Below are 144,179 nucleotides of genomic sequence, written 5' to 3'. Positions count from 1 at the left end.
ACTAATCCTCAGAAATATTGAGAAAAAAGTAATTCCCAAAATCATGGAAATCCTAATCCGTGTGTGTGTGTGTGTGTGTGGGGGGGGGGGGGGGGGGGGAGTATACCTATTCTTCCCAAAAAAAACCCAAATTACTTACCCAATTTTTTTTTTCCCCCAAAATCATGAAATTCCTAGGGGGGGGGGGGGGGGGGAGCTACTTTGCTTCTGAATCCAACTTTTCAATCTTTCAAGGTATATTTAGAAACAATAATCTTTCCTGTGAGAAAAAGTGGGGGGCTGAACCCTCTATCATGCTGTGCTTCTAATGCTAAGGCTACTTCGCTTCTGAATCCAACTTTTCAATCTTTCAAGGTATATTTAGAAACAATAATCTTTCCTGTGAGAAAAAGTGGGGGGCTGAACCCTCTATCATGCTGTGCTTCTAATGGTAAGGTACAAATTTGCAAAAAAAAGTGGGGGGGCTAAGCCCCCCTTGCCCCCCCGGTTCCGACGCCTATGTACTAAACTTTTGTACATGTATACACAGTAGATATATTTTTTGAATTTTGTCCTTTTACGGTACATGTATCTGTAGCCTTTAGGCTTAACTTTATCAGATGATTGCTTGCACATGAGACACCTCTCTATAGCCCTAATGAGAAATTGGTGTGAATATGTAATTAAAGAGAGTGGGCAGGTGATGGACACAGCCAAATGTTGACTTTTTCCGCGTCCCCCAAGCATGTGAAACATTCGGACAGACTGTGACCTTACTGAATTGGTATTTACCCATTTCTATCAAAACACCGACCCCTGTGAGTCAGCTAATGAACTTATCATGTTGCAATGTATTTCCCTGAGATTTACCTGTAAACATGTATATTAAAGCGTCAGTGTCACCTGATTAATTTCAGTAATATTTTTTTTTTATAATGAGGGTATTGTGCTCAGGCAGTAGATGACTTTTTCCACGTCTTTGTTTTAGTGTGTTTGTGAATAATATCCTTTCTTTCTTCCTTATATATTGCTGGTAATTTGATTGTTTTAAATCACATAAGAAAATATATTCATATATAATAGAACAATTTGTAGATTCTATATTTGAATGTATAAGCTAATTGTCACAACTGTTTACCAATGCTCTTGATTTTCTTCTAGATTTAATCATCTGTGTAAACTTCACTTTCAAACATAAAGGTGACATCACATTTGAAAACGATATGGTACAATTGATACCATTTAAAAATTTGAATTCTCCCCGCCACATTAGGCATTTCCACCTGGTGTAAACAACTTGAGGCCATCCTCTCAATTATCTCAGGTGAACATGAGAGAATGGAACTCATAAAAATTATACAGCCCCTAAAGCTTCCTTCTATGATAGAAGTTTGACTAAAAAGCAAATTTTGGTGAGGTTCACGTGACAATTGTTTCACGCTTTGATCTCTGCTGATGATGAGCAATTTGTGAGGGAGCGCTGATTTACGTTGACTTGGTAGAGACGTGAGGCCAGTTTGTAAGACATATAGATTAGAGTTACAACCATGCTGACAGCAGTTTATCGGATTAAGGATAGCTTTTCTGATACTGTCACAAAAATTCGCAGCTCTTGGGCTGTGGATAGTCCTAGTCATTTTGCACAGTAAGTACAGTGTATTTAACAGTATAATATACTTATAATTGAGTATTATTATCTACTTTTAAGTTCTGATTTATAGTGTTCTACAGTATTTCTAGTTCCACTATTCATACTTTCTTGTTTATTTGAGAATCTCTAATTATACTGCCTATATAACCCAGGATGTATATCGATGGACGCAGGAAAAACTTTTTTAAAATAACTTCCAGGTAGAATAGCGCAGACAATAGCAGGAAGAACAGAAGGAAGACTTCATTCCAGATATAGCATTGTGAGAAGATTTTGAAAGAAAATTTGGATATTTTTTCCTTAATTAATATCTTCACCCTAAATATTTAAGGATCCTTGACACCCTGTGATCGACTTCTGCCTTTAATGACAGTACTTCCCAACATGACAATTTTAACCCATTATAAAACAGTTTACATTGCCAATTATAGGTGTCTATCTCTGTATATAGAGCAATGGGTGTAGCGTCGATCTACCGACCCTCAGGTCCTGAGTTTGAACACTGCAGGTACTTTAAATTTATTTTCATGAATAGTGGTAAAATTCAAAAAGTTGATTTTTATCCAAAAAATTAAAAAAAATTCTGTCATTTTCAAGTTGAACACATGCTAGAAATCCATATTTTAAGTATTAAGAAGAACGGACATGTATGCATAATTTCTTCCAAGTGTGTGGAGGATCCTTAATAGTCATAAACAAAATAAGTACCGTAAACAAAATTTGTGTTTGTGTATAGTTACTTTATATGAGTTAACATTTCTGCTATTCAAAGTTATTGATTTTAAAATTCCTTTTCAGCATGCATATGAATTCAAATCATCTTACTTTAATTTCTTTTACAGTTTAAAGTTTGTGGTGAACTTTACTTCCTTTATTTTAAGTATTGAGTCAACTATGTTAAAAATATGACATTCAATTAAAAGTTACGTACATGTTTTGAATTTTGGTTAGCTAAATTTATAAACATAAAGTAGGGATGGCCGTAAATAACATTCCAGATCCCTAATGTGTTTTATCTCTAGTAGAAAAAAGTGTGTCAAGTGGGCGATTCAAGATGTTTTAAATTTATCTACCGATATTTTGTATTAAGTTGAACAGAATTTCATTGCTGTACAGTTAACCGTCAATCGCGTAGAGATTTTTAAATGATCTGAGTAAAACAACATCACATGACAACCTTGTGACCGAATGATTCAGTGAATTTAACGATATCTTTAAATAACCTTAAAATCTTGTCCTATTGTTGTGATAAACTGTCTCCCTTGTATCTGTTACAGCTGATAGGCAAGTTAACCTGACAAGAATAACAGATTTGTTCTACAGTACTTATCTCTGCAGGTCCTCTTTTTCTGAATTCGTTTATCGCAAGTGTTGTCTTTTTGTCACTCTTGAATGTGTCAGAGTAGTACATTAGTTGGATTAATTTTAGTTATAAATCCTGTTACTGGTATATTATAATATAAACATAATGTAGATATAAACACTATATCAAATCATTTTGCTTTACATGTTTTTGGCAAAAATTTTAATCATTATTAACAAAATCTGTACTTTAAATGTCTCATCAAATTAAGAACTCCCAACAAGAAACACCAAGATATGTAAGGCATCGATCATGCATTAAGTAAGCACTGCACAGAAAGAAATGCGTTGAATGGTATAGAAGCACTTTGGTACCTGCATTTCTTGCGTTGTGGTTAGGGGGTCTCCCTATTTTCCAGCTGTGGTTTGCACTGACAAGGCAATCGGAATATGTCCATATATGTAAAATCACCACAAACATGGGACTCAGAATTAAGCTGAATTTGATCCCTGTCCATCATAAAACTCTCATCATATCCCTTACCTAATATTAGGTGACTCAAACCTAGCTTGAGTGACCGTTCATATCCTGAAAATTTAGGCCACTTTTAATTCACTTGTGATGTTATGTGTCAATGTGTGAATGTGTTGGGAGGATCAATTTATTTACTTAGTGTTGTGGGTTTGATCAGAGACACTGTCTGTGTGTTGTAAACAATGAAGTCTGCAGATTCATCACAACTTTCGTTTGGAAGTATTTTTGCTCGGATTAAAAGTTCGTTTAGTAAAACTTCTGATTCGTAAGTTAATTTTTTATTTTCACTTGTATTGCAAGGTGATTTCACCAGGAAAAAAAGACATTTTCTATGAGATCAATATAGGTGTACTTTTCAATTTTGTTTAAACGGAAGACACCTTGACACCTCCCTGTATTTATCACAAAAAATGTTGAAATCTGAGGTTGAAGGACAAAATATTTGTCAGTAAAAATAATATTTGCAGAAAAAATTGAATAGTGATGTTAAATTTTCTATTGGATCATCTTAACATTTGACTATATGAATTGAGCTCTTAAATTTCTATAGCTATTCCTTTCCTGTATTTACGACTGTGTGCCATATCTAGGAATTACCCTAATGTTCATCCTGTTATGGCCGATTTCTTTGAATGATCACCTCAGGTCACACCGTGACAATTCTGACAATATTTCCTTTTTCTCCTGGAAATATATTTGTACATCATCAACAGTAATTTTAAAAGCAACATTTAAGGTAACTCCGTACCTATAAAATCATGGGTTCAAAGTTAAAAACATAACTTTTTTTTTAACTTAGTTGACTTTAATTTCATAAAAAAATCAATAAAATATATATGTATCCATACTATTTAAGATGTAAGGTAATAAAAGCCAAAGACTGAAATTATCATCTGAAAATCACACTTTTTTTGGTTTAAAATTTGAATATAAGTGGATGGATACTTGTTTGTATATTTAAATTTTATTGCTTACTTTGCCAGAAAACTAAAATTAATTAAAAGAAAAGAAAAAAATTGTTTACATTAGAAAAATTATAGCATTTAGATATATCACTCAGAGAAAAGTAGAAAAGAGTTATTTCCCTTTGTCATTATTGAATTATGTCGAATACAAGGATGAAAAACGCTTATTAAAAATCTCCAAGTAAACAATGATTTGAGTTTTTGATGTGCACCTATCATAACATAGAAATTACAAATCTACTTGCAAGAATTTTAATGAATTCATGGTTTATGTAAAATGTATGACGTCACAGAGGGTGGATTTACTTTAATCAGCGCATTGGTATACTCATGCATGCTTATTAATCAATATATATATATATATATATATATATATATATATATATATATATATATAAGTCATTCCTCAATTCTTTGCAATAAGAACTTCAAGATCATTTCCATGTATGGTGTACTGTATTAATTTTAACATTCCCCATCTGAGTGCCTTTAGATTATGTTTATAGTGTACTTCGACATCCATGTAAATATTTAATACAAGCAAACAAAGAATAAACATACAGAAATCTTCAGATTTTTTTTTTCAATATAAAGATGCAGTGGTTCTCTAAGGTTGCACTCCCTCTTCCCCCCAACCACCCACCGTCTTTCAAAAATTTGGGGTTGGGGAAGGGGTCCCAGAACAAATCAACACCCACCAAATTCACTTCCCTCATTCCCCTTCTGGTACATGTACCATTAAACTTCATTCTCTTCTTATTTTATCTCCTTGTTATTATTCAGATTCTTATATACCGTGTACTAAACTAAATACAATACATGTACTTGAGTTTAAATGTACAAAAAAAGGATTTTTTACAGGATTACACAATTTCCCTTACATCCTATTCATCTATTAATATCCCTGACCATGACTTGAAATGTGTATCTTATCTCATCAGTGACATTTTATATGATGTAAAATAATGTGCAATGTCCTAATAATAGTACTAATTATCTAAAACTAAAATTAGTAAGAAAAAACTTAAAGTGTGAAAGTAGTTATGAAATCATAGGTTTTTTTTTAGCAATACAGCTGCTACACTTTTAATGTACAATCAATGTCAAATGTTTTGAATCAGTAATGATCAATATGGTGAGCAGTCTGAGACTTTATTTGGGACTGTATTGCGTCTGCAATAAACTAGAAATAAAAGTCTCCCTGTATGTCTGCACAACGACTGGAAGCGATCGGTCAGTCACTTGTCAACACACTGCATACACTTGGGACATGTCAATTGAATCATTACAATGTGGCATGTTAATCACAAGGTTAAGTTTCTGTGTTCTATCATCAGGAGGATAAAAGAACTATGAGGGAATGGATAAAACATAATCATTATTTCTGTAATGACCAAAGGCATCATTGGGGGGGGGGGGGGGGGGGGGAGAGAGAGTATGGGGGGGGGGGAGAGAGAGTTTAAAAACTGCCTAAACTTGAGGTGTGTTTGTACAAAATAAAGAAATCCTGTAACACAGACATGCAATTTCTGTTGTTGTGATCGAGATTTTAACTAATTTTAGGAGGTTGTGTGTTTTTGTATCCTGTGTTTACTTAAATGTACATGTATTGTGTTATCAAATTCTGTCGTCATTCTCCAGTGTTAGTCACCCATCAAGGAAATTTAAAGACTTGTGAATGTAAAAGTTGTCATATCTATTTGATTGATTGAAAAAGCAGGAATTAATAAACTCATCATAAACAACTCGAAAAATTGACATTATTTATTTATATATCTTTAAAAGAGTTCTGAAATTGTGATATCTCATCTTAAAATTATTCTATTCTGAGATAATGAAAATTAGTGTTTGACATGATAATTTATCAAAACTAGAGTTGTTGCCCTTGTCACAACACTAAAATTTATTAACATACTTTGAGAGTCTGTAATGTTTTTAACTTTTAAAGTTTTATTTAGTGAAAGAATTTTCTCGAAACATACAATCGTTTAGAAAGGTACATTACTGTGAACATATTATACTACACAGGTAAAATTGCAAGTTGCACTTGGATCAATTTGTGATGCATGTTTGACCATTTTGTTCTTTTGATTCATGCAATCATCAAAGCTTAATTTGTGAACATTCAAGTTTCCTTAAGAAAAGAGCAAAAGACTCCATCACAATAAATAAACGTGATGGATACATGCAGCTTATATACATGTACATGCACATATGAATGTTATATTGTGGTCATCTTTCTGCCAAATTGGAGGGTCACAAGGGTACGTTTATTTACATGTACAGTATGCTCTAATCCAAAGAATGGACCCCAAAATTTTATTAGCGAGGGGTTAACAAGGGGGTGTGAAACCAAACAATGATAAAAGTCTGTAGGCTTAAACATAGGTATTTACACCTGATAGAAAGTGAATGTTTATCTTTACAACACATTCAACCTGTAATTTCCCTGTCTAGTTACGTGTGATTACATATGTACGTAAACATAAGACCTTCATGTGATGACATATGTTTAAATTTTCCTAAAAATTAGATTATCTGTTTGATTTTATTGTCTGGATCTTCGACAGAAGACATTGTAAATTGATTTAGGTTTTATTTAAATAGATGTGTTATTGCATGGACTTCAAGTCATTTAGCACAAGTTTAAGCACAAGCACAAGTTAATCATCATTTCAGAGGAAAACATTACATATATTAACTGTCATGTGCCAAGCTGTTTGGTTTTTTTTTTTATCTATTAATCAAATGAAAATTTATTGATTGATCGGACAATATACTCATGAGGGTATGAGGCCTTAAATGCATGTCATAACAAATATAATCTTGAAGCTTAATCAAAATGATAACCCTTTTACAAGATATATTTTCATTATCTCCTTTAACAAGAGAGAGAGAATTGTATTATCTAATATTCAAGATTTTGTTAAAGAAATGAAGGTTTCCAAATTACAGTACATACTGGTACTTTACATATATATTATATATGTTTATTACATATAAAGGATCAATGATCACCCCTTGTAAAACAACACTTAAGTTACCCAACCCTACACAACGGGCTGTTAATGTATTGGACGGTGGGGGCCCCCGGGGTAGATCCACCTGTCAGTCAGGAAGACAGATCATTCAGCACTGATCACGATAGACAGGGATGTGAGAGAGAGAGTTCTTCCTTAATTAAACGGCCAGTTGTCTGGGGACAAATACATTCACATTGTGCCTCATTTACATTTTCTAGCTTCAAAGAATAGAGATCTAGATTCGTTGTTACTGAGTTGAAATCTAAATAACACTTTGATTTTATTTGTTTTCATTACTTTGGACTTAATTTGACAATATGTGATCATGGACTTTAGATTGTTGGGTAGGTGGGTGTTTGGACAAAAGGACATTTCTTTTCTTTCGTGCATTCTTTTGAAGGGAAGTTTAACAATGATGCTTTCTGTGTGGTGAAAATTTTCTTTTGCCCTTTGCGTCGATTTGGAAAGAGCCATGGAGAATTTGGATAAGTTAGATACTCTGTCAGAAAACTCTGACTCGGATTATATTATCATGTCCAATGTGAGCCGTGAACCCCCTGTGTTGGATCCTGAAGATTCTCCATCTCTGTTTAATTTGCTCATGGAGTTAATCTGGACATTTTTGTGTGCTTTATGCAGGTAATGAATTTGAAAACTAGCGCATTTACCAGTTTTATTAAAGAAAACATCTGGTATTGTTATATCCCTCTAGATGATTGAAAGTTGATGGTTAATTAATTGTGACATGGACTTACAAGATATTAGAATTATTTTGTTAGTAGAGTACCGATACTAAAGTTTATTTTATTATGGCAGTATATTTCTTAATTCAGTTCATATTTAATATTCCTTTTATTTGATTTGTAAGATGCAAACATAAAAAAGACTAGTAATTGTTATTTCAATGCAATATGACAGGTACCTTAATCAATAGCTTGTTCGAACCCTACAAATCAGAACACTGGTTGCAAGATCAAGTTTTTTTTCTAATGTTTGTTAATTATCCTTTGCAATAACATTCGGTAGTGTGAAGCTCAATTAAACAATGATTGAACATGGCTGAACATTGATTTGACAGATCCTTGTTCGGTGAACAAATCCCTGTACCAACTGCCCCCATGTTAGTAGCGATGTTCAAAATATACCGGTATACTGTAATTAATTGATTAATGAAACCCCCTTAATATTGGTAAATGGGCTATGTAAGAAGCGTTGTTCTGATACGACGTGACATGAGCTAGGTACAGGACGACTGACGTGTGGTGTTTATGTGGGATAGGAATGCCAAATTAGGAAACATCGACGCAAGACACATATAGGATAGCTCTCTCCCTACTGCTTGTTAATGGGGGTGATTGGCTGTCGTCCGCCTCTATATTGTTCGTTGCTTTTTGAGAGGAACAGGAAATATTATTATCTGGTGTACTGAGATCATAGAAAGGATTTATTATAGCAAGGCTAGCTTACCAACCCTATTCCATTGTTAATTGTTACCAAGGATGTATTGTTACATTATTTGTCCACACCTTACTGTAAATATTTGTCAACATTCAGGTATATGCTTCTTATAATTGGTGCATATGTACATATGCATATATATAAAAGAAAAAAAATGGATAAACATGATAAAGTTATTTCTTGTTCCATGTCTTGTTAAGTCCTTACATAACAACTGTATCTTCTTCCTGATACTAAACATCACCTGGAGTGTCCACATACAGGTGATAGGTAACAGGACAACTTACCTGTGTAACAGTGTGCATGATCAGAACCTGTATGAAGGCACTTGAAGCTATGCTCTGTATATCCTCTTGTAAATTTAGTTAACCCATATTCAGTACAGAAAAACATGTAAATATTATTTTTCTCATGTAAAGATAACATATTAAAGCATTTATTTTATCTGACACATTTATATGATTATTATAAATGTGTTTATAGAGAATGATAGAAATAGAGTTGACTTTCACCATGTGCGCCTTATGATTGAAATGAAATGAAATATGATTATACGGTAGTTTTAAATTTGGAGATTTTCGCACAAAATTTCTAGGCGATGATGGAAATATTTTCTTTAATATCTGAAGTAAATCAAAATTATATACATGGACTTTCATTTTTCTCTTGTTACTTGGCTGTCATTCTATACATTGAATATTAACTTGATGATATTAATTCCAATATCGATATAGAGATTCTTTCATATGTGTTATTATATTTCAGGAGGAAAAAGAAGGCCACCTTTGACACAGCCAGTAAGATATCAGAGCCCAGACTTGGGGAGCAGTACAGAGCCATCGCTGACTACACGAAGGAGGACAAGTGGGACCTTAACCTTAAGGCTGGGACAGAGGTCGAGGTCATTGAGAAAACTGAGAGTGGTAGGTATCTGATTAAGGAGGTCATGCAGGTCATGAAGGTCACTGAATCTGATGTGTGTAGTGGAGTTATACACAATTAGAGGGAACGGTGTACTGAATACAGTACATGGTACATGTCACAGAGTACTTGCAACATAAGAAACATGTTAGTAGCTTAGAATAATTTCTAGAACAGTGAAGGCTTAAACCTGTGTGAACATGAGTGCTTGTGATCCTGTGGAAATTAGGGATGTTTGATCCTTTGTAAACATTGGATGCTTGATCCCATGTGAACACGGGATGCTTGATTCTGTGTGAACATTTGATCATGAAGTCTATTCGTTTGTAAGAAGTCTAACATCAGCATATTAACATAAAATGTTAGAAGTTTACTCAGGTTAGATCCCTCCTTCATATATCTGTAGCAAGTTAAAAACTAATGTGTCACATGTTTAAGAGGAACAAATGAAAATGCAAAAAAAGCAAGTTGTTTGCTTTATGTCTATGCATAAACTAATTTCAATACAATGTACAAGCTGAGATGAAATATCTAAATCAGATTGTATTTGTTTAAACGTTGGCCTTTTTTAAAACACATAAAAAGATTTTGTTTCTATATATATATTTTTTTTTGGTGTGGTGTTTTCTTCTAAATAACAACTGAAATAATTTTGAATAATCATCACTATATGTTTCTATGTGTATGTTTTGAAATTATCAAGTAAAGTTGCATGATTTTAAGGATTTTCTTTTCATTTTTTTCATTCTTCATGTATTTACCCAATTATTTTTTTCTTGAAAACTTCTAGTTACCAATGACCCTGTAGAAGAGAGTGGGTTATTTGCCCGACATGTTGACATTGTTTTCTATGAGAATGACACTGCATCCACGGAAGGAGATAGTGTCTTTCTGTATGAAAATGACTCGAGTGAACAATGTCCTACATGTGATGATTTTATTGATGGTAGTGTATTTATGAAATTTTTTATGAATCAAACCTCCCTGGTGGTGTTGTCATGTTGTACAAAAAACTTCAGAAGTTTGCTGACAAGATGAATCATGAGAGGACCTGTTGACATCTGACATCTCTAGACTTTTACTTTGTGTCACATTGTATAACATAGGCATTGTTTATATCAGATGAAACCAGCTTATAGCTTATTAAATCAGGATATGCTGTAATATATATTTAGCACTATTGATTTGATTAACAGAAACTTAATTTAGATATGATGGAAATGTGGGTTAATACATGTTTTTGAATAAATAAAGTTACCAGATATGCCAAACAAATTTACATCCTCAACGAAAACAAATTTATTAAGAGTTATCTTTCTTACTGAAACTGAAAACCGACGCATCCACAAAATTACATCCCCACGAATAAGCAAAAAACCCACAATCCACGAAAATTGACCCCCACGAAATCAAATTATTCTACATTATACAGTTTTGGGGTGGGGGTTGGTTTATATAACATTCAAGGTATGCGAGTTGATTTAGTACAACAGGGAGTGGCATTTGAGTTAAGACTTACAAAAGATGAGGATTAGATTACAGCGTAGCTAGGGTATAGGTCGAATAATTTAGAGATACAGACTTTGAACTTCTTTGATGAAGCTATTGTCAGCAGGCTCTGTAGAATGGTTGTGGTGACATTTTCAGGCTGGTGGTTTGTCCATGTTCAGGATCAGCAAGGATGGGTGCCCAGTACCTACCTCAAACGGGCCGACGGTGGCAAAGAGGAGCTCGGGGAGAGGGCAAGGCCGGGGGAAGGTGACTGGCTAATCAAGATTAATACCTTTATGAAGATGATGGTTTTTTTTTTATTTTTAGAGTAATCAACTAACTGCATGATGAAACAACCCTTGGTTAAGTTACAGTGTGGAACATGATTTGTTATTTAAGATATGATTATTGATTATAAAAGGATGATAAAAAATTGAATTTAAATACCCAGTAAACACTTATTAAATATAAAAGTTTTAAACATTAAATTCATGTTCATGTCATGAACTGGTATGTTTTATGCTGAAATTACCAGTATGTATAGGTTTAGTCAAAAGTTAACTAAAGAGGAGAGCTGCTGGAATTTAATTACATTTATATGAAGTCTTAATACTGGCAGTTTCAAATAAACGTATAGTAATTATTAATTGTAAATTCAGTCTTTAATGTTTGGAATTTTTTTCACATGAGAAATATGAAAGAGTAGCATATTTTTTTCCAAAACATTGTAAAGTAAAGTTCCTATGTGTTGTTCACTCCACAGAGGAGCAGTATATCTGCACTGAGGATTACTTTCCCTCCAACCCAGACGAGGTCACTCTAGACAGAGGAACAGTGGTGGAGGTCATTCAGAAAAACCTGGATGGCTGGTGGTGGGTCAGGTAAGGTCAAAGAAACTGATGCCAAAAGCCCATGGTGTGTTTTACTATTCAAGTGAATGCTTTTTATTCACCATAACAAAATTTTATGAAACATCATGTATTTAGCCCTGCAAAAGACGTTTTAATACCGCAACATTTTGACTCAAAATTCAAAAGACTTTTGCCCATATTTGGAGACAAGTTAGTCTAAATGATAAAAATTTGACCAATGGGGATGGGTCAAATAAACATACCATAATTGTAAACATACTTGAAAGCATAATGTTTTTAAAAACCCTGACAGTACATTTAGTATGTAACACTTTTGTAGACAAAACGGAAAAGAAGGATGGGCACCTGCCACGTACATGATGAAGGCAGAGAAAGCCCACATGGAGCGGGTTGCCCGGGCCTCTGGTGTACAGATAGTGGGCAAGCTGGAGGACATCAGCGACCTGATGCAGGACGAGGATGGAGATGATTCCTGGGACGATGAGCCAGACCCCCCACCCCGACCCATCAGAAACTACCTGTCCCAAAAATCACGGTCCCTGGAGAGGGGAGGGTCCCTTCGACCACCCCCTAGACAGAACTCTATTAAAAATGTAAGTCAAATAACAGATCTAGTAATTGATATTAAATGGTAGGAAAGAATAACAGATTTAAAACATTAATTGCATTGTTGAAGAATACATATTCGTTAAAGTTGACACAATATATGATTACTGATACTTCAAATTAAAATTTAATCCACATAACACCTGTAAAAAGGAGTAGAGGAGGTTACCAATATAAATGATTTGAATTATTGGACAATGCATACCAAGTACTTTTTGAAGGTGTCATACTTTAGCTAGAGGCAATTATGGTAAGGGAGGTAACCTATATAAACCATCTTGCTCTATTCAAAAATACATTTTAATTGTAGATAAAAGTGGACATTAAACCTCCCAAGGTGACCAAGTCTCAGTATGTAACTATCGCTGATTTCACAGACACTGTGGGGGATGGCATCAGCTTCTCTAGAGGCGAAAGTGTGGAGGTTGGATTTTTTTTCTGAAAAAAAAGTAATGTTCAGAATTATGATAACAGTATACAATGTGTGTCACAGATGTAGAGTAAAATAACAGAAGATCAATGAAGTATTTCCCAACTTTCTTTTATTTTTAACTGTTAAGTGGTATCATTTTGATTTGATATGCATGGTGTTTATAATTCAATAATATTCTAACATAGGTAATGCTTGTTCTCAGGTTAAAGAGAAGACGGCTGATGGATGGTGGTTTGTTAGTATTGGGGGTAAGGAAGGATGGGCCCCCTCCACCTTCATAGAGAGCAAGGAAATGGATGCTATACCAGAGGTAGATAGGAGAATGACATTAAGGGATCATTTACTTAAAGAAGTACTAAAAAATGTTTCAAACACAAAGTACAGTCATATTACCCAGGTTCTTTACATTGAAAGATAGTTTTACAGTACATTATGATAATTTAGGGTTGGATGACGTGATAGCTGTAAGACTCTAGAATGAGGAAAATCAAAGAGTTAGATAGAAACTTAAAAAATATTCTATGCATGCTATATATTACAGTGTCTCTAAAATTGGAAACTCTATTTTTACTATTCCTGGCATGTATTTTTACAATATGAAATATAATCTGAAATATATTACGTTTCTATATTTTGTTATAAAATTAACAAAGCATTTGAAACATATAAAATTAACAAAGCATTTGAAACATTAACTTAAATATTATATTATAACATCTTACTAGTAAATTGTTCTCAAAATTGAATAAATTTTCGTATGAAAATATGTTAAACTCTAATTTTTCAAATTCCTATAATGTATATATTATAGAGTGTTTTGCATGAACTATAATTCAGGGTTTTTATTCCTACTTGGTTATAAAAGGGGGAAAAAATCAGCTTTTTGTAGTAAACTTGAAGTTAAAAGAATTGGATATTTTCTTTACATGGATGAAAAACCCTGAATTGTGAAATCTTGTGTAATCACTGTTCTATTTTCTGTCTCTCTTCTTTCTCAGGATAATCATGTATGTAATGTAAGCAATGATGCCTATTCAGAAGTGGCAATAGAAAGTAGCGATGACGAAGATTATGAACATCCTGAAGCCACTCCCGCCCATACAAATGCATACGAGGAGGTCGATTATGAGGTCCCAGTGAAAAGTCCAGGGGAGGGAGAAAAACCCAGATTTTCTATCTCTGAACTGCAGAATAAACTCAAACCAGGATTTGTCAATGATAGACCATCCTCTGCTCCACCAAAACAAGTAGATAGGAGATTGATGAAGAACCAGAATGCTGCCATTAAGCGACCCACTTCTAAACCACCACCTCCACCGGTTGCCATGGCGACCAGTAATGATAGCAAAACAGGCCCACCACCCATTGATCGATCTTCACTTGCAGCTGCATTGAAAACTAGGAATGGTTCCAAACCATCAGAGGAGGTCTCAAAGCCTGGGCTTGAGGCTCAGTCGTCCAATTCCAGTTCTGACTCAGACAAGAAGCCCATTCTTCCTCCAAAGCTAGCAGTTGTACCCAGCAGTGCTGGAAGAAAATCCCCAAGTCCATTGACAAAACAAGTGCCAAGGGAGAGAATACACAGTGATGGAGGGAATAATTTAGCTGAACTTCTGAAGGCAAAGTTTGAATCTCGAAAGACAATGGTAGATGAAAGTGGTAATACAGAGGATGCAAATTTTAACACTTACCCTAAAAAGTCAGGTGTACAAATTTCCCAGCTGCCAATTTCACAAACAAAATCAAATCCAGAATTTACAGATAAATCTTTGACAGGAAAGCCAGCTGTACTGCCCAAAGGTGATAGACTAAGGAATCATCTTAAACCACCCAATAAGAATGAAGGGGCCCAGAAAAGATTCAGTATGCAGGAAGAAAGCTCAGAGTTGACTAATGCTTTACAAGCTAGGTTAAGGAGACAATCAAATGTAGAAGTGACTACATCACAACACTATAGTGCCGTGGAAAAACCAAAGAAATCATTTCCAACGAAGCCTTTGATTCCAGAAAAGACTGTTAGTGAGGATAAAAAGCCAATGGTTCCTCCTAAGATAATGGTGAAAAAGACTGAAGGAAAAGAGAATTCTGTGGCAGCAGTGCCAAAGTCAAGGTTTGAACCAGGATCAAAGGGAGGTTGGAAGAAAGAATCCACTAAACCGAAATCAAAACCACCAGTTCTGGCTAAACCTAAAAAACCAACCTTCCCTAAAGAAGAAACAAAAACTGTGGTTCCTGGGGAGAATAATAATGAGCCTCCAGTTAAATCTGGTTTTGCAAAAGAATTGGCTTCAAAACTTTCTTCCAACATTGGTGGGAAACAAGACACAAATGCTGAAGTTAAACCTCCAATTCCTAAAAAATCACCAATTGTTCAAAAAGTTTATAGTTCAAAGGTTGAAAACAATGTGAAAGAAGTGACATCTATGAAATCTTCTGTTCAAGCTTACAAATCCATGGCAAAATATGAAGCAGAAGGAAATGGAGAAATCTCATTTGAAGAAGGAGTTATACTGGAAGTGTTGGATAAAACAGATGGATGGTGGTTAGTGAGGGTGGGAACCAGTGAAGGCTGGGCACCAGTAACATACATTGCACCCTGTGGGGTGGGAGACAGACCACCCTCTCCTGTGTGTGACTCTGGATTTACCTCCCCTGAAGAGGGAAGCAACTCTGTGACGTCTGTGAAATATAGAACTTGTGCGGAGTTTGTACCCGAGAGCGAAACAGAGCTTGGCTTTAAAGAAGGCTTGGTGGTGGAAGTGCTGGACGCATCTGAAGATGACTGGTGGTATGCAAGGGTTGATGGGAAGGAAGGATGGGTACCTGCCGAGTATCTGGAGGAGGTGTGAAAGGAAGATGTATGCTCTTGAACATCTATAACCATTCCTTCAGTATCATTCATGTGCGATATAAATTGCTGCAGTATTTAAGTAATACTGTGTTCAAATTTTGAGACTGTTATAAATAATCTTCCATTGGATTGGATCTAATCAAGTTTATATCATATGTAACATTTACTGTGTGTGTGGGAGTAAAAAAGAGCTGATTTTATTCATTGTAGTATTTATGAGAGAGAGAGAGAGAGAGAGAGAGAGAGAGAGAGAGAGAGAGAGAGAGAGAGAGATGGTGCTAATATTAATGCCTTTTTTATGACCATTGACTTGACTTCATATATAAAAATCTATGCTAAATGTACAGTAATTACATTAATTACAATTTAATTGATGACTGTTTGACTGTGGTACAAACCTTAGTGCTGAATGCATGTATTTAAATGTTGTTTACCTCAAGTCAGAGACAGAATATCCACGTTTTTGATAAGTATTTTCTTTACTATATATATAATGTCACATGCATTTATATTGGAAGATAAGAAATGGCTTATACTCAAACTCGCCAGCTATGTCTATGCATATTGTATGAAATATTTTCTACAAATTTGACTGTAAATGATTGCATGACATATTTGTTAATCTATGCATGACTATACATATCATTGTTTGCTCATTGTGATATAGATTGTATATATTATTATTAAGTATCTGCTGGAATCTTTTGATAAATGGATGAGAATATGAAGAAATTTTGAATCAAATGTCTCTTTATGAGTTAAAGGTTGTGAGGTCACTTTTCATCGTGATCAAGTATCGTACTGTTACGTGTGAAAATGAACCTTGAAAAAGCTGCCACTATTTTGACTGATTTACATGTTTGTGTATAAGATGCGACTTTTTATGAATGATGTTTTATTTATAATGCTTACACAAATCATAGATAATAATTAATTTAACCGTTGTAACGCTAATGAGTACTGCATACAGGGTTATTTTTGCCCATGTCATTTTTCGCCCTGTTACAACTGCAAACGGTTTCACCTTGTCTTGAATTCTCCACATGCAGTAATGTTAAAGATATTTGTTTGCAATATAGAATTTGACCAGTCTTAAATTCGTCCTCTGACAATGAGGATGAAAGAGGCGAAAATAACACAGGGGCGAATATTTCCCTGTACACAGTATATCATTTATAAAATAAGGTTAAGTAAAGTACATTGTACATAATAATTTTTTATATTCATTATTGGTTAGATTAATACATGTAGATTATATTAAACTTTGGCGATTTTACATCTTGAACACTGTCAATCATAAGGGTTATATCTGAAAAATTATTCTTTCATTATATGTGTAAATTTGTTTTGCTGTAAAAAAAAATATTCTCTTTGCTTATGTTTTTACAGAAAGACCAAACCAGCGAACAAGAGGATGATTACGATGACATAGTAGAATCGGGCATTTCTCGGAGATACTGATTGGATTTAATAATTAACAATCATGTACCGATACACCATTTGATGATTTTAATTTAACTTTAATTGAATAAAATATAGAAAGTATACTTAATTTAAATACCAGGTAATTAATTAATTCGAAGAGACCCTGTAAAATAAAACAAAAAATCTTTATATTGATGTGTAATTTGATTGTATTGAATCCAAATTTAACACTTTTCATTTTATTTTGGTATATTTGCTTACATGTAATTTAGCCTAATGAGTCTTGGAATGAGATTTGCCCATTCATAAGCATTTACAACAGGGTTTTTTTTTCATTTTTTTTCATATTCATTTTTATTCTGCATTTTATTTCAAAGTATTTGAATTTTCCTTCAATTAATTTATGCCAGTTTTAAATCTGTGTATATGTTGTGAATGAACTATGACATCTTGCTTTCATGGCTTGCCGAAGCAGAAAAAAAGCTTCAGTTGTTAAGTCAGTGTTTAAAGGTATATTTTTCTACAAAAAAAATTGGTGTCTTCCACTGTTTCTTCCAGTTTTGGGGAAAATTTACCATTGTTGAATATATTTTTACCATCTGTAAGTATGTGTATCATGCAAAAATAAAATACACACAAAAACAAAGGATTTGCATTTGTCAATGAGAGTGTACATCAGTTAGGATGTTTCAGGACACAGAGATGTTTCACGTACGATTTTAGATAATTTTCCATATTTATAAGCTTCTAAGCTTATTTATGCAAAAAAAATTCAGGGTACATTACCAGGCTATTTTTGGATTTAGAATACTTAGGATTTTCCATATTATAGCATGCAAGAAGTAATTGATTGCTTATGAATGAAGTTGTTATAGAGGATATATTCCATTTAAGCTATATTTCCAAATATAAAAGTGTGTTATAAAATAAAACATAATTACGGAATCTGAAAAATAAATACCAACATCACCCTTCTCCCTACCTGTAAGAACAAGCAGACTTAAGAAAATATTTATACCCCCCCCCCCCGAAAAAAAAACTTCGTTGGGGGGGGGGGTATATTGGTTTCCACCCGGTCTGTCCGTCAATATGAAGACGCAATTTTGTCCCCTCACCCATGGAATTTTTTACTACTGCTTGGAACAGTCTGAAAATATACACATATGTTGAACACCATCTGTTCAGGATGTGCACCTGCAATTTTTAACCGGGTTTTTAAACGAAAAAATCCGGTTATTAAAATTGTGAAAATGGCGGGCGGCTGCCAAAAGGGTACCCTCATTGTACGGATAACTCCTCCTACAGTTTTCAAGATAGGAAATTGTTCTTTTGCAGATTGATTGTACATATATCAGAGGTGTGCAAATTGCTAGGATTTTGATTTTCGATTACTTATGAAAAAAATACCAGCTTTTGAAATCAGTAATTTTTTGGCAAAATATTGCATATAGGGTACACCATTTCACTGGATACGGGTTGACATGGATTATGGATACAATTCACATAAAAGGAAACCAAGTTTGCTGTCACATTGACAGCTTTTCACTTGTCATTAAGATCAACTAAGATTTAATGATTTTATGACAGTTTTTCATTTTCTTCATCCTTATATATAGTATACTGATTAAGCACTCTAAAATATATTTATATCAATACTCAAGATGTAGGTTTTTGTCATCTGTAATATCCCCCCCCCCCCCGGTCATCAACAAATCTTGATTGGGGGTTGGGAGATAATACGGTTTATGTGGAGCGGAGTGGATCAGAAACTTATGATGAATTGCATGGGAAGATGGTAGCCTTACAGAACTAGGTTTTTTAGAATGTGGGTTCGATACCACGAACACTTTAGGTCTTATCGTTTGCAATTGCAAAATTTTAGTTGGAATTTTTTTCTTCAAACTTTTAACATAAAATTATCAAATAGATTTAATATAAATGAGAAAAAAAATTGAATTTTACAATAAAGCAAATGGGTGTTTGCGCTATCTTGTTCCCTCATCTTAAAAAATAACAATTTTTAACTAAACACAAGAGCTATCAATTCTTACAAATGTTTCCGTTGGTTTTTTTAGTCCGAAATATTTGACGTTTTCCTGGCTTTTTTATCGGTTTTGATATTTTACATGCCAGGAAAACGTCAGAAGATGTGCCATTACGAAAACTGGAAATCCATTGCCTTCAACTGGAAGCCGCGTTCTAGGTTTTTTTGTGTTTTTTTTTTCTATTTTTTTTTTTTTAATAAAACTTGCATTGTTAAACGAAGCATTACACCCTCATAAAAAATGTACAATCATTCAATGTATACCATAGGCCTGCGTGCATTAATTTCAGGTAGTGCATGCACAACAAAGCATCGAGCTTGGTGCTTATATCTTTGCAAAATGTTAAATATATGCAATTCCTTTGCTGATCATTTCATCAACAATCAGTTGATTTAATAGAATTAAAAAAGATACACTCTATTTCAAATCAATTTGTATTCTTTCCGGATGTGTCTTTGTGCATAGCGCTTATATGTAGACACGACCACACTTTTATAGGCAAATTACACCTTTTTTCAAAACGTTCACACCTGGTTTGTTTGTACTTTTAAATACTTCAGTCAAGAAAATAACCCCCAAATTTCTGATGTTAAACTTTTCTTTAGAACTCGAACGTCATTTTCATCAATGCAAAGATCAGATGAATTAAAGGAAGTAAAGATTTCAAATGAACATATTATGCAACACATGTACATGTATATGCATGCTTAGCACATGCACCCAAAATTTAATACATTTTTCAATGATAACCAATACCATTACACCACGTCCTGCTTATGATGTCAACACTACATGTATATAATGCGATGTTGTCCCTTTTTTTATTTACATCTATATAATATTAATGTTCTTGAAAGGCAGGCGTACTGTACATATAAGTATGGCGAAGGACATAGATCTGATCATGAGTGAAGGGATGTTTTAGTGAAAATAGGTACAGGTAACTTTCTAGTTTGTCATTATGTTCAATAATGTGTTTGCAGAGAAAAACATGTTTTTAATTTTAAAAAGAGGCGAGGCTAATTTTAGGAGCTACATGTATTTTGCCGTAACATACATACGATATATTTTCTTTCATCATTTTAATCAATACAAAGAATTGAAATGATTTATGTTTCGTTTGTGAAAATTTATATAGCCATCATAAGTGTAGATGAATTGATTGAGGAGTATTTGGACTACCCGGAAGAACGGAGGGTTACTTCACTAGATACCTGGGGGCACCTGTTTGGATGTGTAACAGCGACAGCAAATGTGTAATTGTGTAATATCAACAGCAACGAGACGGATCTACCTGGTTTATATGTGTCTGACATAGAAAATGCTTCACGGGAATGGATTTAATCAATATAACGAAAGGGGTAATTTTATACTTTATGAGAGAGAGAGAGAGAGAGAGAGAGAGAGAGAGAGAGAGAATTCTTGTCAAAGATAATTCACATGTATTCAATCAATAATATGACCAGTGAACTCATTTATCATAGTAGGCGGGGGTCTATAGAAATTGTGTCTTACAATGCATGTTCCAATGATATCTCATTATATGGCAACAGACGTCAATACCGGTTAATTTGTAGAAAATAATTGTATGGCGACTTGTTGCGGGAACGAAGCATCTTTTCTGAAAGTTGGGGGGGGGGGGTGCAGATTTAGCCCTAAGCTTAACAAGCAATCTTCCAAAATTCTGATCCGAGGCGGGAGAGTTTGATCCCTATCCAAGCAAAGGGAACAGATAGTTCAAAAATCATTTTTCTATAAGTGATAAGTGAATATGAGAAACTTGTCTATTTTGAAAAAAAAAATGATGCTACTTTCCTGTGTTGATTATGTTTTCATCTGTTGTTCGTATCTCTCATTGACAGGCCTGGATAAGGAGGCGGAAAAGGAATGCCTTGACCGGACGTGACTGCGTGTTTTTCTCAGTGCTGGGGGCATATGTCACCTTTGTGTTCATCTATTTGGTCCAGAGCGATCGTCTTTCACAAATAAATGTAGATACAGACAATAAACTCCCCGTGAGTCGGGACGTCAAACGAACTGTCCAGAGGCATTCCGAGTTGACTGATCTGTCCATCCTTGCCAGGATTCTCCAAAGACCATCCACTGTACGGGACGAACGACGGACCCGATTTCGTGGTTTACAACTTTCACTCCCATTGTTTAGAACAACGACCAAAGCAAATGAAAGATTTTAACTTAAAGGAATATATATTACCTTTATGTTGTTCCTCCATTTGTCGTGGATCTTTTGGATACATTGCTATTGCGTATACATGTACCATTAAAACATTAAATATTTAACGTTTAATATGTTTAGTGACTGTTTTTAATATCTTGTAAGAAATGGTATTTTCTTAGAAATGTAACAGAGTTATGTATTCGTAAATAAATATGTCTGGCATTGGCATTAATTGTTCATAAGGACCTCTGTCCATACAGGAAAAACCGTCGGGTTTTTTTTCGGGGATCGATGATTTCAAATACAGTATAATCGATAAAATGATATGCACTGAATTCGGTTTTTATACATAATGCTTTTAAAATTGTTCGTCATCTTTGGTCGATATTGTTTATATTACGAAGGATTCGCGTATAAAGGGCAAGAGCATACAAGTCCTGTCAATTCCCCGCATTCTACAGTAAATGTAAAAAAAAAAAAAAATGCTTTATGAAGAAATCTGTACAGCACAGGGACCCTGCCCGTTTTAACATTAATTTCAATGTAACCATATTACATTGAAATTAATGTTAAAACGGACTTGGCCCCTATGCTGTAGAGTGTGCATCGGTATATTTGTTACATTAAAAGTTTGAAATCGAATATTTCTAAACTTATCTATAACAATATTATAGATAAAGTTTAGAAATATTCGATTTTAAACTTTCCTCTCTGACGTAGGAACAACGATACATATACGCTTAACTTCTCCTTATACATTTGTACTAAACATGTTATTTCATCGTTATATATTTATCAATTTTATTATTTTCAAACAAATATATTATAACTGTATTAACAAATTAAAAAAAATTCAATTTATTTATTCTCTCAAAACCATTATATATGGTACAAGAGATACATGATGTCATAAACATGTACATGAAGCCTACATGTATATATACAAGGAGCCTACATGCATGTGAGCAGAGAAGGATCATTATGTTCGTGGACAATCTTATAATAGTTATGAAAATACAAAATTAAAAAAAAAATACAGTTGGGTATTCGACAATAAATTACCGAACTTTAGAGTATTTGGATGTTTATACACTTGAGTGCCAAAAGTATGTCAAATTTTTTTTCTCTTTTTTCCTCTAAATATTTCATTGAAAACAAGAATTATTTTTTAAAAGGTTTTTTTTCTCTGTTAATTGTTTATTTTCGTCGGATTTTAAAGAAATGTAAATTATATTGATTAAAGTAGACTCAATTTGCACTTTTTGACATTCATTGAAATAGTTTTTTGACAACTCATTTGTAAAATTTGAACTCAACTCGAAGATATTTCTTATATGATCTACTATATAACTTTTGCAATATTCGAGACGAAAAATCTTACTTTTGATTGTAAATCAGTATATCATATCTCAGAAACTGGAGGTTGGAAAAATATTCAAATATGATGCCAACAAAAGCTAGAGAAATTCTGAATTTATCAATCCAATTCTTTCAAAATCGGTCGAGGGGCATGCGCGGAACTAGAGGGGGGGGGGGGGGGGCGATGAAAATTATTAAATTACCATATATATTGTATTTGTATATATATATCAACACCTTCTTGATGATTTTTTAAGGTATGAATTTTCTGAAGTTTTATGTAAACTACATACCCCCCCCCCCCCGGGGATAAAGAATTTCATGATTTTGGGAATGTTTTTATTTTCCAAGGTACGAATTTTTTTTTTGAGTTATGTGTATACTACGTTTCACCCCCCCCCCCCCCCCCCTACACCGGATTAGGAAATTCATGATTTTGAGATTTTAAAAGGTTTTTTTTGGCTTGTCTAGATTTCTTATTATAGTGAAGCCCCCCCCCCCCCCCCCGGGCACTTTCAGTTTGCTTCCGATGCCACTGCTTCGGACCCCCCCCCCCCCGGGTAAAAATATTCTGGATCCGCGCATAAGGGGTTACTTTTTAACGATTCTTTGAAAAACGTGGTTCAATTACATGAATACAATGTATATATATAGTGAACAGAACTTTTGGCACCTTTTATAAAATTCTTGCTAAAAAAATCTGTTCCAGTCGAAAATACTACTGCTACATTCGTACAGGTAGTGAAACTCTAATTTGATTATTGGACAAAGCAGTTAAAATTCGAGTGCATTTACTTGTAGCAGCATAAAGTGTAAAGTTTTATGGTCCGCTCCTATTTGCGGTCACGTGATCCCGGCGCCATTACGATTTGTCAACAGACGGATTTTACGAAGGAGGGCAATCTTTTATCATCGGCGTTGCTGGATAGCTAATCCGGATTATTATTGGTTATCTGGATAAAACTATCTAATTTCTAAAGATGTGGAAATTAAGGGAAATAACAGATAAAGTGTAAGTGGATTATTCTATCGTTTTATGATATATTACCTTGACCTTAGATATATGTTACACGTATCGGTCTTCCGGTTTATGTTGTTGATAGTAATGTCAGAAGACAAATTTTGGGTTAATATTGGCAACCATGACTTTTCCCAATTAAACTTATGTCCATTATAGTAGACGTGCTTCCAGAAATTTTGTTTTTGATTCTAAAACATTGTTTTCGTTTTTGGGGGGTGTTGGCTTGTTGTCTGTCAAAACACCTCATATTCTCAATTTTCATGTCAGTAAAACATGTATTGGGAAATGCAGTGATTCATTTACATACAGCCTCAATTTTTATACCAAGTATATTCTGTCAAAGCTGAAAAAGCACTGAGATGTTGAACAATATCTCTACAATGATGAAAACGTAGTAGCTCGAATTTTCTCTACACTTAGTTTTACCGAATACTTGATTCTGCGACAGATGGTTTCAAACTGAACCTCTTATACCTTTCATTATAACGTTCGCAATGAAAATTAACATTAAATGACAAAGTTTATATTGGAGATAATGTGATGACTTTTAGTACAGTAATAAGTATTGCTTTTCACAAATCTATACTGAGTGGTCTATATATGTTGCCATTGTTATGAACTGTTAGAATTTTAAACGCAAAACTATGAGTATGGTGCTAAGAATAGGTTCTTGGCAGGAATCGTTCTGAAGCTAGTATCAATTTGTTCTGCAAAACAAGTACTGGTATCTGCAGTAAATGTTTGAACATGTAATCTAGCCTGAGGCTGCTGTCCAAGTTTTAGTTCCATATGTTTTTTAAGTTCTGTATTGTGTAGCATTTGTGTGGAATGATTTGATGGTGTATATTCATTTTACTTTCATAAGAACAGCAGAGAGTCTGAGACATAAATAACCAATATATAATAATTTATGTCTCTGATGTCAGATCGATACATTTAGGAGCACTGCTGTAGTTGTATGTGTTAATAACTCAGTAAATCAAATAGTACATGTTATATTTAATATGCCATACTAGCATGCAACCAATTCTTGCCAAACACCATTTCTCACTAATGCACTGTGCTGGTATTTGTTGTATATAATTTTATGTGTTGATAAAATGATGTAACAATGCAGAGAAATGGTACTTGGCCAGAACTGGTTGCACGCCAGTATTTAAAAGAGAAATTTTAAAAAACCTAAAAATAGTCGGTAGATATATTGTAGGAATAACACAAAATTTAAATTAAATAAAGATAAATTTATTTCACTATAGTGTTCAGTGCATGTACATTGTGTAAAATTTATTACAAGTCTTTACATGTATCAAGAAGAATTTTGATCAAGCCTTCAGAATATGATCTACAACATTTTGAGTTGGTATTAAGATACCCCTAGTATGATATATTATAATTTTGGAATTACATTGAATCATAAATTATGTATTGAAAATATAAAATTAGCACTGTTTTAATTATGATGGCTGGTGATTTAAAAATGTTATAGATTAAGATAGAATTGATTGATATACTAAGAGAGACAAAAAAAGGAGCTGGTTCCATCTACTCCATTTGCCATTAAACTTTTTCTTTTCTATTAAGCTAAATGGATTTATAAAAGTAAATTTAAAAGAATGAAATTATTATATAATCTCTTTGTTTTGTTGGCAAAATTTAATACACTGTAGCTTACACACAGTGTTACAGACGTAGTCAAAAAATGATTATTGCATCAGGTTTTATTTTAAATTTTCATTTTGCAGCACAAATGTGGTAATGAACTATACAGAAGTGGAGACCAAAGTCAGAGAAGCCACAAATGATGATGCTTGGGGACCACATGGTCAGATTATGCAGGAGATTGCTCGCTACACATTTACCTACGAACATTTCCCAGAGGTTATGGGAATGCTGTGGAAACGAATGTTGCATGACAACAAGAAAAACTGGAGACGAACTTACAAGGTAAAGATGTCAGATTAAAAAATAAAACAGTTCTGGAATTTTAGACAAAACATCTTATATCATGCAATATTCTTCACAGAATTCACAGAATATTTTATAGCTAAATTATAAACTAAGACAGTAATTAATATTTAAAAAGAATATTGAGGTCAAGAATTTTTAGAGGTAAATTAATTATTTTCACCTCGTTCATTTCGGCCATAAAACTGTTAAAAGGCAGTAAAATGTATAACTGTTTATATTTTTAAAAAAGTTGACATATTCAGAGAATTTTATCTAAGATTTAAAGCTTTTAATTATGATTTTCAATTCCTTGCAGTCCTTGCTATTGTTGGCATACTTAGTGAGAAATGGATCAGAAAAGAGTGTCACAAGTTGTAGAGAACACCTTTATGACCTCCGTGGACTAGAGAGTTACACATTTACTGATGAATTGGGAAAGGACCAAGGATTAAATGGTAGAGTATTGTTTACTGAAGGCTGTGGTATGTGTTGTGATTCCTTGTAAAGATTTTTTATCTCAGTCTCGGTAACCACCCTATATTTATTTTCCATATCGATCCTATGATCTTAATTTCTTTGGCTCCAAAAACTTGTACATTCCGAAAAGGACTTGTTGAGATCTGATTGTATAAATACTTTTTCAGTTATCTGAATTTATTTTTCGTAAATGGTTATACATTTTCATGTATTTTAGTGAGAACCAAAGCAAAGGAACTGGTAGACTTTATTCAGGATGATGAGAGGTTACGAGAAGAACGTAAAAAAGCCAAAAAGAATCGTGATAAATACATTGGAATGTCCGGTGATAGTTACTCATCCTCAAGCAGATACAGTAAGACATCTACTGTACAGTAGTTCAGCTAGTATATGGCACTATTTTACAATAAGTGAAAAAAAACAACATCAAGACCAGATTTCACTGAAAATTATTGGTAAGAAATTCTGGGAGATTAAACCTTTTAAATAAGTTGGAGAACTTGTTAAAAAAATGATATGGAAAATTAAATAGTTAAGATAACGTTCTTCAATGGCAGTAGAACTGGGTTGATAATACGATTGCTGTATTTTGTAGGTGATAGATATGATGAAGAGCCTGCATCGACCGGTGGGGGTGGGGGAGGTGGTAATGTCAGCAGTAATAGTGGCCGGTCAAAGTACAGACTAGACGAAATTGACGACTGGGAGACTGGCAATAAATCTATAGCCACAGAGGCGGTAGACAAGGTCAAAGGTCTGTGGAACAAAGTTCAAGGTCGAAGAGGTCCTGATGATATAGTAGACTACAGGTGAGGATCAAAAATTGTGAAAAGTGATAAAACAATCTCAGGATGTATGATTTGGAAAGGAGTTTAGGGCTACGCAGATAATATATTGGCAGAAAAATATGAAAGCTTCAATGCTTATTCTGCATGATAGTGCTTTTTTTTAATAATGGAAATTGAGTTTATTCTAAAATGAATTAAAAATTTATTGACATCAGTGATGAATTTTGAAGCTTTGATGTTTTCAATCATTGTGGTATTAATCTGCTTATTGTTTGGTCCATTAGTCTAAACATTTCATAAGAAAACTGTCATCAACATTATATATAGATGCTTACCCAAGTTTCATATTACTACTATATGAATTTGCTTTCATTCAATACTAAAGTAAGAAGAAGTTGTGCTTCTCAGAAGTTTTTTCTCACTTTTAACATCAAGCAGGCTCAATGGCGAAAATGGATATATACAAAATACTAGGTACCCTTATAACATAGTGATAAATCTATTATGAGGTAATGTAACTTGAAAACTCATATGTATTCTTTTGTCCATATTAGTGGTCTGACTTGATCAGTTCCATAGTAGATATATTTTTGTGATTTGAAGTCCTTGTTGTTGGCTATAATCAGTCTGTGTGGGGGATATTGCGTCTGTTTTGTTTGATTGATGTGGTAAATCAGCCAGCATGTCACTTTTGTAGCTCAAACCGCGCCCCTGGTGGCAGAAAGAACAGTTTGACTGACTTTAGGTGAGAACTTATACTAACCAAAAGTTTATAAGAAGAAGGAGAGAATTCTTTGTATACTAACAGTCTGGAGAATGTTGTAAAGATGACAGCTAATGTTTCAAACCCTTGTTGTATGATGAATGAATTTAGCATCCTTGTATTGCTGGCTTGCCTGCATTTTGAGTTTTCATAGAGTTTGTTAGCTTCCGTTAAGTTTTCTATTGATTTTTTTAGGGGCTAGTGTCAGACTGCTACTGTTATGATATTATAAATAAAAAATATGATATTTGAAACAAAAAGAAACTTGCTTCTAATTTAACTTTTTGAGTTTGAAAATACATAACCAGAAGGATTTTTCTGCATATTTGCTTTTTAATTGATCCCGAAAAAAGATTATACCGTCATAAATATTAAGCCCATATGTTGAAGCAATACTTGCCTATGAAAACTTTGCACAAAATTCATCTGTGTTACACAGGAAAGGTTCTTTTAGGTTTGAAAAAGACATCCATGCTACATGACTATTATCTCACTAGGAAAACTTTTTTTTCTTACAAGTCCATATGTCCTAATGTCTTTAAGTCTAGTTTTTGTGTTTGATGTTGTTGTTGTGGGCATTGTTCATTTATGAATGCGTACATCAAAGGAGTCGATATAGAGTCATTGTGATGGATTAGATTCAAGCATATATAACTTTAACTCTTTCAAATCCAGCATGTTAAGTACAACTAAGTGTTTATTTCAGTTTGCACCTAGTCCTTTTTTACCCAAAATATAGGAATCTTGTTACAAATATCCAGAGAGACCTGAAAAATCCATATTGATGCATAATATACTTGTAAACATCTACTGGCTAATGACTGTTTACGATATTTCAAGTTTATTTCTTTTATAAACATGTATTCTGGTAAAGTTATCTTCACATATTTATAATTCAGGACACATATTCTATTATAAAAACATGATATATCATTTAAAATTCATGTTCATTTATTTTCCTTTTAACTGAGAATTTCTTTTTTAGAAATGGCATCCGTTAAAGTTAAATATAAATTTTAGACTTGTAATTTAGGTATTATAAACCCTCAAGGTATAGTACAGAGAATGATTAGTTTGTTATACTCATTTTAATACTTTTCTGTATTGCTGTATAAAATCAAACTTCTGGGGTTGTATGGATGGAAAGTCTTGTAAAATTGACTTTGCATGTATTGTGTTTGCTTTAATACTTTATATAAGCACTTGGTTTCATTTAGCCTACCGTTTTATAGCTTGTTGTTTAAAAGAATGAACACGCTCAGAATTTCATCACCATATTAAAATTTATCTTTCAAATAAATCTTATATTTACTGGTGTGTCAAAAGTATGATACAAATATGCATTTGATATTAATTCTTTTCCATTTTCCCATCATCCATACTGCAATTTCCAACTGTATTTTCCTCAATCTATTCTCTAGCTTAACAGAACATTGGTATGTTAAATTTCAATATTTTTGTTGTAAAATATAACCTCTGACATGCAGTTTACTATTTTCACTTTCATTTTAAAGCTGGAGTATGTCTTCTGTTTGGAGAACATGCTGCTGTTTTGAGATTTCTACAATCTTTCAAACCTGTACCTCTGAATGGAGTAGATATTTTGTGATGTTTGATAGCAGTGTTTTCTCGTAGCGGTGTACTTCACTGTACACAGTGGTGACACTAACCCTAGTTTTCTCCCTTGACCAAGGGAAATATTTTAGTATGTGATGCAGAAATGTTTTAAAACTTATACAAAACATACTAATACATATATTATGGTATCTCTATTGTATTCATGCATGACTTTACAGCTTCTTTATTGTAAAATCATTTTGGTTTTAGACCTGTTTACTCTAACTTTGAATTTATCATAAATGTCACGTACATGTAGGTGTTCATTTCATAAAAAAAAGATGTGAATGAAGAAATGTTCTAGTTCCCTGTGTCATTGCACATTAAAGTAAAATCTGATCAAAGAGATTTTGAATTAACATTGCATTTAATGATAAACTAAGAATAAATGTCGAAGAGATAAACAGGTTTATGGTTTATTTGTATTTTTCAAAGTGTTATGTTCTCGAATTTCTAAATGCAGTAAAGAAATATTTTTTAATGAAAAGATGTCAGTTTAAGGGAAGTGTTACATGATTATTGTGTATTTAGATTTACTTCATAATAAATCAATAAATAAAATAGATTGGAAGGATATTAGACTGGAAATTAGGTGTCTTTTCAAACACCTAAACTTGATTATTTAGATAAGTAGAAAGAAGTAACTGTTGATTCCTAGTTTGTTTCTTGTAGCAAATGAAGTTTTAGATTGTTGTAAAGATGAGGTCTTGTAAAAATTGATTGAAAGCATGTACTGGTTATACATGTATTTGAATTACAGGGACCTCATCCTCAGTGTAAAAACTAAACTGATTACTAATAATCACTAATATTTTGACTGATTCAGAAATAGATATCTATGAACTTGTAGCTTTGTTGTTATAATCTATAATCTATAGAAATTGCATGTCATTGAATATATGTAGTTTTTAGTAGGTACTAAACTAAGTACTATTTTACATTTAAATTCTGGAAAAGATTTTGTCCCATCCATATTCATCATTTATGAAAATAATATTGGACAGTGACTACACCCCTTTATCCAAATAAAAAGTAAAGATTGAACAGATTCAAACAAGGGCACAGCAAAGCCAGGCTTCTCCTAGCAAGAGAACACAAGATAAAATTGAAACTTGATTTTTCAGACTGAGTCAGCATGCAATACTGTAAATTCCTTATATTACGCGAGTACTTAATTCCGCGATCCCGCTGGTTTATATCAAATCGCGAAAATATAAAATCGTAAATGTTGAACTTTTCTCCTTATATCTTATTTCTTATAGTTTTCAACTCTCAGAAAATAATTGCGAGATTTTTGAAATCCGTGAAGGATGCTTCTTGCGATTTTACGCAGATTTTAATTCCTCGCGTTTTATAAGGATTTTACAGTATCTATTCTAATGTCAAATTATTCTGTTATGCACACATTCTTTTTCCCCACTGACCTTTGAAATTACAGAAATGCCTATACCTGTAATTTCAATGAGTGATTGATTGTAGACGAGTACTGCACCTGTTTATCATGTGGAGGAAAGGTGGAGAAAACTATGAAATATATTAATTGTAGTTTCTTTGTATTTTACAGTGATGAACCAGAAAACAAATGTGATGATTTTGATGATACTCCAAGTTCTAAGTATTCCTACAAAGACGATGATGAAGAGTTTACATCTGTAGAACGTACACACACCACTAGAACAGAGAAAATCACAACGAACCGCCGCACACGATCTGTAGGGAAAAAACTCGACCTAGGGGCATCTTCTAGTTTAGGAAAAGATAAATCTGACACAACGGTAATAAATTTCAGATAGTCTTAATCATGGTTGTTTTAAGAGCATTTAGGCGATCATAATTTGATTTTTAGTTTTACGGATCCGCCGACTCTAAAAATTAGCATTTAAAAAAAAAAAAAAATTCGAAAATTTTCATGCTCAGTTCAAGCTGCTCGAGTCAAACCCGTGTTTCATAATAATAAATCACTGAGATGTTTAAATTTGGATGTAAAAACGCTTGCAGAATGATGGAGGAAGGTCAAGGTGTTGCAGAACATCGTTGGATTGGTTTCGTTGTGTTGAAAGGATTGGGCGAAATAGTTAACTTCGCCGGAATTTCCTCCAAAAGAGAAGTTGGAAGTCGTCCTGTATTATGAGTTCACAATCGTCTAAATTAACCCAAAAGGCAATACAATGATACTTTACTTATTCTAAAGACATTTTCACAGCCTCAGTTAACCCCTGTTGTGATTAGGATAATTACTGAGACTGTCTTATCTTTAGGGGTAGGCCTAATATACGGATGATGCAACCACATACTGTGCAACCGATGTTTATATCTTTTAGTGTTGATGCTACAATTACGTGGAAACTTGTAATTAATTAATAACTCTGCCAAATTAATGCTTAAATAATCATAAAACCCTAGGGTTGTTTACAGTTATCTTAAAAAAAAAGACCCTCTACATAACGGTTGTAATTGGGTCAAAAGGTTGTACTAATACCCCCAAAATACACAGAAATACATAAACTGTCATTGTTATTTGTCATTTAGCTAACACAATTGCAACACATTTCATCTATTTAATGTATGAATGCCTCAAATAAATTAAATTAATAATTTTTTTTTCATAATTATTAAAAGTTTTTTATTTTTATTGACTTGCTTCTAATCTAATTTAAATTATTAAAGGTTGAATCTGTGTACATATCATCATTAGTGTTATGCCATTGTCAAGTAATGGATATCTCCCTGATTTCTCAAACTTCTCTCTATTTTTCTGTTAGAGAGAATTGAAATCTCCCAAAAATTTTGCTCTAGGTTGGTCCCTGCATTGAAATTACACTTACAAACCAATTCATCCAATGCAAAACAAGTGACCCTCAGACCTAGTGTCTGCATGCAATGCACACAGTTGGAGTCCTCACAATCGGAGGTGGTAGTGATATATGGCAGCAAGAGTTGCCTCAAAGTACCCGGGCCAGCAGCTGACATGTCTTTTTTTTTTTTTTTTTTTTTTCGTCCTCCGACTTGACTTTTCTTGGAAAAAAATCCGTAAAACTAAAAATCAAATTATGATCGCCTTATGCTTGAAATGTAGTTTTATTAGATTGTGTATCTTGAAGTAAATATTGCTTGTCATTGCAAGATTTTTTCTTGAAAATCTGTTGTTTTATTAAAAGAAAATTCCTAAATGTTTGTAGCTATGAATTTCAAATTACTTTGTATATGATTTTTTAGTCACAGACCAGTAGCACCGGTGTGAGAGATGACTTTGGACCAAGCTTACTCGACATGGGAAATACCAAGTCAGTGGATGACGGCTTTGCTGATTTCAAATCAGCAACAGCGAATGGTGATTTTAATCCAAGAGGAGATATGACAGCTGGTAAGTCTTTATCATTTTTATAATTATCACAAATAAATCTTTGTTGGATGATGTACACTCCCTTGTGAGGTGCTCTTAATTGTTCATTGTTTTATATTGCAGTTTCTCCAAACAAAGAGTTTGGGGATTTCGCGGCCTTTGACAATAATGGTTCCAGTGTTGCCAAACCAACAGGGTATGAACTGAAGAAACTGTGTAAATGTAGAATTGTTGATAGTATTTTACTGCATCAGTGAAGCTTAAAAATTTTTGTTTTAGATTATTGAACAATTTATTTGAATGGTCCTAGCTGTTACAGTAAATTGCTTAATCACTGTTCCTTTCTTACATGTACATGTATCTGTGGAACTTGAGCAACAATTCAGCAATATTTTTGCGGGTGCTTGTTATATTTCAAATCTCCAGTTTTAGATTGTTTGACTTTAAGTGTTTGTTTTTTGTGATTCCAGAAGTGATAGCTTTGCAGACTTCTCTCAATTCAACCCAGCTGCTGCTAGCTCTTCAAGTTCAGAGACAGCAAGCAATGATTTATTGGACGTGTTTGGAAACACCCCTGCCTCTGTTTCCAGCAGTGGTAATATGGGTATTCCAGCTATGGGCAACATGAATATGTCTGGGATGAACCAGCCCATGATGGGCGTAAATATGAATATGGGAATGAGTGGAGTGCCAAATCAGGTTAGTTTCATAATTTCTATACAAGTGATAAAATGCTTATCCATCTTTGCAAGTTTACACATGTATTTATTTTGTCTTCTAAAAATGCGATTTCATACTTTTTTTCTTTCAACACCCCCAGAAGACTCCTTATTTAATAGTAGATAAAATAAAATAAAGGTATTGAAAATATATGTTTGAACATTATGACACTGTCCAAGCTTTATGATGTTTTTTAAAAATTAATTACCAGAGATCTAAATTGTTTTCTACATTTTCTAAATCTCAGATATTTCTTCTATATACAGATGGGAATGAATCCTCAGATGATGGGTATGACGTCACAACCTCAGATGACTGGAATGAACATGGCACCGGGAATGTCCCAAGGCATGATGGCACCTATGGGAATGCAACAGGTTTGATTTGAAAATATGACATAATTCATAGTTTAATATGTAGAACATCGAGAAAAAGATTTCTTTTTAAAACTTGGATGGTTTGTTATATTTATGTGATACTGCATGTTTCTGTTTATCAGAGCAATAAATTCATCACTTGAGTTGTTACATGCGACAGATGGAAATCAGAATATTCAGCTTGTTGTCAGTAAATTGGAAACTTTGTCTTTACATATTTTGATTCTGTTTTCCAGCCAATGATGATGCAGCCAGGAATGCCTCAAAACATGGGATTTGCAGCCAGTTTTCCAATGCAAACCACAGGAATGGTAAGTTGATCCTGGCTAAAAAGAAAATGGTAGTCTAAATGACACATGTATCCCATTAAATGGTTTGAAAACATGAAATTAAGTTTTCGAGAAGATGACTGCCACTTTCTTTAATGAGTAGAAGGTAACACATTGCATGATACTAGATTTGTCAACCTAATGGGTATATGATCATGGGTTAATCATGTTCACCATGTAAATGCATGATAAGGTGTCCTGTGTAAAATGGTTGTATGAACACTGGTAATGGAATGGGTCTCAGTTTGATGAATGCCATCAAATACGTTGAAGTTCAGCTGAAAGCTGCATCTGATGAGAAAAAAAGCTTATTTTAATATTGTTATCTGCAAATTGGATAATCTCCCTTGCTTCAGTCACGCACACATGTACATGAGTATATATTTTAGCACAATCATGTGAAACCCTAAAACCAATCAATTTCCTGACACATTATATGCTAGGAGATTGATATATTTATCATTGAATCTGTGATATCTAAAGTTATACATATGTAATGTTATTAAACTTATGAATTAAACATTGTTTCCCTAACCAGCATGCTACAGCTGTGTGTATGTAAATTGGGTTTGGCTCAAATTAACACTTTGTACAATTTTCAATATTTGTTTAAATTTGAATTATACCATATTGTGTCAAGGTTAAGAAATGATATAATCTTTTCCCCGTTCTCAGTAATTTAATTCAAAAGAAGTACTTCTTTTTTATCAAAAGCATTCTTACACTATCATAGAGTTCCTTAATCATGATAACCATGTACCAAAACATTCTAATACCATGTAACTTTAGGTTGCAGAAAAAACGGAAATAACTAGCATTACTACTACATCCACATCTGAAACCAAGGTTGGTTCTTTTTTCACCCTCCTTTCAGCTTCATATATAGCTGGAGAGTAAAAAACAATGGTACCAACAATGTTACACATCACATACAAAGACCCAGGTGAGGTCAAAATCAAGATTGGAGCGTAATTATTATGCCAATTTCATTGGCAAAATGGTTACTGGTTTTTTTCATTAAGTGTCAAAAAAAAATTTGGCTCAGAATATTGCATATAAATTTGCTTCATGTATCGTAATTTAACAGAGAAACTCAATGATACTTTGTATGTGGTGTGTGTGTCTTCTCTTTTTCATTGTTATATTGCTTTCATGTATATGCTAGATTTACAAGTTGTTAAAGGTGTGTTTAATTGAACAAGCACAAGATGTGCGATATTACATTGTGTTAATGCAGACAACCTGTGTACTTAGATTTTGTATTCTAGGAAGGAGTTAAAATCTTGAAGAAAAAACAATTAATGGTTGAATGGTTTGAGATATTTTTGATAAATATTATCAATATTCAAAAACATGGACATATATGTATTAAAAAGAAATGTAGACCAAGAAAAACATTTTTTAAATTATATTTTTTTTGGCATAATACAGAAACATGTATTTGGGGGGAAAAAGGTGGTGGGAATACATGTATATATACTATAATATATAATATACTTTAATGTATAATGTCATTTTAATACATACTTGAAACCACATTTACTTTAGTATGTTTTTTATCTATCTGCCTATACTTATCCTATATACCTGATTATCAAATATCATCCTTGTAACCAGTTCTGGTAGTTCAAATGTACGTGTACACAGATGACATCCAGATGAATTTTTTGTACATGTATTACTGCTAAAATGCTGCATTTCTACCAAAAAGGATTATATTGGTAATTTAAAAAAGATTTAAAATACATTATAAAGAAAAGCTCCAATTTATCCTATTAGCTATTTTATTCCTTTGCCAAGGTTCTTTAATACAATAAAAAATCATGGAGGATTTTATTTACTAAATGTATAGAAGTATTTGCACACTATAAGGTATGTGCTATAAAACTGCTATACAAACCAGAGAAGAAAGAAATTGTTTGTGTTCAGGTAAGTACGGTAATAGATACAGTGTGTTGGATTTGGTAAGGTAATGTTCGTAACCTATGTCTTCTGTTGCAGCAAAAGAGTGCCAACACCTGGACAGACACCGGTAAAGTCAACATCGATCTGGATGGACTGGGCTCCACCAACAAGTTCCTGAAGCATTCACAGCCGTCCATGAATCAGCTACAGCAGCAGTCTAGTCCAGGTGAGCATCCTTCTCTACCCCCCACCCACCCCTCCTCTCACGTAGTAAAAGCTAAAAACTAATTTCTTAAATATCTTTTGACAGATCTCTTTTGTCTTGTTTCTCCTCCAATAATCTTTATCCTTATTGAATATAGTAGAACATTTCTTAAATTAATATCTTTACAATCTGTCCTTTTCCTATTAATTCTCTTTTTATCCAAAGCCCTTGACCATTCAAAGTGAAATATTAATACAAATATATAAAGTACAACTGTTTGAGATATACTTTCACAAACTTTCATGCTTTTCCCTTGTGAATTCTTTGCATGAATTTAATTATCACGAATGACCGTCACATGAGGGATACAAAGTCCTACATGTATCAGTTTTTACTAAATGCTTTACTGAAAGATTATAGTTACTAAACCACTAGATTTTGCATGTGTTTAAGGTGTACCAGTCAACTCTTGGAACCCAGAGTTGTATCAGATGGGCTACCCGCCTGAATATGGTATCTGTTTCAAGTTAACACTGTATTCTTGTTGTGCATGTTCTTAATAATGTTTTGCATTGTTAAAAGTTTCTTTTGATTTGGGGTTTGTATCACTAGCTTAAAGGAAGTGAACATGAAAAAATTATCAAGGGCTTAAATTTGTCTGTTTGATGTGTATAATGATACCTGAAAATCATATAGACACAGCTTTCCTCAGTAAGAAGATATACCACTTAGAATAACTAATTATTGCAATCCATGAGCGCTGCCATATTGTTAAAATCATTACCTCCCTGCTGGGTTATCTCTAAGCATCTAAGAGAGGGCAGTACCGATGCTGACGTCAGTGAGACACATTGCATTTTTACACGCGTTTAGTAACAGAGATAAAATGCAATCATCAAAATGTGAATTGAAACTTGAAATGGATGTAAAGAGTTGTCATTTTGAAACAGGGCTTATGGAGGAAGATTTCGGATCTCAGAATGATGCATTCCCACCAGCAGTTAATGTGACATGTCACTATAGAATGGAATATGCCTGGATCAGTGTTATTGTGACCTAGTTTTTCTTGCACTGATGTGTTGTTATGAGTTTGAACATTATGTGTGCTACATAAATGAGCACACAAGGTGCATTGCTCAGCATCCTTATTTTTAAAAAGTGTCTTAGTTCTGTTATTCTTCTGACAGCATAAACCGATTTGGCATACGTATCATCCAGATCTAATCTAATATTTATGTTTTTATAAAAACAAAGCAGAAAGATTTCTAGAGCATTAAATAAAAAGTAACAGTAAGAAACCGCACCAAGAAAATGAAATAACATTTTTATATATTTTTTTTTAAATCTACAAACAGCATTTTATTTATCTAAACACTGACTGCCACATCTATTGTACAAACATCTGGAATGCGATGGTCTCATATTTCACATATTATCTAATCATTTTTTGCACAAATCATATATAGTTACCTAAGGTTACCTAAGGTTCATTTATAGAAATGTTCTAAATCCTTGTCCCCTAATGCCAATGACAGTAAAAAATTTTGCTTCCCATCCAGGCATAATTTTTCTTTGTAACTTTTATGAACTCAACACTGGCCCAGTTCTAACATTGACCCAGTCACTAGCAGCAATGTGGCTTATCTACGTCAGGGAACAGATGCATGCTGGGGAAAAATGGATTACCTCCATAAACCTTTCACTGAGAGTGTTTAATTGATAACATCTCATGATAGAAATAAACAGAAAGGTTACAGACCTCATTTTTATGTTTCAAAGGGCTTTTAAAATTTATAAAGCAACAATTAATTTTTTCATGTTCACTTCCCTTAAATTTCATTCTTTTTTCTCCCCTTACGTATAAATTATTATAGTTTTGTTAAGTGATGCTGTAAGATTGGCAGAGGCATTGTATTGTTGATTGCTGTGCATTATGCCTGGTAGTTTTCTCTTGATTGGCTCTGTTTAATCCACATTTGTTCTCTTTCATCAATTTGTGATGCTGCCTGAATAACTCAGCAACTACAAATTTTGGAGTTTGGTATTTGGCATGTACAGTGTAATATAATTATCAAAGTACATGCACTTCATTTATATACCAATATGTGTAAACCAAAGGCGCCTGATATTAAAAATATATCTTTTATTATTATAGTACAGGGGATAACTATACATGTATTATTAATAGAAATATTTGTAATGTCAGGCCCATCAATGTGTTTATTTGATATGAATAAAGTTACAGTCAAGATTTTGTTTGGTTATGCTGAAATGGTGGATGTGAAGTCTTTGGTATTAATAAGGTTCTGTAGCTTTTCTCTAGAAAAACCCAAGACCACACCAAGCTGAACTTGGATGCATTGATTTATGTTTCTGTTTTGTGAATATGAAATAATTCTCGAGCAATACTCTGTTAAACTCTTTAGTTTTCTATTCATCAATAATGAAATATATTATTTTCATAAAGTGTGGAATAAAGGAAATAATGTAAGATAATATAGTTTCCATTCGAAATGAATTTTAAATGAAAAATGAAATGTTTTGAATAATCTTATAAGCTTTTAATCTTTTAAAGTAATAGAATAACAAAAAGAGGTGAATTAATTTATGAAAATATTTCATTACCGGTAAATAAAAGTTCCTAAACTTGATAAAATTATTGATGTATACATGATGAACAACTGGTTACAGTACTAACACCTATTTGAAGGTGCATTTTCGTTTAATTTTATTTTTATATGTAAGAGAGATGAATTCACACTTTTGTATGCATTGACAGGAATGATGCTGGGGAACCAGCCAGGAATGAGTGGTCTACAGCAGGGAATGCAGAACATGGCAATAAACCCTGGCAGTATGATGGGTCAGCCCGCACCTATGATGGGGCATCAGATGGGTAAGTAAGACAATAAACCCTGGCAGTATGATGGGTCAGCCTGCACCAATGATGGGGCATCAGATGGGTAAGTAAGACAATAAACCCTGGCAGTATGATGGGTCAGCCCACACCAATGATGGGGCATCAGATGGGTAAGTAAGACAATAAACCCTGGTGGTATGATGGGTCAGCCCACACCAATGATGGGGCATCAGATGGGTAAGTAAGACAATAAACCCTGGTGGTATGATGGGTCAGCCCACACCAATGATGGGGCATCAGATGGGTAAGAAAGACAATAAACCCTGGCAGTATGATGGGTCAGCCCACACCAATGATGGGGCATCAGATGGGTAAGAAAGACAATAAACCCTGGCGGTATGATGGGTCAGCCCGCACCAATGATGGAGCATCAGATGGGTAAGTAAGACAATAAACCCTGGTGGTATGATGGGTCAGCCCGCACCTATGATGGGGCATCAGATGGGTAAGTAAGACAATAAACCCTGGTGGTATGATGGGTCAGCCCGCACCAATGATGGGGCATCAGATGGGTAAGTAAGACAATAAACCCTGGTGGTATGATGGGTCAGCCTGCACCAATGATGGGGCATCAGATGGGTAGGTAAGACAATAAACCCTGGAGGTATGATGGGTCAGCCTGCCTCAGTGATAGGACAGCGTAAGTGAAACAGTAGATAGATTATTCATTCCAGATGTAGAATGAAATCCTAAACTCTGATAAATATTTGAATTATGATCAGTTGTTACTTGAATTGATATGTACATGTATTAAAGTCTGCAGGCTTGCAGAAGAAAGACAAATTGCTTAGATCATACATGTATTGAATTTCTATTAATCAAATTTCAGGAATGTCTGTTGGCATGCAGGGAAATATGGGAATGCAGGCAGGCATGATGGGTAATATGCCTGTCGGGTCAATGGGAATGCAGAGCAAAATGATGGGTCAAAGTCAGTTCCAGCAGAAAACCGATGCAGCATTCAGTGCTTTTGGCAATTTTGGAAAAAAGTGATCGAAAGTGCATATGTTTTAAGTGTTTGATTTTAATGAATACAGGATCTACAATGTATGGAAAAGGTCAGGAATCTCCATTCGTAGAACATCAGCATTACCATGCTGGAGAGAACGATAAAACTGATTCACCTTGGAATTTTCCCATCAATGAGGTGATATATCTCGATACATTGATGTAGAAAGTTTTTATGACATGGATGTTGTGTTTAATATTTCATGGAATGAAATACTGATGTGATAAAAAAGAAATATGTGAAAATGTACAATATTTACTATACTTACTATATTTTTTTTAATTGTGCAATACATAATTCTTTTTTTTTTTGTATTCTGTATGATTTTGGGTCAAATACTATTTACATACAATGAAGACTTACAGTAGCAAGAATTTAGCTAGCAGTAACTACTGTTACATTGAGGGCCAATGCTGCATGTAATCTTCTCCATGCCTCTGCAATAGATATTTATTAAAATCCAAGAGTAGAATAGCTGTTGAGAAATGTATGTTCAATTTATTTGTTTGGGTTGTGATCATGATGTTAAAACAAAAACCACATGTAGATTATAAATAATCTGATGTCAGAAATTAAAATCTGTTAAACTGGATTTAAATGATCGCTATTTATTATTTTTAATCTATAAATATACATGTATATACTGTATGCATTACTATAATTAACAGTTTGATTTTAAACCCTTCAGTGTTTATTTAAGAAATAGTCTAATCTTGGCTTTCCTTTAAAGAAGTTTGGTCGTAATACCGGTAATGTTGATACTTTTTTTTTCAAATAATTCAGGTTTACAAATTGGCTTTATAATTATTTTTGAGAAAAAATTCCTTTGATTGGCATTAGCATTTTTCTGGATGGTTATGAAAATAAATATGTTTAAGTTTCTTTTCTAGCATATATGTTCATTAATTCATTGTATTGAATTTTATAAAAGGGGTTAATATCAAAATCAACTTTGTAGTGTTTGAAGTGATTTAACCAATGGTAATTATTGCTATTCTTTATTTCAATTAGAGATTGTTAGTAAACACAGGAATCCAGTAATATTTACCTATTATTTAGAGTCTACCTTTTTCAGTTTGTTTTGTTTACTTAAGTGGCTACATTGGCCTATATACTTACTAGATTGAAGCATTAACCTATAACCCAGAAAAAAAAGAGTTAAAAATGTTTTATTTAAACAAAAATAACCTGATAAGTTATGTATATGAATGTTCCAAAATAGTTATGTAGAAATTGTGACTGTACTTTAAATTCAAATGAAATTAGTCAACTACAATATGAAGTAAAGTTAATCATGACTCCTGTACTCTTATTTGTGTAAGAGATGTTTATGATTATGCCAAATAAGATTTTTAAACAGAAAATTCATTTATAAATGAAAAATTTATTAATTTAGAGCTTGAAATTTTATTACGCTGCTATTTGAAGATTGTGTTATTTTTTCCCTTAAGAGAGTTATCTCACCATTGTCTATTAAAAACATCAAATATATCAAAGGAAGAACATATCTAGGTGTTGGCAAAGACTCATTTATCATGTGATATGCTTCTGCTACATTCCAGTGAAGGTTTATTTCTACAGTGAATTTTGGCAATTACAAACTTGCTCAATAACACTGCTACTGTTTTAGAAAAAGTTTCTCAAATCATCACAAATATCTTGCCTTTACTTTTTACCTTGTGCTATTCATCGGGATTTACAAACATCATTTAAGTGCTGTAAAGTATCATATGATGAAATGACTTTGAAATAATCATCTTGCAATATGGGTCCAAATGATCAAATTGTATTTTGTTCATTCTCTGGGGTTTGCATGTTTATGTTGGATGTAGGGTTAGTCAAGATATTGGTCAACTGGTACCAAATCACATAAACAATCGATCAATTTTTTATGTGTACTATTTCAGATCCCTCTACATGTACTTTTGTAGATAGAGCAGTAGTCTTTATGTAAGATTTGACCATTGAACTTATATATTTTTTAAAAAGTTCATGTAATATATAATTGCAATTGTGTAGAAAGATTTCATGCGTTTGCATGGGCATATATCAATAGTACAGAAGATCTGGCATAAAAAAATATTGGGAAAGTATACACTGAATACAGAAGTAATTGTATATTTACATATTTTTATTTTGCAAACTTGAAATGCTTTTATTTCTAATATAGAAGTATACATGCAAGTTTCACAAGTATATTGTTATTATTGAATTGTTATGTGATTTTGACTCTTGTGAACATAATACATGTGTAATGATATTTACTTGTGAGAGTGTTTGTATGTATTGTGTAATCTGATTATTGTATGAATGAATGTGGTTATGATACTGATGTACGAGACACAGTATTACAATAAAGCAACATGAAAATGCCTTACAACATTTTGTTTGTTTTCCCTTTAAAAAATAATTTCCATTTATTATATCCTTTCCTTTTACCTTTAAAAGAGAAGTGAGATGATGAATTTAAATTACTGGCTTTTAAAACCCCCAGAAATATCAAACTTGTGGAAGTCATATAGTAAAATTATCTAAATATGCTTAGAAAAATTATTTTTTTATGAAACAAAAAACGCATTCTTGGTTAGCCTACATCAGACCTTTTCTTCTTAAAGACGTACATTTAAGCAAAGAGATAAACCTAAAATAAGATGAAGGACAGGACAACAGAGTAAAGTTCAACCCTCCATCAAACTGTGTCTGACCTACGAAGTCAGATAGCTTACAGCAGATTAGATATTGAGGTTCAAATTACACGCATGTTGGTTAAAGCTAGTCGGTGTAAAGTTTTCCTTCAGGAGGGAGGTTTCTTCTTATAATAGACAGTGTTTGCAATGTGCTGAGCCCTAAATAAAATAATATCTGTTTTAAACTCGTCAGTACTTGGAGAAATTTTGTCAGTCACATCCATATAATTCTCTAGAACAAGCTCAGATAAAAGACCTATATGTTTTATGTGAAATGGTTATTCACCAATCAAGAGCCATTATAACAACAAAGTTAAGTTAATAAATATATTGGTCGATAGAAAATTTAAGTAGGTAGCTTGAATTATCTACATAGATTGCTCTAGGTTGTTTAAAAAAAACTATTGTCATATAATTGCGAAATTTTGTCTGTGTTGTAAAAAGGAAGCTTGCATTAAAATAGCCAAATAAACCTACTTGAGGTAGGCAAATAAACATATATATGTAGGTAATCCAAAATAGGCAGCTAAATTTACCTATACAATTGAAGTGTTAATTAGGCCAACTACGACCAGTGATTTTTTAAGCTATGAAATCATCTATGACATGGCGAAGCATAATCAGGAACTCTGATTCATATTCCGCCTTGGCCAGTTAGTTGACAGTTTTGCATTTGTCCTGAAGTCTTTTTGTTATGTGGAGAGAGAGAGAGAGAGAGAGAGAGAGAGAGAGAGAGAGAGAGAGAGAGAGAGAGAGATTCAAACTTAAACACATGAGGAATGTAACATGACGCTCAAAATAAACGCAAAAAGGCCGAGGAAATTCGAGTTCGGTGTTTTCAACAATGAAAAATAAATCTGCATATATGGTAGATTTTCATACAGATGAACAATAAACATGAATTTAAATCAGGTTATATATTTCCCTGGTGATATTCAACGACAATCAACCCCAACAAACCCGACAGTTTCATAAATCCCCAAAAACACGCTGAGGAGATAGTGCCCCTTATTTTGAATTAGAGACACAGCAAGATAAAAACTCCTAATATAATTCGAATAAATTACACATCTCATGAATCAAACCACCTAAAAATTAGCGATTACAAACGTTTTGTCGTTCCCGCCATGTGACGTTATGACGTTGATGTACTTCGGGTCTTTTCTACGTTTAAACCATGGGGCGGTAACTCTGAAAATTAGATTTTACAAGTCAACTGTTAACGGGAGTTAATTCTATACTGCAAATTTATGATAAACACATAAAATCTGCAAGAGATTCTTTTATTAATAAACATTCATAGATAAACATATAAAAATATTGTCATTCAATTGAACGGTATATCATTGCATTTGCGTATACTGTGTGCACTGAAGAGCTCAGATCCTGGTTTGCACCATGGTTGAAAACTACGGCTCTCGCACCATTTTAATGTCACCAATTTATTATCCTAAAAGTCATGAAGGCTTTTTATTCGCTTCAATCGCTCTATCGGCGACATCCTTTGGAATTACAGGAAGGTTGTCTTCTGTAGTAGAAAAATAATAAGACTTCAAGTTAAATTTCTTTTAAAACAAGCTCTTGATATATATGTAAAAGACATATATGTGTTACAATAAAAGTTTAAAATTTATCAATTTCAACTTAACTCTGACAGTTTTTAAAACTGTTATAGTTAAGTTGAAATTGATAAATTTTAAACTTTTAATGTAACATATGTATTTTGCATCCATTAAATAAGCGAAATACAAACCAACAGTTTACAAGATATAGTTCAGCAAAGTATTAAAGAGCAATCATTTAACGGAAATAAACATTCTTAAAAGTTGAAAAATAATCTTTTGAAATTTAAATATTTTATATACCACAAATGACAAAACACATAATGCCAAAAGTTAAACATAAATGTTTTATTTACATACCATCAATATCATCCTCCATATCTATATCTATTTCGCTATACGTGTCAGGGGCATTGGGGTCAAGGCGTTTGTTCCATTCCATTAATAGAATTTTCTTTGTTGGATCAGGACGAGTTCCTTTGATTGCTTTCTCTTTCCCCGCCATTTTTGTCTTGTCGTCATTTGGTTTTACTGGTTGGCTTTCCCCTTGTCCTGTGTTCTCGGCCATACTCTAAGCAAACAGAAAAAAATCAATAAGAACGGATTTTCAGTAGCATACACGCTATATTTATCAAACTTTCCGATGAATATCATGGTTAAAAATTTTAAAAAAACATCCAAATCTGGGAAAACCAAATGACACGTGTCAAAATACTAGAGGAAGTATGTAAACTACGCACAAACCCAAGTTTCAAAATCCTTAAAACAGAAACTTGGACAGCTTCCAAGAAATATTACACCATGCTTGTGAAACTACTACTTAAAGCACGTGGGTTATTTAACACACCGCGACCTCACAAAGATAAAACGACAATGTCAATATTGCAAATACATTTAAAATACGTCAAGGTTAACACAAATTCAAATGACACACCATTCAGCTATCCGATAAAAAAAAAAACATGCCCTACCTTTACCTCTTTTTACCAAAACTTGCTAGGATAAAAAATTAAATACTCAGTACTCGATTTTACAGCTTTTGCCGTAGTTATAAATGGTGGAATTTCGATAAAAATCAAGTATTTTAAAGACTAATTATGCTCCCTCTCACACTCCCTCCCATGCTATTACCTGATGATTTAATCAGTTCTCTCCTCGGAAGAAATATAATATTATTTTATAAATACAAAACCAGTGCAATCATTCGAAGTTTCTATCAAGTCAGGGTTGAGCAATCACTAATTCAACACTATCAGATTGCCGACACGCATTCTTGGGCTATTTGTTTCCTATAAAAGTAACAAATTACGGACATATTTCAGTATTTTACTAAATGCTATCACCAAAATGGCTTCCGGAGAATATAGCATGAATTCTGAAACCAAAAAAGCAACTAAGATAAATGAGGAACATTGCGACAGCGGTTGCGAGTATCGCATGAAAAGGTTGAATGAAGATGGTTGCGAAGTTTATGTATGGTTTAGAATCTGCTTTTGTGGTAAGACAGAATTAAAAGATAGATCAAAAGAGTACGATTCTCTCTCCGATGGCGATAGCTTACCACCGGGCTATTCAAAAAATGGAATCTATGTCCACTACACGGAAGCCTGTTCTTATCGGGCTTTACAAGAATTGCCCAACTGGGATATTTTCAAAATTAAAGAAGACTGTCATTGCGAAAAAAGATTGCCAAAGGGAAGATGAACATAGAATTGGTAAGTTTCATAGAAATACTCACACAGAGTGTAAGATAGACCCTAAACCAACTACAATTGATCTAATGATCCTAACGCGCACGTCAGTATACATACAGTTAAAGAAAAATGGCGTCGTTTAAACTTAAAAAGAAATAATCAATATGTTTGTTTTGTGTAAATGCAAAGAAAAATATCAACAATCTATATAATCTATAGATTGAAATAATCTATTTCAATGAACACTTTTCTACTGACTGTTTATTTTTTTTTCAGACTGAGAAAGCAAAAAGATATATGACATGAAGTGCTCTGATATTATGAAATAAAATGAATTTGAACTTGATAATGATTTATTCCTGTGTATGATTAATACTGTAAAAGTAACACAATGATGCCGAAAACTAAATTGGATTCATTATGGTAATTACATGCATCTACAGAGAACGAATGTTAAAAGAGAGACTCTGACCCTTCTATTTGTATAACTTTTTAAACAATGTGATAAAGTTCTGAATAAAGTGTCAAACACAATGGTCATTACTTATAAGTTAATCATTTTAAATAATATGTCTTTTGCTGGCATCGGAGATCAATATCGAATGTAATTGAAATATACAGTTTCAGTGAAAAAATAATACAATTTAAAGCTTTCTATTAAAATAATAAAATAAATCACGATACGCTAGTAACAAACAAAGAAAACTTGGACAGAGTTTTTTAAAGCTAGAAAAATAACCTTAACGATACAAGGTTTCATTACTTGGTAACTAAGAGTTTATAGAATGAGGGGGAAACAGACTGAATAGAAGAAGTTACACGTATGCTTAAAAGCATTGCGCATGAACCAATCATCTTAGACTTGATATATAAAGCTTTATGCCATAGCTGCCAGCTTTGTACACACAACGAAGGATGCGAGATTTTAATTTATTTCCAAGGGATATTGTTCGCTCCTCAGCAGTTTTGGATAACGAAGTCCATTACTCTAGAGACTGCATGTGCAAACGTCGTCGTTTGAAACATGTATCGGATTTTGTTTACGTCTACTACAGAGTTTGTGTTTGCGGGAAATATCGCAACAGGCGTGGCCCATTTGAACATACAGCCGAGAATCGCCTATTGCCAACTGGTCACATCATTATTGATGGAGTTGACATTCACGCAAAAGCACATTGCCACTATGTTTACCTGACAGAGGAACATTTTGGAGAAGAAATACTAGTATTTCAACTTAAATGTCACTGTAACAAGAACAGGAAGTAGAGGGAAAGAATTTCAATGTATGTAAATATCGATTGCAATTTTAGTTACTCACATTTCAACGAAAGCTTCAGAGCAATTAACTCAACAAATAGAAAGCCATTTTCAAATCGGGAGGATATGCAAGCATAATACTAGAATATATAATTTTTTCCAGAGAGGAGGGGTTAAAGACAAACTATTGACAGTGAGTGTATACAATCCCGGAATTCTTTATTTTTTTTACTTTTGATGTGTATTTTAATTCTAGGCAGTCGAACAAGAAAATGAATATAGTTAACTTTGCATTACACTGAAAAGGAAAAACCGACATATCATGGGAAGAATTGGAAAAAAAATTGTAACCTATAATGCTCAAGAGAGCTTGAAATTTCTTTTATAAATGTCATTGTTGTAACAGCCTTAGACTATTTTTTTTGCTATGGTTTTACTTGTGTAATTTACCCGGCCGTCCTGTGTTCTCGGCCGTAATCTAAGCACACAGAAACAGAAGAACCAATAAGAAAGGATTTTCAGTGGTATATATGCTATAAATATATCAAACTTTCCGATGAGTAACATGGTAAAAATAAAACACCATCATTCAAGTCAGGAAAAACCATATTACACGTTTCATTTAATTACGCATAAATTTCTTACAAAAGAAGTTGGACAGCTTCCAAGTAAGCCGATAGCAACGATGAGTTACGTGGGTAATTTTACACACCGCAGTGTATTATACGGAAAGCGTATAGGTTTATACTTGATTCAGATCAATTATCTTAAGAATGTCAAACAAGGTACAGCTTTTAGATAAAAAAAAAAAGGTCTGGAGTTTAAAGATTTATTTCAAAGTGCCTTGAATAAATTCAAATCGCAGCGTGCGGTTTTCAGAAAATGAAAACTAGGCATTGATATTGTTTACTGGATAACCTTAACACAGTGTATGAGAATATTCTACCAGCCGTTTAATAATCAATACTTTCAATGGTTAGCTGAAGTGGGAATGGGACGTAGAAAATATTTAAAGCCAAAATAAAAATATATGAAATGAATAAAGCACACAAATAACACTGATACTTTTTAACCATAACGACTGTAACAGTCAAAGTGTCATTATTTCTGTCGATAACTGGTGTCTTTAAAATGTAAAGTACTGTACAATCTAGAAATCGAGGCCTTATAGCAAGTACATAAGTACATCGATGAAGGGTTTTTTTTTTCACTAATATTTTTAAAACAAAACCACCAATGTCCTTTTTAGAATCTACATAACTGTTATCTTATCCAAATGTGTGGTTCGAAACGATGATCGAAAAGCAAACTTAATTTCATACAATGTCATTGAGTTCGAAATTGGTCGTTTGACTGAAAATATTGGAAAAAAGCAATGTTAATGCGCATGCTTATGCCACGTATGCATACACTACAAAAATAGGGTATGGTATTGTTTTGTGCATTTAGTAGAAATCAAATTTATCCAAAATGGCCAGCGGAGATATTGCTGTGAACTTTGATGACATTAAATCAAAACCTTGTAACACGACAGAGGTACATGCCAAAAGTGAATGCAAGTACAAAAGAAGAAAACTGACTAAAGATGGCAACACTATTTATATGTGGTACAGAATCTGCGTTTGCAAAAAATATGCAAACAGGCGTCAGGAATACAAGGAATACAAGGATCGAACTCCTGATACTGAAGATGGAGTATATGTCCACGAGAAAAGCTGCATTTATAAAATCCACACCGTTCGCGAAAAGCCCGGGGTGAAATATTACAAAATCGAGGTACAATGCTGTTGTCTAGGAAAACCAGAACACGGAAGATAGACACAGATTTGGTAAGTTTCAAAATAATACTCACTATAGAAGTGTGTGATATACATGCAAATCCTTGGACAACTAATAATCCCACACTTATGTTAATAGCTCAGTGTAAACTGGTGAACTGGTCTAGACGCGGATGAATCGACATGTTTACTCAACTCTTGAAGTCGCTCACAATGTCGTTTTATACTGCTGAATTGCAGAAGCTTTACAAGAGAACAAATTTGTCCTATTAACTAGCAAATTAAAACACGAGCTAACTGTAATACATATTAATACAACAACTCTTCTTTTTCAGACGGAAAAATGGAATGGAAATTTGGCATTTACGTGGTGTACCAATGAAATGAGAATATTTTAACTGATAATGCAAACCCATCAGAAACGCAACGATACATGGCAAACGTCACCGATTAAGGCAGCTGTTTTATAAATAAAGTTTTAGACTTTTGCGTGTGACTATTAATAATAATGAGGGAAGGAACACGAATATCAATAAAGCATGTAATTGAGTACTAGTTAATAAAATGAGATACGTTATTGGGCCTATGTGCTTCTTATACACAACGAGTTTTGTACGTTTTTTTCATGTACATGTAACAGATCAGCACAATATTATGTGCGTCTTTGACGAAAAAGACAAACAGTTAATTCTTAACATTTTTATATGTAATGGTATAACAAACAAAATAATATCGCATTTAAAGCTAAACCTCTTACAGAAAAAGGAGCCTGAGTTAATTATGTTATTTTACTTCGTTTTAGTACCTGGTTCAGAAAACACTTGTACTAAAAAAAGAACTGGAATTCCATCAAAATTAGAGAGGGTTTTTCCGTCTTTATTAACACAATGAATGGGTATATTTTAACGAAATGCGCATGAGCGAATAAATTAAACAATAATTTAAAAGTGGGTACAAATGTTATAGCTGCCAGTCTGGCATATTGTTGACTATGGCCTCACATTTTAGTTTTTTTCCGGAGGATATTATTACTTCTTCGAAAGTTTTGGATAACGAAATCCACGAAGACAATGGTTGTAAGTGTAAACGTCGTCGTTTGTATCACCATGATAATCTTTATTATATTTTCTACAGAAAATGTGTTTGCGGGAACTATTACAACAGGTTAGCTCCAACCGATTTGTCAGAATTGCCTGCCGGTCACATTAGCACGGAAGGAATAGACATTCACGGAAACGCCAGCTGCACTTATGAATACGTAAATGTTTGGGGAGGACGAACGAATTTTGTTCTGCATTGCTACTGTGGCAAGTTCAGTGGAAGAAATACAATACGCTGATTGTATGAACAGTTAAATTACTCACATTTGATGGTAAACTCCAAATGCATTAAATGATCAGTAGATCAACAAAACGAACTCTGTAAATATAAGCCTAAGGAAATCTTAAATAAACATGCGGGAGCTTACTTGCTTTGACGGAAAAATACGGTTACAGGACGCACAGACATTCTATGCATCGATTTTCTTTTATATGATCAGGAATCTGTGAAAAGCATTAACAACGCACATTATTCGTGCTGTGCAATTTTCAGATTCTATTCCTATTTCTTATAACTTCACCTGTATAGTTACAGTGTATGTAAGGTCAGACGACACGTTCCTCGATCATCTCTTTGGTATGTCCTCATAATAAAATAATCAGGTTTTACACCGAAATTGGTTTCAAAAATTATATTTGCAAGTTAGCTTGTTAAAGTAGTAATAAATCAACAACGAAATCCTGGAAAAGGTTATATCAAATTGTGGAACGTGTCATCTGACCTTAATTTCGATGAACGTCGTGGAATTTTAAATGCTACTCAAAATCATTTAGTGTTATCAATAAAATATGAAGACTGATTTTATATTTTTTGTTTTAAATGTTTAATCTATGAGATGTTAAATCCGCTACAGAATCTCTTAAACATGAGAATTCTTGTCAGTTTAATCCAGCCTTTTTTTATTTACATGTGCTTTTGATATTTTATCAAATATCTGATTGTTTTCAAATCAGCTTTAGAACTTTACAAATACCAACTCGTATCTACTATGGGTAAGGACTTGAGTAGACATAATGTCTGTTGCCCAAAGCATAGTAAATTTGTATTATTTGCATCTTCTTTACAACTGAAAGGCGTAAAATAGTACTTGCATTATTTTATTCGTAGAGCAATGTTTTTGTGACCATAACATCTTTATACATCTACAAGAAAATATCCGCTTCGTTTTATTTTTCCCCTCTTGCCCTCGTTGTCAGCAAGCAAAATTTAGCCTGGACGAATTCAAACCAATTTTTGAATACTGTAGTTATTAATTAGATAATATTTCTCTCACAAAACTATGTTTGTGCGAAATCAAGATGGGGCGAAACCGTTTGCAAGTGCATTTCGTAGTCGTATAAACATCTTATATGTCTGGAAGTAAAAACAGAGTTTTGATAATGAAATTTGTTAATGTGTCCAAATTGCCCAATGTAATAAATTACAGAAAGTCCTAATACCCAAGGGTCGTGTTCAAAGAATGATTGTATTTTAAAAAAAATCTGATTTTTCCAATTTACTCCGATCAAACGTAAACCCTCTCTAATTCATTACTTTTTGCTTTGTTTCAAACCCCCCTACCGATTATATAATTCAGCCAAGTAAATAACTATGAATAAAAATGTTTTGAAAGTATATCATGCTTGTAAAATACAGAAGAACAATTCATTTAAAATTCGTTCCGTGTTTTGGGTTTGTTCATTGACCGTTAAGAAAATATAATCTGAATATCTGTACAGAGTTGACTGGAAGCATAAATATCCATTTTATGCAATGTATCGAACTTTACCCCCTCTCATCAAACTAACACATACAATCAAGATATTGCCACAGTTCATTTAAATTTTGAATTTACAAACGTTATGTAGATGTATCTTTAAACGACACCGAAATAAACGGACATAAAAGGGGAATGCTTTCGAAGCAACTAACCTATAGAACTTATTTTAGATACACATCATTTCCTTCCTTTGTTGACTGATTTTTCGAATCGATACTTTCCGATTTCATAAGCCTCCCTAGCAACGTCCAAAATCCCACCTACTTTTAACTGCGCATGCAGTGGGATGTGATCTATCTTTACCAATGAAACAATGAAAATATCAATACCCGATGGTGTAAGTCCTAAGAAAGGAAGCTACCGGGAATCCCAAACCTAAGGCTCATATAAATGAGGATCATTTTTAATTTTCCTTTATAAACAATTAAAATGGGCCAACGCGAAATCACAGATATTGAATTGAACGAAGGAAGCATGGGTGTTGACGAAGACGTCCATTATGACATCAATTGTATTCCAGTTAAAAAAATTGGCACTTATAGAACAGGTTCTTTAGTCATCGATCCTAATGTTGTTTACTACTTCAGACAGTGTAAATGTGGACGCCATCAGGGATGTGATCAAGCTTTGGAACAGTTTCGGACAAATGGAGTACCACTGCCGACCGATGGAGTAAGCGTACATCGACCAGGATGTTCCTTTGAGCGGACGATTACAGCACATTTTGAAAAAGATAGCGTAGAAGGAATACAAAGAAAATATTACATATATCATCATGCATGTACATGTAGATATACAGTCAAGCCAAAAACAGCTCACCACAAACGGAGCGATTGGGGTAAGATCCTTCTATTCATGTATATGTTTGTTATAAACAATAACTTATTATCTGAATATCTTATTTTATTAAATGCAATTTATCATAGCAGTCTCGTTTTACAACTGACCTGAACGTACATCTCCCTTATATTTTTCTATTGTAGATAGGTTCCCTTATAATCCATGACATCATATGTTGCGACAGAAACTACACCAGCAAAAAACCCAAACGAGAGCAACCATATGTGGCATGGATGTGTTTACACTCATAAGTGGACTACATTTACTTCACATTCGATGTTGAATCATGTATTAAAATATGTAAATTGATGACTTTTGCAGAATAAATGATTTAACTTTTTATCGTTTCCGTCTTTTATTGTTTCACACAACGTGTTAGTGTGACAATAGATTTAGGTAAAATTTGTGACAAACTATTATCTAGTTTTCAACCAGAGGCATTAAGATAAACAGAGAGTTACTGTTCAAATGACAAAAACACTTGATGAAATACAAAACATAAAACAAAGCGGTAACATTGTTAGTGAGTTGAGTATCGTATTGAGTGTACATAGAAAAGACACACCCATAAAACTCCCTTTTTTTACAAACACTTGCCAACGGGTTAAAACTGGGAGATTATTACAATAAATTTTGCCTGCATCTCAAATAAAATCATGTTGTAAAGCAAACATATTTTTCGAAAAAACTTAAATGCTAAAGGAAAAGTTATCAAAATAGAATCATTTCAATAATAAAGAAAAATTGACCAAGAACAACATAGTTTCACCTATTCTCATCTTTGCAATAAATGGAAAGAGGCAAATGAATATTGGTAAAATGGAAATTTGAACCGACAATAGAAATTGGAAATAACTTATTACTTTACTTTCAGCCCCTTTCAAACTCCAAATTACATATTGATTAAAAGGCGAAACAGATCAAGTTTGGAGATTATGGAGCATTCCGAGTACGAGTACACTTTTATACTAAAATATTATTTTTGTACTTAATTCAAACAAGTACTTTTCTAGAAACCAAATATTAGCTCAATGACTGGAAGCTTGAAATACTTAATCTATGTTCGAGGTACATACTTAGATATCTTATCAGACCAGATAATGAACTTCCAATTATCACTGCCCAACTCAATTCTAGCAACATAAAAATGAAATAACATCTTCAGTAGACCGCATATACCGTTGTTGAACTAAGTTTTAAGTACGAGGCAGTTAAAAAGTCGTAGTTTCCTCTGACAAAAAAAAGATAGAAATATATTCCCGCTGCGTACCTATCATTCAAATAATTTTTAAAACGTTCAATGCAAAATATCAGCCTGTGAATTATTTCACAGAATATAATGTTAGAACCAGTTTTTTTCTCTTACATATTCTTGTTACAATATTTATTGTAAATACATGTAATTTAGCTTAACATGGGGATAATTATTCATATATTTTTGTCATGTTAGATTGTTCTAAGCCTACCAAATTAGCTACTGCAAACTAAAAGCTTAAGAAGTACATGTATACTGAAAAGGGTCCTTACATTTATTTTGATAGATAATCTGTAACTATAATAATGTAGTTAACGAGTGGTGAAAATACATTGAAGTGTAAAAAAAAAACAATCTATCATTATTCTCATCCTTAAATTAGAATAGGAATTCTAAAGTTTATTTTGGACCTTAAACTTAAAAATAAGTCAGGGAATTTACAAGTGTATTTTTGTTCAAGGCCACCAGAGGTCCTGGCCAATGAAAACATAGAAAATCAATCGAGACTGGCTGCAGGCGATACTACAGCTACTGCATATATTTAAAGACTAGTTTTACATGAATATAACAATAAGAAGTAAATACTTGTATCTAAGAAATAATGATTCGAAAGCAAACACTGTATTGAGATTTAAAGGAAAGCATGTATTTATAATGGTGGAAAACTGTCAACCAACGTTCATTGGCGTGAGCCTCGTCGTCACGAATATATCTCGCCGCGAACAAGTCTTTGTCGTATTGTTGTTTAAAGCATCATGCGTCTGGATAAGGCTTGCTGGCGAACATAAGTCGTCGCAAACCACTTTTTAGGAAGAAAATCGCCAAAAAAAGTCGTCGCATAAACAAGTTTGTTAACAGTATTTGATTGTTGATTTTAAACTAATAAATAATTTAAAAAAAAATTATGCTCTAAAGTTTGTTTTTACAATTTTTTATTTGCAATTATTTATATATTTTTTTCTGGATGACAAATGATATATTTTTGTCATCATATGCAAAAACTTAACATCAAACATAAAACCAAGCAAATATTGAAAATTATATGATATTTTTTGTTTAAACCTAATATACCTTACAGCATGAAATATAACTACTCAATAGGTTAGTAATAATGTTTGTAATACCAGCAATGTGAACTGATCAATAAATCAATTGATCAATAAAATCGTTATTTTTTAATTTTACATTTTGTGAATTAATAAAAACAAATATTCATTACAAAATCTTTACTGTATTTCGAAATTATAATCTAGTAGCAAACAAAGCGAAACCGCATCACAAAATTACTTAAATTCTTCAAGCCAGGAAAATAATTCTGAGTTCTAAAGGCTTCAATATACGTACTTAGTCACAACATTTGCAAATAATGAAATTCCCCAACAGTCTTTAAAAACCAAACTTACACGTTTACTTTAACGTATTGTGCATGGGCAAAACATATATACATGTAAATATAAAAGAATCTATTAGTAAAGTTATATACTATATTGGTCAGAGTGGTGTACACAACGAAATATGCCATTTCTTGATAACGAAGTCTATTATTCTTACGGATGCCGGGGCATACCAGATCGTTTGCAACATGGTGAAAATTCTTATTATGTTTATTTCAGAAATTGTGTTTGTGGGGGGCAACCCAACATGCCTGGTCTATTGCCCAACGGTAACATCAACTTAAATGGAATTGATATTCATGAAAATGCAAGCTGTCATTATGAACGGACATTGCAAGTTTCAGGAGAAAAACAATTTAACCTAAAATGTTACTGCAAGAAAAGGGAAAGAAGCATACGACATTGAATGTATGTTTACTCAAAATTGTTACATTTTAAGCATTTTTCAAATACTAATTGGTTCAACTAAAATAATGTTATTTTACAATAGGAAGGACATATGTAATATAATCTTTTTTTTAAACCAAATTGATAATATGAAGTTTGTAAATACCCAGACACTATGAATTATGATTTGCATTTTGATTCCAAGCTTTCAAAAAATACAACAATTTAAACCAATTTCTCTACTGAATCCAGAAAAACCAATATATACAATTCATTAATGGAATCAAATATAATTTTTTGTGATCTAGAAATACTTTTCTCTGTCTGTCATTGTGTTATCCGTTGTAACGTTTTATGTTTAAAACGAAAAAATAATTAAATGAAATAAATACTGTGACATCTCTAAAGAGTTACTTCTGTTTATTAAATTGCTTTAATACTACAAGTAGATATCACTTATTTACTAATCACTGTTTTGTTTCATGCGTAAGACTGTATTTTGTTTTGTGATCTTTAACAGTCTTTGGCAAACAAAACATCTGTATTGGAGATCGCTTGCTGGGTCTCAAAACTCACATGTTATACATTATTGCAATATCGATTGGTGATAGTACATCAAAGTGTAAGACTTTATCGAACAAACCTAAACTGTGTAAACAAAATAAAGGAACATGTATTTGAAAGGCATAAAAATAAAAATATAACACAATAGAATGTTGCAATTTGTCTAGATAAAGTATGCGACTCAGTCATGCAAAGAACTATGACATCCATTTTGTCAAGCTTTTACAATGGAATTTTATCGATTATCGATTTATCGATTAAAGGGTAGATACTCTAGGCAACCAATCGTTTTCTTTCACGAAAAAAACCATTACAGATATTCTATTTATACTTTTAATTTTTTATTCATAGCTTAAGTCACATAAGAGTGTCGTGCTTCAATGTTAAATCAAAATATTCTCATAAGCCCAATACATGATAAGCAAGAATGTAAAAATCTTTTAGACGTAAATTTAAAAAAAAAAACGACTTTCAAAAAAAATGAATTGTAGTTTAAAAATAAAACGGTGGTCATGCATTTAAAAATAAATTTACATAAGAGTCTTCCCATTCATCTGTTTGAAAAATTTAATTTAATAAGGTAACCAAGCTGTACGAAATAGAAAATTTCTTTTTTGATTGAAAGGTTCGTGGACGTCATTATTGTGCGTTTATGAAATAAAAAAAAGTATCACTGTATTTTCAAGCAAAGAAAATATGCACACCCGAAATCTCTTGTTTTAGTCTTAAACCTTCATCATCTTTTGTTGAACTTGATTGAAATCTGGATTTTTAAATATTAGAATAATAATGAATAGTAGAATGTGCCTTCCTTGTACATAGTATACAATCACAGTTCCTAATCAAATATTGCAGTTTTGATAAAAAAATTCTTCTTTCAAAGTTTTTTTTAAGATTTTGCCAAAAATCTTTAATCTAGGTATATGTAGTGATATGTCGAGTCAACCATTTAAAAATACCTAGACCTCAATTTCTCAACTATTCAGGTAAACAGAAGCCAGTTAGGTTACACATTGTAACAAAAATAAAGTTTTTATATTGCAAATTTATTAACCAAAAAAAATTGTCGTACTTCCGAAATATCGTAGGTGAAGTGTATGTATAACTTAAATGCAACGTTGGATCAATGTTGAATCATCGAAGATAGGAATACTAAACGGCAATACAAATGAGAACATATATATTGAGGTTCATTTCGTTACTTTTTACTAAACATGCTACACAGTTTCTTTAAATGAACTTTAGAATAACTTGTTTTAGTTACCACAGGTTACGACAGAAAGCTTCTAAAGCAATATGGCAAAATGTATTAATTAAGCAACACTCACAAGAAACTGTGAGTGTGTAAAGTGTGTAATCCATAATTATCAGATAAAAATAACCGCTTAAAAACCCCCAGGAGACAAAATCATGAAAATCGTTATACTAACGCATTACGTAAAAAAGCTAACCAGACTATATAAAAGAATTAAATCGCTACCTGTATCACATGACAGGAATATCCACACTTGGACTTTATAAGCAATAACAAGGTTTGTTAAATTAATCAAAATGACCTCGCATGAAATCACAGACACTGAGTTGGAAGAAATAAGCGCAGGTGTAGAAGAGGAAGAACACGACGGCACTGATTGTGCTCCTGTGAAGAGAACTGGCAGATACAGAAGTGTGAGCGATGTTGTTGCCTTTTTTCGATACTGCCAATGTGGAAAATATAGTAGACAAACATGTGACAACAATCTGGCGCAACTGAACAACGGCGGGATAAATGTACCCACCGATGGAGTAGATATTCATCGAGATAGCCGTTGTTATTACGCAGACCCCAAACCCATTCGTTCTAAAGGAAAGACGGTCTATGTATATTCCCTTCACTGTGTGTGTAAACATGCTTCAAAGACATCCTTCCATAAGCGTTAGCAAAAGAATCTAACGGTATGTATGGTAATAGGAACAGTCCGGTAATGATATAAAATTCATATACCAACATATCATACCCTCATTTCACTTTTTGTGTTGCAGATTGGCACCATAGTTAAAGTTTCCGAGCAACAACAGACGCAAAGCAAAAAAGAAATTCGGGCGACAACAGCACCAAATATATGACGAAAACTATTTATGAAATTTGTTGACTTTCTATTCAATGTTTTATCGTGTAATTATCAGATTTATATCGTTATGAATTCTGCCTTTATGTGGACGAAATAAAATCACTTTCGAACCATATCTGATTTTTATTTCATTACTTTATTTGGATTTTATCAGTTTCATGTTTTATAGGGTTCTAAAAAAGGTTATTATGGGGAAAAAATATGGGGTATGTGTGTGAAAACGTATATTGATAGCAAAGTTTCCACTTGTTCAAGCTAAGGGTTTGAACAACACATCCTTCCTGTGTTAAGTCCAAATTTACAATTAATCATAATTACATGTAAATAAAACCTACTACCCTTTAAAAATCATGGTGTTAGACGAAAGATTATTTTGCTCCAAGATGGGAACAAATTACAGTGAGAAATCATTCAGAATAATGCTTGATAAAAAACTGAGAGTGAAAAATGAACTATTGAATATAGAGAAATGGTCTGAAAGGATTATAAAAATAATAATCTTTCGCCCGATTAATGTATAATATGTAAATTATTCAATTTTAAACATTTGAATTTTAAAAATTAATTTCACAAAAGCAGTTAAATCAGATAACGGTATAATTTGATTTACACCAGTTCACGATTCCAAATATCTGCAGTTACAAGGCTCCACTTTTCACAATAACATATTTTCAAAGACAACATTTTTTCACAGTAAACGTGCCAATACAAGCCGTGTGAATAATCATGTCCTAAAGTCCATTTAAAATACATTTTCCAAAAACAAACTGATAAGTTTACGGTTTTGTGTTCAAAATCTTTAAAAAAAATTTTAAAGCTTCAAAGACTTTCCTAAAGAAATAAACAATTCTTTTTGCGTATATCCAAAAATGTTTCGTAACCTAAAAGCTTCCATTAAAGACATACCGGCATGTTTTGGAAGGCTGACGCCAAATTCTTTACATCTCAAAATTATGATCTAAGAAACTGATTTTTTCTGTACATAGAACGTCAACAATACAATTAATTCTGTTTTGTAGCATTTGAAAATTGTACCCGATCCATTTTGACTTGATATATCAGAACCTAACGCTTAACCAATTCAACCACTGCAAACTGAACGACATAAGTAGATGTTTGAAAAGGATCCACATGAGAATTAGGCACTACATATAAATCGTGTGTAACATCAAATAGTTAATCATCAAGGCAATAAAAAAGTAATGTATAAAACAAACATTTTCAGGAAATTCTCAAAGTATCCAGTAGCTAACAGATTAAAATAGACCAGGTTTTTTTAGTTTATTTTAGACGGCTGTGTTGCTATAAATACGATAGGGAATTTGTGAGTATATTTTTGTTCATAACCATGCCTTTTCCTAGCCAATGAATGCACAGAAGAACAAGTGAGGCCTTTTTGTTGAATGACTGCGCAAGACAGAATTACGTCATAATTAGGAAAACTGGTTATTTTTAGTATGTAAAACTACTATAAAAGGGCATACTCTTTCTAATAGTATAGTATTTCTAAGAGGTGTTTTGAAAATAATCCTAGAAATAAAGTTCAGAATCTAAGGAAACTCAAAATGAGTGACATAAGTGGTATTTCTGATGAAGTCTTCTATAGCTCAATCAGCAAGCGCATGGACGGAGAGGTCCATGAGAGCGACGACTGTGCAGTTGTTGCGAGATATGGAGAGCTAAACGAACACGGCAGAATTGTAGTCGTGCTCATTAGAATATGCCATTGTGGCAAACATGAAAACAAGAAGCATGTTTTCAAGACCGGAAAACGATTAGTTCTACCCCTAGATGGAGTTGATGTACACAAAGATGAAAACTGTGAATACGTCCCGGTGAAACACTTTGATCCCATGCTTCGGAAACCCCTTTATCGATTTAAACTGTATTGCCATTGTGCCTCTAAAAAGGGCACCAGGAGATATTTAGATTACAACTAGATAACGGTATGTTAAAAAAACTTACCAGAATAATTTAGAATAGAACCCAAGTCTTTCCTCAAATTACCATTGCCGCTTAATATTATGAATTTTTTTTATAATAAATCTAACAACAGTGTAAACGTATGACTGTTTCATTTGTTTTCTTTTACAGCCCGAAGAGCCATCACATGACAGCGAACGATTAAATTACACAAAATGGCTGCCCAACCGAGGAAGGATGATAGATCGACCGGGAAATGAACATTAAAATGCAGGTTAAACAACGTACTATGTTTGGCAAGATAAGTACTAGTACCAAAAGGAAGAATGAAACGTGAACAAACGAAAAGTGTTGTGTATTTGAAATGAAAGCATGTGTACATAATGTGTGAACAATTATTTATTTAAAAAAAATATTTATTTCAAACAATTAAATAAAAACAAATGAAGATTTGTCAATGTCTTTAGAGGTTGTATTAGTGCTCTATGGTGTTAAGATTTTCCGTTTCATCCAGAGTGTATTACGTTGACATATGACTTTGTTTAGTAATCATATTAAAAAACTGTAAATTTACACATTTTAATATATGTATACATGTATATGCAAGCTAATAGAGCAAATTTTATCATTTTGCTAATACCAACTGGAATATCGTATGACATGAAATGTGATTATCTAAAATAAAAATGACAGAAAGTATAGGAGTTATTTATTTATTAACATTGACACATTGTGTGCTTGAAACTAATATAACAGATTATTAAAATTGTGCAAGGCCACATAACATCGGGTCTTGAACAATGATTTTACGAACTTTTCTTTAAAGGGAAATATGAGAAGATTAACAGGAAAAACAAGGTTTATAATAAAAATCAAAATAATCAAACCAAAATTGTAGCAAGATCTTTATAAACTACATTTAGTAGTTTAAGATGCGCTATGTAAACTCGTTTGTCATAATTGTTCAGTCTATTAAAGTCAAAGTTGTTCAACATGATATGAGGTATCATAAATTAATAACTGTAGCATCAGTTTTTATGACATTACAAAATAATCTATAAAAATGATGATACATGTACGTTGAATTATGTTTAAAATTTGCTAAAAACATATAAATTAAATAACTGCACATTGTTCAATGTTTGAATGAAGTGAGATATAAATGATACAAAAAATTAAATTTAAAAATTATTGTTTATCCGAATTTTTTTTTTTAAAGACCAGTGCTACTATTTTTTTTAAAATTCTAGACTGAATTTCTCATAGTCTGTGAAAGTTGAAATATAATATAGAAATTAATTTGTTATTGGGAATACTAATTTTACTTAAGTGTTCTGTCTATACAGGTCATCAAAATCATATATGGCCAGTTAGGTAGAATGTTTTCTAACGACTGGTCTATAATAAATTATTAATTCAAATTTTTGAAAACTGCACTTTAGAAACATTGGCATTGACAGCACCATTCAACACATTTTCAAACACATTAACTTATGTAAATATTCCCTTTTTTTAATTTTCATTGTACAGAAAATTAACAGGAAAGAAACGTAAAAACGACACAGTCATATGTGAAAAAAAGACAGACTGAACTACATAAAGTAAAATATCTGCAAAATCTTACATATGAATTTTTGATGAGTGCCCAAATAACCCAATTTTTTTCATCATTTTAATTTTGTTCACACCGAAAGTCAAATTAAAAAGATAAGAACATTGTCTGTACCTTTAACATTTTTTTACGAACTTAATGTTCACGTTTGAAATGTATACTTCCCAAAACCACAGCATCGGCACTCAATATTAATACACAAAAACGTAAATACTGTAAAAATAAACTTTTGAAATCTAACATTATTAATGTTTGTTACATCTGGAAAAATTATAATGCAAATGCTTTAAAAATTGTAAAAATAGAGTGATAATTTTAAATTGCATATATTATTAACTACACATGCTTATTCTTTATCAAACTTATAGCGGAGCACAGGTATGAGTAAGGTGCTCATAAAATGATATACAAATGTACATGGTTTCAAATCTCAGTGTTACCTAGATTAGTTACCACATTAACCAACACTTACATTATTCAAATTCTAACCATGGAATATTGGGGGCTTAAAATGAGTACAATAGAAAGCAATTACTCATTATATCCTCTAAGCATCTTGCCTAGCTCATCAGATTTTCCGCTTTGTAATTGGTACATATATATTTAAAAAGTTGAGCAAAGTGGTGTTACACTTCCTTTTAGAAAAGCAAAGCCGCAACTTGTAAAATACCGGTGACTTATGTCTATAAATAGAGGACATATCTGAGAAACTAATGAAACAATGAAAAAATGTTGCATGTAACAGATAGAAAAAGGAAGTGTTAAACAAGCAAATATTAAACATTTAATGTTTAATGCATCTTTCGATTTAGTATTAATCTTCGAAAAGACATCGAAAAATGACTCAAATCAACCTTCGTTTTCTTGAGTGAATTTTATAGCAAAAGGATTAAACCATAACTTACATTAAAATATTGTATTAACAAAAGCAATTTGTCAAAGAAAACACAGACGAATAAAAACAAAACATTTAAAGAGAAGGTCACATCAAATTAAGAATCATTATATCAAGTATACTAGGTTGGCTTGTTAGAGTTAAATTTTCAAATGTGCTGAAAAGAATCATGTTACATGTTTTTTTCATTTGAAATATTGCAACGAAAAGGGGTTTGAAATATAGAACAAAGTGCCGTTTGCAGCGGAAACGGAAAGTCAAAAGAAGTGTCGTAATATTGAAAAGTTATTGTCGTTGTCATAAAAGAAATACCGATAAAAGGGTGAACCCCGGTAATAATAAAACAATAGATAGAAAAAAGAGGTGGGGTGGTGGAAGTTATTGGTACGAAATATCATGGAGGGACTATCATGGACCAAATCAAACAAATAGGGTTTGGTATGTGAATGCAAATAAAGATTAAACCAAGAAAACATTGTAAAAATACGCGTAGAAGCATTCAGTTATCTATATTTTCTGATTTATTATAACAGGAGGTGATACAGCAAAAAGGATACAGTGCCTTTTACCAATTATTATTCTTGTGGAAATTGACTACATAGTTCATGTACGAAAAAATGTCTCTTATTGCCTTGCTAATACAGCTATTCAAATTAAATAAAAATGAAAATGACTAAAAAATGTCTTATATCTCTTTATTGTTATTTTTATGACGCTGAATTTTTATGTAATTTATGGTTTCATCCTAAAAAAAAAATTAAACAAAATTCGAATCTAAAAATCTAAAACTATACTGAAATTAGGACTATTTCAATAAGCTTGATATGCAAAGACTTAATGATTTATGAAAATAAAGATATTTATTTACTAGTTTATTTATGCTTAAATAACATTAGCATTATATTATAAATCCTTTGAGATAATTTGGAGGTCCATTCAAATATATAAAACTTTAAATAAATAACAGTAAGATGTATATAAATTATCTTGTTTATACAAAGAATGAGAATGTATAAACGTAAATATAAAACAAACTTAATATATAAGCTGTGTTCGTGGCAAGCGTTGTTTAGAATAACATGCGTTATGAATACTACATTTGTAAAAATACTAAAACAATTGAAACAACAAAATACACTAAAAATGTCAATAAGTTTTATATGTCATGCACGCCCAAGACCTTTGTTTATAGTCGAAAAATTGAAAATAAAAGCGTGACTTTGCGTGTTAATAAATCCTTGTAAAGCAAAAACAATTTAATATTATGGGGATAACTTCAGAAGGAAATATTATTGGCATTGTTGTTATGATATTTAAAAATTCTTATAGAAATATTATTTTTGAAAGTTAATAAACATAACAAAAATGTCCAATTGCATTAAAGCTTATCTTTGAGTTAAGTAATATGTACCAAAACTGGTTTTGTATTTCATTAATTCATGTTCATGAGAGATGGGAGTGGAAGGGTAAGATATATTTACCCGTACTGTACGTACTTTAACGGTACACTTCATAGATAAAAGTATTTAATAGTATCGCCAAGATTCCATTTCTTATCCTTGTTTCTAACAAATCACGGCCAGTTATGACATGTCATATGATCTTATATTACAGGAAGGATAAAATCTGAGCTGTTCATGCTATAGCTGCATTTAGTAACTCCTTTTTATCCGTCTTAATTCTGATTGGAGCGTGCTTTATCAATCAGTCCCAGAGTGTGGTATAAAGCTTAACACTTTCTAACTTTCTGAGCAAGTTTCTGAAATTCGGTAGAAACGATATATAGGAGAACTTATCATAAGATTTTATCTATATCTATCAATTAAACAGGAGTCATGTTTAACAGCGCACCATTGTCTGTTAATCAAAGAGATGAAGAAATTCATCTTAATAAAAAATGTAAATGGAAGAGGCGCAGGAAACGTGGGGGTTATAGATGGAAACGAAAGTGTAAATGTAGTAAAAGATATCCAGAAGACAAACATATACATTCACTACGCGAATGTTCATACAAAATGGTTTATAAATGGATTCCACATTACGGATATGTTTATGTTTTGGAAATTAATTGCTATTGCTCACACAGTCCAGGAATCAGGAGGTATGATTTATAAAAACGTCAATATTAATTATATATGTTGTTAATGAACGTATGTACACTTTCCTTGAATTTTAAATCAAATTTGAAATTAAACAGTTAACTCATTTGCTATGCCCAGTCTTCTTTCTTTTAAATTAAACTTAGCAATACCAGCAATATGTGTTTGCGAATGAAAACTATAATTAGGAAACGTGTTCTCATGAAAAACTGATATGTTATTATTTGATCTAATATTGTAAAATATAAAAATCCTAAACCGTTGAAATTATTTTGATCATAATGTATGTTTATCCGAATTAATTTTCGACAGGTTTCCCAACCACCTTAAAATGATTTGCATTAACATTTCATGATTTTTGTACTTAAAAAATCCAAACGTCTTATTGATATTAGTGGACATAATTTTTAAGATATCAATATCAGGCATTTATTCACAACCAAATTTTTACTTTACAGTGTCGTTCTTGCATCTAAAACTGATTTGATGAAATGACAGTTTTCATGTTAAATACAAATCAACTTATTCATTAACTGTGCTTTATCATTAACTAGCATAAATAAAAAATATATATGTAGTAACAAATTGCATAAAAAAACAAAGAAAAAGTGAGCATGTACAACTTTGCGCCCCGCATTACTTGAAATTACTAAACATTACGGGTACCAGAGATCGGATGACAAAATGTTTCATATGAATATTTATTAATGACACAAACTTTATGTTCAAATTGGCAAAATGCCCAGAAAATCTACACATTATGCACATTCGTTGTGCGGTATATAAAATGGTTTTCTTTCTGGTTTGCAGATACATGTATAATCATATTTATGAAGATAGACATTATATTACAATGAATACATTATCAATAAACGATATTAAATAAAGTATTACCTTGTCACTTCGTGAACTAAAAATTGCTGTGCAATACGTTTGAAGGCAGATTCTGATGTGTAATAAAATTGTTTTGTTCATTCAAACAGACTTAAATGTTTACTTTGACTTTGCATTGGCTCTATGAACAAATCATATAAATAGGGGTGAGAGTTATACCCGTATAAATAGGATACCGTTATAATGTGTAATGAAATACCATACCCTGTAATGGAATACAAACAACTACACTCAAATATGCAGAGATGCGGAATTGATAAACCAAGAATTCCAGATATTCAATTAAAAACACTTGCAAAGTGTTTTAAGAGAAGAAGGCGACAATGTGAAACGTTTAACAGATGGTCAGACGAACTAATGGTGGCTAAAGGGAATTCGAAAGCTTACTGATTACTATATCTAATATTATTATGCCTCCTGTCAGTTTGTCGCTATATTTTCAATAAAATATAATTTTCGCATAGTTATACTAATGGTTTTTAAGCGTAAGCATACTATGCCAAAAAGACGGCTGCTTAACAAGTGCCGACAGCGGGGTTCGAACTCATGACCCTTAAATCATTACGTCTTGAAACCCAACGCATTACCGTTACGCTACATTAGGTTAAACGTCTCTCGTTTCTTGAAAAAAACATTAACCTTTGTTGATTTTTTTTATTATACAACAACCTGTTGATTAAAAAACAATCAAATTAATTGATCAATTTGAAAGAAAAAACGCTAGATTTTCCGGTGATTATTTTTGGGATTAAGACATCACTTAAACGTCACAGCTACTTATATCAAAGCACGTCAGTATATACAACACTCGGCATAATAATAACAATAGAGTTGTGTTGTGCATGTACTATGCCGAAATAATAGTCAGGGTTTGATACATAGAGCACTCGCCTCCGGCTCGTGCACCATGTATCAAACCCTGACTACTATTTCGGCATAATACATGCACAACACAACAGTATTATATAAATAGAAAAGAACTATATATGATATGAGTTAAATTTGGCCCTCATAATTCGCCATTTTTTGTGTTTCGGGTAAAATGAAATGTTATGTTATATTTTAGAAGAGTTGGTGTAAAATATATTTCTCACCTATTTATTTGATTTTTTTGCACTCAGTGTCAGTATATGACGTCAGAAGTGACGCCGCTATTTCTATAATTCAATCAAAATCGGTCAAAAATTGACATTTTTCTTATCTTGTAATGAATGGGAAATAAAGAGCACATGCTTGAACAAGGAAAATTTTTTGGTCACTTATTAGCCTTGGCTAGATACATCTCTGATTAAATATTTTGTTTGTTCAAGCATGCGCTCTATGGTTTCTGAAAGGAAAACTGCTTAAAAACAAGCTGTTTTATGCTAAAAATCCAAAAATGGCGGGAAAATGTTGTCTTTACGATGTCATATTTCTAAATTGTGGGCAGTTGAATAGAAATGAACATTATGTTAAAACATCACATATATATCAGTACAAAGAAAACAAAGAATTACAGTAAAATGATGATGTTCATTTTAGGGGCCCACAATATATATAGTCCTTTATACACATTTATTCGAGTAAAAACCTCGTTGATAACAAGTATTTGTTAACAATGCAAATATAACATAATGTTATTAAATATCAAATACCAATCAATTTCATAAAAAAATTAATGACGACAATTCAAATGTTATAGGATAATCTGCATCATTTTGATAAACACATGCATAAGTTTTTTACTATTTTTTTGTCTTTTATGTTATTCAAAATGATTTATTTTTCATTGGTTTTAGATAGAAAGGACCAACAATGCTGGAAAAAAACCCAATCATAGCATTATAAAAACTTTTTGGGAGTTGATTTTAAATCAACTCTCCTATGCAGTCACTCGGACAAACCAAAAGTGAAACAGTGTTTGGACCTCAGCACAAATCATTGCTCCTGTCAAGACTTAGTTCTTGAAAATAATTGATGCATTCGATGTAATGTATGCTAAAGCATTGTTTTTCAAGGAAACTTATTTACAAATACCTTAAAATAGTCAGATTTTAAATGGCACGAACAATTTAAATATTTTTTGTAGCCTTTACAGACCTTTACAGCAAACCCACTAACAAACATATATACCGAAATAAAAATCCATCATCCTGAATCTACAAGAAAATTTATACCCTTTGGATTGGGTATCCGTGCGCGCCGAATCTGCTTAACAGATGAGGTATATTTCAAACAACGGGAGAAAATAAATACAATTTTACGCAAATGTGGATATTCGAACAAGAAGGTCAAAAATCAACTTGTGAAGGTACATAAACTTAACCGCTCCGATTTATTAAACTACAGAAAAAATACCAAACGTTGTAACCATGTTCCACTTGTCTTAAATTATACCAGAGGACTATCAAATATTCATCAAATTTGATAGAAATGACAAAAATTTCTTGAAATTTCCGACCGACTGAAACTTGCGTTTCAAAACACACCTATAGTGGCATTCAGCAGAGACAAAAGCTTGAAAAACATACTCGTCAATAAGAAACAACCTCTCCTTTATGAAAGAACATGTATGTGAGCAGTGTGGTTAAAAATATGTGTTATGTGTAAATATATTATTTTCTAGCCAATTTCAAGACTCTTAAAGCAAAACATATCAAGTTAAAACTCGTATCGATTGTAAGTAAAGAAATGTTGTGTATGGGATGTTTTGTAAAAAGTGTACGAAAATGGTATATGTTGGGGAAACGGGGTTGTCTTTTTATCAAAGACATATTTTTCATCACTGATTAAGAGAGAAAATACCGACCCTGTAGCAATGCATTTTTATACAAATGAACATTCTGTTGATGATTGTTCTGTAATAGGTATTGAAAAACTGTACAAAGATGAAATTTACAGAAAATACAGAAAAATTTGTGGAAGAAAAAATTAAATACTTAATACAATATGTATATGCCTTTTGGTATCAACAAAAAGAAACATTATTGTCTTTAGACTAAATAATTACAAGTTGGTAAAGACACTTTTTTATACTAAGTCCCATTATTTATACATTTTTCATATATTATTTATTTATGTAAACTACAGAAAATTGAATAATAAGAAGTGAACTCAATATCTATCGAAGCTATACCCGTATAACCTGTAATTTTAACAATATGGATACTCAGTTGTACATGTATATTTAATTTGTTCAAAATTTGAATGTTTTCACAGTGGATTTGTACAATTTTATATTGATTATATTGTGCTTATTTTTTCATCATAAAGTCTCATTTTAAAACAAAGACAGCAACTTATCTTAGAACAACAAATAAATGACATAGCACTTTTAGATGTTGGACTTTTTTATACTTGCAGTGGATCAATGTAACGGTTATAGAGGGTCTTTAAAAAATATGTTTTATTTTTGTACAGCTAAGCAAAATAAAGATCCCGATTTACTTTTACAGGAAAACTTACACAATAATTTATATCTTCTCTCCAGCTAACAATAAAAATAAAATTATTTCAATACATATATGGCGGAAACACACAAAAATTTAGTAACATTCTTATGTATTTCTTGTAATTTATTCATCGTATTTTAAATCATCTAATTTAGTTACATTCTTATGTATTTCTTGTAATGTATCTACTGTATTTCTAATCATCTATAAGTGATATTGACATGTGATCTGATCCGTCATCAGTCCAAAAGCATAAAAAAACTTTAATAATTATCACTAAAACCGATCATACAAAATTGTTTTATAATAACTTATGTGATTTTAACCACAAATACCTATTCATGATAACCTTATGTTATTTTTACCACATTAAAGGGGCATAGTCACGATTTGGGTCAAATTCTATTTTTCTGTTTTTATTAATATCTGCAATGCTTTAGGTATGCATTTCTAATGATCAAATGAAATTTAGGTGTAAAAATCTGTTTCAAGCTGATTTTTCTACCTTTTTATTCATTTGAAGCAAAAATAAGCAGTTCCTAACGATCAACACATTCATTTTTGGTCTAAAACTGGGATGGGATTTTCACTTCAACATTCAAAATGTAAACAAACGCTTTGTTTACATAGCAAAGAATTGTAAGCTCTGTAACTCGCTTATGACTCATCAAATGGCACTCAAATTTTGGTTGCCTATTAAAAATGCCTTACTGAAACATTGTAAACGTTAAAATCGAAAAAAAAAAATTTTTGACCAAAATCGTGACCAGGCCCCTTTAACCTTTTCCCCGAAATAGATTTGTTTACTTCATTTTCAAATAGTAATGATATTACAGCTTTAAGGTATCCCACAGAACGATTTATATTTAATATTTACACAACATTAATTAAAACATGTGAAAAGCTGTCAATGTGACAGCAAACCGGGTTTTTTTTATGCGAACTGTATCCATAATCCATGTCAACCCGTATCCAGTGAAATGGAGTACCATATATGCAACATTTTGCCAAAAAATGACTAAGTTCAAAAGCTAGTATTTTTTTCATAAATTATCGGAAATCAAAATCCTAGCAATATGCACACCTCTGATATATGTACAATTGATCTGCAAAAGAACAACTTCCTATCTTGAGAACTGTAGGAGGAGTTGTCCGTACAATGAGGGTACCCTATATGCAACATTTTGCCAAAAAATGACTAAGTTCAAAAGCTAGTATTTTTTTCATGAATTATTGGAAATCAAAATCCTAGCAATATGCACACCTCTAATATGTGTACAATTGATCTGCAAAAGAACAACTTCCTATCTTGAAAACTGTAGGAGGAGTTATCCGTACAATGAGGGTACCCTATATGCAACATTTTGCCAAAAAATGACTAAGTTCAAAAGCTAGTATTTTTTTCATGAATTATTTGAAATCAAAATCCTAGCAATATGCACACCTCTGATATATGTACAATTGATCTGCAAAAGAACAACTTCCTATCTTGAAAACTGTAGGAGGAGCTGTCCGTACAATGAGGGTACCATATATGCAACATTTTGCCAAAAAATGACTAAGTTCAAAAGCTAGTATTTTTTCGATGAATTATTGGAAATCAAAATCCTAGCAATATGCACACCTCTGATATGTGTACAATTGATCTGCAAAAGAACAACTTCCTATCTTGAAAACTGTAGGTGGAGTTATCCGTACAATGAGGGTACCCTTTTGGCAGCCGCCCGCCCGCCATTTTCAGGGAAACTATTTTTTCGTGGGGAAAGTCTTTCAGACAAAAATGACAGAAACACGCAATTTTATGAATTTTCAAAATACTTTTCTTTTCATTATGCTTTGTAAATTATTCACATTTTTATCATTTAATAGGTCTGTAATGTATTATTTAGGTTTTGTGTGACATGTACAAAATTATATCTTGAGAGAGAATGATAGACATTTAGCATAAACTCATGCAAATATATATAAAATGTCTAAAGAATTTTAAGCCAATTTTTTTAATATTTTTCATTTGAAACCCCATTTCTAAAACTTAATATCACTAACCGCCATGTTTTATTATGTCAAAATAATACTGAATACATATCTAGGCAAACTGGATAAATCCTTAAAAAGTCTTGGTATTCAAATTGTAGCTGTTATAGAAATCGTCTATTTTAAGTGCAAAAAGGTCACAAAAAATGTTATGCGGCTTTGTACATAATTATTTCGTAATCCCTCTATTGATTGTGACCATTGTGCATGATTAAAAACAATATATGAAGAAATAGGTTTTGTTAATCAAAAATACTGACAACAAATCCCTTACTATGCTGAATTTGCATTTTAGGTGAAAAAAGAAAAAAATTAAATGGGACATAACTCAGAGGGATGAATTTACTGACACCCCCCCCCCACCATTATTTTGTATTTTTCAAATATAATTTGTTTATATATTTCAATGATATACTTCTCAAGAAATTCTTGATACAACAACATTGAGGAGAAGAATACCTTAATTACTTTGTCAAATAAATTGATATTAAACCCCATTGTGACAGTCAATGTTACTGTTAAACAACATTTTACTTTGAGCTATGTTTTCATAACACATGTCAAAAATTGTTTAGTCTGATTTAGAAAAGTTGTTTACTTTTCAAATTTTGTTTTAAAGGGACTTAGACACGATTTGAGATCAAACATTTTATTTTTATTTTTTATGCATAAAATGGTTTACTGTTGCAGTTTAAATGACTGACCAAAATATTGAATGTTAAAGTTAATTTACAAGCGAGATACAGAGGTTAAGAATTGGTTGTTATGTAAACAAAGCTCGAGTCTTATGGTTGTTTACAAAAAATGTAATGTAGAGAATTACCATTTCTTAGACAAAATGACTTGTAAAAAACAATTTAAACTAATTCAATATCTTCATACATACTATTATTAACAAAAGAAAGTTATGTTTTATTGAAACTAACACCAATTCAACACATATATAAATAATGAAAAATTCGAGCTTTGTATACAAAACATAGAATAACGAACTTTATATCTTGCTGATAACTTGATATTTGACTTTCAAATTTTGACATAGCATTATAAACTTCTATATTTATCATTATAAACATTGAAAATGGAAAAAAGAAAATTTTAAAACTTTAAGTCAAATCGTGTCCAAGTCCCTTTAAGCTTTACAAAATCTAACGAAATTACATCCCAACGTGTAAGCTAAAAACCACAATCCACAAAAATTAGGCCTCACAAATTTTTATGATTCCACAGTATACTTTTATGTTGAACTTTTGGCCATATGGGCCAAATATATGCATGGGGTTAAAATTTGAATGATTTAGATTATTTTCACAATTTAAAAAACAACAACAGTATTTCTAGTAATGAACAACAACCCTTAAATCATAATGTTTTAAGGAACTTGAGGGTGTGATTATTCTTAAAAAAGAAAAAGAAATGTAATACTATAAAGCTGCTCATATTGACTGCATTTGACACAACCTTATACTCACGCACATGATAACATACGTGAAATACAATACGTATGAAGTGAATCCTTGATTTTGACTCAGATCTCAGACTGTACATTGGACGTTGACCTTAGATCACATTAGCTGATTTACTGTATATTTACTTTACTCGACCGCATGTGTGAAGAAAAATGTGATATGATAATAATTATCTTCAATAATAATCCCGAGTTTATCTAGAATTATTTTTAAGGGTGTTAGAACCATTTTAACAAGAGCTTGGGCTTTGGGTAGTTGTGTCAAACAGTAATGTAACGTAGGCCTGTCTATTTTATTGATGGCCACTTAGCCATGGCTTTTGGAATCAACAAAATTTGTCTGACTACGCAATTTATGCATATTTCGCTTGAAACCACGTCACTTTTAATTAACATGTTTTGACGCAAGGAATAGATAGCTACGCCTTACTGAAAGTCCAAGGTCTTGTTAAAATGGTTCTGATTGTTTGTTTGTTTGCTTTTAATTTGATATATTCTAAATACCACGGTTTCAAACCTTGAAAAAAATTGGTGCATGCTCTCTACCAATAATGTTAATTCTGTTTCGTTATTGTCGCTGTGAAGCTTATTGTAGGTCACCATAAATTAGTAAGGTCGCATCGACTTCTTTAAAATGCGGACTCAATTTTTATAAAAAAAAATCAGCGATCTGCTAAATCCTAGAGAAGGTTTTAGCAAATTGTTTAACTAAATTTAGTAAGGGACAAAATACTTCAACATTAATTAAACTTGTTAGATATTTAACCTTTGGTATCTAACGAAAATTGAGAATGCTTAAAAGTTTGTTGGTTGTAAAAGCAAAATATCTTCAAAATTTGTAGGTGAATTTAATTGTTTTCAAACAGAGTATAATTTTCGAAACATTCAAACCACGAAAGCAACATCTGATCAATGATAATTGTACCTCAATTACTCTAATTCAATTGATGCTATTGTCGTTAATCTATATGTTACAACTTTTATTTGACCTATTGTTGTACTTTTCAACCATTATTAGTGTCCAATGTCTTTACTACGATATATTTTATACTTTTTAGTGTATTTGTCTGTGATTACACTACGAATCGATTTCATAATGTATAGTCTAATACATTTTATCACTGGCAATTTTTTTTGGCCGAAAAACATATAAATATATGTAATAAGGAATCATTCTTTGAATATAATGAGCTGATCAACTACGGTTGGAAGTGATCAAATTACTCATAAAGCCTTCCGGTTTTTATTCGATATGATCATCCTCGACCATATTTGATCACCTCATTAAACTCAAAGAATGATTCTTAATTCCTAAAATGTAACCATAGTGTTTGTATTATTTTGACTTTGTATCCTGAACAAGAAATGTGTGTTGTCCAAATCAAATTAAAAAAGACATTGCAAATTTCAAACAGTTCCAAATAAGTTTGATGACGAGGAACATTATGTCCTAATAATTTACAACTACTTCAAGTGTTTGAAGTTTTTAATAGGAACTCCTTTAAAAAAATTGTTTTTCAAGGCAATGACCTGTATAAGATGGAATGATAATTAGGCTAATGCCGATCAGACGTGTATTTCAAGACAATCATAAAATCGAAGTATTGTGGCAATGTTTCAAAGGCAAACAGCCCCTCTGCAAGAGCGGGTCAATCTACAAAGCTTTATTATGTTAATTTTTGTATTACAATTAGCAATATATAATGTGTGCATTAATTGACACACTACTAGATATTATCTAACAGGCGGGGTTCATGAGAAAATTAAATGAACAGAGTGTCATTGTCATCCGCAGTAATAAAAAATAGTCAAACATAGCAAGAATGCTGAGAACCTGGTTCGGGTTTTTTTCCTATCCTTAATTAGTTGAATATACACGATATAGCATGCTGACATGTATATATATATATTTATTACCTAATCAAAGGGATTTTGTTGTTTTATTACAAATTAAATAGTTGCATCTATTTTGAACTGCCGGTCAATAGACTGCGATCTATTAGACCGCCGGTCAATAGACTGTGATCTATTGGACCGCCGGTCAATAGACTGCGATCTATTTGATCGGCAACACAGTATTTCAGAACGTATGTATGTTAATGTTTCATCCTATCGATAGTTCTCAGGAAATGTATATTCCTTTACATAGACGCTGTTTTTAGTACTTGGTGAAACCAAATTCAATGTTATCAAAATGGAGTATCACATAATCAACAGTTTTAAAGCCTCATATAAGGTAAATCTAATGGGTTGAAGACTCTCCCTTCTTTGTGTAAACTAATATTAATTTGAGATGTTGTTAAGCATGCGGCAGGATTTGTGCATGTAAACGATGAAAAAACGTATATTGCATAATGGCAAGAAAACCATCTGTAATATGCAAATCGTAAACATTGAAAACTAAAAAAGGAATTAGGTAATAAAACATTTATTTAATGCTTGAGCAGTCAATAGACCAGAATTTTTTCCCTTGGTGCAGGGAACAGCTCAGTATGATCTATTGCCCTCGGCCGTTGGCCTCGGGCAATAGATCATACTGAGCTGTTCCCTGCACCTCGGGAAAAATATTCTGGTCTATTGACTGCTCAAGCATTAAATAACTGTATATTATATATATATATATATATATATATATATATATATATATATATATATATATATATATATATATATATATATATATATATATATATATATATATATATAGTATCAACAATTGCAAGTACAGTACTTTATTCAATCATTTAAGTCCAAATGTGACATTCAACTTGCATGATGCAACGTCCTTTAATTTCAAAATTTAAAAATATTCCAAAAGACCAGGTAGCATATCATTATAGATAACGTATGTAATAGCATAGCTACTTTGCAATTTAATATGCTTAAATATACAGCACACAAAACATTAAATATCACTTGTATACAAATTGTATTCAATTACGTTTATTTTTCAAGCATGTCGAGATATTTATTTATTGTATTCTGACCTTGTCTGTAGGAAAACAAGTAGTACACTAGAAAATGGAGAGGAAATATTACTAAACGTAGGAAATTAAAACTTATTTTCATCGTCTGATATATAAAAGACCACTTTGGCATCAACTTTTAGACACAATTCATGAAAAACAAAATTCTTTAATGCGCCATTTGAATAGAAATTTCATTCTATATATAATGAAAAAGGTGTTTTTTTAAAAATTAAATTACAGCAATATGTAAGAACAGATCGGAAATACATGTAGGACTCTGTTTGAATGGAGTTTATTACGGAAATACTAGTTTTACACAAAAATGAATAAACGCAACCGAAATATTTTCAATATTTCTCTATACAAGAAAACTTAGGTTTACATCTAGCAAGCGATCTAAAATGGTCGGAGCACAAAAATTAGGTCTCTTGAAAAAATAAAATTTTGTCTTGGAAAAAACAGCCTTTCCAAAATGTGCATTACCTTTGTATAGCCAATTCTCGAATATGCCTCATTTGATTGGGATGGTTGTAGCCAATATTGACAAATTGGAGAAAGTTCAGTTATACGCTGCCCGCATTGTTACAGAGTTACCAATTATTGCTTCAAAAACAAATTTCTTCAAACGGGCTTGGAAACTCTTTCTGTTTGAAGAATGTCGTCTAAACTTACCACTATGTACAAGATCCACAATAAGTGTGCACCTGAATATTTATCTCGGATTATTCCTTATACTAGGAATACGATTCTGCATATATAACTAGAAACATTGAAAATTATAGTTTACCTAGGTGTAGAACAGAATTATTTAAGAAATAAATGAAGAATGTCGTCTAAACTTACCACTATGTACAAGATCCACAATAAGTGTGCACCTGAATATTTATCTCGGATTATTCCTTATACTAGGAATACGATTCTGCATATATAACTAGAAACATTGAAAATTATAGTTTACCTAGGTGTAGAACAGAATTATTTAAGAAATCATTTGTACCGGACACTATTCAGTTGTGGAATAGGGGTAAGAAATGAAAATTCTATACAAATATTTAAGAATTCATTATATAAATCTAAAAACACAGCTAAAGCTCCCTCCTTTTTTACACATGGTAAGCGCAAGCTAAACATAATACACATCAATCTAAGACACCATTGCATACTCAATTATGATTTACTCAAAATAAATATCACAGAAAGCGGTAATTGTCGGTGTTGGTCACCCGAAGATGCGTACCATTTTTACTGCAAAAATTATACTATCACTAGAAATAATATTTGTCTTAATCCTGCTACAACAAGACCATTTTCATATATTAATACTCATCTTTATTATGAGTCAAGTGCTATCCCTTGATATTAACAAACAATTATTCTCATTAGGTCAATTGTATATCAACGAAACTGGTGGATTGGTTTCTTATAGTTTATGTGCATGTTTTTTCTTCTCGTAGATTTCACTCATTTTGCTTTTTTGTAATTACAAATTTATATCATGTTATAATAAATAAATCTAATTTTTTTAAATTGATAAATATTCCCTAACACAAACCCTGACATTGTGTTAATTTAATGTATAAAATTTTACAGGAAACCCCGTTTTAAGTCAAGAAACTGGTGCAGTAGATAGAAAATGTGAACACCAACTGAACCTGATTCATGAATCATGATCTCTAATTGCGATACCCCAACCGGATTTGACGTGTCATGTGTCACTGATATTGCGTTTATTTGCCATATTTTTTATATGACATTTTAAAAATTATAACACTTTGGCATCATTAAGAGCATCAGTATAATTCAATCAACACGTCTGCTTTTTTTTTTTGGTCTGCTTCGTACTACATGTAGGTATAATTATAGTATCGCTTACCCATCAATTTGTTCAAATAGCTCTGAGCAATTGAACAGCATGTACTAGTACTTCTATTACTCGAAATTACAATTGCCGTTTTCGCTGGTAATTTTAAGAGATAAGAGATTGAATATACTAGCCTGTATCACGTTTTACATAGACACACTCTTAAATCTAATTACATATACGTGACAAAAACAGGAACCAGATTTTTTTTTTTACTTTATTTTATCCACTTAGTGTCGACAACAATTGGATAAACACCAACAAAAAGCTCTAAAAAAATTATGAACTTATTTACATGTACTCGCTAATTGTATTTTTTAGGAATAAATGATAATTTACGAAGAATCTAATATTAAAACAAATCATAGGATAAACATATGGTTGATTTGATAACATCTCTTTGGTCTTATTTCAGTTTAACAATTTTTACGTAGTTAGCCAAATCTATAACAAAGCAATTAATTTTTTTTTTTGACGACAGAACATACATGTATTTGCCTCCGTTACAGGAACGTTGTCTTCAACGTAAACTTGAACAAATACTTTTCCTACTTGATTAACGTCTACATAACAAGGAATTGCTTTAAAAATGATTCAAAGTACTTCGATGTTTCCAATGTTATTTTATTATGCTAAGTGTCTTAATTTTCAGAATTACGAAAAATAAACATCATATCAAACAAAGAACAACGCATTTGAGAGCAATATAATGTACTACTTTTTGGTTTCGGTTTCACATTTTTCGCAAGCAACCTCATTTCATGACAAAAATCTATAAAACAACAGTCGTGACAACTTGGTTTTTCCTGACGGAAACTTCATATCGATTAACTATTTTGCGAGTGTTTTGTCGTTTGCTTAGCAACTTAACGTGGTTTGAAAGACACAGGATTGCCCCTTTGTATGTGTACGTCAATGTATGAAAGGTTGGGCGTCTCGCACAGAAATCAAGATCAAAAAGATAGTTTTTAATACAGCGCGATCAATAATTGCTTGGGTGCGATATTTGAGAAGCATAGAATTTAATCACAGTTCGCTACAGATAAAAATATAATTATGGGCTATTGAATTATCAATCGTAGTAAGAACTACCCGCTTATTTAAAACGGGGTATGCTTTATTTTGCGCTTAAAAGAAAAAAATCTATACAAAAATCGATTGTAATGAATGTGACAATATGCAATCGTATTTTTTTCATATCGTGCCTTTGGACTGCTCAATATGCTACTCGCAATTTAATTGCGCGAATAGCGTATTGATACCACATAACGCCACCGCGCTTTTTTGTCTTACATATGTTTGTGGACATGTAGATTCTGCTAATGACAAACGATATTAAAATAAAAAATTTAATTGAATTGCTAATGACAGTAACAGTACCATAAGATGCGATACAAGAACGCATTAACGCGATCTACACACAGGCTACCTTTGTTAAGTTACCATTAATGTGCATTGCGTCCACGCAACTTTATGCATGTGATCTTGCATTGCGGCGATCGCAACTCTCGGGTCTTTCCGTAGAACTCGGAAAAACGTTTTTCCGAGCTCCAAGAGGTTGCGATTGTCAGTTAAATTTGACGTTGTCATCTTGTAAAATATTCAAAGTTTTATAACAAACTCATCATTACATTTACTTTTGGCTCAATCAGACAGAAGATGAAAAAAATCCATATTCAAATGGTTCAGATTAGGGGGAGGCGGTTGTCATGGACACCCAATCGCAAGCGGAACAAAAAACGAGCATTGTCGGAAAAGCCCGAGGTTTTGCGATTAGTGGACACCTACATGGCCGATCAGTAACGATTGTACTTAGTTGTACTTTGCTGATAGTGTGTATTTTAAAGACGAGTTAGATCCCTTTGAACAGAGAGAGAGAGAGAGAGAGAGAGAGAGAGAGAGAGAGAGAGAGAGAGAGAGACGTCGACAAGGTCCAAATTGATTTGATTAATGCATTGTGTCAACTGATAAGTTGGATGACATGATAAAGTTTTGAACAGTTATGTAAACTTTACAGAAGAATGGTTATCATGGTATGTACATGTAGCAGAGTAGGGGTATATATAGGACGTCAGGTGGAATATGTAGAGGTTTAGAGATTTCCACGCGATATAAATCTAAGTCAAGTGCGCAGAGCCTAATGATTTGTTTTCTCGCCACCAGCATTTATAAATTAACCAAATGTTTTCCAACCGCTGACTATTAAATTGAAATATTCTTATATTTAACAATTAATGTATTTATGAACTTCAATTTTTGCCGATTTTATTTTCTGAAGCAGTTATTTTTTACACAGCAGCAAATGAACGTATAAATCTGGATTAAATGATTAATGTTTGCGATAAGGCCATATATAGCGTCACAAAATGGATAACAGATATGTGTAAGAGCCTTATATATATAGACTATATAATAATAGCTGATCTTCAATGTTGAGGAATTTATTTCTACTTTATAATTGTAAAAAGGGCATTCCGGTCCTCTTAACTTGTAATATTAAATGGACGAAATTGACTGACAGATAGTTTGGAATTTCATCGTATTGATTTTGGCACTTGGCAATGTGTTCACCGATAAATCGAGAAATGTAAATTTGAAAACGGACATATTATGAACAGCGCAAATATGATCGATAAAAGTTCAACGTTGAACGTATAAATAAAAGTATCCATTTTCGAAAAATGAAAAAAGTTTTATACAATCTAATGTGATATGAAGTTATTCCCTGAAAATTTCTTTTTCTAGAAAATTAGAGCGATTCGCTTTCCTTTTAAAACTATAAGCTTTCTAAGTCCCTCGCAATAATGCAATGACTCAAGTTGTATACGTCTTTCCTCACGCAACGAAAGGAATTGCTATCACCGTTGATTAAACTTACAGAATTAACCGAATCGTAAAGTTTTTTGTTAAACAAGCCGTATGCAATTGTGTGCTATTAGTCTATTACCCATTAGATGAAATAATTATACTAATTATTTGAAACATAAATAAAAGTTCACTGATTTCTAAATTAAATGATTTACAAATATTCATTCATAAATACAAACTGGTCTTTTTGCTTGTTGGCGTAGACCAAATGACTCCTGAGACGATCGTTAAAGGTGCCAAAAAATGTAGATGGATTTTAATAAGTAACCGCCAGTAATGAGGTCACGAACTTTTCATGCCCCGAGTCTAGAGACTTTAAAAATTATTTTGCCAAATGTTGTGTATTAGTGTGTGTCTGTGTCTGTGTGGGGGTGGTGGGGGGTACCAATGTTTGATGTACGGGGCCTGCATGTTGCCTGTTTTTGACGTTTCAGTTACTGTATACGATTCAGATCGAGCTGTTTTTAAATTCATGTAGGATTCTTTGTGTAACCCTTACGACAAAACGGTGTGTTCTTAAGGCGTTGCTTAATAGTTTTACGTGTACATAAATACAATGTATAAAAACACTGTAAATAATATCCTGAATGCATGTTGACCGTGAAATTGTAACTACACATCATTATAAGGAAAAATTAAAAAAAACAACAAAAAAACTCTGTAGTTAAAGTTGTCAAGCTGAATTGTAAGGCTGAACACAAAAGGCAAAATAAAAATGACTTGTCTGCCTAATTTTCCAGCAATGAATTTGGAAAACCAAAAATTTGAGGGGTATAAAACATGTTTAAAATACCAAAGATGCATATGCCCTCTAAAGCTATTACCTGACATATTTAAAATTCCGAAGATGCGTATACATATATATATTGTTTCATACAACCATAATAAAATTATTGTTCTATTCGAGTATGCAATATGTTATCAGACAGGTAGATACACGCATTTTGCGTAATTTAAATTAGGTCAATGGAAAGACTTCATGCGCCATTGGCATTGCTATTGGGGTAATGTTAGAAATCTTGGGATTTGAGGTTTAACGAAAATAGTGCAAAATTTTCTACAGTAGGAAATTTCATTTCTTTTTTCGTAGTCAATTGCGAATCTTAAGATCCATTCCTTAATGCTCTAACAGGTCGGGTACAATTACACTATAGGAGAATGATCTCGTTAAACGAATCTTAAGTACAACATGATTATCTGCATCCCCGATTCCCCCTCCCCGCTTTCCACAAGTCAATGCTATTTTCATCGCTCAATTTAAAATTTGCATGTAGATACACTAGCATAGCTAGTCGTAAATGTCATGTTTAGTATACAAATTATTATGGCACGATTAATTTGTCACATAACTAGCACAAAACACATGTACAAGTATAAATATAGACAATGACATGTCTAATGATAAGTTCCGAGGATGGTGTGCATATATATGTTATATTCAGTGTGATATACGCTGCATGTGCAAAAAGGAAATACATACAACCATACATAATATTATTAACATTAACATGCTTATGAAGACGGAAAAGTGCTACAACACCAACATACACAAAATGTCGAAAACACACCAATCAAAACTGTAATGATTTCCTTGTTAGTCGCTATATTTGATAAAATGCTTTAAAACTCTATGTAGTTGGTTAGCATAATATAACAGTAAAAGAAGTACAGTATTGTTGTTTGTAAAAAGATGTACTATTCATTTTGTAACAATACAACAAAGTGAAAATCTAATGTAATTTTCTTTGAAGTCAACATAACAGACAAAAAAAACCACTCAAACCCTATCTAATTCATATACACGAGGGGACAAATAGTTTGATATCGATCACGGGAAAATCGAAACTTTTGAATCAATGAACCGCATACAGTCCATCTTTTTTAGGAAGTACATGTATATACTATATCATTTATACATTTATTTCATTAACTATTACATTTATATTGAACTCATACTACGATGATAATTAATGATGAGTGTAACCTTGTTTTTCATATAAGAATGAATATGTACTTTTTTAAATTACATTCAAGATGGCGATGTATGGCTCGCTTCCAAGCAATAGAATACAGGCGATATCTAGAAATCGTGTCATAAGGGTGGAGGTACCCGTTTTCAGAAAATAGACCTTTATATACAGTGGTTTCTGGTATGAGCTGTAGTCAAAAATAAAATTAGGAGAAAAAAACCCAGAGGTAGCAAAGGGGGCTGGGTCTAGATCTCGTCTGACGAATCATGAACTTTGCACCTGCTTATTACAATATTATAATATAACCATACGTCTTTTGTCCATTTTTTTTATCGATATAAAAGCGATTTTACAGGTCAAAAACAACCAGACTTACCGTCGGGTGGAGGCTGTCCACATCTTTATTGTTGAGTCCATCAACTTTCATGGTTACAAATATATTTTTCAAAATAAGTCCAGATTGCTAACACGCCACGTCTACACAATGACGTCGTCAGATGAAAATTCGATTTTTTCCTCCTTTCTTGTATTTTCCTCGTCTTTGAGAATTCAATTTCATCCACAATGGCAATTCCCCGTTGAAATCCGTGTTTTTAAGGGTTGAATTATTATCTTTGCTCAGTTAATGTCTACCCACAACACTTAAGTTTTGTGTCCTGTCTGAACTTGTATGTTATACTGTTACATTGCGAACACATGCGCAAGTAAAGCACAGCAATTGTTCATGAAATGGCATGTGTGGAATTCGTTTTCCTTGTAAGTTTTGATTTTAAATAAAATACAAATGAGTATGTTATATTTTTGTACGACGATTTTCATAGATCCTATGTAACATTCATATACTTACTTGGTTTTATTTTCGTATTCTTTAAGAAATCGATGCGTAAAGAAAAAAAAACTCTGCTGAGTGTAACTCGATACATAAGATATACGGGAGTATATTAAGGATATATTTACGTTTTGAATTCAAAGCCCAGGAGCACAAGTGGTTTAATCACCTGTTTTTAATTTCTCTTTTGATTTAAGTCATTGGTTGTAAGAGCTTAATCATTGGTCCCATTCAAATTTAAGCCACATATTTAAAATTTTAATTCTGAAGTTTTTTTTATTATTTCTATGTAAGTGTTTTAAAACCTTGTCAAGTATCAGTCTTATGTATATTTCCATCTCATTTTTTCTTTCCTGGAGTTTTTAATACTAATTAGAAGAGCTATTAGAAGAGTTTTATGTTATCAAAAACTCCAAACTCCTCTGGTGTCATTATAGAAAAAAACTATACAAAATATTTTGCACATCCCCCCCCCCCCCCTCCCCATCTTTTTTACTTTTAGAAATACATATATATATTTATACAAGAAACAATGATCTAATCTTGAAAGTTTAGAATCAATTTCCTTTTTTTGGTAATATTTTTAGATTCAGCCCAACTCGACATCCTTGTTCCGTTTTGAGTGGAAGTGCCTGCTTTTTACTTAATTGCATGGATGAGGAAGAGTTCGAAATCAAATTCTATGGACATATTATAGAGTAGTGCATCTTAATTTGAAATTAGAGTTATCTATCTTAGAAAAGAGTGACTTGATGAATTAATAGTCATGAAACTTGGGCTGATTTTAGATATAAGTAACTTCAATTTAAAGTGATATTTAGCTTTAATTTAATATTTTTACGTATTCTGTACATCTTTGAATTCTATTAATGCAATTAAGTCATGCAAATTTAATAATAGATCGGGAAATTCCATCCATTCTATTTATAATTGTCTGACGTTGTATTAAAATTAAATTTGTGTGATCTATATAATGTCTACCAACTAGAGTAGTTGCGTGATACCTGTACCTACCGATTTCACTGATACCGGTATGACAACGAGGATATAGGTTCTGATTTTTGTCATATGAAACCCATGTTTATGCTTCATGGATCGTGCTATACCCTTCGACAAAAAGAATTATATATTCAATTGAGAAATAGGAAGTACATATATATACATGTAGTTATGGAAGTGTTTTAAAATCTGCATTATTCAATCAAATGACAACAATTATGTGAATAAATTGCCGTTTACTTCAAAATCACGACGAATATATTTATATACAAACTAACATCAAATACCTTTTCATTCATCTTTGTATAAAACTAACTATTGTAGAATGAAGTTTCATTTATATCTATTACATCTACGTCCAAGAAAGTTTATGTTAAAATCTACTTTAAAAACATAAGGTTTGGTACCCCCCCCCCCCCCCCCCCCGACAAAATGCTTGCAATACGTGATAGACGGGTATCTGTTTTGCTTTCGCAAATGAGAAAAGTATTGATTTACCCTTTCTGTGTCTAATATGTTAAATATATTTTTGAAACTGATAATATGATAAAATTTGGAGCTTATTTCTTTTAACATCAAAGGATTGATATCATACTCTAAGTTTTGCTACCATGTAATTAAAACACTTTAGTGTGTTGCTTTAGCGCTTCGTCTAAACAATCAAGGTTAATTTAATATCGTTTAAAAACTTTTAAGATAAAGTGAGCCTTGTAGCAGATAGCCAGATGACTGAAACCTTGCTTCTGAAATTGCGTATAAATGTATTTGGTGAGGGCACTGAAACTTAGAGTTGTAAATAGGCCTCCTCACTTCAATCCTTATTCCTTGACTTGATTTATAATATAGGCCTAATAGGGATGTTTTTATACGCTCCGTTAAACTTTTCTTTACAGATAGAGACACAGGCGCCTGAGGATAAAAAATATTTCTTTTAATAAATAGATTACCCCCTGAACTATTAATGTTGTTATAGTATAGGGGGTGATCTTACTATTTAAAGAAATAGTTTAAACGCCAGGCGCATGTGATCCCTCTACTAAACTGATATACTATCAAAACCGATTTGGTTTGACTTTTCCTATAGCGTCACGATCATTTCTGTCAGCTACGTCATGCATAAATTATACACGCCGCCGTTGTGAAAACTTTATGATTGGTTGAGTTAGGCGGAGTTATCAGTACATGCTTATGCAATGCCAGAGCTGAAGGATTTCTCAGAACAGTTCATTTCCCCCCAATATTATTCATTCAAAATCGACTATCCCCTATGTTTAAATTCTGTGCAAAACGTTCTCTCTCTCTCTCTCTCTCTCTCTCTCTCTCTCTCTCTCTCTGTAAACGGGCGTTAAACCATAGCCTCAACTCAAGCTACGGTCCAGAGTACGGCGTTATAAAAAATATAATATTTAAAAGTTGCATGTGCTAAGCGTTCAATTCATGTAAATACCGTAAATGTGCAATATGCACATGTATTACCTACTAACTTGCCAGTCGAAGTGATAGATATGAATTCCTCGATTTCTACACCTTTCGATCGGCAATCGACAGTCAATAAAAGAATTGAACGATGGTGTGAAAGAACAAGACGGAAGTGGAGAGTGCAAGGGGGTTTGTACATGTGCGTCTTCATTAGACAAGTGTCCGATTCGTTTCTCTTCTGTTGCCCTATCACTTTCGGTGTAATATATATATACTAAAATATCCACCAACCATTTACTGCAGATTTCTTTATTTTACCTGTCTCTGAACCGCCGATCACCAGCTCCATACATGAACAATGGTTTGTTTACATACATAAAAAATACAGTTCTTGATCCGCCTTCCGAGTACGGAAGAAGGTTGTTTAATAGGAGAAAGTTTGGGGCAAGTAAAATACAATTATTAACAGTAGTAAACTAAATGAAGAATTATTATTTTTTTCAAAAATAGCGTTATTTTTATATGCGGCAAATTGCCGTAAAGTTTTTTTGTACATGTAAGTATTGTATGCACTGTATATAGCTTTATATTTTCTAACCCAAAATTTATACATAGAGCTACAGCTATATATGTTATGTACCGTATGTGTTGTTTTATCACAAGTGTACACTTTCGAAAGACCTTTCGAAAAATAGCCCAATTTCGACAGTCACGAGTACCCTTGTGAATTTTTCATTCTCAGATATGTTGTTGTTCTGTCCGTGCATAATTTAGTCTTAGTTAACCAGCAGCCAATCAGCGGTAAGGTGAATCCACCAATAAAAAAAATTGTGGTTAAGGTGCGGGTATTGTTTATGTATGACGTAGCTGAAAGAGTTGAACGCGACGCGATCGGTAAAGTCAAACCAAATCGGTTTTAGTAATAATATTATAGTACAAGAGATAATCTTATTATACCAAAAGAAATATTTTTAACGTCAGGCGCGCCTGTGGATAGGGAGTACCTACACATATACATGTATAAAGAATTTTCATCAGTAGGTTAGATAGTCGCTATATACCGTGAACACTGGCGTCGGAAGCAAATTGAAAGTGGGGGGGGGGGGGGGGGGGGGCTAGACTAATCCTCAGAAATATTGAGAAAAAAGTAATTCCCAAAATCATGAAATTCCTAATCCGTATGGGGGGGGGGGGGGTTCAAGGTAAATTTAGGAACAATAATCTTTCCTGCGAGAAAAAGTGGGGGCTGAACCCTCTATCATGCTATGTTTCTAATAGTTAGGTATAACTTTGCAAAAAAAAGTGGGGGGCTAAGCCCCCCCCCCCCCCCCCCTAGCCCCCCACCCCCTAGTTCCGACGCCTATGGTAAATATAAAGCATTTATATACACGGAAAATTAACAAATGACAATGTGGTCCTAGGCAGAGCTTGAATGGGTTTGATAAGAACTAGGTGGAAGCTAGAAGGGTCATAATTAGTGGAAATTGAAAGGGCCTTGTTGTATACATCAAATCTATCATCCATTTGCTAGCAGTTTGGAATATTACTAAAACCGATTTGGTTTGACTTTTCCGATCGCGTCGCGTTCAACTTTTTCAGCTACGTCATACATAAACAATACCCGCACCTTAACCACAGTTTTTTTATTGGTGGATTCAGCTTACCGCTGATTGGCTGCTGGTTAACTAAGACTAAATTATGCACGGACAGAACAACAACATATCAGAGAATGAAAAATTCACATGGGTACTCGTGACTGTCGAAATTGGGCTATTTTTCGAAAGTGTACACTTGTGATAAAACAATACATACGGTACATAACATATATAGCTGTAGCTCTGTGTATAAATTTTGGGTTAGAAAATATAAAGCTACAGTGCATACAATACTTACATGTACAAAAAAACTTTACGGCAATTTGCCGCGTATAAAAGTAACACTATTTTTTAAAAATATTTACATCATACCATACCACATTTTGTGCAAATAATCCATTTAAATAATTCTTCATTTAGTTTACTACTGTTAATAATTGTAGCTTTACCCGCCCCAAACTTTCTCCTATTAAACAACCTTTAACCGTACTCGGAAAGCGGATCAAGAACTGTATTTTTTATGTATGTAAACAAACCAGTGTTCATGTATGGAGCGGGTGATCGGAGGTTCAGAGACAGGTAAAATAAAGAAATCTGCAGTAAATGGTTTGTGGATATTTTAGTATATATATTTACACCGAAAGTGATAGGACAACAGAAGAGAAACGAATCGGACACTTGTCTAATGAAGACGCACATGTACAAACCTCCTTGTACTCTCCACTTCCGTCTCGTTCTTTCAAACAATCGTTCAATACTTTTATTGACTGTCGATTGCCGATCGAAAGGTGTAGAAATCGAGGAATTCATACCTATCACTTTGACTGGCAAGTTAGTAGGTAATACATGTGCATTATACATTTACGGTATTTACATGAAATGAACGCTTAGCACATGCAACTTTCAAATATTATATTTTTTATAACGACGTACTCTGGACCGTAGCTTGAGGCTATGGTTTAACGCCCGTTTACACACAGAGAGAGAGAGAGAGAGAGAGAGAGAGAGAGAGAGAGAGAGAGAGAGAGAGGGGGGGGGGTTAGCACAGAATTTAAACATACGGGATAGTCGATTTTGAATGAATAATATTGGGGGGGGGATAAACTGTTCTGAGAAATCCTTCAGCTCTGGCATTGCATAAGCGTACACTGATAACTCGGCCTAAAAATAGGAGTTAACCAATCATATAGTTTTCACACCGGCGGCGTGTATAATTTATGCATGACGTAGCTGACAGAAATGATCGTGACGCTATAGGAAAAGTCAAACCAAATCGGTTTTGATAATATACGAAGGTTGCGTGTGCTTTTATCTTTGATAATTTGTCGACAATACGAAACATCGTGTTCACAATCGCCTAAATATATACCAATTTAAATATCAAATGATTAATGGTCTATTTACTATCCCTTTATTCAATATAATTAAGGAGGGAGGTTGTCAGGGACGCGCTCCCTGACAAGAACAAGAGAAAGCGCCGCTTGTAGAAAAGGCCCGAGAAGTTGCGATTGCAATCGGAATAAACACAAATCACGTGTCAATAGAATGATTGTTGTATAACGCCCCGTCGACATTGCGGCTCCATAGCTCAGTTGGTTAGAGCGCCTGTCTAGTAAACAGGAGGTCGAGGGTTCGACTCCCCCTGGAGCCTTTTTTAAAAAAAACCATTAAAAAAAACCCCTTTACTTTCCATATGATTTTAGTTTATCAAATGTACATTACCTTATATTTTTCTCATATCAAAGATATGTACCGGAACCCTCTACCTAACTATTACGAAAAAAATATATCGTCAGGTGCTGCATAGTTTATATAATATTAGTCAGGCACGTAGCATCGTTTTTGAAAGTGGGGGGGGGGGGCAGGCTCATCCAATAATTCTTGACAAGCAAATAAAAGAAAAAGGAATGAGGTATTTAATTGTCCAAAATCTTCGAAATCCTAATCCGGGGGGGGGGGGGGGGGGGGGGGGGCTGGCGTAGTGTAACTAAACTTCAATTTCACTCCTAATTTCCTTATTTTTATTCCAATTTTTTACATCCTCACAAAAAACTTGGGGGGGGGGGGGCAACTCCATCATAATCAATTTTTTTTTCCAGTTTGTATAGATTAAAAATCCAAATTTGAATGTGATTGATTAAAATCTTCATTTTGAGTGATTCTCAAAGCCCCATATTCTCACCTACATCAACATATTACTGATTCGAGTAAGATTAAACTGAAGTAGATTAAGAACAGTTAGCTTTCTAAAAAAAACAATATACAATGTATATAAATTTGTAAACTAATGTTTAATAACTATTGCTTGGTTACTAGAGGTCCATAAGAGCGTAATCAATATGTAAGCGCGATAAAAATTAGGTTTCACATTGCCATCTTCATTGAAATACATGTACTAAGACAATCAATTACAAAATATCAAGATTATTTTCCGTCTCTGGAAACAATTATTTACACACAAAAAACTCATTAAATTGAATATACATGTAGGTATCCGTAATCTGATCTCGAAAGCGGTAGCGTAACATGCAACAGTCGATTTCATTCAGAAGGATCCGAAAATAAAAACACGATTTGTATTAAAATGTCAAGAAAAAAACATAAAATGTTTCATTTTCTACACCCATTCATAAACTACGGGAAAAGAAAAAAAAAATCAAACACATTATGACGTCACAATGGATGCCTTCAGTTTTGTCATGCTACTTACGTTACAACACATTGACGTCACAATTGTCATTACCATTTTAACATAATTATTAAAGAAAGCCATGTAACAATAATAATTTGAAATTTTGATTATCTCGACCAATTTGTGGTGGGATTTTTTTATTTAGATTTTTTTATTTGAATTAAGTAACATTAGTAGTGAATTAATTCTGTAATACCGGTAATTAGTTCTGGAAACAATGTATAAAAAACCTGTAAGTACGGGAAAGCGGCCATACGGCGGTGTGAGCATGAGGTCTGGGTCGACCTCTGCCGGTGTGAGGGACCGGTCCGCCCAGGAGACGTTTGACACCAGCCTGTTAGTGGGTCCTGTGTATGAGAACAGCGCCGCCAGGAAGAAAACGGCCATCAAGCAAGAGCTCTCCGACATTACTAAGCGTCTTCATCAGGTATCGGGCAAAGAGTGTTTCAAGTTTAAATACCAAAAGCTGTTAATGTATGTACATGTATATTGAATTATATCATCTTTCTTTATATTATATACAGATACTTATTGTGTATCAATTAGATTTTTAATCTAATATATAGCAGTGTCGATTTATTCCATAATTTGCTAGGTGACGAACCCAATTGACAGCCCCCCCCCCCTTCCCTCCAATTAAAAAAACTCAAAAATTTAAATAGATCAGTTAAGATTTTACAACTTCTTTGCTTTACAAGAGATGAACATACATGTATTCAATTATTTCTTCAACATGGAGGTCTATCCGGCATGATTTTAAACTGGGAAACAAATGTATGATTTTCTATTACAGACCCTGTATACTTACGATGCTATAGATGAATACTCGCAGGAAACCGCCACAGTGAGTTCTTAAAATTGATTTATTTAATGCATAAACTATAAACTATATCGAATATTTATAATAAACATATCACAATATATAATTAATAATGTAACGGCTACTGAGACAGATTTCTTTCTTTAACAGTTATACTAAATCTACTTTTGTGATAATTTAGTGTCTGGTTTTGACGCAGTAATATACTAATATTTTTGTCGTATGGAACCAAATTATAATTTTTTCCCTGATAGAGCGCATCCTATGTTACAAAAGTAAAACAGGAGGTGAACAATATCGAATCCAAAGAAGTGAGTATTTACGCTACCCACAAACAAACAAAAAATTAAAAGTTATTTGTTGAAATGAAATCTAATGCATACAAATGTACACTTATAGCATCAGTTTGAGAGTTTGAGCGAGAAAATGGTAAACGAAGTAACGTAGTGGAATCAAATTCTTTAATTTTAAGCTTTTGACGCACTAATTAATTTATTCCAGATCAGAGATCACCTTAATGTTTTCATTGGTCGATATGAAGAAATGACGTCATCTGTAGCTGCAGCTAATAGAGAAAGAGATGATGTATTCAAATTTCTAAACATTCAAAAATAATAATAATTTAATATTACGTTCTTTCGTATCCCATATAATATGGTGTTATTTTCGAATACAAAATTTCTGCATTGTATAAAAAATGATACATGTACTTTCATTTTTTTTCAGCTTCTTCTGCAGTTGGCAGATGTATGTATTATATATGCATTTTTAAAAATAAATAATAAGTAAGATATTATATGATTGAATATATTGTAAATTTGCTTTATGATAGCAGTAATATGTTTACATACTTCATTGTTCTATTTTTTTGATTTTACCTAAATAGTGGTTCACTGTGGATCACACGGACCTGGTGAGTGAAAATATTTTAAATAAAATAAAATTAAAGTTCTCGAATTTTTCAAAAATCAAATTGTCCAGTTCAAGACTGGTTATAATTAATGTTTCTGTTATCTCAACAGGGAGTCGATTCCTCAATCACCGAGAAAGAAGAACATGAACTTACGTATGAGAGAGAGAGAGAGAGAGAGAGAGAGAGAGAGAGAGAGAGAGAGAGAGAGAGAGAGAGAGAGAGAGAGAGAGAGAGAGAGAGAGATTATCACAAACATTTACAAAGAATATACTATGTTTATGCATGTATTTTATAAATATATTGAAGTATAAATTCTTTTATGTTTATATTTGTTTAAAAGTTGTAAGAAATATTAAAGAATTAATTAAAAGACGCCAGGGCTCCTCAACCTTGCCATTATGAACTTAAAATCATATTAAGAGACACATAAAAGAAATGTAGCCGTGAAAAAAGATTAATATTATCACAAACCCTTGATGTTGTGTTGTGAAGTTATCTTTCATCACATAGCAGTTGATATCTTGAAAATCATTTTGATTATGATGAATTTAAAGATAACTATATATTTAAAATACGATCTATAAATTTCTTGTCAACTAGTACCTGTATCACCTACAGCCACGCTTTTGACTTCTTCTTTTTTAATGTTAAACTTATAAATATCCTCTAACTCCAAATTTTAGGAAAAGCTATGCTGAAACTGTGGCAACCTTTGAAAAGCTGAAAAGAATTCAAAATCAGCTGAATGCAGATCCTGGGAGGAAAGCTCAAATATTAGCTGAGTAAGTAAATCCGGAAATATTCACGTTTACAATTTGAATATTACATATCAGTTCGACAGTATGGCGGGAAAAGCTTATTAAAAGTAAATTATGCGATTGTGAAGTACAATCTCAACAGATAGGACATGTTCATCATATTCTAATGTGTATGTATTTTATTAAATACTACCGTTTTTTAAAGACTGTCAATTTGCTTTTTATTATTTATTATGAATTTATTTATTATGAATTTTATCTTTACAATGTATTCGTAGTTGCTGCACATGCACTTTTTGTTTTCTTACTATGTGACCACCCCTTTATTATGAAATTATTAATACTCGTATTTTATCAGGTACGTATATACTAACTAGTATATACGTCCCTAATTTTATAGTACATGGGTGGTCACAGGAAAAAGACAAACAGTTTATGGCGATCGATCGAGCCCCTGTGGTTATGTTGATGTTTATACATGTAATATTTCTAAATGACTCGAACTGAAAATAGTGAACCAAAAATACTCGATTGACCATGAGCTATACGTTAGCATAGATTTTATCAATCTATTTTATAGATTTAATTTATAACATATATTTTTAACATATAGGCCCAATGGGCCGGTGTCTCATTATCTACTTTGTACAACATTTTGTAATTTGTTATAACACATGTTACTATAATAAATTATTTACTTACTTACTTATTTACTTACTTACTTACATAGAGGATATGTTTGCTATTCTAATTTATAGCTCTCATGGTTTTGTCAATTAATTTGAATCTATGCTGATCAAAATTATTTTTGCAGAGAGAAAAAACATGTGGGAAAGAAAGTTCTTGACAATCTCCAGCTTATGAAAACAAGTAAGGATTGATTTCCTGTGTAACATGGATATATTCTGTCTTGGGTTTTAGATATATCTTAAACTCTTCAGTGATTGAATATAGTTACTGACAAATATTGAAATTTTAAAAAAAAGTGATGGAAATGAACCTTGTACAGAATACGCAGGTATTGAAATGTATTGATATTGAGTCAAGAGACTCAAAATATCACCTTTTTCTAGGTATTACATCTTTATGATAAGCAAACTTGCAATGTTTATTTTACATTAAGTTGATATATTACAGTCAGCATTCAAACAATGAAGGTGCGGGCTGGATCAACAGAGTTTATTCCATGGAAAGATGCAGCAGATGAAATAGTGGGGATGATGAAGAAAGTTCGTCAGGAAAGCTCTGAAGGTGGGAATATTGAGATTACCGGTACTATTACCGTAGAACAGTATAATTTGTACATCTGGATTTTTCTGCGTTGTGCATTTTTTGGCAAAAAATTTTGCTTTCATCTCATTTGCAAAATGTTTAATATCTACAAAATGTGTTATATGGGTATCAATTCAAATATCACAAAAAATAAAATATCACATAATACTTACAGTTTTATCATGAATCAAAATGCAAATTTTTGCAATGGCAGAAAAAAATTGCATAAAAATAGGTTATACTGTACTTTTTGGATTGATTTTTATATTCATATTATCGTAGTCTGTTATATTTTCATCATTTTTTGTCACAACAATTTGTAGACAAACAGAACCTTGTACATTGTACCTGCATCCATACAGGGATTTATTATCAGAGAAGTTCAGATATTCAAAATAATTAGTAAATCTGAATTTTTTTATAAACAGAAGTGACAATGCTCACAGACAAGATATACCAGCTACTTGGAGAACTGGAAAAGCAACAGTTGTTATTCAATAGGTTAGCACAGATTGGTTAGGGTCTTATTATAATGTTCATAAAATCTGATTATCAAGTCAAAGGGAGATTGTTTTATCTCTAGGCTTTTTATAAAAAAAAATCATAATGTGGTTCAAACAAATTTTCTTTTACAATCATTACATTGCATTTGTATTAAAATTTCTCATGCTTCAAAATGCTTTCATGAAAAAACTGAAGTTAACAGATGAAACTAGTGGAAATTGTCTGATTATGTTTATAGGTTAAACAAAGATATAAAGAGAGAAAAAATGGTAAGTATTAATCTTCAGTTTCAGCATTTGTTTATTAACTATGAAAGATAAAATTGGCCAAGTCTGTGTGTGTCTGTATATATATACAGTTGAACTTCGATATCTCGAACACCAATATCTTGAATACAATGAGTTTGTCGAAGTGATTTTTAAGTCCCAACCACTTATTTTTCAAGTATTTTACCCCCGAGATATCGAATAATAGGATAAATCAAAGTTTGTAAACTGTCCCATCTAGTTTGAAATAACAAAGTTTGACTGTATATATATGTAGTTATAGTAGGGTTTTTACCGGTAGCAAACTTATTTTGCATGTTGATAATTTTAGCAAATGTAGTCTATGTATGTTTGGCAATAGTTTCCACCATACAAACATTTTCAGGTTGAGTGGCATATGATCACCGAAAACACAACACAATGTTGTGTAGAATCTGTAGGAGATTCAGGTAACAGTTCTATATTCGAGACTTTGGTCTGATTTGAGTTTTATCGTTCTTCCTAATCCATTAACAGCTTACACTAGTACCGGTATATTCTATACACAATGTAAACTCAATGAATACATAATGTACCGTGTATTGTATTGTACAGAGTTTGAATTTAACATATACATGATGTACCTTGTACGTGTATTAAATTTCATGCACCACTAATCAATCACTTCTTTTCATTCGGCATTTGAAATTACTTGTTCGACATATCTGTGATGAAGCCTTATGTAAACATTGATTTTAATGCAAGAAGCATGTTTCATTATTATTATTGAGGGTGAGAAAGCAGGTGAATCATAGAGTATATTCGCCTTGCTTAGAGCTTGGTGATCTCTTTAACCTTTACATTCTATCCTTTGTAGCAATTTTAGCTTTAAAAATATTAATATAAAAGAGTAAAGCATTGCAGTTAATAATCATGATTTGGTTTCTGTAACAAATGAATATGATTTGGTCATGACTTCATCTGATTCAAAAGTACATTGTAGGTCAAGAGTCAGCTTGCAGATGACTGCACCGATCTGAAAGTGCAGCTGGTCCAGGCTAAGGAATCCATCATCAGATATGAAACGGACTTGGAGAAAGCCAAAAAGGTACACAGATTTCATCCTTTTTCTGTGCATTTTCTGTTCTGTAGCTCTGAAACGTTCATGCAATAGGATAAGGAATTTGATTGTATTCATATAAAGAAGTTTACGCATCAATTATCTGGGTTTTTGGAGCCAGTTGGCAATTGATTTGGTGATGAGAAAACAAATTAAATTTGACGTCTTGGTAATGTAAAAATTTATTAAAAATGGAAGCGTAAATTATAAGGGCTTTCTTTTATCTCTCAGCATAATGCTTTGTTTATCGCATGCAGATGATCAAGAAATTACGGAAAGAAAAGGAGAGCAGAAAGACCACTAAGGCTTCCGCTGCAGATGATGATGGTGAAAAACAAAGAGACGAGGAGGCAAAGATACCCCTATCCACCATTAGAGCTCAGGTAGTCACGACGCGAGATAAATCTATCTTCTATCATAGCTTAGGATGTCACGTGTTAAGATAATTCTACCCTGTATTATAGCTAAGGTAGTCACGACAGAGACAAATCTACCCTGTATTATAGCTAAGGTAGTCACGACATGAGATAAATCTACCCTGTATTATAGCTCAGGTAGTCACTACATGAGATAAATCTACCCTGTATTTTAACTCTAGTAATTACAGGTTAAGATATATCTACTACTATTCTGTATTTTAGTTTGGTAAGTTAATTGCTAAGGCTCAAATAATTGTGTAACCCCTTGTGTCGGAGAGGGTCATATTATCTGGAGGAAGAAAGAATTTAGAATTTATTCTCTTTTTTTTGGAGGGGGGGGGGGGGGGGGTGTTGCAGTTAATTTGATATTGTTGTTCAGGTCTGCAATATTGGCCATAGACCTCTTGTAAAATTCATTTCCGTACTAACATAGTGTCATTGTTTCAATTTTTATTTTACTCTTTGTTTGAACTTTAATCCCAGCTTAATGGAGAAAACAACCGTCCCCATGAGATGTCGAGTGACCCCTCTGTACTGAGAACCCAAATACGGGAGCAGGAGGACAGGATTACCGCCCTCACAAAAGTAACAGCTAGTGCTTGTACATCATTCCCTTAAGTTACTGCAAACAAACTTTGATTCACAACGACTTAATGTTGCAAATTGCATGAGATAAACTTATTCACAGCGACTAATTTTCATGATCAAGGTTTAGATTATCCTTATAAAAATAAGATATTAGAGACATTCGAGAACTCATTTTAGAAATATACGCTAAAAGAAGACTCTCGCAAACCCCGCAAAAATTTTTGCACAAGAATAAAACTTGGTTTATTGTATACCATGTATTGTTTCAAGAGATATGTATTAAAGCACACGTGGGAAATTTTTGTAAAGTGGTACATGTATTATACACTAAATAAAGAGATTAAATTTTTGTGAATATTTACCTGTGAACTGACAATAGAAGCTTTTTTCATAAATATTTTTGTGTATTATATAATGCCTGTACATATTGATGTCGCCTTGGATAAACAAAGTAATGGAATTGCTGGGATGCTTAAGGAACTCATGTGTTCTGTGTATTGTAGGAACTGAAAGAAACAGATCTCAAAGTGAGAGAATTTGAGCCCGTACTTGCAGCAAAGGTATGTATTAAACTTCATGCAAGCATATACATGTATCAATTTACACACGTAAACATGAAGATGAGTTTGATTGTCCATGTTGTAACTATGAAATATTTAAGGCATTTTCAAAACACAAGTACTGTAACTAGTTTATTCCAGTAATTAGCCAGAATGTTTATGACATATGACACACTGTACCTGGGTGGCAGATATTAAAGAGACGTAAACTTTAGAAAACTTGAATTAGCACAATAACAACCCCCACACACGCAAAAAAAAAGGGGGGGGGGGAAATTGAACAAGCCCCTGTGGTTAATTTTTTAAAAATAGGCTTCCTGTTGAGTGCACAATTCTCTAAAAAAAAAAATCAGATACCAGTAAATGCAATAATGGTCTCTTTTATCCCTTCATGCACCAGCAGACAATGTGCAAAATAATTGTTCCTGTTATGTACATTTTTTGAATGAGTTTACTAAAGGGAAGAAAACAAAACACCCTATTTTTTTTTAGCTTTAAATTTTCTTGATTAAATGTCGCCTGATTTTTATCACCTTGTTTATAACAGAAGAAAACCCTTTAAAAATTGGATATGTTAGAAAATTGACTTAACTTCACAGACTCGATCAGTACAAGTGCTTTTTAAAAATGTATGCTGGCACTGAAGGTTTTTTTAAATTGTCTAATGATAGAGTTTTATAAGAAAACAACTACATGATTGTATATGTATTATTAGTTATATTATACAGGATACAGGGCTAGTGTGAGAGTAGTATGCATATATGTAAATAATCAATGGTCATGAATATCTAACTTAATAAACCTTGTACTTCTTCAATCTTGATCTTTTGAAAATCTCAATGATCCTAAAGTGATGGTGATATTTCACAGCACTATTATGATGGAGATGTTTTACAAGATGTAAGTATAATGGTGATTTTTAACAGGATGTAGCACTTGTGGAGCTGGGCAATGAGATCAACAGTTTGGACCAGAAGGTGGAGAATCTAACCTCTTCAGTGGAGGAGAAAGATAAGGAGATCAAAAAGCTGTCTTTTGCTGCCAAACGAGCTTCAAGGTCAGCTTAATGAAAAATCAGTTTGTTTCAGATGTCTGAATGCTTCATTGATTTGGATGATTTAGTTACTTTTCAGACAATATTTTAGAGATGCCGTTTTGAATTAAAAGTCATTTTTTATGATTTGATTTTTTTGTTTACAAATAAAGATAATTAATACATGTAGTACCAATATGTTGCATTTTGGTGTTTCTTTGAAAAGATTTTTACAAAAATTATTTTGATTAACACTAGTATTCTGTTTTTGAAGACAGTCAAATTAAAAGTGCATGTCCAGGGGGAGTGGTTTTTAATGCTTTTCCTATATCAGTAGACTTTTAAAAAAATTAAAATAGCAATCAGTTATGAAATTATAATGTTATGTATTTTGTTTGGATGTAATGAATTCGCACTGATATCTTGTTTCTTTATTTATAACTTTCATCCTAATATAATTTATATTAATCTACAAGTTTTACATTTTGCAGCAGACCACCTCCATCTTGTAAGAAATGCAGCAGAACTATACCAGCAGAAACTCCAACTCCAGCTGAGAAGGTGAGTCTGGTACATGTACCTCAGTACATCAATCTTCTTGTAAGACCTTGATCTTGGAAAGTTTAGATATTATCAACTGAAATTCTGACTGGGGCTGCTGTATTAGACTTTTATTTGACATGTGATATTTGTAAGCCAAGCGTGTAACGGAACAACACTTGGAGATTCCAGAAATTTATGGCTGAGAAAGGTTAAGACACAGGTCAGTGATCCAAACTGAATAAACCCAGATGTTATATTCAACAAAATAAAATAAGGTATTCAATATCACTTCATATTTTTGTCCATTGACATTACACCAATATTAGATTTTAGCCCAACAATACAATAAAGGAAATGTAAATGAGTACTGTGCTCTGCTGGTGCTTTATGGTTACTTGTGTATTCACCAACTGTCTGTCTGTCTGTTTGTAATTTGATGCAACTAGGTTGTCCATTATTCATTCCCCCCACCCCCATCCCAGCCTTGTCTGAATCAAACTTCACCCATAGAGTGCCTGTGGGTAAAGGGCATGTAGTGACCTTGAACCAAGTTTTAGGCCAGAGGTCAAGGTCGTAGCATTTTCTCTCCACTTGGCCCAAGCTAGGAGGTATTTTATAGTCAAAATCTTGAAGTGAAAGTCTATGAAATATAATCACTCAATGTTTTTTTCTCAGTGTTTTTTATTTTACAGCAGGATGGACCTGATGTCCACATAAACAAAGAACTGCAAGAAAAAGATACTGAAATAGAAAAGTTGACTGATGTGATTCAGCATTTAAAAAAGCTATTAGCAGAGACAGAAATGAAATTAAGTGATGCATATCGAGAAATCTCGGATCTTAGAATACTTCAGACAGAGAACATCATCCATCAAAAGGTACAAGAGAAAAGTCGGGGATAATGAAATTCAAGCTACTTAGAATTTTATTATTATTTAAAAAAAAAAGATTCCTACATGTACCAAATAATATAATTTTGCCTGTATGATTTAGTTAAAATTAAGAGGCAAATAAGTACTCTGTATTGCACATTTTTGTTTTTGATAAATCTTCACAGTATAAAATTTTATGCATAAAAATTTTTATGATTGAACTAAGCTCAAATAAATAATTTTGCCCACCATTTAGAAGTCATCTAAGATAGCCAGATCCGAAGTCCCCATTCCATCTGTCAGGGTTGAACACAAGGTTCAAGGTCAAGATGTTCACAGCATTGAGGACACTAAGTCTTCTGTTATCATCCGTGATCCAGTGGATCTTCGAGAAAGCGAACCTCTGGTAATTCCTATGAGGGAAGATCTTCCAGTGGAGGATGCACCCCTTGACATGGTGGAAGATGGTGAATATGTGGAAGAGCTGGATCTAGAAGAGGAGTCGGTTTTGGAGGTTTATCTATTTGAAATGCCTTTAAAACTGTTACAGTTTTTGGAATAAAAACTTTTTAATTGAATTTTGATATTGTTATAATAAAAATAAATATAGTGACTGAGATTTATGCTTACAAGGATGTTTATTTTGGTCATTGAGATTCATGATAGTTATAAATTAGGGATTTAAAGATACTCTTAATATGCTGTATTTTTAAAATAATATTGAATATTTATGAAATAAAAATGACACAGGTGAAAGAAGAGGAGGCTGTTTCACCTGCAAAACCAATCAAACCCAAAACAGCTGTACTATCTGTAGAGAAACAGAAATCTCAACCAAAGAGGGTATCTATACAAATTTATTTAACCAATGAAAAAAAAAACAACAAAATTTACAAAAGTCTGAAGGATAAACATTACTGGGTTACTTTTCTTGTTTTTATATTAGACAGCCATTGCAGAGTTGTCTATCTTTATGAAGATGTTATTGCTTTCCTATTATTACAGACCAGCCGAAAAGAGAGAACAAAACTGCCTGCTTTAAACCGCAACTCTGTCAAGTCTTCCCCACGGGAACCTGTGCATGTGGAACCTCCCATTGATCCAGAGGCCAAGTCCCGAAGGAATCATGTCCTATACCAAGTTGGAGATCTACAAAGCAGGGTACATGTCTACATTATACAACTCAATAGCTTTTTGATTCTATTTCTTTTTCATTTCAAGGTGTATAGCTGTTTATTCATATCAAGCTTTACAGATACTTTTTCTAGATGAATGTGATATTAAACATGGTGGCTAATTTTGTGTCCACTGTTAGCAGCTTGATCTACAAAGATCCTCAGGTATGGCTCAAGTCAGGGACCTATTTTTGTAGTAAATTAATATATAACACTGTGAATGCAGACTGGGACAATTCTTTTGAAATGTGAGCATTTTTCTGGCAAACAAGTATTACATTGGACTTTGTAGATCCAATCTTTTATAGGAACCAAGTAGTAATGGAGTGAAAGCATTTGAGTTTGGATGCAATGCCAACACCTTGAAGAGAAAGGAGGTGGATCCAAAAGAGCTGGAGTCCCAACAGAAGAGAGCCCAGGTGTTGTACTGTGGTCAGAGTATCAGCAAATTGGTGAAGGAGGTGTACAATCTTCTGTCTACCACACTGAATCTACAGGTAAAAACATGAACACCCCCACATCCCATTCCCACACCTAGTATCCCATCAAGTATTAAATGGACAAATAACAAAAGTGCTGAAGAATGTAAACATTTAACTTTCCTAACTTGATATAGCATGATATTGATTTGTTTTGTTTTTTATTCATTAAGGTGATAAAACAATTATAAGTGTCATGCCATTGTTATTAAATATTGAGCTTCTTCATGCATACGTATATATTGTCCTGTTTTATCCATATGCATGCAAAGCAATAGCTTTTATAGAGTACATGCATTTTTTTTTAATTTTGAAAAAAAAAATTCAAATAATTTCCCCCTGAATTCCTTGAAGAATAATTTAGGATATAAATTTAAGGGAAAAAACATTACATTTGAATTAAGAAGAAATATAAAAACAAACTGAAGCATTTAATTAATTAGCCTGATATTTAACTACGATAGTAGTACATGTATTAGGAGCAGTCTCTTTTTCACTGATGATGATTAACTTTCAGCACAGTGAATTCGAGATGATTTATAGATCCTTCAAGAAACACCAACAGAAGAGAGCCATTGAACTGGCCATTATGTCAGGAAGTCTGCAGAAGTACTATGAGTAAGTCCTAGGAGTATACATGTATAGCTTTCATTGTATACATACTTCATAAATGTTAAAATTACTCTAGCTCACATTCAATAATTTCTTCTTGAGATTTATGTGTAATTTGGACTAAAATAGGGGTAATGATGTCAGACAAGCAATTCTCTTTTAGTAAGCAAGGAGCATGTCAGAGTTATCCTTCTTGATTAAGATTTGTTTTTATGCAATGTATATGCTGGTAAGGTATTCAATTTTACCTATTAATTATGCATTAAATCCATTTCCTTATGAAATTATTTAAAAAAATTATTTTTCATGCTATGTTTTCTGCATCTTTATTCCAAAACAGTGGTGCTCTATGGTAGGATGCAGAATATAGAAAAAGTTAAGATTTGAAAAAGATTTAATTACCATTTACGACTGTAAAATAGTATTCTCTTTTGAGAAGTGGACAGGCATAGCCTACATCCACATGGATGTAGGCTATGCCTGTCCACTTCTCAAAAGAGAATAGTAAAATAGCAGCGCTTATCTTTATTGATACTAATCTAAAAAAATAATAAGTTTACTGACATTAAAAAGAATAAAACCCAGAAACCTGATTAGACATGAAAAACTGGTGGTAAAATAAACAATAAACCTTACAGTCTTGCAAGTGATAGGACAAATTATTGAATAATAGAACATCGGATTAACTTCAAGATGGGATAAGATTGTAAAAAATAATGTTGTGGGTACTGTACATTTGTAATTTGGAGTACAGCATATTGCACAAAGCATAAAGCATAAAACTTTCCAACAAATAAGTAACAATGTACTCTAACATGAAGTCAACAAGACATTTAGTTATGTATTTGTTAAACATCACAGAAGAGACCAATATTTTTAAACAGCCTGCAAAAATAGTGGTGGTGGTATGTACAATTTTAGCTGTTGTGTGCTAAAGTTTAGTTAGTATCAGTCAATTGTCTCTATAACCTCTACATGTAAGAATATGAACTATCGTTAGTGGTGATTGTATTTGTAGTGTATGAACAACTTTTTTTTTCAGCAATGGCAGTAGAAGCACTTCCTACGATTACCACAAGCCTCAGGCAGGCTCCTCGATCAGTGCTGAGGATCTGGTGAGTTACGAGTTCATAACCAATTTATTGTCCCTCTCTCATTCATGCTTTTTAGGTCACTTGAGTAAACTCAGGTGACCTATTGCTATCCATTTTCGTCCGTCGTGCGTTAACAATTTTACATTTTTAACTTCTTGAAAACTACAAGGCTAATTGTTACCATTTTTGGTGTGAGGCATCTCTATGGTAAGAGGAATCTAAATTGTGAAATTCATGGCTCTACCATCCCCAGGGCACAACAAGTGGGGCCTAATATGCAAAAAAAAAGAAGCCAAATTTTCAAAAATCTTCTTCTCTACTCCCACATGTGAGGAGAAAACTGGTTGCATGGTTATGATGTCCATGAAGCCCTCTACCACAATTGTGAAATTCATGGCCCCTGGGTAAGGGGTTCTGGCTCTAGGGTGGGGCCAATATGACCATATAGTAAAAATGTATTAAATCTTAGAAAATTTTCTTCTTTACTCCCGTATATATTTGTTAAAAACTAAATGCATGATTATGATGTCCATGAAGCCCTCTACCACAATTGTGAAATTCATGGCCCCTGTGTCAGGGGTTCAGACTCTAGGGTGGGGCCAAAATGGCCATATAGTAAAATGTATTAAATCTTAAAAATCTTCTTCTTTACTCCCAAACATGTTGGCAAAAAACTTAATACATGGTTATGATGTCCACTAACTCCTCTACCTAAATTGTGAAAACCATGGCCCCTGGGTCAGGGGTTCAGGATATTGGGGGGGGGGGGGAATATGGCAATATAGTGTTAATGCATATAATGTTTTAAAATCATCTTCTCTATTCTCACACATCTGTATGAAAAACTGACTTAATTAAGGTCTTCCGTTTTCCAACGGAAGACCTTATTGTTTTCGTTCGTTTTTTTTTTCCCTATTATTATTATTTTTTTTCTTACAAAATTTGTGCAGGCGATTTCTCAGAAATGGCTCAGCCGATTTTCGTGAAACTTTCAGATCTAATAGATATTAATCCGAACTTAATATACATATTTTTATTTTGATGACGTCATTTCCGTTCTTGACAAAATGACGTTTTAACGATTTTCAGAGGGTCGGCTTGTCCAGGGATCTCCTTCTAAACGGTAAAAGATATTGAGTTCAAACTTTCAGGGATTGTAGACAAGAGATTGTAGATGTGCTATTTGGCGTTCATATTTGTCATGCTCAAAAGGCGTTTAAGCTCGCCTGGTCCCGAAAATTGAGACTAAAAAAACGTCGTAATTTTTAATGGTTTTTCTTAGTTTATCTCTTTTCTGAAAAATATTTTGTTAACACTTGTAATGCAAAAAAGATTTATATTTACAAGACCTTTCATTTTATATCAAGAAAAAGGGGCTGGCCCCTCAAATTAAGGGACCAAAGGGCTCTAAAGTCTTTCATCTGTAGCCCTTTACTGAGTGATATTTTGTGAACAGTTATAGAAGCAAATGTGTTTATCTTACAGTTATGTATCCAATAAATGTAATGATTTTATCATGTGTTACGTAATAAGTGGTTTTTAGGGGCCAAAAGTCCAGAATTTTGATCACCCATATCTCAGTAAGGAGAAATATTTTGAAATAAAGTACAGAAGTAAAGATAGTCAAAATGATGTACTAAATAATATGCAATTTTCAATATTTCGTTAAATGGCCCCTATAAGGAGTTATGGGATCGGCCCCTAAAACGTTCTTTCCCAATATCTCAAGAACGGTAACGAATTTCTAAACACTTGTTGAACAAAATGTGTTGAGATTTAAATGACCTTTTATTTGATATCAAGAAAAAGGGGCTGGCCCCTCAAATTACGGGACCAAAGGGCTCTAAAGTCTTTCATATGTAGCCCTTTACTGAGGGATATTTTGTGAACGGTTATACACTCTAGAAGCAAATATGTTTATCTTACAGTTATGTATTCAAGCAATGTAATGATTTGATCGTGTGTTACGTAATTAGGGGTTTTTAGGAGCCAAAAGTCCAGAATTTTGATCACCCATATCTCAGAAAGGAAATATATTTTGAAATGCAGTACAGAAGTAAAGATAGTCAAAATGATGTACTAAATAATATGCAATTTTCAAAATTTCGTTAAATGGCCCCTATAAGGAGTTAAGGGATCGGCCCCTAAAACGTTCTTTCCCATATATCTCAAGAACGGTAACAAATCTCTGAACACTTGTTGAACAAAATGTGTTGAGATTTAAATGACCTTTTATTTGATATCAAGAAAAAGGGGCTGGCCCCTCAAATTAGGAGACCAAAGGGCTCTAAAGTCTTTCATCTGTACCTCTTTACTGAGGGATATTTTGTGAAAGGCTATAGAAGCATATATGTTTATCTTACAATTATGTATCCAAGCAATGTAATGCCATGTGTTATGTAATGAGGGTTTTTTAGGGGTCGAGAGTCCAAAACTATGACCACCTATATCTCAAAAAGAAAACATATTTTGAAATGCAGTTAAGAAGAAAAGATGCTAAAAATGATATACTTAACAACATGCAATCTTCAAAATTTGGTTCAGCGGCTCCAATAAGGAGATAAGGGACTGGCCCCTAAAACTTTTTCTTCTAAGATATCTCAAGAACAGTGACGTTTAAACACTTGTTGAACAAAGCTCTTACACCTGTAACAAAATAGTTTCTGGCCCCCTAGAATGTAGGCCCTGTTTTTATTCTAAATCTTGTTTAACTGTTAAATAGCAAAATCAAGATAGAACTTATATCTCAAATTCTAAAATCAGACGGAAGACCTCCTCGTTGCTCGCAACGAGATCGTGTCTAGTTTCATAATTATGTTTACCAGGAAGTCCTCTACTAAAATTTTAAATTTCATGTCCCCTGGAGTAAGGGCAGAGCCAAAATGGATGTATAGGTGTTCATGCATATAATGTTTAAAAATTATCTTCTTTACTCCCACACACCTGAAAGGAAATTTGAATTCATGATTTTGTAGACCAAATCTTTTAAGTTTTTTGCCAAAATTTTAGGTTTCATAGTTCTCATAGATTTCAGGCAGGGAGGTTGTCGTCATTACAAATTTATAATTTTTCTACTCCAGAATGAAACCCAATTAAATGAATATATGAGACTCCTCGACAAGTCTGTGTATGGGTTATATATATGCTACTCAGGTGACCGTTAAGGCCTATTTGCCTCTTGTTGGTATTAGGATTTTTTTTCTCTTTTTGAAATGAATTTGGACATAATTAAAACTGAAGAAAAAAAGTTTATGAATAGTTTTATCTTAGGGTACAATGCTAGATAAGGATAAAGTTAGCTTAGCTCATATTTCATTATGCAATAACTTGCATGCCATTTCATTGGGGTAAAGGGGAACAACTCTTGAAAAAAAAATCATGTGCATTGATCAGTTCATTCAGATGAATTCAATTCATTCAGATGAATTCAGAGATTTCAGTAAGAGATGACTTGCTAATTGATGTAGAAATAAGTCTTTGATTAACAGCACAATACATGTCAATGTACAGCTGATTTTAGTCCATTGTGTGGGGACATGACGATGACTCTGTGTGCCTTGAAATTAATCATCATTTGGTCCTCACTGCCATTACACTGGTTAAAATACTACGCAGTTAAAAACAATGAAGGTTGTCAGTGGAATTCTTTTGGCTCTGTATTGAACAAATTAAATGTCTGTTAATGCATAATGGAGATATTCACTGAAGTTCAAGAGATCAGCATTATTGGAATAATCATTATAAGAACTTGCTGGTTTGATGAGTTCATTAAAAAGGCTCAAAGTGGCTGCAATTTTAGAAAGAAGTAGAGGGAACATGCCAGATAGGCTGGATGGATCATGAGAGTGGGGGCTTGGCGGGTGATCGTAACTATTTGAATTCTGTAAATCATGATAAATGGGATTCTAATAGAATTTTTTGATATTAGTCCTTAATCATAATGAGTTATAAAAACTTTAATCAAATTAATTAAAAAAAATTAATAAGGATACAAAAAAGTGAAAAAAAGAGAAATATTTGAAGAGAAAAAATTTTCAATGAATATTATCATGAATAAGATGAATGAATGATCTACTTAATGTTTTGAAAAGTCTTTTGAGATTTTATTACAAATATTTGTAGTAGATGTGTAAGATGTTTGTTCCTCTCCTATCGGAAAAATCTGCCACCTCACTTCAAACCTGATTGTTTAATGCTATATTTGGACAAGTATGGCAACAGGTTTAACTTAACATAAATCTTGAGATAAAGGCAATTCTATCGACTGCCAAGACATTCGATACACGTATCCATTACCACTGTTGAATGCCTGTATCGGCACTCGATTGAGATATATTGAAATGCACTCGAACAATACTCGAAATTTTTGTCTTGTCGGCCTCTGAAAGAATTTCAGAGCTTGAACTTTAATCACATAGGAACTTTATCAACCGATATGGATCTCCGATGGATTAAAATGTTAACATAATGTTGGTGGTATTAAAATGTAACTGCAAGCAGAACAGTAAGGCTTAGAATGATAAACCCTGCTTGTCCTTAGTGGGAGAGAGTTTGGGACAGAGACTAGCGGAGCTACATGCTTTTAAATGTCTGAAAGTATAATGCACAGGGGTCTATCTGTGTATTTTTATCTAATTCAAATAGCATGCATTGATTTGACGGAAATATTTTACAACACCTCTAGTGCCTAGAGGCTCAAACCTGTCTAAGTGTGGCCTGCAAGTAGGGGAATATATATCTTTAGTAGTGGAATTTAATAGGGTGGAAATGTCAGTATTTTATATAGATACCTGCAATTAGTTTGCATTTTATTGCATATTGTAGGTAAGAACTGGTACATGTATTGAGATAATTCCATCTGAAGCAAAGAATGTTATTCATTGAAGGATGCATTATTCGAAAAAAGATTTCCAAAATCTACATTAATTTATGTATCCTTAATTTGCATTTCATACTGTACATACCTGGGATGACAAAATATTACTTTAACATAAAACATGTACCAACAAAACTTTTTTTTCCGATAATGCAACTGTTAATGCATCCCTTTGTCAAAAAATTAATGTACTGGTACAAGTAACTTAAAATGATAGCAATAAAAAGCAAAATAGAAACCAAGTCAAGCATCTTAAGTACCGTCCCCCCCCCCCCCCCCCCCTTTGTCCCTGTTAGTTTGGACTTGTTTTTTTTAGCAGGGTTTCCCAAACCAATAGAAGCATTGAGTTTTGGTAACTGCATTATTCATAATCTTCATTACTGGGTAATCTCTGGCTAATGATTAATGACCAGAGTTTTAATTATTTGAAAAGTTCACCTAGTCCAGGTGCAAATTACCGGTACTGCCAGTTTTAACTTACCTGGCATTAGGATGGGGGATGATTACATTGCTGCCACCCCCCAACCCCCCCCCCCCCTTTTTTTTAAGGGGTATAATAAAGTTGTCATAGCCCTATGGATGCATTCAGTTGCAACCATATGTTTAGAGAAAGAATTCTCCTTAAATTATTCAGACCATATTTGCTTGTCCTGATACTAGAATGATATTATTTTCATGAAGCATTGACATAATGTATATATTCATTTTCAAAGTGCTATCGGTGTGTTGTATGAAGTTAAAGGATTCATTTGACAACTTAACAAATGCAGCAACAGTGAAGTAGACCAAAATTCATGCAAATAATCTTAAGTTTCTTGTGGGAATATAATGATGGGATTTTGAAATACATGAACTTGATCATGAAATTGATTCAAATGAAAGATAATCTAGCCAAAGGGCCTTGTATTAACGTTGCAATTTAATCAATGCCAATTTAAGATAATTGGTAGTTGCAAGATACATTCAAAATTTTTAACTGGCCTATATACTACATTTAAAAGTAAATCAATATTCTATGCACAAGCCGTGACCTGGTCATACTAGTAATTCAATATTACAGATTTCATTCTTGAATTGTTCAGATTATGAGATAGGTAAATAGTTTAAAGAGAGAAGAGGTTTATTTGAAATTTGAGTACCTCTGTAATCGTGCACAGTTTAACATGTATTTTAATCAATGAAATAATGGCTGTCAATTTAAACTTCCAAATTAGTACTTATCTCAATGACGTCTGCAGTGCATGCAATGTAGAAAAAAAAGAAAGAAAAAAAAAGGAATAATTAAAAACTCAGCATGGTAACTTTCTCACAAAGAATCAGAGTGGGTCTGCATATTGGTGACATACTCTAAAGATGTGTAGAGAAAAGGAGATGTATTTTCATAATACTTATTGACAAAATCACTGAAGGCCACAGATTGGGCTTTTCTCCAACTGATTTCATGAGGGGATTAAAAGGCATTGAGTTATTCCTTTGCATTGTGTAGGTATGTGCTTGGTGCTGCTGCATTATTCTGGTCTTTGTATGGAGGGATTCAGTTTCCTTCGATGACAATGCCTCTGGTTGATTGGGCCGAGGGGTATTTCAGTGTGTGCTACTGCTGTGTTTTTGGTAGGACTTTTGTAGAGTATTTGTATTTGGAATTCAAACATTTGAAATTGGTTGCCTTTAAGTAATTATTTAATGTGAGATTGGTTGGAGATTTATATTATGTAATGTCTTGAAATGTGGTAGAAATCATCTGTTATAGCTATAGAGGTGAGTGTATAAAACTTTTGTTGAAGAAATATTTTTAGGATTCCATGATTAATATATTTGTTTGATTTTAGTTTTTTCTTCTTCAGAATTTATGTAAAAATATGATATTGATCAGATGTTTGTGTCATCTTTTAAAAAAGGTCAATGGTATGGGTTTTTTTTAATGACACAGAAGTTTGAAGTTAAAAACTTAGAGTATTATTATAAATGGCAATTGGACGTGAAGCATGCATGCAGACATCATGCAGTTCTTTAGTTCTTTTAGACTCATAATTATTTGTTGAGCTCCAAGTTTGTAGAAGTTCATATAAAGAATGACAAAATTAATAACTAAGCAGTGGTAAAAAAAAACTAGTAGGCTAATTGTTCTCGAACAATTAGAGGTCTTTCCACCTAATATTTTTAATGAATTGCTAGATTGCTCAATAAGGTATAGAAAAATTATTATACCTATGATACATGCTGTACTATAAATTGATATATGGTTTTTAAAGAGATTTATTATTATTATCAAGCCAATACTATAGAAATAGATTTAACTAACAATAGAAGAGAGTGTTCTAGAGGCTAGCTGTCTTTGTACAAAATGAATGGGTTGACTGTAAAAACAAGTTCCACTTGAGTAACCACAGGACTTGATGTGCTACCTGGCTGACCAAATTGAATACCTTATAGCGCAATCCAGCAAGCTATTGAAACCCTTACTATAATTTTGTAATTCAAATGATATGAAAATTCATTAATTAACAGACTTCCAAATGACGTTGACCTTTGACCTTTATGTCATTTTGTTCGGCCAATGTAGATGCTTCTATTCCAAGTAGTCCGAAGTCTGTACGACTAATAATAAAAAAGTTGGAAATGATTTTATAGAAATTAAAAACTTTCAGGGGCAATAACTACTAGAAGGGGGCCTCAGATCCTTTCGGTATGATAGACTGAAGAACCCTCCAAGTGCACTGAATACATTGGTAAAAGTTCCAAGTCTCTATCTCGTATGGTTCAGAGGAGTAGCGATAACAAGCATTTCGTACAATAGGGGCTATAACTCTGTAATTATTCAAAGGTATGAGCCAAGGGGCTATATTAAAAATTGTCTTAAGATGTCCTACTAAATCCATAAAAGAGTTTTTCTCTACCACCCTTAACAAAAGAGATAAAAAAAGTCATTAATTAACAGCTTCTCAAATGACCTTGACCTTTGACCTTTATGTCATTTTGTTTGGCCAAGGTAGACGCTTCCATCCCAAGTGGTCCGAAGTCTCTATGATAAATAATAAAGAAGTTGGAAGTGATTTTATGAAAATTAAAATACTTTCAGGGGCAATAATTACTACAAGGGGGCTTCAGATCTTTTTGGTATGAATAGATTGAAGAACCCTCTAAGTGTAATGAAGACATTGGTAAAAGTTCCAAATCTCTATCTCTTATGGTTTCAGAGGAGTAGCGATAACAAGCATTTCCTTCTCAAAGGGCAATAACTCTGCAAGTTCTGGGAGTTCTTTGACACAGGGTCAATTGATACCATAACTTTTAATGAGCAATTACATAAAGTTTAAATTGTTTGGATAACTCTAATAATAAAAAAGTCACCCCGAGCTAAATAGAAAAAAAGAAGAAGAAGAAGAAGAAGAAGAATAAAAAACATAAAGAAAACAAGAGGTCTTTCACCTGAAAGGTGGAAAGACCTAATAACAACAAACTGAATTGGTATAGACCCATTGTCCCCAAAGTTACATAGTAAGTTTGGTGTTTAACAAAATCCAACGATTATTAATGAAAACGGGGTAACTTAGCGTGATTTTCCATGTTGATTGATAGGTGATTGATGAGTGACTTGCATAAAACTTCTAATATGCTGAACATTAATTTGAAAAAAATGAATTTAATCTAGAACTGGTTTCATTACAGGAGGTACCGGACACAATCCCAGGAATTAGAGTAGTGCGTTTGATCTGTGAATAAACTGACTGGAGTGTTTAACGGTCGTAGACAACCACAGGATTAACCTGGCGGATCATTGTTCAAATTTGTCAACAATTTGTTTACCCTTTAAGAGGGTGTGTGATTACAGCTACGTATTATAATCACAAGATTAACTCTTATTTCACAACTCGATCAGTCGTAAAAAATTCACACACAAAAAAGAAAATGTGCTTTAGTTCCATGTGGCAGATTTTGCACTGAAAGTGCTGCCCTTGTCTTACATTGTGAAATTAGAGACAAAACAATTTCCTTTCTTAATCTGTTGTGGAACCAAAAATGACTTTGACAGTTGAAACATTTGGTGGCCAAGTAAATACGTTTTAGAGCCAAAATCAATATTTTGAACAAACTGCTTCACAATTGGCGGAAAAGGTAACTTTTGTTGGATATTGCATCGCTTTCTTGGCATTAAAGTATCAATTTAAGGAAACAATCGGAAACCATTAGGGGAAGAAACCAGTAATTAAGCTTAATAAAGGGAGTTACACACTGGGAATCGGCATAATTAGTGAAACCAATTGGATGTAACTATATTTTTTCTCTCATATTGACTGGTTTTTTTTTAATCAAATAATATATTTTCTTAACAAGAAAATACAAAAAAATGCCAGGTATTAATTGCTAAAACACCCAGGTGAAAATGAGGACTTAATGAAATTATTATGGCAAACAGGGTAATAGAATAAACTGAACTCCGGTGACAAAGGGCAAGTTATAGAATATAAAGTTAAAAGGATCATTGATATAAAACAGAACATTATTGCCGGCACCAGTTTGTGAAAGCTACTTCCACAGGTTGGATTTGTCTTGACTTATGCAATGTTAATGAATGTTGTTCTGTGATCTGGATCGCAAAAGGTAAATTAGGATATTGATCGAGCAAATGGAACCTCATGAAACTTTGATAGGTCAAATCAGAAGGCTTTATCCTTTAGCTTGGAAGGGTGCAATATAGCTATCAACGTGAACAGGAGCTGTGCCATAGAATTTTTGTGGGAAAAAAAACTACATGAGAAATAACTTTGAGCTTTTGCTCTCTTGAAAAAGCAGGAGGCATTAAAAAAATGAGTACATTAGTATTTCTGTAGTGCAAATGAATGTTTTATGGATGTGCCATATGAACTTTAAAGCATATTGTGATATCATCAAATGTACAATGAAATGTCTATGGAGCATGGTCCTGTGAGATTTTCAAAAACTTTCAAAGAGACATAAGGTGTATGGATTTTTAAATTCGTGAATTAATTATTGCATATTTGGTGAAGTATGGGGGAGCACAAAAAACCAAACAGAGTAGAACTCCATGTGATCCCTATAAGTATACAGGGTGTGTCAGATGTGGGGGATTCAATAGACAGTTGTATGGAGACCAGGAAAAAAGAGGTGCTTACTAGAAATAGGAGTGCTGTGAGTTCCGTGTGCCCTAGTCGCAAGTCGTACACCAGTAGACGGTGTTTTACTGCTATTGAGAGACCGAAGCGATCTCGGAAATTTTGTCAAGCATGTGCTTACCAAGATGTCAAACAAATTGAACAAGACATGGAGGTAGTGATATTTTTTCCTTTTTTGATTTTTTAGTCAGAGATATGAATTTAAGAAAAAAAAAACACAACTGTACATAAAAAAATTGAGTTCAAAAGATTAAATCTAATTTGAAATTCAAATTTTATTTTTATTGCAAGGGAGTTTAAAAAAGAAAAGGTTTTGTTTATGAATTTTTAAAAGCATTACCCACTGAAAGGAAATTTTTCAGTTTAATGAAGCATGAAATACCATGCAGGTAAAATTATTTGGATAAAAAATTGATAAAAAATTTGTATTTTGATTTATGTTTGAAGTGCATTTGAACTTTAAAATATAATTTACTGTGTTTTTTTTCCTCAAAATATTAGTTATGTTAAAAATATATGAATTATGCATTTGAAGACTCTAGCTGGATCATTTTCAAATAATTTTATAACAAATTTTTAGTGTCGACGCACATTTACTTCATTTACTTTTTACGAGAAATGAAACATTATTTTAAAAAGATCCTCAGTAAACCACTTGAAATTTGATTGATTTTTAAATATCTTGTGCATTCTAGTAGTGAATGTACGGTATTTTGGGGTATACAGAAAATGAATGTTGGTCTTGGTCACAAGAGAGCTAGTCTTCTTATTAATAAGATGTGTGTACAGGGATTCTATAATTAACCAAATGAATATCCTTAAAGTTTTTTGTGAGAGTATGTTATAAATTGCATTTAGATTAATTTGTGTAGAATGCATATGATTTTGCCTCCCTATTTTCATAATCAATTAAAATTGATCTATTAGCTTGTACATGTGCCGAAATTTTAATATGAGTTGAAAATTTATTCAGATTTTTTGAGAAAAAGTTTTTGTCATAAACGGATTAGATTTATCTTTTTTCAAACTATACTACTGACATACACAATTCAAAATCATTCAGTACCATGGTGGATAACCTGGTGAGTACAAACATCTGTTATTGCAGGACAAAAAAAGGCTAGCGGAACAGTTATAGTGTTTCATTAATGATTAAATGCACTGTTGTTCTAAATCCTCTCACTGGCTGTTTCAGGTATTGTGAAATTGAGAATTTAATGATTGTGCAAGAGCGGGGAACTAATTGATTTTGCTTGTATGCATTATGCAGCTGTAAAAGGCTCGGTCTCAGCCTTTTATACAAAGAATTGTATATTGGGTTATCTAGAGATACAAATTGGTAGTCTTGCAATTTAAGCTAATTCATATAAGTATAATACTCTTAAATCTTCTGTATATAATTCCAACATAAATATGAAATACATTTATATGTGGTGTTATAACCATTTATACATAGAACAACATTACTTATATTTGAGTTTGGGATTGAATCTGTCCTGATCTATTTATACAATCTTTGCTGTATATATGTAAATCTGACTTTTAAAACTATCTTGTTGCCCTCCATATCACTTTTGATTCAATATAGTTTAAATACTTACAAGTACTTAAATATGGACTGTTACAGGTCTATTAAATCTTCATCCCCAAGTATTAAGGTATCTGACTCCTAATATTTATTACATCAAGGAGTGGGCTTGATTATGATAAATCATTTTATAATTTTGAGAGCAAAATGTTTACCTCTATGTTGTTTATCTGATACTTTTGCAGGGTCAACAGAATGTTTTATTGTATGGATTCCACAGATCCAAGTCTGAGTTGGATGTTCACAGCAACTTTTCCTCTGAATCTTTTACTACACAATTCCTTAGGGAGGTAAGTTATGATATTGTACTCACTGACAGGTACCTAAAGTATTGACTGGACTTTTATGGTGCCACCAATGTGTACAGTTTGGTTATGATAATGTTGCAATATGTCTTAGCTCATGCGCGGATCTAGAGGGGGGGTCGGGGGGGTCCCGACCCCCCCTGGAAAATGAAAATTTATTAAATTTACATAGTAAAATTATCACGAAAATATGCCTCGGACCCCCCCTGGCAAACACAATTATCCTTCGGACCCCCCCTGGAAAAATTTTCTGGATCCGCGCATGTTAGCTGTACAATGTAGTAAAGTGTGTGTGTATGTGTGTGTATATAAAATATATATATATATATATAAAAGTAGCAAAAAAGTATAATTAGAATATCTCCTAGGAATAATGCATGTATTAGAGGTTGAGAATAATTAATGTTCTTATTTGAAACAGTGTTCAGCAATGGAATTATTGGTCCAGGAATGTTTTCATTATTAAATTTCAGAAATGCAATAAATATGAGACAAAACATTATATTTATGTAGTTTTAATCAATTTACTTAAAGTACATACTGATTTGTCAATGAATAGTTCGTTTAAAAATATCCAAATACTTGATGAAAATTGTGATTATTTTTTATTGCAGAGATCTCAAGTGTTCCTTACCAACACTCAGGCCGAAACGCCTCAGGGACGGAAAACAGCTCTTGGTCATTACCCAGCCAGTCGGGAGGAGGTCTGCATCGCCAAGACAACCGTGCCAAAGAAGGGACTCATCAAACTCACAGCACTGGACAACGAACTAAAAAATCCTCTTCTCTTTGACAAGAAGGAAAAAGAAGGTTGGTTAGGGTATTCATGGAAAGTGCGATTTAATAGAATTTTTTTTGTTGACTCAGAGTGTGTAAATTGATGCCTTGAAAAAGCAATGATAAACAGGACCATGCTTTGCAGGTGTCCATAAGTGATAAGTCTGTACATCTGTTTCTACGTCAAAGGTTAAAGTCATAGCACACATATTGTATCAAATACCTATCCGGACCATATATTCTCCCTTCTCGGCTTGGACCTACTTGGTTTATACTTCACTCACACTGATTGCATAGGGGCAGAGTATACAGTGATTTTAAGTCAAAGGTCAAGGTCACATGAGACCTCTTCAAAATATTATTGTACAGACTATATATATTCTCACCTTTTGACCCTATTTCACATAAAAAGTAGTTGTGGATAAAGGATACTTCAATCTTGAATCCAAATTTTAGATGAAAGCTTAAAGTAATATTTTTTAACTGAAATCCAGTTTTGGACCATTATAGTAATCCCATTGACCCAAATTTGTTCAGAACTTAATAAAAGACTGCTTGTAGGTAAGGCATTAAAGTAACCTTAAATCAAATGTATATGTTAAAGGTCATGGTCATAACAGACCTATGTAAAATCATTGTCCAGACCCCAATTTTTTTTGGCCCTATTTGCTTTTAACTAACCATAGAGGACTGGTGTGCTATGTTTTTGGACTAAGTTGCTAAGTCCAAGGTTACAGTCAAATAGTCAAAGTAGTTTGGGTGGGAATTAGATAGACTGGGTTCCATTGAATCTTAATGGTGCAGATAATTGTACAGTACAAACTTGGCCTTTGTTTGTTACAGTTCTACCAATGGAAGCAGTGCGAGAGCAACAGAGAAAGCAACAAAAGTATGAAAAGCAGAGGAAGATGTTGATCCGACGCAAAGACATCATGAACCAGGTCAACATTGGCAGCCTCCATCTGGCCGAGGAGAAAGAGAAGCACAATCTGGAGATGCAGATAGAGAACTACACACTGGGGGACCTCCATCGCAACCTTAATGAGCTCACAGTAGGTATTACTTGTGAGACCACTATTACAACCTTAACGAGCTTACTGTAGGTATTACATGTGAGACCACTATTACAACCTTAACAAGCTTAATGTAGGTATTACATGTGAGACCACTATTACAACCTTAACGAGCTCACAGTAGGTATTACATGTGAGACCACTATTACAACCTTAACGAGCTCACAGTAGGTATTACATGTGAGACCACTATTACAACCTTAACGAGCTCACAGTAGGTATTACATGTGAGACCACTATTACAACCTTAACAAGCTTAATGTAGGTATTACATGTGAGACCACTATTACAACCTTAACAAGCTCACAGTAGGTATTACATAGGAGACCACTATTACAACCTTAACGAGCTTACTGTAGGTATTACATGTGAGACCACTATTACAACCTTAACAAGCTCACAGTAGTATTACATACGAGACCACTATTACAACCATAATGAGCTCACAGTAGGTATTACATGTGAGACCACTATTACAACCTTAACAAGCTCACAGTAGTATTACATAGGAGACCACTATTACAACCATAATGAGCTCACAGTAGGTATTACATGTGAGACGACTATTACAACCTTAACAAGCTCACAGTAGGTATAACATAGGAGACCACTATTACAACCTTAACGAGTTAACAGTAGGTACTACATGAGAGATCACAATTACAACCCTAATGAAATCACCATAGGTATTGCAAATAGAATTGCCATCACATTTTTTTATAAGCCAATTTAGGTATTTGCACGTAGGATGTACATCACAATTTGAATACATACCTATTATATGAAGACTGATATTTACATGTAACAATAATTGGTCATTTCAAACCTTAAAATTCATATGCGATCTCTGTCACATTACCTCTAGCTGTCAATTACCTATTCACAGCAGATTTTTAATGACCTTCATCACAATTTATTGTCCCCCGCCGCAACGCGGAGCGGGGACATAGAAATGCCGGGCGTGGGTCCGTGTTTCCATCCGTCACACTTTATTGTATGCGCTCTCATGCCTACAAATTTTGACGGATTTTCATTAAATTTATACCAAATGTTTATACCACTAATACTTTGGTCAAGTTCGAAAATCAGCATTGGTGGATACGTTTTGTTGGAGTTATGGGACTTTGACCACAATAATGACTCCGTTTTATCCAAAAATTGACATTGTAAGCACTCTCATGCCTACAAATTTTGACGGATTTACATGAAATTTATACCAAATGTTTATACTACCAATACCTTGGTCAAGTTCCTAAATCAGCCTTGGTCGATACTTTTTGTTGAAGTTATGGGACTTTGACCACAATAATTACTTCATTATTATATCAAAAATTGATCTTGAAAATGCTTTCATGCCTACAAATTTTAAGATATTCATAAAATTTATACCAAATGTTTTATGCATACACTATACTTGTATACTGCTTGACCGGTGGGGGACCCAGGAATTCTATTCTTGTTGATATATTTTTGTTGATATATAAAGGGAGATATTGGAATCAATTGCCACATTTCTCTTCATTTATATCATTAATGATATTATCTACCATTATTGGCCTATATTCAAGTCAATTAACATTCTTAGCCTCTATGCAAGCTGTTCCATATGATATGTACAATTTTTAAAATGATTTGTTGATAATTTCAAAGGGTTTGTTTTTCAAAAAGTTTGCAAGTAGTAATGGGTCTTGCGGTGAAATAAGGCTCCAAATATTTTAATTTCATTCATTTACATATATTAAACATACTGTGCAGTAAACCAACTTTTATTTGTGAGCGAGAAATTTTCTTGAGGTTCGTGAGAGTCATTGTCATGAATATTTCTCACTGCAAACCAGTATTTGCCATATTATTGTAATTTATAAAAACAGGTGTGGATATAAGGCTTAGTTGGGAAAATAAGTTGCTGCGAACCAGGTCATATTGGGTTAATCGCGAATTCAAGTCATTGTGGATAATAGTTGGTTTACAGTAATTTGTTTCGTGTGCATGGCTCAATGGTCATACGTGTATGTGTTAGGCCAGTAACCTAAAGGCTGTTGGTTCTAGCCTGCTGTGGTCACTTGATACTATGTGTTGTGCCCTTGGACAAGATACTTTATCTACATTGTCTCAGCCTACCCAGCTGAAATTGGATACCGTTATATGATGGGAGTTAACCTGCGATGGACTGGTGCTCCATCCAGGGGGAGTCAATGACTCTCACCTGCTTAGCACCATGAAAACTGGGCATAAGCACCACCTTTAAGTGCCTTCATTTTGCAGAGAATTTATATTTAATTTTGTTATCAGAAAAATTATAAGTACAGCAAAACTCGGTTATAACGAAGTCACTGGGACCTAAGAAATTACTTCGTTATATCCGTAATTCGTTATAACCGTATAAGAAATTCATTAAATTTACAAAGCTGGGGATCCAAGATGACTTCGCTATATCCGTTAATTCGCAATATCCGTGTTCGTACTAAACGAGTTTTACTGTATTGTAGTTAAATCTATCCTACGCGTTATGCTTTTAATAAATATCAGTAAGCATTCTTATCAGTATTTAACAGAAGTTCATTTTATTTCATTGAGGATTCATAAGTCCTTTTGAGTGCAGAGGTTAACACAATTTAGCATGCCCCTATACATATATCCACAACTATTTTATTAAAAAAATCAACCCCTAAAAATTGTGAATTCAAAGGATACTATTTGAAAAGCTCCAAGCAGTTCAAGATTTTCAAAGACACATGTAACTTGTAAATGTACTTTTTAAAAATATTTATTAAAAAGCTTTTAATAAATACAAAACAATTTAACAAAGAACAAACACAACATTGATATATTTTGTGTAATTAAACATGTATATAAATAAACACATGACCAAGGGCAATAACTACAACTTACAAAATGCATGATACTATGTAAAACAGAGTTATCTATCTTGAACTCCAAATTACAATTGGTTTTTTTTAACAGCTTAATTCCATTAAATAGCTATTTATGTTTCAAATAGAAAACAAATGCTCCTAAAAGTCACCAATAATCTGAAAATAATATCAGTAGGTCATTTTAAGACACTCAGTGTGAGTTATAATTATCTATCAATATTTTTATGATATTTTAATGTTAAAGCACACATACACAACATGTTTTATTTTACCTGATGTACAAGAAAAAGAAAATAATGAAATAAAACATAAAAACTATGGTTTACCACATTCATTTGAATTTTAATTTTTTTTGTACAATATAAATTTTAGCACTGAAGGAACATGCAGTTAAAAAATTACCATTGGGGAAAAAGCTACATGTAATAATATCTAAAGCACTGACAGCCTTCAAATTAGGCTTGAATGATAATTATATATAAACTATAAACTTTCAAACACTTTTCAACATTTGAACAAGGCACGTTTACAAAGTATTCTAAGGACAAACTCCACACTATTTACATTCTTTTAGAAATTAATTGCAATTCTTTTAGCAATTAATTGCTGATAAAACATTTATATTTATTTTAGTAAAACTAAAAACACAAGACAAAAATTTATATCAATTTAACTATTACAAAAAAGTACGATAATATAAATTTAATGTCATTAAAATATTTGGTGAAAATAATTTAAACTAGATCAAACTGTTATATTATCACAGACTTAATCAAGAGAGATCACTCTTTCACAGATATTGCATGTGAAGCTGATTCATGACCTATATACTGTGTTTTTTGGCAGCAATGGCTATTTAATAAAACAAGTAAGATATGTTTCCAGACCTATAAGCCATTTGATAACACTAAATAAGCTGTGTTTTGAGACCTAAAGGCTATGTTATAAGACTCATAGGCTATGTTTTGTGTCATTATTCTATTGTAAAAAAAAAAAAAATTTGAGACCTACAAGCCATTTTATAAGACCTGAAGGTTTGACCTTAGACTATGTTATTAGACCAATAGGACTATACTTAAAAGAACTACATGTGCAGGCTATGTTTGGGAGACTTTCTAGCTGTTGTTGAAAACTTTAGGCTTTCTTTAAATTGGGGTTTTTAAGACCTGTAGGCCATGAATTGAAGACCTTTTCGCTGTGATTGATAACTTTAGGGTTACCGTATGTTTTGAGGTTACAAGACCTATAGGATTATGATTAGGCTATGTGACAGTATTGGTCACCTGGTCAATGTCAGCATGTCTGCCGTAAAGTGTGGTATATCCAGCCTCTCACACACGTACAGGACATTGGTGCCTCCCTGAAGACAGAGTTCACGGCATTTGCAGATACAAATTGCCTGAAGAGAATTGGGAGAGTTGATAGAACGTTTCTGTAAAGTCACTCTTTCCACACAAGCTGTCAACTGACGCAGATCTGACAAGAGATTAATGAATTCCAAAGACTCGGAGTTTGCCTGGCTAAGAATGTTTTGTTCTAACCTCCGAAGTTTCTCCAGAACAGAGGAACGTAGTCTGAATCCGAAAGCTCTTACCACGAGCTTCATGCAGCTCAGGCTCTTTATAGCCTGCTGGAAGACTTGCTCTGATAACATAGACCGTACTCCCGTGCTCCATACAATTTTCAAACAGTACTCTACGTATGATGTAGAAAATGCCTCATTTTCCATCGATTTTCCGTACATGATAAGTTTTTGAGTGGCTTTTGTGTTAAATTTGCATATGGCGACATGTAGAGGTGTGATACCATATTTATCCATGGTATCAATATCGCAGCGTCTCTTCATCAAAAAGTCTATAATATCCATGTGATTGCCCACTATGGCATAATGGAGGGCCGATTTTCCGGAGGAGTTTGTTTGATTAATGTTAGCACCTTTTTGGACCAGCAGTTCAAGGAGTTCCAAGTTGCCGTAGCTACAGCAGATGATCACTGGAGAGAGTCCATTGGAGTCGCATAAATTGACATCAGCATTGTGAGCGATCAACGCTTTGGCTAAATTGTATCTGAATGCCACAATGGCCCCGATGAGGGGAGTTCTTCCCCAAACGTTTTTTGCATTTATGTCAATTTTATTTGACAGTAAGATATTGCAGCACTCCATTGTGTTATTTGTAGATTTGAAATTTGAACACAGATGCAGCATGGAGTCCTGGCTGCCATTTTCTCTGACATGCACATTGCATTTTTCATCTTCAATAAGGAACTTGAGAAATTTGACTCGCCCATACTGCATGATTAGTGAGACTAGACTTACAAGAGTTTCATTGTCCACGTGCCGACTACGGCCGTATATGGCCTTGAACCACTGAAGATCATTTGTGCGTATTGATTCAACAGCTTCATATTGCTCGTCACTTTCTACAGTATTCGTCCCATGCTTCATAGAGGATAATATAGGTCCCATCTAGAAAATAAAACAAGCTGTTAAAACTTACAATTTACTATGAATGGTTGCTAAACTGGTTAAATAAAAAAAAAAATTAATAATGCAGGAGCAAGAGACATAAATTAAAACATATTTGATGTTAATAATATTAAACATGTGTAATGAAGACTGCATGATTATCAATTAGGAACAAATTATACAAAAGTGGCAGATCTAGATTTGTTGTATATTTAAGAGTAATAATATGTTATTGCACTAGAGCAATCATAGATAGTTGCTGAGAGTAGAAGGTTGATAATTAAAAAGATGGAATGGATTTTCATGAAAATGATCTTGCAAATCTTTTGCATGAAAATTCATATATATATACGAGCTACCTGGTATAACATGTATAATAATAATTATTATAAATCAATATATATAGCGTTAAATCATCTTTAAAATGTACCCAATGCAGAAATTTAAGGAAATTTTCTTTATTTTCCAGAATGCGGTTAAGCATCCTTCATCAGAGAGTATAAAGAAGGAAGGAACCAAGTCCCTGACCCCCCAACCCCGGGGACTGGCTCTCCCCTCCATCAACACAATCAACTTGTTCTAGCTTGGACCCACTCAGAGACATGGCTGTATACTGTGCAATTCACCCTCGGAACAATTGTTAATTTAAAAGTTTTTGTACACACAAAAATCCTGATGTGTATATATGTTTTATGTTTGTCTATATTACATGTATTTTCTGTTCATGATTTACTGTACATAATAAATATGATGCATTCCAGTTTTACAATAATTATTTGCGTAGGTATTTTGAAGGTCTAGTCAACTTACTATGCGGTTTGTATGTACATGTACTAATGTAGCTATTAGCTAGGGCATGTGTCATGCATCATGTATATGAACATGTACATGTAAATTTAAACAATAAAATGCTTTCTTTAATAGTGATTTATTCGGGATATGAAGGAAACGACATTGCAGAAAAAATACATAACCCGCTAATGCCATGAATCATCAAAGAAAGTATTTTATTGTTTATATAAACATCTTTCTTTAAACTATTAATAAATTGATTATGAAAAGTAAGTAAAATTCACTAAATGACTGTTAATGTACATAAGTACGTTAGATAAAAGAAACAGCCAAACCGTCTCCTGTGAGATTTTGATTCTAACATCATCATGATTATTTCGTGCAGTCTGTGACCTTTCCTATACGTTACGACCAATCAATAAACAGGGCGTGTCATTTTCAGTCCTGTCAGTTTCAGCAGCAGTAGATTTTGACCAATCAATAAACGGGGCGTGTTAACTTCCATCTGGCTGTACAGAGCAATGAATTAACTAAGTTTCCGCAAGAAATACTTGGTAGATGTAAATATACCTATATAATCTCATAGATGCCCAACAATAAGCAGTTGAACTATGAAAAACTGAATTCTTAATAACTATGGATATGAAAATGAAAGTATGTGTCTATATATAAGTGTACTTAATATCGATATATAATGGTTGGATAAGGCTATTAAAGTTCACTTTTGGTCCTATGATATTCAAAATAGGGTTTGAATATATATAATTATGGAAATATTCTATAACTAATAAAAATTGTGTTATCACATTCATTTCCATGCACTATTTCTAAATGAAACCTATTGTTGATCATAGCAGGGTACAAAAAGGAATAAGAGTATTGTACAAGCCAATTTGGTACCACAGTCACAAAATATTTATTGTAGGGATATGTACATATGTAAAGATGAGATGTGTTTTGGCTCTTCCTTAAATAATGTACTGATGAATATATTTTACATTTTTTTTTTTACCTCATTCCATATTAATAACTAGTAATATAGTTATAAAGAAATTTAAGGAAGGATGTATCAGTAATTATAACAATTCTTTCTTTTTTCACATTGGATATTAAAGTTTCGATCATAACAGAAAAATTAACATAATTGCTCTTGTCAGTTATTCTCAGCAATTAGCAATAAATTAATATAAATGAAGACATTGATAATGCTGACTGTTAATGAATTGAATGTGATTTATGGCAGTACAGCGTCAGAAGATCTCATTACAAATGGAGAAGGAATACCAGTAGTTACCGGTGTTAGCAAACCTATTTACATAATTAAAAGATATAAAAATATATAATATTTACCTATACCATACACTACGAGATTCTAAAATACAGCAACAAATTTTTTTTTTCTTTTTTGAACTTCAAGGGGCATAATTCCATCAAAAATCATTAGACGTGGACTAAGTCAAACTTGAACTACATATTTCTATGATGTATCCATGTATGAAATTTGAGATGAACATGTGCAGCTGTTGTATGTAGAGGTAATGAATGGAAAGTTAATGGTGATGGAAGGATGGAATAACAGAATTATATGGACCTGCCGGTAACAGTATATGCCCCCGTCCATTTTATGGTGGGGAAATAAATATGACATGTTTTAAAATGACACCTTTTTTTTTTTTTTTTAATAAATTGAAATTTGGAAATAGAACCAAAAAATATTTCTGTTTTTCACTTTAAAGGGTCAATCTAACATTGTCAATGAATGATCCTGAATTGATTAATTTTTTCCATTTTGGTGCATGCACACAGGAAAGAAAATTCATTTATTTATTTCAGAGACATTTATGTCTGTTTATTTAAATGGAAAATCATATATATGATCTTGTGGATCAAAACAAAACTGGAGTCATATATATACAAGCTAGACTATAATCATTTTAGTTTGTTTCAAATTAATAACAATTTTCTTCAAAAATCAAAGTGTTTTGTAGCCAGAAGTCATTTATATATGCACATCTCTAAGGTTCAATATACTTGTCATGAGGTGCATCCTCTGATTCCTTGACATACTTTACAAAGTATTGATTTCATCCTAAAATGGTATCTGTTCTTCCTAGGTTAATGCATAAATAGAAAAAGAAATTTTGGTTCATTAACATCAATAATAACTTCTGACAAATTTTACAAGCTAGTATTTGCATATTTGCCCAGCTGCCATGGTTGTATTTTAGATTAAATGAAACCTAAAGATTTATGTAAAACTTTCGGTTGAAACATTTTTTACTTGATATATTTTGGGTCTCTATTGTGTCACGGAGCTAGTCATTGTTGAGTACCAATTGAAGACCGTGAAACAGTATTTCTAGAATTGCTACCTATTTTCTTCATAAATATTGATGCGAAATCTATGATGAGAACAAATAAGGATTTATCAAAAATTACTGAACACTTTGATGTAATTACTGAAGAATTTAATATTTTTGCTTTAATGTTAGACAAAGGGTATTTTAAATAATCTTTAGAAAATACAATATAAATCTTGATACCTTTAACCAAAATTATGCGACATGGTTCTTAAAACAGGCCTGATCGTCACATTTAGATCAACATCAGAAAGTAATACCCGCCATTTATCAACACAATTTTATGTTGTTTCTTTTTTTTTCATTTAAGACGAAAGTCCTTTATCAGTTAATTGGATTAATGTCCTATTTAATTGTTGATAACGAGATAACAGCTGGAGGTCATTGAAATTGTTTATTTAGTCGTTTTCGGTATTTATTCAATTCATATTTTAGTTTTCTCAATAGGAAATTTAAGAAAAATGATTAACATGTATCCAGAAATGACGAAAACTTTGTTTTACCTGTGTTGTTCTTGTTTACCAGCCAGTCAAGTGTTGTGAGCTTGAAAATGAAAGTAGGATTGCTTCCTTTTATTGTTATGCGCATGCGCTAAAGATTTTACGCACATGGAGCGCCGGTGAATGTCAACTGTATTTTGTGTAAACGTTAACTGTTTTGTAACACATAAAAAGTCATGACGATTTTAAAGAGATTTGCGAGTGTTGTTCATCTTTCTATTAAAAATGGTATTCCAATGCAAAAGGTATGTGTTCCCATTCAAATTTCTCCACAGATTATTTACAATGTAATGTTACTGGTAGCCAGAATTATCTCTATGTCGTTGCATAATTGCATAATACAAATAAACGTATCTAGAAACAAAACCCACTGTCTCATTCTATACTTTTCAGTTCACGCCATGTATTGCATGTGCAGCAAAGAATTACTCCACCCGGAAAACCGGGGTAAGTACAAAGTGAAACTTCAATAGCCTCCCCATCTTCACCCCCAGGTGTCTGTTTATATAACTGAAGGGAAATCAGAATTTCAGTTTGAACAGAGTAATTTATATAAAATTTGTTTCATTCTGCTATACTTGTGCTTTATCTACATCGTTAGAATTTGCTTAATTTACAGTAATAAGTATAACCATAGTTTGTAATATGGTCTGTCCCATGCAAGATATTTATGTATAGCAACATTTTTACTATTTTAGAAAAAAAAAATATGTATAACTGTGAAACAAGTGATTTAATTACATTGTTGAAATTGAAAAGTTCCAAGGTATCTTCATTGACACATAATAAGTTTTCACTTGGTAAAGTTTATTGGAACAAAAACAGATTTGTAAACTAGACTTATATAATGGGAAATGTTTACATCTTTTCTTAGTTTGAACCCTGAGAATTTTATAAATAATGAATAATAAAAGAATATGCTGCATAAGTGTTTTTGGGCAGACTGTATAAAAAATAATGAAGGACTATATCAGGATTCCAACCCAGGCCCCATTAATCTCTACATAGTCAGGTGCTTTACCAGCTAAACTGTATTGTGATAGCAATTGAACTGGTCTGGCCATCACATTCTTCCCCCTATTTAACAACCTTTGCCCTCTCTCCCCTAGCATAAGTTAAAACTGTCAGTTCAAGGGGTTGATCTTGGCACTAAATGTAATAGAATGGGTAAAAATGACAGGGCAGAGTGGGATCCAAACCTGTTGCCCCCTGAATATCCAGTCAGGTGCTCTATCTACTGAGCTATCAGACAATTGCGATCAAACCAGGCTGACCATTACAAATTGATATGTTATTATATTTATTTTAATCGTCTTAAAAATTGATTTTGGAGAAGCAATTAAATGGCAATAAATGATATTGTAATTCTAATACTTTACAGGATGTTACAATGGATTCCTCATTAATAAGAAACATTGGCATCTCTGCACACATTGATTCCGGTAAAACTACCCTAACAGAACGTCTCCTGTATTATACTGGAAAACTGGCGGAAATGCACGAAGTCCGAGGAAGAGATAATGTCGGAGCCAAGATGGACTTCATGGAATTAGAAAAACAGCGTGGAATCACCATCCAGTCTGCCGCGACGTATGTGAACTGGAAAGGTACAAACATAAACATTATTGACACTCCTGGCCATGTTGATTTCACTGTGGAAGTTGAGCGTGCTCTACGTGTGCTGGACGGTGCTGTGCTTGTGCTGTGTGCTGTTGGGGGAGTGCAAAGTCAGACAATTACAGTGAATAGACAGATGAAAAGATACAATGTGCCGTGTCTGGCCTTCATCAACAAATTGGATAGATTGGGGTCTAATCCAGTTCGTGTATTAACTCAACTCAGGTATTTTTACTTACTCCCTTTATTTTTCAAGATCTACATTTCCTATAAGTTTAAGCATTACCAAGTTTTTCCCTTACTTCCTGTGCATGTTGTGCTATAAAAAAGGTTGCAGCTGCATATAATGACTCCCTGGCTAAGCTCCTCTAATAATTCAAAATATAAGACTCTTATGATTCATGAAGCACTTCAGAGAGTGCTACATAACATATTTTAAGTGATTTGAAAAATTGTAAAATAAATCTTGTTTTGAATGATATTTAAAAGCAATTATCAGATTTGTCGATATTTTATTTTACAGTATCTTATTTGTCCTTATGTAGGCATCTTACACACCTTATACACTCATCTTCTTTGTTTTATTAACAATTTGTAATTTTTGACTCCACATCTGACTGGTTATTTCAGATCCAAGCTAAATCACAATGCAGAGTTTCTACAGTTGCCTATTGGCTTAGAGAAGGATCAGCAAGGAGTTGTTGATCTCATCGAACAAAAAGCTCTCTACTTTGATGAACCTTGTGGGTAAGTTGTAATTGAATGTGATGAACCTTTAATAACTCAAGTATTTTTACTTTTTTGTGTATATTGTATTAAAGTTTTATTATATTTATTTTATGTTGACAATTTCTTAAACTTAATGAAGGAATGTTTTTCATATATATAGTAAGGATACTTGTACCTATAAATCTGAATATGAACACTATAAATCTTTCTCTTACATTAAATATTATGCAACTTATTTTGCAGGTTAACAATCATTGAAGATGAAATCCCAGCTCATCTGAGAACAGAAGCTAAGGAGAGAAGACAACGACTGATAGGTAGGTAAATGGATGTTAAATAAGTGATGCTCCATACTGAAGAGTTCCAAATCAACATGTATGGTACTTTTGCAAAGTTAGAGTGGTCAACTTTTTTGTAAAATAGCTTTAACTGTCATCTCCAGTGTAAGAATTTTTTTTTAGATACATGTATATACTAGATCGGGAGATATCAATAAAAAATTTTAAGAATAAAATAATCAACACTTTATTCCGGTGTATTTTTTACCAGTTCAGTAAGAAGAAGCAAGTCATATCTATTAATTAAAGCGCTATACTTTATTTAAATTACCTTTAATTTTGGGGGGCTTTGGAATAATGTCACATATTTTGTTGAAACTAGAATAGATAAACTCAGTTTGCTCTGTGAGATAATACCATTGATTTAAACCTCATTTTGGTTTCCTTTGATCGTTGCAGAGTCTGTGTCTAATGTGGATGACATACTGGGAGAGATGTTTCTGGAGGAGAAAGAACCAACTAATGATGATATCAAGGTGACAGCTGGGTTAACTTTTAGGATTGTTGTCAGCTGTTGTCTTACAATGTGCATATCAGCTGTAGTGCATCATCTTTTGAATTTTGGCTCACCAAAAAAAAATTAAACTTGATGTTTTAAAATTGTGAATATGAAATTTGAATTATATATTTCTCACTTTATCAGCAAGCTATTTGAAAAAAAAAAAGATTGACAGAACATATAATTAAAAAAAGCATCATGTTTAAAGTTCACCGTGTAACTCTTTAAATTTATATTTGATCCATGTGTTTAATTGTTACTTATCTGTTAATTAGGCTGCTGTTCGGAGAGCCTGTATCAAGAGGGCCTTCACCCCTGTCTTGATGGGTACTGCTTTAAAGAACAAGGGGGTGCAGCCATTGTTGAATGCAGTGTTAGACTACCTTCCCAACCCAACAGAAGTCCACAATATATGTCTCGACAATGAAAAGTAGGAAATAATTACTTAAAGTAATTATATACATGTTCCTTTACAAAATCAAAGCAAACTGTAATTGTTGTTGATATATACATGTAGGTACAATTTAGGTAAAAACAAGAAACAATTTCTTTGAATGATTACCGGTAATAACAACTAGTGCATGAATTTTTTTTATTATGCAGTTTCATTGGAAATACAATGTACATGGATTGATTTATATTTTTATTATCATGTTGAATAGAAACTGAGGACATACATGTAGATTTTGTGAATAATTTAAAACCAGGCTTATTGTATTCATTCTAAAAATTATTTCTTTAAAATAATTGTAAATAATCATCAAATTTACATGCAAGGTAAGTTATGATACACAACATGAACAAAATTAAGTTACAAAAAATCTGTAATGAATCATAAAATCCCTAATTACAGTTTGGTTTAATTAATTTCAGACTAGATGAAAATGGGAATCCAACAAAAATTACCCTCAGCTCAGAGAGAAGCACAGATAACCCATTCGTTGGACTTGCATTTAAATTAGAGGTATCATAATTAAAAATGTTTTGTCCATTGCTCTGTTAAAGTATTAAATGCATGTGGAAATTAACATATTTGATATTGTAAAATAATTTTAACATCTACAAAGTAAATGTTCAGGAGCTTATCATCCTGACTCTACGAAAAGACAAGTCCGTTGATTATCAGATTTCAATAAAAAGTTGAACTTTGATATCTCATACACTGATATCTTGATTACAATGGATATGTCGAAGTGATTTGTAGGTCCCAACCACTTACCTGTTATTTTTGAAGTATTTTACCCTATCTGGAATACTCAGATATCTGGAGGTTATTAAACAGTCCCATCTAGTTTGGATAATGAAGTTTGACAGCTTTGCTAACATTCACATCATGCGAATGAAAAAATTATAATAAATGCCTGGATTATTTACTACTGACAATACGGATATTATTAATGTTATTAAAATAATGTACGTTTGGAAATGTAATTGTTCTAGGCTGGTAAATTTGGTCAGCTGACATACATGAGGGTTTACCAAGGAGGAATGAAAAAAGGAGACACCATATTCAACACGAGGAACAACAAAAAAGTGCGGGTGTCCAGACTAGTCAGAATGAATGCTGATGAAATGGAGGTAATAATCAAAGTTTAAAGTTGTTTTCCTCCATTGTATGCTACAAATTCATCTATATATACACCTGTATATATAGATATGTGTATGCATATATGTATGTAATTGGAAGTCTTAATTTTCAAGTTTTAAATGCTTTTTTCTTTCCCAATTTTATATAGTTAAAAACAGAATATCAGGAAAGATAATGATTGTCATTATCTCCCCCTTACACCATTTCTTGTTGTTATACCATGCTTTATGTTTTAGGATATATCTGAAGCGTATGCCGGCGACATCTGTGCTCTGTTTGGTGTGGACTGTGCTGGGGGAGACACATTTGTCAACAAAGGAAGCATGCAGCTATCACTGGTCAGCTCTCTCTCTCTCTGTCTTTGATTTGTGTTCACATATTATTTGTTTTTTATTAATATCAAAAAAATGCTCCTATCATTTATTAAGCATGTATGAAAATTTAAAAAATATTGGAATGCCCAAAAGATATACATTTTTATTATTTTCATGATATTGAATTTAAGGAGTCCATGTATGTCCCAGACCCAGTCATCTCCATGTCAATCAAACCTGTCAACAAGCAGGACCTGGACAATTTCTCCAAGGGCGTGGCCCGCTTCACCAAGGAGGATCCAACATTTAGGGTGGCTTTTGACCCGGAGCTAGGAGAAACAATAGCCACTGGAATGGGAGAACTACATCTGGATATCTATGCCCAGGTACATGAATATCGTGTTGTTCAGTTGAATGTGGTGTGTATTAAACTATTGGAGATACAGAGTACATGTATTAGATTTTGAGACAAGTACTTAAATTACATAAGAGTTCTGCAGAGCTCTTTGTTGAAATAGTTTAAGTTTTTGATCATCCAGTTACTTGTATACATGTGTGTATTTTAAGGTGTCTTACTTCATTCAAAACATTGTCCTTTTTAATTGATTGTAGATTCACATCTCTTCTTATGTAGTTTTTACCTTTAAGAATGATGGATCCAAGTAAATGTATTTGTAGTGGGAAATTTTTAATGTTTGTTTTTATTCACAGAGACTTGAAAGGGAGTACAAAGCAAAATGTGTTCTAGGAAAGCCCAAGGTCTCGTTCCGGGAGACATTGATCAATCCATGCAGGTATGTGTGTGTGTGTATCAGCATGCATGTTTGAAGGCCCAGGACACTAGGCCTAAAAAACAAGAAAGAGACCATGATCAGGCATATCAAGTCACTGATTAATTATCGCAAGTACAGTAGATGTCTTTATGTAAAGAAAACTTCCAGCCTTTCAAAGAAAACAAATATCTGTCACTTATTATTTTTATTAACAGTAACAGTGGCATATGATTGAACTGTTTATGGAACTAAGTGTGAAACTATGATTTGAGAAGTCAAACTTTGTTATCTCGAAATAGATGTGACTGTTTAAAAACTTTAAGATATCGGAGTACCGGTATTTGAGATATTGAGAATAAAGTACTCAAAAATACATATATACTGGTAAGTGGTTGAAAATTACAAATCACTTTGACATATCATTTGTATTTGAGATGTCAGTGTTCGAGATGTCGAATTTCAACTGTTATAATTTTTTTTTTTTAAATCAATTAGATTTTTTTTAACAGTTTTGATTACTGGCACAAGAAGCAGTCTGGTGGAAGAGGAGAGTACGCCAGAGTGATAGGAACTGTGGAGGTAGGGGGAGGCTGGATATCTGAGATACATGTACATGTAGTTATGTAAAAACCAGGATTTAATGCAAAAGAATTAGACTTGATTCAATATGCATAAATCTATGGTTAAAAGCTTATCAGCTATTTTTGATGCTGAATTCAGTTACATATTATTTTTAAGGAAAACTGAACTTTATTTACTCTTCAAAAATTGATAAACAAGTTCTACAACTTGTATTTATATCTTTTGTTGGCATTTTATTTTAAAGGTACATTTGTTTTGGGTTTTTACTCTAAATGAGTACCTATATTTGCTTATTCCAGCCCTTGCCTCCTGAGGAGAACACAAAACTGATCTTTGTTGACAAGACTACAGGAACCAACGTACCAAAGAGCTATATCCCGGCAATAGAGAGGGTAAGGTCGTATTGGGACAAAAAGTTGTATAATCACTGCTCCCTTGACAATTAATTCTTATCCTTTGATACTTTTTTCTGTTTCTTTACACCTGTCTGTTTCAAAACCCTTTCCATTAACAGGGATGATGTCATGGACAAATTCCTGCATTGTGTTTATATTTGTTGTTTGATTTTTGTAGGGGTTCAGGAAATGTTATGAAAAGGGACCATTAGCTGAACAAAGGGTATCTGGAGTTCTAATCACATTAAAAGATGGTAAGTAGAGGACTTCATGAAGAGTTTAAAGACACCCATCATTGTACATGTACTGTGCAATTTAAATTTGCTATTTTATCATTAGATTATCTAATGGCACCAGGATTATGCACAGCTGTGATAATTTTCTGCAACACAGCTAATATTATTTGAATTACTCCCCTTTAAACATGTAATGCAGAGTTTGTAGTGAACTCTGAATGACTAGAATGCCATCATTTTTTATAAGAGAATGACATATCTAGAGAGCTGACATTTTACCTGTTACAGGTGATTCTCACAGTGTGGACAGTAGTGACTGGGCCTTTGAACAAGCAGCCTTCCAAGCAGGCTTAGATAGTAAGTGACCAACTCCATGATATCAGAACCAACCTTATAAAATCAATATTGTGTATCGCAGAACTTCAAATTTTTTTTTGTGAAGAAAAAAATTATTACATAAGAAGTCCATCTACATTTTACATACAGCTTTTAAACTAATGAATATATTCCATGACAAGCCGATCTACATCTATTTAAATCGAAGACAAGTGGTTATGTAGTTATTTCCCTTAATACAGCCTACACCTATGACTGGGCAATGTTGGAGCCCATTATGACTGTAGAAGTGAATGCTCCACAGGAGTACCAAGGATCAGTGCTGGCAGGACTGACCAAGAGGAATGCTATATTTTTGGGGACAGATTCCAATGAGGGATACTTTACTTCTTACTGTGAGGTAGAGGATTTCTATATAATGTCCCTTTATGAATCAACTATCGGAAACTATTTATTGAAAAAATAGCACAATAACTTTTTGCTTGAAATATTATAAAGATACTGGATAACTGCAAAGTTCAAATCTTGCAAGAAGTTTGAAGCTCATTATATTTTATTCATCTAGTGGGTACACACGTACTTGGATAGAGTAAATAAATATCTGTTCAGCAAGGCAAAAAAGTAATGATTTAGAAAATGCTGTTTGTTTAATTTTATTGATACCATGATAATTTAATACTATAGTACAAAAAAAAGCATCCTTAATACGCCCTTTATTATAATACATTTGTATTTCAATTAAAAATAAATTACATTCTTGGAGCATTAATGTTATGTTTTACATTTTTAGTCTGAGAAACTATGGTAATGATTTCATCTCTTCTTTATTTACTTTTCTAAAGGTTCCATTAAACATGATGTTTGGGTACTCCACTGAGCTGAGAACCCAGACCCAGGGGCAGGGCGAGTTCACCATGGAGTACAGTAAATACTGCCCGGCCTCCGAGGAAACCATGCGACAGCTGACGGAGAGCACGAACTCAGACAACAAGGACACTCAGGAGAAGAAGAGGAAGAGAAATTGATAGCAATGTGTCTAGTGTTTTAGTTAATGTTATTTATTGAGAGGAGATGTGATGATGTAAGATTTGAAGACAAAACTTCTAGAGAAAAGTGATGATGATTGTGATATTCAGCGAATGACGGTGTATATAATAAAATTTTAAAAAGCCGTGTTTATGGTACATGTATTTTCAAAAGAGAATTCAAAATCAGCAGGACATATGAATATGACAGCAGAATGATGCTTTGAATTGAGTACTAGTTGTAAATTAATCATGTGCTTAAAGAAAAGTTTTTATTAACCGTGTTTTCCAAAGGAAAAATTCGGTGAATGAAATGGTGAAAATGGCGGGCAGGCAGCTGAAAAAGGGTACCCCATATTGTATTAAAAAATTTCTCCTAGTTTTGAAAAATAAGAAGTTGATTTTTTGCATATCGGTAGGACATATAACAGAGATGTGCGTATTAATTGGATTTTGAATTTTGACAATTCATGAAAAAAATACCAGCTGTTGAACTTAGTTTTTGGCAAAAATATCAAATATCAAATTTCTCTGGATAGGTAGTGTTCATCAATTTAAGGCTGACAAATGGATTATGGATCCATAAGTATCCACAGTATCCATACTGTTCACGCAGAAGAAAACCTGGTTTGCTGTCATATTGACAGCTTCTTTTTTTCTAGTATTTAAAGGGGCATGATCATGGTTTTGGTCAAAAATTATTTTTCCGATTTTAATATTTACAATGCTTCAGTAGGGCATTTTTGTTAGGCAATCAAAATTAGAGTGTCATTCGTTGAGTTATAAGCGAGTTAAAGAGCTTGAAAATCTTGGCTATGTAAACAAAGCGTTTGTTTACGTACATTTTGAATGTTGAAGTGAACTTTCAAGTTTTAGACCTAAAATGAATGTATTAAAAGTTAGACACTGTTTATTTCTGCTTAAAATGAATAAAATGATTGGCAAATCACCCTGAAAAATATATTTTACTGGTATATTGAATCTATGTAAACAAAGACAGAGCACGAGCCTTGTTTACATGGCAAGGAATTGTGAGCCCTGTATCCTGCTTATAACTCTATACGAATGACTCTCAAATTTCATTTGATCATTGGAAAAGCATTTCTAAAGCATTGTAACTAATAAAAACAGAAAAAAGGATTTTACCAAAATCATGACCATGCCCCTTTAACTGGGTAAAATAGCCTGGAGTTTTCGTAAAGTTGGATTTTTGGTGCTACGGCTTGTTTTGCTTTTTTATATTTCATTATGCATGACAATACCCGGATGTGTACATCCCAGGAATGTACAAGTACATGTAGCACTGTCTTCCAAAGCAAGGGGCCATAATTACCCAATTTTGCCAAAGCTAAAAATCTTATCTGAGGGAGGAAGCAATCTACCAAGTTTTGAATTTGCCTTTCAGTGTCATTTACTGGTACAATGTATATCCATTTTCATACTGTTTGAAAAAGTGAAGGGGCTTAAAAATTTTCTTTTTTGTATGTAAATATGAGAAAAAAGTTTTAATAATGAATTAAAGTCAACAATTCAAGCAACTGAAAAAATCTAATTTTCATGAATATGTACGGTAACTGGTGTAAAAATCTGTCATTTGGTCTTGAGACTTGGTGTTAAGGGCACTGACATAATAGGTCAAAAATCCAGGATTTGACTTCTGTTCAAGACTTTATGTTCAACTTGATACACTAAAACCTTAATATCCAGTATCCCTGCAAGACACAGGTGCTTGACATTAAAAATATTTCTTTAAATAATAAGATTATCCTCTGCACTATAATAATAGCTTATTACATTTACCGGTACATGTAATAGTAAATATAGTACAGGGGATAAGCTACAGGCATGTGACGTTTTAAAATCTTCTCTAATTGAAAAAAATCCTTGTACTATAATATTTTAGTACAAGGATTTATTTTTCATTAGGGGAAAAGTTTAAAACATCAGGTGCCTGTGGTTTATATCTATGAGTATGACTTGATGCAGACATCATTCAATCATGCTTAGTATATTGCTTTCTTTGGGTTATCACTTATCAAGCACTATAACTTTAACAGGTGGTGTGTATATGTTTGCATATGCACACTGCACATAAACTGAAAATACTTTTAAAATTGATATAATTAATTCTAAATAGCTTTAACTTATCAAGAGCTAATTTTATTTGCATTATTTAATGAATGAATTCATACATATACAAATAAAGAAAATCAACATGACAAAAATCACTGTCAATAGAGGAACAAACATGCAAAAGAATATTTTGTGATTTTCTGTGCATTTTCACTATAAACATTGCTGGCCACTGTGTCTATCCAATCTGTAATTCCGTTAAGTCTTCCAACACATCTTGTTCTGAAGGATCAAATTCCAAATCTTCATCCAGACAATCTGGAAGAGAGTCTATGGTAGAGCCTTTGGTTGTGGTATCTCCTTTACTCTTGTCTGATGATTCTGATGATGCCTTTGTAGGGTCAACTACTTTTGCCAGTTGGTCAGTCTTTCTCAGTTGACATGCCTCCTCATACGGAGGCTTGATTGGTCCTTGAGTTGGAGGGTGGTACACATAGTCTTTGCCATCTTCAAGGTTCAGAGGATATGTTCGATCGGAATCAAAACCACTTAAATCTCCGCAAGCAAGAAAGGGAACAATAACTCGGTTTGGTCCTTCTAGATTATTGTAATCTGTGTCGTATTTGTGGTCGAGTAAAGGATTCGACATATTGGGAATGTATCCTGCAGGTGGAGAATAGTTCTGACACACGACAAATGCCTCGATACTTGAATTTCTGCTACTCCGAGGTTTGAATATTGCAACGAGTGGGAAGAATATACGAAGTTGGGAATATAACAATGTAACATCTTTTCCACGGAAGATCTTGGCAACAAATGTCCCACCCGTGCGAAGAACGTGTGTGGTTATGTTTAAAGCAGCTAAAAGCAACTGAGCCTGAATGTATTCGTCAATGTCATGAAGACCAGTGACATCAGGTGCCCCATCACAAACCACTAGATCCGCCTTCTCGCCTTCAAAGTGAGATATGATTTCCTGTGCTGTTGACTTCTTGGTTATGTCTCCCTGCAGCTGAATAACCCCTGGGATTGGAGCCATTGCCTGGAGATCGACAGCTACTATTTTCACATCGTCGTTTTTGACATCACCTCCTCTTAATTTCCTGGCTAACACTTGACTCCAGCTACCAGGGGCAGCACACAAATCTACAACTTTCTTTACTCCTTCAAACAAATTAAAGTCCTCGTTTATTTGTAGAAGTTTGAACGCGCTCCTTGCCCGCCATCCTTCCTCTTTAGCTAAGCGATAGTACACATCTCTTTTATCTTTACTTGACTTCCCCATGGTTGAAAATTAGTAACCAAATACTGATTAACAGAAAGACAAATTTGCGAAACGTGCTCTGGATTATTGGTATTCTGAGTCAAATACACGTTGCAGTGACGTTGGATTACTACATGCTGAAATAAGCGCATTTCTGACCAAGTAAAATTAGTGTTCTTTGACGTTTCGTTCCTGGACTATTTCGTCTCACATTACGGACCCCCCCCCCCCCCCCCTCTGGAAAATTCAATTCCTTTTTCTATAACTTATTATATAAAATTCAAGCTTAGTAAAAATACCAATATCTGGATCCGCATGATGTTTTCAGCCTTCAGAATTAGATCATACATGTATCTTCCAATTATAGTGCGCAATGTCAACTGGAAGCATGCGGATATATATATATATATATATATATATATATATATATATATATATATATATATATATATATATATATATATATATATATATATATATATATATATATATATAAGTTTCTCAAATTTCAAAATCCTAATCCCGGGGTGTGTGTGGGGTGTGGGTGTTGGAGGGGGGGGGGGGGGGGTTGGCGTAGTATATCCATAATTTCAATTTCACTCTTCATTTCCTTATATGCCCCCCCCCCCCCCCGGATGCTGCGTGCCTGTCTTATATAAGGAAAGTAGATTTAAATTTCATTGAAATTCAAAAAATGAATAGATAAATAAATAAAAATTAATAAGAATAAAAATAGCGAGCATGGCGGACAAAAATACACATTGATATCAATTAAATAACTGTCCCATCAAATTCTAATACATGTATATTTAAATACATGCTGACAATGAAGACATTATTTTGATAGTATGTCTAAAGGATAACTTATTCTGATATATTGATTTTGTTATCATAAAAGAAACTGTACATATACTACAGTGTAATGAAAGAGGGTTTTGGTTAGATTTCTTTTTTAATTTATTTAGTCTCTGCACAAAATTTGACATTATTATTTACTTTTCACATTGAATTTTTCCAATTTATGCAAATATATATAGAGGATATCTATATTGTGTGATTTTATATTTGCTTTATCCAACGAGTTGAAATGGTGTATATATTCGCGAGGCTTGCCGAGCGAATATAACCATTTCAACGAGTTGGATAAAGCAAATATAAAATTACACAATTATAGATGTTCTATTTATCTCATACAATTTTATATATACTATGAAGCCTTTGAGACAGTCCCTTATATGACCCGAATTTAAGTAATTGATTTTTTTCAAAGATTAAAACGATGATGCAACGTTGTGTTATCCGGTTATTGTGACCTTGCGCAATACAATTTAGTACGTCATTTCTGAGATAAATCTAACTGTTTTAATGTAAAATATCACTGAAATAAACCTTGAAATTATTTTTAGCTCTAAATAATTTTTATTAGAGCTTAAGAAGACTTGAATTATCAAGTTTGTTGACATACACAAAGTTGCGAATAACAAAAACACCAGCCTAATGATTAGGGATTGAAAATAGTGAATAAGGATGCTTACTGGTGGTGGAATCAAAGTCTTATGAAACATTATTTCGGTAAGGTCTTGTATATAAACACAATTTGCACAACCAGTACGCTCTGTTTCCATCGCGTCGTCATGATGAACTCGTTGATAATTAACGTAATTTGCAGTTTTATAAACTACACAAAGCAAATTGAAAGTTTGAATGGGGCTGAACTTATCAAAAATCTTGACAAACAAGAAAAAAAAGGTCTTTTGGATACAGTTATGCATAACTTTGTAAAAAGAGTTGGGTGGGTTAGCCCCCCCCCCCCCAATAGCCCGGGTTCCGACGCCTATGCTACGCAGTTATGTGTTTTCCTTCATATTTGTAAGTAATTGAAGTTTTTGACAAAATCAATTTTATATCACTTTTTGTAGTTGATATAGTTATGTTGAAAGTACTAACAAATCTTCGAAAATAGGTCGTTGAAGCGAGGGGCTGTGTCAAAAGTAGTTCCGACCGGAAGTATTTGATATAGCATCACCCGTGTGATATAGCAAAGGTTTATCACACGGGTAATATACACCACACATATGAGATAAAAAAAACTTTTCCAATAGGAAATTATAAACTTTTACTTTATTCATTATACTGTACTAGTATCACTTGGCGGTGTAATATCTTGAATTAAGTTTTACAAATGGTATCAAAATTTATGGATCACAGTTGTTAGATTCAAATGTTTACAAATTATTGTATAATATTTATTGTTCCCTACCGGGAAATTATATAATACCGTTAGGTCTTTATACATGAAAAAAGATCTCTGTCCAGACGAAAACAGATACTGCATGATGCTTAGAAACCAATGAAGATTAAATTGAAAGTGTTCCTCTTTCTTGAATTACACGTTGAGATATTTTAATATGTACATGTTCATTACTTTAGTTTAACATCCTGCGTAATCTCTGAGATTTAAGAAAAATTATATTTGGCAGAGACTTGAGATGAAGCAGGTAAGAATTTGAAATGAAACATCGACATGCTTGGCGTGAGGATGGGATGGGGTGTAGCTTATATTTCTTTTAAGTGTCTCGTCAACGCAAAATGTCTATGGCAATTGCATTTTACTTTTTAAAACTATGTAAATTAAGGTAAGTAATCTAAAACTTTTGTAAACAAGCACAAATTAGAAACCTGCATGCTCAAAGTCACCTGCTGTGATAATTTATCTGAACCAAACGGGTAAATCGTTATAACCACCTTATAATTACTTGTCGGGCTTTGGTCGGTATAAAGAGACATCTGATATCATAGGTGTGCATGTTGCGCATGTAATTGTATGTTCCTTTCGTGGAAATTCATTATAAAAACAATTTTCAAATACCAGGAAAAACAAAAAATGTTAAACTCCTATTCACCAGTTTTCGGCTATTTGTTTTGGCAAGCTTTTTATATGTCTTATGGTAAGTTCACAAGGTCCTTTTTCTTGTATTCCAACGTTAGACAATTGCAATACGGCACTACGGTACTTTTATCATGAAAGCTAGGATGGGTCGCCAGATTGAGTAAAAGCTAGATCTAGACGTAATCTTTTGAAAGGAAATTCTTAGAAGTCTTAGAAGATATATAGAGAGTTGAGTTTTATGGGGATATAAACACATATACAGTGTGTGAATAGGTAAATCTATTATGAGACAGAAAAGCGCAAATAACATACGGTTCTTTTCGAGGTTTCTAATTGCAAACAGGTTTATGTCCACAGCACTGTAATACAGCCACACAATGGTCCGAAACAGATCAATCTAACCGAGTCCTACAATCAAAAGTAGAAACCATTTCTAAACCGTTCGTATGATAAACGCCAAATTTTAGAGAAGCAACGTTAACACATAAAACAACCACATGTATTTTTTTTTCAATAACGAAAGCAGAGATATTGATAAACCATATGTCATTCATAAGTCATCAAAGGACAATGGCAAAAATGGACTCCAGTGGGTTCGTAGCCAAAAAATTCCGTTATTATACCAGGAGAGGGTATATACATAGGCTATACTTGTTGTCCAATCTTACTGAGTTTATTCAATAGAATACATGTATGTTTGAATTTAAAAAATCCGTTGGTAACTATTGCCATTTTTAAAAATAACCTTACAGGAATTACTTCGCTGAGTTATCCCATATAAAATCTAAATTGAGAGATCAAGAGTGTTAATTTAATGGTGTGGGCAACCCTTTTTTAAAATCCTGTTTAAACATTCAGGAGACTGTTTGGTAAACCTTGAAATGTGCGAGTTTTTCTCTGAACAAAGAAAACACCTTAAAATGAATAGATCAAAACGTTTAGAACTGTATCTCATTTTACAGAATTATTCTTCTTTTCAATTTTTTTTTTGAAAGTTTTCCTTCAGACGGACAAACTCATGATCCCTGTGACCCTGAAAACGCTTGATATAATTATTTCGCAACATTTCTTGACTAATGTTAAACAGTGTAACATTCTATCACACGATCTGATTCTTTATAAACAGACTCGTTTAATTAAATAACCAACTGGCAGATTGACACACTTGTATGGTTTTTAAACGACCAATAAAGCCTCTCGAAGTTGCCAAGGTGACAACGATAATGATGAGAAAATATACATGATAATTTGCTCATTCTGTTTGAATCATGATACCGTTGGAACCATTAGTTTTGGTAAGATAGTGTCAGCCCCCGTTTGAAAAATGGAATTTTTTTTTACTAGAAAAGGGACCATGCATAGATTCAGTTTTCTTCATACTAAACTTAAAAAAAAGAATGGTTCTTGTTCCAATATTATGATGTAAAAATTACAAGGGGTTCTAACTGATGTCAAGATTAGTATAGCAACCAGCTGTCAAAATATGGTAAAAAAAAAGATTTTGTTGATAAATTTGGTTAGAGTTTAATGTCAAACATGTTCCTAGCGCACATTAAGAGTCGTACGACAGATACTTCAAAGTAAATACTGGCTACGACTGGTAATAGCACCACTGTCTAGGAATGGACTAGAGCGAAAGTGTGTTATAAATCACAGTCACTGATAGCCACAAGCAAACTCCCATATTTCTTGTAAAATGATAACGATTTGATCTTTAAAGAATTCTTATTTTTTGCGCTTATCCTTGCTAGTAAATTTCAATGTATAGTATCAATTGGAGCAGAGTGTACTTGTAAATTATTCGCCACTATGAAGGCGAACAGGACAGATACAAGTTTGAACAAGAGGTCCATGGTCTACATTGCTCACCTGAACAATACTTCTCGTATGAAAAATTTCTAACGTATCGTAGAATTCTCACACATTCCAATATTTGTTCCATATATCCAAGATATCTAAACAGAAGATCATTGAAATCTAATTCAGGACATTACATCCTTATAAATAACCTCGAAATTGCAAAATTCACTTAAGTAACAACTTTTGATGATCATATGTCTAGTGAAGATATGACTACATGTATAACTAATTATGAAATATCAAATGCTCCTATTTTTAGGATGTGCAAATCATTAATGATTTCCGCACATTATTTTCTTGTGGAATCATTCAAATTCGTGGGGGCCAATTTTCGTGGATTATGACTTTTTTGCTCATTCGTGGGGATGTAATTTCGTGGATGCGTCGGTTACTGTTTCAGCAACAAAGATAACTCTTTCTAAAAATGTTTTCGTTGAGGATTTAAATTCGTGGGTGAGGGCTACCAACGAAAACCACGAAAATTGAGCCACCACGAATTCTAATGATTCCACAGTATTATATATTCTAATGCAGCATTGTCAGTGTTGGTAAGATAGAAATAAAAAAAAAATGCTATCACACTTTATGTGGAAGAAAAACAGATCTTTAACAGCGTGACAGACAGGGTAATTAAAAGACAGACAAAATCTGTACATATCTTGTCATCATATTATGTAAACTCATGCCGATCCTATAAAGATCCAAAATAGATCTGAAATATTTGAATAGCGGCCATTGTCAGTTACTAAATACACACATTCCTCGATGTAAAGATTTCAGCTTTGAGCTGCGACATGTAATCCCACCTTATTTAAGAGTTAAATACGTTGATTAAATATTTGTCGCCTGTGACTAAACAAACACATTAATATTCAATAAATGGGAGTGTTTGTGGATAAACCAGGAAGTGCAGGTATATTATGACCGATTAATTTCATTCTTTTGAACACGCCAGAGTTTAATGCATTTGTGAATCGCGAAACACTCCATTGACACCCGGGGGTCCAATTTTATTATTACTTTTTCAACATTCATTCAAAAACCAAACGTATATAAAAGGCTGAATTAAATTAAAACGCCGTCAAAAGAATCGCTTTCTTCGACCCTTTTATAGTGTCTTAGACAAAACCAAGATAATCCTATATCATGCGAACATTTTACAAGTACATTCATAACTGCAGATGTATGTTGCAATAGTAATCATTTATTCCGGAAACGTTGAACATATTTCTAACTTGCTATTTGAGCAATATTTATGCGAGAAAAAAAATCATGAACTTAAAAATTCATGATATATTTGCGCATTTCTCTCTCTTTGTTTTTTTTTTTTTACATTACAGAAATATTTCTCTATCTTTATTTCAACATCGAGTCTATATTTGAAGTGCATGTCTTATAACTAGGCCATTTAACTCTGTCAACGATGAACTTCAATACGTAA

The 144,179-nt window shown here is 32.9% G+C and overlaps 7 protein-coding genes, 2 long non-coding RNA genes and 1 other non-coding gene across 31 annotated transcripts in view; 7 read left to right on the top strand and 3 right to left on the bottom strand.

Moving 5' to 3' along the window:
* Positions 1–18,158, top strand: part of LOC105345401 (SH3 and PX domain-containing protein 2B) — a 23,393-nt gene extending 5,235 nt beyond the window's left edge. Inside the window, exons 1-8 of one of the 6 annotated variants that reach the window (XM_034474520.2) lie at positions 1,235–1,624; positions 9,679–9,836; positions 11,482–11,592; positions 12,089–12,206; positions 12,517–12,790; positions 13,114–13,227; positions 13,439–13,546; positions 14,235–18,158. In XM_034474520.2, the coding sequence (XP_034330411.2) occupies positions 1,527–1,624; positions 9,679–9,836; positions 11,482–11,592; positions 12,089–12,206; positions 12,517–12,790; positions 13,114–13,227; positions 13,439–13,546; positions 14,235–16,085 (2,832 nt within the window). In that variant the 5' untranslated portion in view covers positions 1,235–1,526 and the 3' untranslated portion in view covers positions 16,086–18,158. Of the gene's footprint in view, positions 1–1,234; positions 1,625–2,061; positions 2,139–3,511; positions 3,733–7,489; positions 8,095–9,678; positions 9,837–11,481; positions 11,593–12,088; positions 12,207–12,516; positions 12,791–13,113; positions 13,228–13,438; positions 13,547–14,234 lie in introns of those variants that run through there. The other 5 variants (XM_034474523.2, XM_034474522.2, XM_034474519.2 and 2 more) reach the window with 5 other exon arrangements.
* A 5,766-nt stretch (positions 18,159–23,924) lies between these two features.
* LOC105342655 (clathrin interactor 1) lies at positions 23,925–42,898 on the top strand. 11 transcript variants are annotated; one of them, XM_066068373.1, is made up of 19 exons: positions 23,925–24,107; positions 25,859–26,060; positions 26,380–26,518; positions 26,758–26,895; positions 27,136–27,349; positions 28,026–28,073; positions 29,125–29,142; positions 29,513–29,527; positions 31,273–31,483; positions 32,925–33,072; positions 33,175–33,247; positions 33,522–33,750; positions 34,038–34,148; positions 34,385–34,459; positions 35,267–35,323; positions 36,479–36,608; positions 37,041–37,100; positions 39,367–39,483; positions 40,337–42,898. In XM_066068373.1, exons 1-19 carry the CDS (start codon positions 24,076–24,078, stop codon positions 40,498–40,500), a joined length of 2,181 nt encoding a protein of 726 aa, XP_065924445.1. In that variant the 5' UTR covers positions 23,925–24,075; the 3' UTR covers positions 40,501–42,898. The 11 variants fall into 11 exon arrangements, with proteins under 11 accessions (XP_065924445.1, XP_065924449.1, XP_065924447.1 ...); XM_066068377.1 differs by lacking the exon at positions 28,026–28,073; XM_066068375.1 differs by lacking the exon at positions 29,125–29,142.
* Positions 42,899–44,469: 1,571 nt separating this feature from the next.
* On the bottom strand, positions 44,470–83,612 carry LOC105342703 (uncharacterized). The gene is made up of 3 exons (XM_034474530.2): positions 83,306–83,612; positions 45,126–45,336; positions 44,470–44,731 (listed from the first exon to the last, which is right to left on the bottom strand). Exons 1-3 carry the CDS (start codon positions 83,354–83,356, stop codon positions 44,661–44,663), a joined length of 333 nt encoding a protein of 110 aa, XP_034330421.2. The 5' UTR covers positions 83,357–83,612; the 3' UTR covers positions 44,470–44,660.
* On the top strand, positions 45,740–53,534 carry LOC117690380 (uncharacterized). Its single transcript, XR_010708296.1, has 4 exons — positions 45,740–46,480; positions 46,736–49,545; positions 49,830–53,192; positions 53,338–53,534. It is a non-coding gene; the product is annotated as an uncharacterized lncRNA (long non-coding RNA).
* On the top strand, positions 59,404–61,525 carry LOC105342686 (uncharacterized). The gene is made up of 2 exons (XR_902575.4): positions 59,404–60,851; positions 61,000–61,525. It is a non-coding gene; the product is annotated as an uncharacterized lncRNA (long non-coding RNA).
* A 5,736-nt stretch (positions 83,613–89,348) lies between the features above and the next one.
* Trnat-agu (transfer RNA threonine (anticodon AGU)) lies at positions 89,349–89,422 on the top strand. The gene has a single exon. It is a non-coding gene; the product is annotated as a tRNA-Thr (tRNA).
* Positions 89,423–90,503: 1,081 nt separating this feature from the next.
* On the top strand, positions 90,504–123,327 carry LOC105324801 (uncharacterized). 6 transcript variants are annotated; one of them, XM_034474532.2, is made up of 30 exons: positions 90,508–90,890; positions 91,257–91,307; positions 91,538–91,594; positions 91,785–91,868; positions 92,010–92,030; positions 92,170–92,196; positions 92,306–92,349; positions 92,880–92,978; positions 93,769–93,824; positions 94,092–94,205; positions 94,655–94,727; positions 94,969–94,999; positions 95,979–96,083; positions 96,353–96,478; positions 96,998–97,099; positions 97,606–97,662; positions 98,589–98,719; positions 99,190–99,256; positions 99,934–100,116; positions 100,367–100,624; positions 100,861–100,953; positions 101,116–101,271; positions 101,379–101,450; positions 101,594–101,782; positions 102,282–102,382; positions 103,419–103,491; positions 115,255–115,359; positions 115,989–116,184; positions 116,995–117,203; positions 123,037–123,327. In XM_034474532.2, the coding sequence occupies exons 1-30, from the start codon at positions 90,681–90,683 to the stop codon at positions 123,148–123,150; spliced, it is 3,204 nt and encodes a 1,067-aa protein (XP_034330423.2). In that variant the 5' UTR covers positions 90,508–90,680; the 3' UTR covers positions 123,151–123,327. The 6 variants fall into 6 exon arrangements, with proteins under 6 accessions (XP_034330424.2, XP_034330423.2, XP_034330422.2 ...); XM_034474531.2 differs by having other exon boundaries at positions 99,931–100,116; XM_020065703.3 differs by having other exon boundaries at positions 99,187–99,256.
* Positions 120,099–126,297, bottom strand: LOC105324802 (E3 ubiquitin-protein ligase HACE1). Of its 2 annotated transcripts, XM_034474535.2 has the most exons (3): positions 126,223–126,245; positions 125,391–125,469; positions 120,099–122,567 (listed from the first exon to the last, which is right to left on the bottom strand). In XM_034474535.2, the coding sequence occupies exon 3, from the start codon at positions 122,565–122,567 to the stop codon at positions 121,380–121,382; it is 1,188 nt and encodes a 395-aa protein (XP_034330426.1). In that variant the 5' UTR covers positions 125,391–125,469; positions 126,223–126,245; the 3' UTR covers positions 120,099–121,379. The 2 variants fall into 2 exon arrangements, with proteins under 2 accessions (XP_034330426.1, XP_034330425.1); XM_034474534.2 differs by lacking the exon at positions 125,391–125,469 and having other exon boundaries at positions 120,100–122,567; positions 126,223–126,297.
* Positions 126,298–126,307: 10 nt separating this feature from the next.
* LOC105324800 (elongation factor G, mitochondrial) lies at positions 126,308–134,799 on the top strand. Its single transcript, XM_011423983.4, has 18 exons — positions 126,308–126,464; positions 126,613–126,666; positions 127,601–128,061; positions 128,467–128,583; positions 128,809–128,882; positions 129,303–129,379; positions 129,678–129,832; positions 130,276–130,366; positions 130,843–130,980; positions 131,227–131,328; positions 131,496–131,690; positions 132,016–132,098; positions 132,587–132,656; positions 132,959–133,051; positions 133,233–133,308; positions 133,579–133,647; positions 133,869–134,026; positions 134,469–134,799. Exons 1-18 carry the CDS (start codon positions 126,396–126,398, stop codon positions 134,649–134,651), a joined length of 2,265 nt encoding a protein of 754 aa, XP_011422285.2. The 5' UTR covers positions 126,308–126,395; the 3' UTR covers positions 134,652–134,799.
* Positions 134,800–136,789: 1,990 nt separating this feature from the next.
* On the bottom strand, positions 136,790–138,138 carry LOC105324799 (tRNA (cytidine(32)/guanosine(34)-2'-O)-methyltransferase). The gene has a single exon (XM_011423982.4). It carries the CDS (start codon positions 138,007–138,009, stop codon positions 136,963–136,965), a length of 1,047 nt encoding a protein of 348 aa, XP_011422284.2. The 5' UTR covers positions 138,010–138,138; the 3' UTR covers positions 136,790–136,962.
* Between the last annotated feature and the right edge of the window lie 6,041 nt (positions 138,139–144,179).

This window comes from Magallana gigas, chromosome 8 (assembly GCF_963853765.1).
Source record: "Magallana gigas chromosome 8, xbMagGiga1.1, whole genome shotgun sequence".
Classification (NCBI taxonomy): Eukaryota; Metazoa; Mollusca; class Bivalvia; order Ostreida; family Ostreidae; genus Magallana; species Magallana gigas.
The sequence above is the reverse complement of the archived record's forward strand: the minus strand, read 5'-3'. Positions and strand labels throughout refer to the sequence as shown.

Excerpts from the sequence above, each read along its gene's own strand:
- LOC105324800 (XM_011423983.4), top strand. The coding sequence starts at position 126,396 with ATGACGATTTTAAAGAGATTTGCGAGTGTTGTTCATCTTTCTATTAAA. Across the intron at positions 131,329-131,495 it reads GAAGCATGCAGCTATCACTG|GAGTCCATGTATGTCCCAGA; the intron begins GTCAGCTCTCTC and ends ATTGAATTTAAG. Across the intron at positions 134,027-134,468 it reads ACTTTACTTCTTACTGTGAG|GTTCCATTAAACATGATGTT; the intron begins GTAGAGGATTTC and ends ACTTTTCTAAAG.
- LOC105324799 (XM_011423982.4), bottom strand. The coding sequence starts at position 138,009 with ATGGGGAAGTCAAGTAAAGATAAAAGAGATGTGTACTATCGCTTAGCT.
- LOC105324801 (XM_011423984.4), top strand. The coding sequence starts at position 90,681 with ATGTATAAAAAACCTGTAAGTACGGGAAAGCGGCCATACGGCGGTGTG. Across the intron at positions 92,197-92,305 it reads CTGTGGATCACACGGACCTG|GGAGTCGATTCCTCAATCAC; the intron begins GTGAGTGAAAAT and ends TTATCTCAACAG. Across the intron at positions 115,360-115,988 it reads CTACACAATTCCTTAGGGAG|AGATCTCAAGTGTTCCTTAC; the intron begins GTAAGTTATGAT and ends TTTTTATTGCAG.
- LOC105342703 (XM_034474530.2), bottom strand. The coding sequence starts at position 83,356 with ATGAAAGTTGATGGACTCAACAATAAAGATGTGGACAGCCTCCACCCG. Across the intron at positions 45,337-83,305 it reads TGGACAGCCTCCACCCGACG|AGTATGGCCGAGAACACAGG; the intron begins GTAAGTCTGGTT and ends CTGTTTGCTTAG. Across the intron at positions 44,732-45,125 it reads TATGGAGGATGATATTGATG|AAGACAACCTTCCTGTAATT; the intron begins GTATGTAAATAA and ends TTTCTACTACAG.
- LOC105324802 (XM_034474534.2), bottom strand. The coding sequence starts at position 122,567 with ATGGGACCTATATTATCCTCTATGAAGCATGGGACGAATACTGTAGAA.
- LOC105342655 (XM_066068373.1), top strand. The coding sequence starts at position 24,076 with ATGTGGAAATTAAGGGAAATAACAGATAAAGT. Across the intron at positions 26,896-27,135 it reads CTCATCCTCAAGCAGATACA|GTGATAGATATGATGAAGAG; the intron begins GTAAGACATCTA and ends TGTATTTTGTAG. Across the intron at positions 33,248-33,521 it reads AGTGTTGCCAAACCAACAGG|AAGTGATAGCTTTGCAGACT; the intron begins GTATGAACTGAA and ends TTGTGATTCCAG.